Consider the following 144,179-nt stretch of genomic DNA (forward strand, 5'->3'; position numbering starts at 1 on the left):
GTCTAAAGTCATCAAATTCATGACTCGAGTCTGACTCGAGTCCAAGTCATGTGACTCGAGTCCACACCTCTGGGTAAAACCTGCAAATTGATTGACCTTGCAAAGGCTGAAATTGTACTTAGGCTCGGGCCGATATTCGATAAGTCAATTAACCGAACGATGAATGGAGACGAAGTCAGTATCTTTTCTAGCGTCGATGGTCACCATATGCATGCGTTCTTACAAGTTACAAGAGCAGTCAATCTTTAGCATGTGTTCAGCAGCTGCAGGCATCTGTACTACATGCAAGTGAACTGTAGTAATGATAACCGCTGTAAAACTTAGTACCGTATTTTCCGCACCATAAGGCGCCCTGGGTTATAAGCCGCGCCTTCAATGAACGGCATATTTCAAAACTTTGTCCACCTATAAGCCGCCCCGTGTTGTAAGCCGCATCTAACATTGGTCAGTAGGGGGAAGTAGGGCGTTTCTTCCCAATTGAATGCTATCACCTGCAGACCGGAAGTGTCTTGTCATTCTGATGAGAGCAACCAGTCTGTGAACAATTGAAACGTCCTGTGTGCTTTTTCCTCCTGTATAACAGGTTAGTTTTGGTGAATCAACTCACTGAATAATATCCATGTGATCTTTATAAGTTTAAGTACACATTCTGATGGTGGAGCCTACCTCTAAAGTGTTTGTGAGTTGTAGTTTGTATTTGTGAATGAATCCAGTGCACAGTTGCAGTAATCAATACAAAATGGCGACGTGAGTACGCAATGTTTATATAGGAACTTCTGATCCTAATTCAGACTCCCAAATTAGAGCTCCCGTTTTCTTATTGATTTTATAATGTATATTTGTATAATGTGTGTGTTCTGAAATAGTGACAGAGAATAGAACAAGGATGGACAATTCAACCCTTAACTCAACAATGAGTAGATGAGTGTTATGTGTGTGTATATGTGTAAATAAATGAACACTGAAATTCAAGTATTTCTTTTATTTATTTTTATATATATATATATATATATATATATATATATATATATATATATATATATATATATATATAAATATATATATATATAAATATATATATAATAACAAAAAAATATATATATAGCTAGAATTCACTGAAAGTCAAGTATTTATTATATATATATATATATATATATATATATATATATATATACATATATATATATATATATATATATATATATATATATATATATATAAACCACGCCCCCCACCCCCCACCTCCCGAAATCGGAGGTCTCAAGGTTGGCAAGTATGAGTAAGAGTACTGTTACTTTAGAGATTTATTACTCAAGTAAAAGTAAGGAGTAGTCACCCAAACATTTACTTGAGTAAAAGTAAAAAGTATGTTGTGAAAAAACTACTCAAGTACTGAGTAACTGATTGATTGGCATCTAACTGCGCTAAAGGAATGTCAAAAAAACAGTCAGATAGGTCAGTCAAACTTTAATAATATATTAAAAACCAGCGTTCTAACAACTCTGTCCCAAAATGTACGCAAATGTGCAATCACAAACATAGTAAAATTCAAAATAGTGCAGAGCAATAGCAACATAATGTTGCTCGAACGTTAATGTCACAACACACAAAATAAACATAACGCTCACTTTCTGAAGTTATTCTTCATTCATAAATCCCTCGAATTCTCCTCCTTCGGTGTCCGAATTGAAAAGTTGGGCAAATGTGGGATCCAAAATGGCCGGGCTCCGTCTCGTCGAAGTAATCGGAGTCAGTGTCGCTGTTGTTGTCCAGCAGTTCTGTGAATCCTGCCTTCCGGAAAGCTCGGACCACAGTTGTGACCGAAATATCCGCCCAGGCATTTACGATCCACTGGCAGATGTTGGCGTATGTCGTCCGGCGCTGTCTCCCTGTCTTAGTGAAGGTGTGTTCGCCTTCGGTCATCCATTGTTCCCACGCCGTTCGCAGTCGTGATTTGAATGCCCTGTTGACACCAATATCCAGCGGTTGGAGTTCTTTGGTTAATCCACCCGGAATGACGGCGAGTGTTGTATTTGTGTGCTTCACTTGTTTTTTGACACCATCTGTGATGTGGGCGCGCATGGAGTCGTATATCAACATGGACGGAGCTGCGTGAAAAAAGCCACCCGGCCTCTTCGCGTAAACTTCCCTTAACCACTCGCTCATCTTTTCTTCATCCATCCATCCCTTCGAGTTAGCTTTTATGATGACGCCGGCTGGAAAGGTCTCTTTTGGCAAGGTCTTCCTTTTGAATATCACCATGGGTGGAAGTTTCTGGCCATTAGCATGGCAAGCTAGAACCACAGTGAAGGACGACTTCTCATTCCCTGTGGTGCGAATATTCACCGTACGTGCTCCCGTTGTATCCACAGTGCGGTTCACAGGAATATCAAAAGTCAGTGGAACCTCGTCCATGTTGATAATGTTCTCTGGCCGGATCTTTTTTTCAGCTATCCTGTATTTACAATATGCACGGAAAGTAGCCAGCTTTTCTTGAAAGTCTTTAGGCAGTTGCTGTGAAATAGTGGTCCGTGTGCGGATGGAGAGATTGCGTCTTTTCATGAACCGGAAACACCAAGAAGCACCACCTTTAAAATCATCCAGGTGAAGTTCGCTTGCTAGCGCTGTTGCCTTCATTCGAATAGTGATGGTGCTGACACTTCTGCTTGTTGCTCTCTGCTCAACAACCCACTGTTCGAGTTTGTCCTCCAACAGTAGCCATCTTGCTTTGTTCCCTCGGAAACTCTGTTTTGTCTTCTTTACCTGGCGCAGGTCATCTTCTTGCTTCCTCCACCTACGCACCATTGATTCATTTATGTTATATTCTCTTGCTGCTGCTCTATTTCCGTGTTCTTCGGCATGACTTATTGCCTTAAGTTTAAATTCTGCGTTATACGCGTGTCGCTTAGTAGGAGCCATTTTGTGGTCTGGTCTTTACAGATGTAAACACACAAAGGAAATTAAACGAAATATCCGTGCACTTTTTCTTCTTCTACGCGGGCGGGTGGTTGCTTACAGTAGAAGAAGAAGCGCTTCCTGTTCTATGGGGGCGGGTGCTTACCTTGGCGGTTGCTTGCGTAGAAGAAGAAGATGGCGGCTGTTTACCGTAGTTACGAGACCGAAACTTTATGAAAATGAATCTTAATATTAATCCATATATAAAGCGCACCGGGTTATAAGGCGCACTGTCAGCTTTTGAGAAAATTTTTGGTTTTTAGGTGCGCCTTATAGTGCGGAAAATACGGTACTACCATATTAGATTAAAATGATCGGAAAACGGTGATTGATAACCACACTTTGAAAAACTTATGGAATTATCTTGCTAGCTAGCTTTGATGCTATTGATTGAAACTTTTATTAGTAGATTGCAGAGTACACTACATAGTCCGTACAATTGACCACTAAATGGTAACACCCCAATAAGTTTTTCAACTTCTTTAAGTCGAGATCCACGTTAATCAATTCATGCTAACATGAAAACAAGCAACATTAACGTCTTTTCCCATTGAAAAACGTCATACCCCAATCATATGTATACATTAGAGATGCGCGGATAGGCAATTATTTCATCCGCAACCGCATCACAAAAGTCGTCAACCATCCGCATCCACCCGAACTAACATTTCATCAAAACCGCACCCGCCCGCACCCGCCCGTTGTTATATATCTAATATAGACGATGCAAGGCATTAGTGAGGTTATAAAGCTTTTGCCTGTTAAAGAAAGGAGACTGATCCAATGCAGCAGAGACATTCAATGCGTGCCACGCTGTCACGGCCCAGACGCACACCAGTGCGCAATCATCTGGGAGCCGCGCTGAGCGCACCTCCTAGCACGCTCGCGTCACATCCTGTGGCACTCTTCTGGGATCACGGCGGACGAAACTGCTCATGCTCAGGGTGTTTGTGGAGGTTCGGGGTTTTGCACAAATGTGATGCACCATGTGTTAGTATAAATAAACAATGTTTCTTCTTGCCATCACCATCCTTTTGTTTCTAATAACACACATTATCAACATTAAAATTGCACTTTTAATATATGTGCATTCATAAAAATAAAAATAAAAACTATCTGCTGTTCAGGACCCACACACCAATGTTCTTATGTGCGCTTTTATGTGCGTACAGTAAACTATTTAAAGTTCCACGCACTCCATGCACTTTTATTTTATTAGTTACAGTAATTACAAGATTAACCGAAGCAACAGGATATAAATCAAAGCATTTTTCTAATCAAAATAATTTATTAATTGTTGCAGCCCTGCAGTCTTTTACCATTTTTCACAAAAAAAATACCCATTCAACAATTAGAAAAAACTAAACTTCAACTCTATGTTATGTCAGAACCACTCGACATCCATTGCATTCGGTCTCCCCTAGAGGTGGGGGGGGGGTTACCCACATATGCGGTCCTCTCCAAGGTTTCTCATAATCATTCACATCGACGTCCCACTGGGGTGAGTTTTTCCTTGCCCTTATGTGGGCTCTGTACCGAGGATGTTGTTGTGGCTTGTGCAGCCCTTTGAGACACTTGTGATTTAGGGCTATATAAATAAACATTGATTGATTGATTGATGTTAGATGTCCCGATTTTGTGACTGTCGTAGACATAAACAGCGTCGCAGCTCTTGCAAATCACGTAGCCAGCATTACTATCATCCTGATTTACAACCTCATAAAAACGAGTCCACGCTGAACTTTTCTGGCCTTTTTTCCCCCCTGGTCTTTAGTATTCCCTTTTTTAGTTTGGCGCGTACCACGTTTGCTGCCGGCGTTGCCATCTCTTTTTTTTTCTTCTTCTGTTGTGGCATATGCTGCAGGTGCCTGCTCGTTTTTCAACAACATTTAACTATGTATATATATTTCCGAATTGGTTTAACTGCCACCCGCCTGAATCTATTTAAAATCTTAATTTTTTTTAATTTCAACCGCCCGACCTGACCCGCGGATAAAATCTAATTTTTTTTTATTTCAATCGCCCAACCCGCGGATAATCCGCGGACTCCGCAGTTGTGTCCACAAACCGCGCATCTCTAGTATACATATATATTAGTGTTGTCCCGATACCAGAATGTATTTTGATACTTTTCGGTACTTTTCGATACTTTTCTGAATAAAGACGAGCACAAAAAATTGCATTATTGGCTTTATTTCAACAAAAAATCTTACGGTACATTAAACATATGTTTCTTATTGCAAGTTTGTCCTTAAATAAAATAGTGACCATACAAGACAACTTGTCTTTTAGTAGTAAGTAAGCAAACAAAGGCTCCTTATGTGTAATTTTTAATTCTATTATTGTCATGTCTGTGTGATCATGTTTTGTTTTAGTCATGTTCGGTTTTGTTTTTGGACTTTTTGTGCACTTTTTGTTTTGTTTTGTCACCATAGCAACCATTAGTTTTCACCTGTCACGTCACGCACCTGCTTTCACTAATCATGTCTATAGTATTTAAGTTCATTGTTTTCAGTTTGTCGTTCTGGCGACATCCCACAATTATGCTCTGCACATTCCTGACACTTGATTTCATGTCCGTCGTTCATGCTGCTCCTTTTAGTCCATGCCAAGTAAGTTTTTGTTTATTAATGCTATAGTCTTTTGGTTTCATAGTTTGTTCTCCGCCACTGTGCGCGCTTTTCGTTTGCACTTTTTTTTTGATAATATTAAATAAATATGTACTCATATTCCCGTCTCGTCCGAGCCAACTTTCCGTTGCATCCCGGAAAAGCAAACACCCAGGACCAAGTCATGACAATTATTTTGTCAACATTATAAAGGACAAACTGTAAAAAATGATTATTAGCATAGCCATTGCCAGATGCTGAATCAATGATCTTTATTAGTTTTTAGTTCGATCACAGTGATCAGCTGTTAGCATATATTAACTTGATCAGACATTTATTATATATATATATATATATATATATATATATATATATATATATATATATATACACAGGTAAAAGCCAGTAAATTAGAATATTTTGAAAAACTTGATTTATTTCAGTAATTGCATTCAAAAGGTGTAACTTGTACATTATATTTATTCATTGCACACAGACTGATGCATTCAAATGTTTATTTAATTTAATTTTGATGATTTGAAGTGGCAACAAATGAAAATCCAAAATTCCGTGTGTCACAAAATTAGAATATTACTTAAGGCTAATACAAAAAAGGGATTTTTAGAAATGTTGGCCAACTGAAAAGTATGAAAATGAAAAATATGAGCATGTACAATACTCAATACTTGGTTGGAGCTCCTTTTGCCTCAATTACTGCGTTAATGCGGCGTGGCATGGAGTCGATGAGTTTCTGGCAGGTCAGCAGCAGGAAGCATGAAGTGCTCTAAAACTTGCTGGTAGACGGCTGCGTTGACCCTGGATCTCAGGAAACAGAGTGGACCGACACCAGCAGATGACATGGCACCCCAAACCATCACCCAACCATGCAAATTTTGCATTTCCTTTGGAAATCGAGGTCCCAGAGTCTGGAGGAAGACAGGAGAGGCACAGGATCCACGTTGCCTGAAGTCTAGTGTAAAGTTTCCACCATCAGTGATGGTTTGGGGTGCCATGTCATCTGCTGGTGTCGGTCCACTCTGTTTCCTGAGATCCAGGGTCAACGCAGCCGTCTACCAGCAAGTTTTAGAGCACTTCATGCTTCCTGCTGCTGACCTGCTCTATGGAGATGGAGATTTCAAGTTCCAACAGGACTTGGCGCCTGCACACAGCGCAAAATCTACCCGTGCCTGGTTTACGGACCATGGTATTTCTGTTCTAAATTGGCCCGCCAACTCCCCTGACCTTAGCCCCATAGAAAATCTGTGGGGTATTGTGAAAAGGAAGATGCAGAATGCCAGACCCAAAAACGCAGAAGAGTTGAAGGCCACTATCAGAGCAACCTGGGCTCTCATAACACCTGAGCAGTGCCAGAAACTCATCGACTCCATGCCACGCCGCATTAACGCAGTAATTGAGGCAAAAGGAGCTCCAACCAAGTATTGAGTATTGTACATGCTCATATTTTTCATTTTCATACTTTTCAGTTGGCCAACATTTCTAAAAATCCCTTTTTTGTATTAGCCTTAAGTAATATTCTAATTTTGTGACACACGGAATTTTGGATTTCATTTGTTGCCACTTCAAATCATCAAAATTAAATGAAATAAACATTTGAATGCATCAGTCTGTGTGCAATGAATAAATATAATGTACAAGTTACACCTTTCGAATGCAATTACTGAAATAAATCAAGTTTTTCAAAATATTCTAATTTACTGGCTTTTACCTGTAGTTCAGTTACAAGGGGTGATGAATCAGCTTTCCACTGCGTAACCAACGGCAACACAACCCATGCCCTTGCCAACACACATACACACAAACACACTGTCACTAGCCGTGTGGTGCACTCACAGTTTAAAATCACAACACTCCTTCACTTTTAACAGCCAGGTTGTTACAATTATTAGGTATAAAAAATAAAATCCACTTCACCTTTTTGAATGAATCTTTTTTGCAGTATCTACAACGCTGTGGATACTTCCTAAATGTGTCAAACCATTGTCCATTGCTTTCCTTCGACTCATACTGACCTAGCAGAACTAGAAAAGTTCAAAGGAAACACAGAGTAGCACAATGCAATAAGCACAGACTGACCACAATGGCAGCTCTGCGAGACATGCAATGGCTGGATGAAATGTTCATACAACAAAACATATATTTATCGACCTGTGGTACGGAAATCGAAAAGTGCGTGCAGTGAGAGGTTTGGAAATTGAGGTTTTTTTTAGTTCATACTATGTCAATCCCTGCTGCATCTTATTCTGAGTGAGCAAATGAATAGTTTGCCTTTAAGACTGTAATATTCACCATTTTAGGGGTTGTGGCTCTTCGGTGAGTCTTAACATTTGATGAAGTTGGGTTATGAGCAGCCAAAAACTGCAAAGAAGGTTTCTTGTCAGCATCCAATCTTGAGTCAACAGAGATCCGTCTCCACTTTCCCGTGTACACACTCCTATTTAAAGAAGCTGCGGAGGAAGGAGATATTCTATGCCAGATGCTATTTCCACAAAGCTCGTATATGGATCGAGCCTCGAGATCAACTCAGTAAGCGCAGGCTTACCTGAGATTAAGTGTTCTCCTGGCTGAGGATAGCCGAATAAGTTACCCATCACCGAGTTGCCATGAAGCTGAACCCTGGGACACAAAACATACCCGATTCTCCTCCCAAGAGTTTATACACTGAATATAGGGTTCTACTCTGGGAACTACTTTGTGGTCATTTCAAGGATTTTGCACAACCGGAGTCAACCTTTTCTTAACTAAATGGTTTTGCAAAGGAGATTAAAAAGGGGAGAGGACAATATTTTGGCTCCTGCAGTTACTTCGGCATGTTGGCGAGAAATCAGAGCCCCGAGTGGTGAGACATTGACATGACTTCTAAAACATCTTCTTTTCTCCACTGACTGTTTTCTGCTCATTTGTATACCATTTCTTTTTTTTGACCGTCTCCTTTGCCGGATAATTGTGACGTTTGTCGCCTTTCAATTACGTATTTGTTGGATGAACTCAAGCTGAAAGAAACTCCACAGGCACACCACCAGCAGGAAACGTTAAAAAATGATTTTTTTTCCTGTGTGTAGTGCTTTAGTTCTTGTCTTGCGCTGTTATTTTGGTGGTCCTTCCTGTTTTGTTGGTGTTTTCCTGTAGCAGTTTCATGTCTTCCTTTGAGCGCTATTCCCCGCACCAGCTTTGTGTTAGCAAGCAAGGCTGTTTACGTTGTTGCTATCCTTCTTTGCGTGGACATTGTTGATTGTCATGTACGCATGTGCTTTGTGGACGCCGTAAGTTTTTGCTGTCGTCCAGCATTCTGTGTCTGTTTACTTTGTAGCCAGTTCTACTTTCGTTTTGCATAGTTCATTTTTGGTTTAAGCGTTACATCACACTTGCCAACCCTCCCGAATTTTCCGGGAGACTCCCGAAATTCAGCGCCTCTCCCGAAAACCTCCCGGGACAAATATTCTCCCGAAAATCTCCCGATTTTCAGCCGGAGCTGGAGGCCACGCCCCCTCCAGCTCCATGCGGACCTGAGTGAGGACAGCCTTTTTTCACGACGGGAGGACAACAGGGTGACAAGAACTAAATCATCCAGACTAGAGCTAAATTGTATTATTATGTTTATCTTACCTAAAAATAAATATATTTACTAATTAAAAACAAACAAAAACGAAATACATTTTTACTATATTTTGCTAAAAACATCAAAATTAATTGTATTTTTATTTGTATTTTTTCTGACTCCTTATTACATCCAGCCATAGAATTATACATTAAAATAAACATATTTGAAATGATTAATTTTAAATGATCACAATTCACTTAACATGACCATATTTAATTATTAAAATAATTGCTTGTTTATCAACAACTTTAGCATTTTATTCAATACATTTTGAAGCTCTCAGAAGCCAAGTTATGTTATATTCCTTAAGATTTATTTATGCAAGTTTGAAGTATCAATTATCTAAACACAGTTTTGTTTGCATATTTTCAGGATGTAGATATATATATATATATATATATATATATATATATATATATATATATATATATATATATATATATATATATATATATATATATATAAGTAGGCGTTACATACCCTTTTTACCTGCACACTGCCTCCCGCTGTGGTCTGCATATTGGGATCACAACAAACCATCCTGGTCTCACCCGACCCATTCCAACTTCTACAAAGCAATTGACTACCTACTGCCACCTACTGACATGGAGTATTACATGGTTACCCTGTCGAGTTTTACACAGCACAGACACTAAGCAACGGCACATTATTTGCAGATTATAAATAGGTGGGGAGGGGCGGGGTTGAGGTGGGCCGGGTTAGGGGGGTGGGGTTTGATGGTAGCGGCGGGTGTATATTGTAGCGTTCTGGGTATAGGTTCTGTGGTGTTTATGTTGTGTTTGTCATTCTTGTTTGGTGTGGGTTCACAGTGTGGCACATATTTGTAACAGAGTTAAAGTTGTTTATACGGCCACCCTCAGTGTGACCTGTATGCATACTTGCCAACCCTCCCGGATTTTCCGGGAGACTCCCGAAATTCAGCGCCTCTCCCGGGAGAAATTTTCTCCCGAAAATCTCCCGAAATTCAGGCGGAGCTGGAGGCCGCGCCCCCTCCAGCTCCATGCGGACCTGAGTCCGCTTTCCCACAATATAAAGAACGTCTACAGTAAAGCAGTCCGTCTGCCGTAAACAGCAATGTTGTGACACTCTTAAACAGGACAATACTGCCATCTAGTGCATTTGATGAAAGCACTTTTGTGCGTGCCACACAGCAATGCATCATCAGAGAGGGTGTTCAGCATGGTTAGAAAGATAGTGACAGAGAATAGAACAAGGATGGACAATTCAACCCTTAACTCAACAATGAGTAGATGAGTGTTATGTGCGTGTATATGTGTAAATAAATGAACACTGTAATTCAAGTATTTCTTTTATTTTTATATATATATATATATATATATATATATATATATATATATATATATATATATATATATATATATATATATATATATATATATATATATATATATAGCTAGAATTCTGGTAGACGGCTGCGTTGACCCTGGATCTCAGGAAACAGAGTGGACCGACACCAGCTGGACTGCTGCTGAGTGGTCCAAAGTCATGTTTTCTGACGAAAGCAAATTTTGCATTTCCTTTGGAAATCGAGGTCCCAGAGTCTGGAGGAAGACAGGAGAGGCACAGGATCCACGTTGCCTGAAGTCTAGTGTAAAGTTTCCACCATCAGTGATGGTTTGGGGTGCCATGTCATCTGCTGGTGTCGGTCCACTCTGTTTCCTGAGATCCAGGGTCAACGCAGCCGTCTACCAGCAAGTTTTAGAGCACTTCATGCTTCCTGCTGCTGACCTGCTCTATGGAGATGGAGATTTCAAGTTCCAACAGGACTTGGCGCCTGCACACAGCGCAAAATCTACCCGTGCCTGGTTTACGGACCATGGTATTTCTGTTCTAAATTGGCCCGCCAACTCCCCTGACCTTAGCCCCATAGAAAATCTGTGGGGTATTGTGAAAAGGAAGATGCAGAATGCCAGACCCAAAAACGCAGAAGAGTTGAAGGCCACTATCAGAGCAACCTGGGCTCTCATAACACCTGAGCAGTGCCAGAAACTCATCGACTCCATGCCACGCCGCATTAACGCAGTAATTGAGGCAAAAGGAGCTCCAACCAAGTATTGAGTATTGTACATGCTCATATTTTTCATTTTCATACTTTTCAGTTGGCCAACATTTCTAAAAATCCCTTTTTTGTATTAGCCTTAAGTAATATTCTAATTTTGTGACACACGGAATTTTGGATTTTCATTTGTTGCCACTTCAAATCATCAAAATTCAATGAAATAAACATTTGAATGCATCAGTCTGTGTGCAATGAATAAATATAATGTACAAGTTACACCTTTTGAATGCAATTACTGAAATAAATCAAGTTTTTCAAAATATTCTAATTTACTGGCTTTTACCTGTATATATGAAATACTTGACTTGGTGAATTCTAGCTGTAAATATACTCCTCCCCTCTTAACCACGCCCCCCGCCCCAACCACGCCCCCCGCACCCACCTCCCGAAATTGGAGGTCTCAAGGTTGGCAAGTATGCCTGTATGGCTGTTGATCAAGAATGCCTTGCAGTCACTCATGTGTGGGTAAAAACCACATATATTTTATGATTGGGTCGGCACACTGTCTGAATGGAAAAAAAGCGAATGTGACGACAGGTTGTAGAGGACGTTAAAGACAGTGTCTTTAAGGCACGCCCCCAACATTGTTGTCCGGGTGGAAATCGGGAGAAATTCGGGAGAATGGTTGCCCCGGGAGATTTTCGGGAGGGGCACTGAAAATCGGGAGGGTTGGCAAGTATGCTCATTCGACACATTCCGACTTTTACAAAGCAATTAACTACCTATTTGCAGATTATAATTATTGATTTGCAAAAAATATTTTTTGGACCAGTTAGGTGAAGTTGCATCATTTTCCACGGCACGCCAGGCAATATCTCACGGCACACTAGTGCGGTGTCTTTCAACCTTTTTTGAGCGAAGGCACATTTTTTTGCGTTGAAAAAATGCGGAGGCACACCACCAGCAGAAATCATTAAAAAATGAAACTCAGTTGATAGTAAAAAGTCCTTGTCGCAATTGTTGGATATGACTTTAAACCATAACCAATCAATATAGCTCTTGTCTCAAAGTAGGTGTACTGTCACCACCTGTCACATAATGCCGTGCCTTATTTTGAGTTTTTTGGTGTTTTCCTGTAGCAGTTTCATGTCTTCCTTTGGGCAATGTCTCCCGGATCTACTTTGTTTTAGCAATCAATAATATTTCAGCTGTTTTTATTCTTCTTCGTGGGGACATTGTTGATTGTCATGTTATGTTCGGATGTACTTTGTGGACGCCGTCTTTGCTCCACAGTAAGTCTTTGCTGTCGTCCAGCATTCTGTTTTTGTTTACTTTGTAGCCAGTTCAGTTTTAGTTTCGTTCTGCATAGCCTTCCCTAAGCTTTAATGCCTTTTCTTAGGGCCACTCACCTTTTGTTTACTTTTGGTTTAAGCATTAGACACCTTTTTACCTGCACACTGCCTCCCGCTGTTTCCGACATCTACAAAGCAATTAGCTACCGGCTGCCACCTACTGATATGGAAGAGTATTACACGGTTACTCTGCCGAGCTCTAGACAGCACCGACACTCAACAACAACACATCATTTGCAGACTATAATTACTTTGCAAAAAATATGTTTAACCTAAATTACAAACCCCGTTTCCATATGAGTTGGGAAATTGTGTTAGATGTAAATATAAACGGAATACAATGATTTGCAAATCATTGTATTTCGTTTATATTTACATAATACCAGTGACGTGCAGTCACTAGAGGCAGGTGATGCGGCGCCTCACCTGCCATCATGGAAAGAAAAAAAATGTAAAAAAAAAAAAAAAAATTAAATTGTTATATGTATCCAGTGATTATACTATAAAGTTATTTTCCATTTAACTTCACCAGTTTTAGATTATTTTTATTCAAAATCGCTGAATTTTCTCATTTGCCGTTCAAATACTGAGAAGAGACGGTGCAGTGAACAGCAGCCAGTTGAGGCACGTCACTCAGTGCCTCAACATGGATTGCGCAACGACTCGGCTAACTGCTGGCCTGCTGTGCAGTGAGACCGTATTGCTATATGAACTATATTATACATTTCCATAGTTTAGTTAGCTGAGGTATATAATGTACAGTGTATTTTGTCAACAACTGTATGTGTGTAAAGTATTTCTTGTGCTGAGCGATCTTAAAACGGCTGCAAAAGACGCACTGGCTGAGGCTCGCCTCCTGCACCCCCGCCGTAGAATTGTTAAATCAACTAAAGCCCACACTTAAACTTTCCACGTGCAAGATTGAATCTATTTAAAAAAATTATTTCATAAGAAGCCAAAAAGTGCAAAAACAATAATGTTGGTGTTGGAGGAGTTGTGAATGACTGCAGGGACACAACATTAGATACACCTGCAGACTGCAGGTGTACCTAATTCACAACTCCTCCAACACCAACATTATTGTTTTTGCACTTTTTGGCTTCTTATTAAATAACTTTTGTAACCTATTGTCATGGGCTTTCCTCTTTGTGATGTTAAGTTCCTGTTATCCGCTGTTATACAGTATATGCCTTGAGCTCTTATTTTGAAGGCGCTAAAAGCGGAAGTTTTTGAAAGAAGGTAAATAAAGTGGTCCTCGTGTAAACTGGAGCCTCTGTGTTTGTTATTTTGTAGTTTCATACAGTATAGGCGACATTTACAAACCCTCGGTTACACTTTTTTAAATAGATTCAATCTTGCACGTGGAAAGTTTAAGTGAGGGCTTTAGTTGCGGCGCATGGACTTAATTTCTAAGTAAAGGTAAGACCATAATAACGGTTTTTTTTATTAAATGTGCTTTTTTTGTGTGCTACAGTTTGTATGTGTAAAGTTAAATTTAAGTTAAAGTACCAATGATTGTCACACACACACTAGGTGTAATGAAATGTGTCCTCTGCATTTGACCCATCCCCTTGATCACCCCCTGGGAGGTGAGGGGAGCAGTGGGCAGCAGCGTCGCCGCGCCCGGGAATCATTTTTGGTGATTTAACCCCCAATTCCAAGCCTTGATGCTGAGTGCCAAGCAGGGAAGAATGCTGGTATGAGCTTTTAAACATAACCCGTTAACTGCTGCCAATCAAATGGTGAATAAGATACTCTTTAGGGTTCATATGTTTGTAAATCTGACTGTGATGAAGTCAGTGCCTCACCAGCCATCAACCTCACCGCACGTCACTGCATAATACACAATTTCCCAACTCATATGGAAACGGGGGTTTGTAGATAATCTCCCACGGCCAGAGGTGGGTAGAGTAGCCAGAAATTGTACTCAAGTAAGAGTACTGTTACTTTAGAGATTTATTACTCAAGTAAAAGTAAGGAGTAGTCAACCAAATATCTACTTGAGTAAAAGTAAAAAGTATGTTGTGAAAAAACTACTCAAGTACTGAGTAACTGATGAGTAACATACACACACATATCATATATATATATACAGTGGGGCAAAAAAGTATTTAGTCAGCCACGATTGTGCAAGTTCTCCCACTTAAAATGATGACAGAGGTCTGTAATTTTCATCATAGGTACACTTCAACTGTGAGAGACAGAATGTGAAAAAAAAATCCAGGAATTCACATTGTAGGAATTTTAAAGAATTTATTTGTAAATTATGGTGGAAAATAAGTATTTGGTCACTTCAAACAAGGAAGATCTCTGGCTCTCACAGACCTGTAACTTCTTCTTTAAGAAGCTCTTCTGTCCTCCACTCGTTACCTGTATTAATGGCACCTGTTTGAACTCGTTATCTGTATAAAAGACACCTGTCCACAGCCTCAAACAGTCAGACTCCAAACTCCACTATGGCCAAGACCAAAGAGTTGTCGAAGGACACCAGGAAAATAATTGTAGACCTGCACCAGACTGTGAAGAGTGAATCTACAATAGGCAAAAAATCAACTGTGGGAGCAATTATCAGAAAATGGAAGACATACAAGACCACTGATAATCTCCCTCGATCTGGGGCTCCACGCAAGATCTCACCCCGTGGGGTCAAAATGATCATGAGAACGGTGAGCAAAAATCCCAGAACCACACGGGGGCACCTGGTCAATGACCTACAGAGAGCTGGGACCAAAGTAACAAAGGTTACCATCAGTAACACACTACGCCGACAGGGAATCAAATCCTGCAGTGCCAGACGTGTCCCCCTGCTTAAGCCAGTGCATGTCCAGGCCCGTCTGAAGTTTGCCAGAGAGCACATGGATGATTGGGAGAATGTCATGTGGTCAGATGAAACCAAAATATAACTTTTTGGTATAAACTCAACTCGTCGTGTTTGGAGGAAGAAGAATACTGAGTTGCATCCCAAGAACACCATACCTACTGTGAAGCATGAGGGTGGAAACATCATGTTTTGGGGTTGTTTTTCTGCCAAGGGGACAGGCCGACTGATCCGTGTTAAGGAAAGAATGAATGGAGCCATGTATCGTGAGATTTTGAGCCAAAACCTCCTTCCATCAGTGAGAGCTTTGAAGATGAAACGTGGCTGGGTCTTCCAGCATGACAATGATCCCAAACACACCGCCCAGGCAACGAAGGAGTGGCTCCGTAAGAAGCATTTGAAAGTCCTGGAGTGGCCTAGCCAGTCTCCAGACTTCAACCCCATAGAAAATCTGTGGAGGGAGTTGAAAGTCTGTGTTGCCCGGTGAGAGCCCCAAAACATCACTGCTCTCGAGAAGATCTGCATGGAGGAATGGGCCAAAATACCAGCTACTGTGTGCGCAAACCTGGTAAAGACCTATAGTAATCGTTTGACCTCTGTTATTGCCAACAAAGGTTATATTACAAAGTATTGAGTAGAATTTTTGTTATTGACCAAATACTTATTTTCCACCATAATTTACAAATAAATTCTTTACAAATCCTACAATGTGAATTCCTGGATTTTTTTTTCACATTCTGTCTCTCACAGTTGAAGTGTACCTATGATGAAAATCACAGACCTCTGACATCATTTTAAGTGGGAGAAGTTGCACAATCGTGGCTGACTAAATACTTTTTTGCCCCACTGTATATATACACACAAACATATATATATATATATATATATATATATATATATATATATATATATATATGTATATATATATATATATATAAAAACACACACACACACACACACACACACATACATATATATATATATATATATATATATATACATACACACATATATATATATATATATATATATATATATATACACACATACATATATATATATATATATATATATATATATATATATATATATACATACATTGATATATACAGTATATAATTTATATTTATTTATTTTGCCGTTTTTGTTTGCATGTTAAAGGTGTTTTAATGAATATACATGCATGTTTAACACATATAGATTCCTTTCTTTCATGAAGACAAGAATATAAGTTGGTGTATTACCTGATTCTGATGACTTGCATTGATTGTAATCAGACAGTAGTGATGATAACGTCCACGTTTTCAAATGGAGGAGAAAAAAAGTTCCTCCTTTCTGTCTAATACCACATGAAAGTGGTTGGTTTTTGGCATCTTATTTGTCCAGCTTCCATATTCGTTTTTATACACTTTTTCAAGAAATACATTGGCGGCAAACTCCGTAGCTTGCTAGCTTGTTTGCGCTGGCTTTCGGAGACTCTTATTTTGAAAGCGCAGGCGCGATGGAGCGGCACTTTTATTGTGAAGACAGGAACTGTGCAGTCAGTCTTTAGGCTTTTGACAAGATGTACGGTTGAAATGGAAAAGGGTCTTTTTTCCTTCACACTTTTGATTGATTGGAACTTTTATTAGTAGATTGCACAGTACAGTACACATTCCGTACAATTGACCACTAAATGGTAACACCCCAATAAGTTTTTCAACTTGTTTAAGTCAGGTCATGTGACCGCCTGGCTCTGTTTGATTGGTCCAACGTCACCAGTGACTGCATCTGATTGGTGGAACGGAGTGAACGTCACCAGTGACTGTATTTGTTGAAACGCAGGCACTATGAAGGTCTGTCTGACAGACCAAAACAAACAAAGCGTGCATTAACAGATCGATAAAAATTAGTAGCGAGTAGCGAGCTGAATGTAGATAAAAGTAGCGGAGTCAAAGTAGCGTTCCTTCTCTATAAATATACTCAAGTAAAAGTAAAAGTATGTTGCATTAAAACTACTCTTAGAAGTACAATTTATCCCAAAAGTTACTCAAGTAGATGTAACGGAGTAAATGTAGCGCGTTACTACCCACCTCTGCTCACGGCACACTAGTGTGCCACGGGACAGGCCCGGCCCTAACCAATCTGGCGCCCTAGGCAAGATTTTAGGTGGCGCCCCCCCACATCGGCAGTGAAGTGTATATACTCACAAGAAACCGAATAGCTTTGTCTTTGACCTTTTTTTTTACTTAAAGAAAGCAAATTAACAATCAGAATAGTTAACAAGATAAAAAAAAATATGAATAAATAAATGAATGCAAAAAATAAAAAATGAATATATGAAATACAATATTTTTTACATACATATTGCTTAATTAACATTAATGATGTGCACTTTAACAACTAGGCTTACAACTATACCTAATATATAAAGGGGTGGAAAAGTGACTATTACCTGCAGGGCAAACATTAGCTAACCAGAAGGCAATAACAATGTAAACAAAAAACACCTGCTTAAAAGATCTAATACAAATGTCCCTGAGGAATGTAAGGTGGGAGTACTGTAATTACCTAACGTTACATTATTATTTTCCATAACAATTTAGCCCCCTCCACAATATTAACCCGACGTTAAAACAGAACTAGCTATTTATTGATTAGCAATTGCCGAGTCATGTAACATTAGCTTAATGCTAAAAAGCCAGGTTACTATCACATTCTGTAACAGACAAATAATTTCATGTAGGCTAACGTTACCTACCTGCTACCTCTGTCTTTTTCTCGTTTCTCCTCCTCTTCTTTTCTCTTTTTTCTTCCCTGGGCACCTGACAGTTTTGGCCGTTTTGGCATCTTGTGTTGATTTTTTTGATGTGGTGATGTCCAAAAAGAGTCATGATACGGGAAGGGAGAGGGCGCACCGTGCGAGGGGGGGGGCGTAATGTTGTAACAAATAATATTTCTATTATATAGGCTTTACTTTGCATTTTAATTAACGTGGGATTATTTTTTGGATTTAGAAATAATAGTACCAACTTTTCTTTTTTTTTTTTTCGCCAACATTTGTGGCACTGGCGTGGCGCCCCCTGATGGACGGCGCCCTTAGCATTTGCCTATACGGCCTATGCCACGGGCCGGCCCTGCATATGTTTGTAAATCTGACTGTGATGAAGTCAGTGCCTCACCAGCCATCAACCTCACCGCACGTCACTGCATAATACACAATTTCCCAACTCATATGGAAACGGGGGTTTGTAGATAATCTCCCACGGCACACCGGACTGTAGCTCACGGGCACACTAGTGTGCCGCGGCACAGTGGTTGAAAAACACTGCACTAGTGTGCCGCGGCACAGTGGTTGAATGACACTGGTTTAAGGGGTTATCCGGCTTAGTGTAGACATAGCCTTAATAAAGACAAACAAAAACCCAACAACGATCACGTTTTCAGGCATTGATTGCTCTGGTCTTGTCCTGTGCTCATTTTCAGCAGCTGCTCTCTCTCTCTCTCTCTCTCTCTCTCTCTCTCTCTCTCTCTCTCTCTCTCTCTCTCTCTCTCTCTCTCTCTCTCTCTCCCCCTCACACACACACACACACACACACACACACACACACTCACCCACGGATCTTGGTCCAGTCAGTCTCTGTCGCGCATGGTGATCAGGTCGGACCTGTGGTCTTGATCCAAGGATCGTGGACCTCGTGCGGATACCGATCAAGACAAAAAGAAAAAGAAAAGAGAAGAACGAAAAAGAGCATCGTCTCCGCTCTTGGATGTACATTACGTCATATTTGAGCCCGACTTGGAGGGAGTCGACAGCGGACGGTCTGTCATCGGCGCGTCCCATAACGAGGTCCTGAGGCTGGACAAAGATCCGCCGGTGTGTTCTCCCTGACCAGCCAGCAGAACTTTAGCAAACTATTTCATCTCGACGAAAGACGGAGGGGGATTTTTTTTTTTTTTTTTTTTGTGTGGAGGAGATTTCTTTCCTTTCGCGCCGCGCGGCGTCCGCGAAACACTCCCGTTATATTTGTCCTAAACTGGATTAAAACCTCATTATTATTGTTCGCGTTTCCTGCAGTCTTGAGTGCTTTTTTGGATATCCTCCATTACAGCTCTCAGCGCCCCGGACCCCCGGTAAGGTTTCATGCTATTTTCCATCCTATAAAAAAAAAAAGCAAAATGTCCGACATTGTTGGAGTCTAAAATAGCTTGCCCGGCTTTTATGTCGAGATTGCTCCCCGAAAATATTACATGTTTATTTTTCTTTTTTTTTTTTATTATCGTCGTCGTCGCAGTGTTTTAGTAAAATACGCGAAATAATAAATTTCTAATTTTAATTTTTTTTTTTCAACGATAGAAAGCTTTTCATACTTAACGTGGTTCCGGAAGGCGGATATACATATATGGTCATGACACCGTTGACGTTGAACGTTTCATTTAATTTAATTTTTTTATTTATGTCCTTCATTGATGTGCATCTTTGATCAATAGACAATTAAACCTCAGAAAGTAAACACACATTTACACACCAATGCCTGAGAAGGAGCAGGATGAAGAAAAATCTTATATTTTCCTGCCCCCTTCAACATAATACATAGTCTTATTCAATGGATATCATACTAACCAAACCAATACATCCAAATATTAATGAAAACAAACAAAAAAACACAACAAGTGCAAACCGAACAAAAAAAGTAATATACACCTCACGGGATGATACAAAACAAATACAAAACCAGACAAAAAAACAAGTAAATTAATAAATATTAAGCAAAATGTAATGTCCATATGATCTTATTTTGTCTGTCTTTATATATTTTTTTCAATTGGAATATATTTTTACAGTATTTTATCTCTTTGTAAAGAGAATTCCACTGATATACACATTTGTTTTAAAGTTGTCCTTGAATGCTGATGTTGGAAATGACCTTTTCTTCTATGCTCTTCATTCTCAGAAATGATGACAAACATTTTTTGTAAATTTGCTGGTTAATGTTTTACTTTTAGCCTTAAACATTAACACATAATGTCTGTAACTTTACTAGCTCCTGTAATTTCAATAAACCAGAATTATTAAATAATATGTTAGTGTGTTCTAAGTAATCTACTTTATGAATAATCCTTTTTTGTAGTTGATACAATGCCTTTGTTGCTCTTATATGTGTTCCCCCACACTTCCACACAGTAGCTGATATATGGCAATATAAGTGCACAATACAATATACGCATCGCCCTGTAATCTAACACATATTTGGCCTTGTTTAATATAAAAATACTCTTAGACAGATTTTTCCGTACATGTGCAATATGAGATTCCCATGTCAGACCGTCATCCGGTATCACTCCTAAAAATCTAAGTTCAGAAACCCTTTCAATATCAATTCCATCTATTGACAGTTTGATCGTTTCCTCACTCCGAAGGCGGATATACATACATGGTCATGTCACCGTTGACGTTGAACGTCATCTCTATGTGTTATTTATTATAATTCAAATGTTATAATTATATTTTTATGTACTTTTTGATACCTATTTAATTGGATCTAATAATTTGACTGTATATTACATTTGTATTCCTTTACGCGAGCTATCAATAACAATATATTATTTTATTTCCCCGATGACACCTAAATACAGGAAATAAACAAACTTTTTAATGACAAAATATAAACACACATGGAATTATCAGTAATATTATATGGAGCCTAGATAGGATTAAATAAACTACCGGTACGTGCCATCTATGTTGAATTATGCAAATAATGTTGTCACATTGTGTAGAACTATGGGGGAATAATTACAAAAGTAATAATAATAATAATAATAATAGATTTTATTTGTAAAAAGCACTTTACATTGAGTAAACAACCTCAATGTGCTACAGTGTATTAAAAAAAAAAAAAAGATATAAAAAATAAAAACTAGAATAATAGCTAAAAGTACACTTTACTCGTTAATCGTGTTACAAAAAATGTCAGTTATAATAATACATAATGTCGGCCATAGAGAACATTCCACCCCTTTAATATTGAAATTCAATGATTTGTTGCAAAAATGATGCACAAAACAAACTATAACCTGCTACACAAGAATGTACAACATTTTTTCTTAACAAAAGAGGTGAAATATAACCTCTAACTTAAACCATGTGTTTGCATGTGCAACACTTAAGAACTCTAGCATATCAGTAGTATGTGGAATTAAAATATGGTCTAGATTATGGAAATAAGTCAAACATTCTAATATGATCCAGTTTAAGAGGCTGTTCAAATTACACGTGTTTATAAAACAAGGAGGAAGAATTGTGGTAAACGTCTTGAACTTGTTGAAAATAAGATATTATTAACCTCATTGCTGACTTAATTATTCAAATAACTGTTGTATTTAGAGTTCATTCATGTAAATTGTGTTACAAAATGAGAACAAGAAGTGAACATATGTGTGAGTAATTGCCATGAAGTGGAAAAGGGGTAATAGGATTAAATAAACTTTGCTTCTTCCTACTCCTTTTCGGGCATGTTGTAAAGAAAATAAAAAAATATGTAAAATATATGTGATGTATGATAATGTAACTGTATACGTGTAATCAAATAAGCCAATAATAAATAAGCCATACCATACATTCTGCGTAAAAACAAAAAATCAACCATGTCGTTGCTTTTTGAACATGTTTGTTTCCTCTGTAGATGGAATCACAACTGTCTTTTTATATGATTTTATTTGCCACAATTTGAATAGTCGTCGCGGAAGCACATGGTTTTCTTTGTAGAGCTAAATATTATGACACACTGTACGGTATTAAATGCACAATGTCATATTTGTTGTTGTGTACAAGCGCTCTAAATAATAAGGTTTTCTTCTGTATTGTTTCTAAGACTATTTGGCTTGAAGGTCATGCTGGATCACATGTTAGTTTGACAATTTGTTCAAATTCTCCAACACACAATTGTGTCATTCTGTGCTGACGAAGAAATAACATTCTCATGTGTGAGGCTTAAACTCACATCCTGATTGAAGGTTTATTGTTTTGTCCTACTTTGTTCTCTCTTAGGGTATTGTGGTATTTCCACTGGGAGCAAGACATGCTGTTTTAATGGCGACACTATACTTAGCTGGCGTGTGCTATATCTTCTCCGTATTCCTGTCGTGTTTGGTTCATATGTGAAACAGGCACAGACACAATTATTTGTAAAAGTTGTTAAATCTTATTTCGTGTGGGATATAAGTATTATTTTGTTCTCATCCTAGAAACATCACATTGATAAAATTCATGATGATAAGATTAATTTGAAATAAGGCCTTTCATTGAAAAGCAACTCAAGTTTTCAGAAAATGTCACATTTTTTATTTGCTAAGTAGAATTATTTATACAGGTAAAAGCCAGTAAATTAGAATATTTTGAAAAACTTGATTTATTTCAGTAATTGCATTCAAAAGGTGTAACTTGTACATTATATTTATTCATTGCACACAGACTGATGAATTCAAATGTTTATTTCATTTAATTTTGATGATTTGAAGTGGCAACAAATGAAAATCCAAAATTCCGTGTGTCACAAAATTTGAATATTACTTAAGGCTAATACAAAAAAGGGATTTTTAGAAATGTTGGCCAACTGAAAAGTATGAAAATGAAAAATATGAGCATGTACAATACTCAATACTTGGTTGGAGCTCCTTTTGCCTCAATTACTGCGTTAATGCGGCGTGGCATGGAGTCGATGAGTTTCTGACACTGCTCAGGTGTTATGAGACCCCAGGTTGCTCTGATAGTGGCCTTCAACTCTTCTGCGTTTTTGGGTCTGGCATTCTGCATCTTCCTTTTCACAATACCCCACAGATTTTCTATGGGGCTAAGGTCAGGGGAGTTGGCGGGCCAATTTAGAACAGAAGTACCATGGTCCGTAAACCAGGCACGGGTAGATTTTGCGCTGTGTGCAGGCGCCAAGTCCTGTTGGAACTTGAAATCTCCATCTCCATAGAGCAGGTCAGCAGCAGGAAGCATGAAGTGCTCTAAAACTTGCTGGTAGACGGCTGCGTTGACCCTGGATCTCAGGAAACAGAGTGGACCGACACCAGCAGATGACATGGCACCCCAAACCATCACCCAACCATGCAAATTTTGCATTTCCTTTGGAAATCGAGGTCCCAGAGTCTGGAGGAAGACAGGAGAGGCACAGGATCCACGTTGCCTGAAGTCTAGTGTAAAGTTTCCACCATCAGTGATGGTTTGGGGTGCCATGTCATCTGCTGGTGTCGGTCCACTCTGTTTCCTGAGATCCAGGGTCAACGACTTGGCGGTCCGATCCTCGGCTACAGAAGCTAGCACTTCAAATCATCAAAATTAAATGAAATAAACATTTGAATGCATCAGTCTGTGTGCAATGAATAAATATAATGTACAAGTTACACCTTTTGAATGCAATTACTGAAATAAATCAAGTTTTTCAAAATATTCTAATTTACTGGCTTTTACCTGTATTTACTGAAGGAACAAGGGCATTAAGGCCATTCTCTGAAACATGGTTGCATTAAAGTGGGTCATTTAATGTTATTTTGAAAATATTTTCTGATCAATTATTGCCAGATGATAGTCATTATTTTCCTCCATGCACAGTGACCATTTAAGCATCACTCCGTCTATGTTGAAACTAGCATTTTAATTTCTCAGCAGTGTAAAAGACGCTGTGTAACTGATGAGATCAGTAATGAGGGCTCCATGTACCGTATTTTCCGCACCATAAGCCGCCCTGGGTTATAAGCCGCGCCTTCAATGAACGTCATATTTCAAAACTTTGTCCACCTATAAGACGCCCCGTGTTATAAGCCGCATCTAACTGCGCTAAAGGAATGTCAAAAAAACAGTCAGATAGGTCAGTCAAACTTTAATAATATATTAAAAACCAGCGTGATGTGGGCGCGCATGGAGTCGTATATCAACATGGACGGAGCTGCGTGAAAAAAGCCACCCGGCCTCTTCACGTAAACTTCCCTTAACCACTCGCTCATCTTTTCTTCATCCATCCATCCCTTCGAGTTAGCTTTTATGATGACGCCGGCTGGAAAGGTCTCTTTTGGCAAGGTCTTCCTTTTGAATATCACCATGGGTGGAAGTTTCTGGCCATTAGCATGGCAAGCTAGAACCACAGTGAAGGATGACTTCTCATTCCCTGTGGTGCGAATATTCACCGTACGTGCTCCCGTTGTATCCACAGTGCGGTTCACAGGAATATCAAAAGTCAGTGGAACCTCGTCCATGTTGATAATGTTCTCTGGCCGGATCTTTTTTTCAGCTATCTTGTTTTTACAATATGCACGGAAAGTAGCCAGCTTTTCTTGAAAGTCTTTAGGCAGTTGCTGTGAAATAGTAGTCCGTGTGCGGATGGAGAGATTGCGTCTTTTCATGAACCGGAAACCTGTCGCTTAGTAGGAGCCATTTTGTGGTCTTTACAGATGTAAACACACAAAGGAAATGAAACGTAATATCCGCGCGCTTCTTCTTCTTCTACGCGGGCGGGTGGTTGCTTACAGTAGAAGAAGAAGCGCTTCCTGTTCTATGGGGGCGGGTGCTTACCTTGGCGGTTGCTTGCGTAGAAGAAGAAGCACTTCCTCTTCTACGGGGAAAAAAGATGGCGGCTGTTTACCGTAGTTGCGAGACCGAAACTTTATGAAAATGAATCTTAATATTAATCCATATATAAAGCGCACCGGGTTATAAGCCGCACTGTCAGCTTTTGAGTAAATTTGTGGTTTTTAGGTGCGGCTAATAGTGCGGAAAATACGGTAATATTTTCAGTTCATTGTCTGTTTTTATTCCCTGTTAGTTCTGCATGTTTTAAGTGTGCAAAATAAATGAGATTGCCATCACCAATCGGCCATTAACCTGATATCCAAACTTGCTTATTAAAATACGTATGGTACGTTCGCTCCCCCAGCAACTATCTGTAATCTACCGCAGATGGGCTCTTGAATTAGCTTGCAAAAACCTCTCTTATTCGTGTCTTCAAAAACCCATTTATCTCGAGCGGAAAGCTGATAAAAAAAAAAAACCAGGCCCGCTTGGCAAATGTGATAAGAGAGTGAAAAATCCTCCAGCTATTTGCAAGGAAAGAGTTGGGGCACATCACAGCTGGGGAAGACATGGCAAACCCAGCATCATGAGGCTAATGCCTTGTGCCACCTAAAGCCTGGTTTCCAGACAGAGGGGAAAAAAAACAGATTTATTCAGTTTGTGTGACTTCACAAACCAAGAATGAACGGGAGAGAGGTTCAAGAAAATAGACAATATAGAAATTAGGAAAACTATCCCTGTAAAAATGTCTACATGCTTAGGGTTAAAACTGTGCTTAGGTTGGAACATGCTGTGAATCCCAACATTAACCTGTTTAAAATGTATAGCTTATCCAAATTGGCTTATACTTCGAGACTTAAGCTGCCCTGGGAGACAGGCTGTACGAATTATGGAATAGGGGATGCGCATGTGGACTTCCAAAAACAACAGTACTAACATTCGGTAAGGCTCTTCTGGCTAGCAGTTCTCTAACATCATTCACATACCTGCCAACTACTCCGGTTTTCCCGTAATTAGTACGGTTTTCATCAACCTATTCCGGGTTACGGTTGCAGTGATAAAAAATACGGTTTTTCATTAATTCCAAAAATTTTTTTTTAAAAAGTTTTATTCACGAAATCGCGTAACAACAATGATAATCGACACTGCTTCCCGTAACTTCCTGTCGAGACATTCCGAATGCCATGCGCGAGGCACCTGTTGCCCATTGTTTCCAAACGAGCGAACGATCGTGGAATCAGCCGGAGAAAAATCGCAAACGAGTCTTAAACCGAAAAGAAAACTGCAGTCATTCCGTGAAGAATATTCAAAAGCCTATCCGGGAATAATTATCCGTTCCAAAAAGGGTGAAAACTACGCGAATTGCACCTTGTGCAGACAAGATTTTTCGATCGGACACGGAGGAATTAGCGATGTAAAAGACCACGTTGGGACAAAAAACACACAAGTCTAATGCCGTTGCTAGCGATACAAGTGGAAAACTTTGGATTTTAGCCGCAAAAAGGTAATGACACCAATGTTATCTATTGGAATTGTTTAGTACTGTTATACTGTTAAAAGTGTTAATACTATTTATGCTTTCAAGTCCAAGTTGAAGAAATCTTGTTAAATGTTGACAGCATAACTACCAAAATACAGAAGTATGTCCTTAATATTTTTGCAGTGCTATTTCTGTTGAAAAGTTAAAATGATTACATTAGAGATGTGATGTGCCACTTTTCAAGTGTCTGATGGCTTAAATTAATTTTCATAAATTTTTCATATTTTGAATTCTTTTGAAAGGCTTACAAAAAAACTACATTTGAATTGTAATTCCATGCTATTGACAGGACTATTATTTTTAATGAAGTTAGCTTACCATGTTTACAGTATGATAATTGTGATAGAAATGTGAATTTTAGGCACAGAATATTTTTTTACAATTGAACAAGGCAGTAGATTATACAAGCTTGGACAGAAAGTTAATAATGACACCAATTTGTTTTTAATGGAATTGTTTAGTACTGTTTTACCATTTGTTTACTGTAAAAAGTGTTTATACTTTCAATTAACAAATTGAAGTCTTGTGAAAGGTTGACAGGATAACTGGCATTAACTGTCAAAATAATTTCAAACTATTGAAGTTAGCTTACAGAATAAACATGTCAATCAACCCATATGATTTTTGCTGTAATATTTTTGTTTTGAAAAGTCACTGTGACTGATAGAAAAGTGATGGTTTTAGCAACATTTTAACCTGTCTGAATGCTAATAATCATTTTGCGTCGGGGGCCCCTGGACCCTGGCTACTAGGGTTTTCTGATTTCAAAAGTTGCATTCATATCATGTCTCATACTTGCTTAGCCCCTTCTGATTTCCCCATTTTCACCTGTAACCTAACGCACTTTACACCCACTTGGTGCAAAAACTAGAGCGACAAAACCATTAATTCTATACGTTGTAATGTATATGGCTTTTTTACACAATCCTCAGACCGGGAAGCGACTCATTCTGTTATTCTGAGACTTTTATGAGCCTCGAGAGACGTGGATTTTTCAGAGGACATGTCATTACTCCTATAACAGATGACACCAAACAAGTGATGTGATACTTCAAGGACACTCCCAAAGCTCCACCACTTTGTGGTCCACAGCGGGAGATGGAGAATTTATGCTCGTCCCTGTGGCACTTGGATCTACATCGCAGTCCTGGCAGGGGACTTGCCATAAAACACTCCCCCCTACGCCCCCAAAAGCAGAGGAGGTAGCATTTGGAAGGCTCTCTTTTAATGCACACAGCAGAGACAGCTCTGTTTTTAACATTTAAGGTTATAAATAACGCAGAGAAATGCAACTGTTGAGGGAAAAGGAGGTGTTGGCAAAACAAAATACATTTTCCCTCACTTTTTCATTGCGTGACAGTTCCTTCAAACCTGGGTGTGTGATGAATGGCACCGGACAGTAGTGGATTTATGTGGTGGTCCAAATGGATGTGACCTACTATATTTCCTGCGGTTTTCTAGCTCCAAACTGCCTGACAGTGGGCCCTACTGTCACAATGAGCCACAGCTTTTTATCTCTCATCTTTTGCCACTGGCAGACCGGGGTGGTGGTTCCTCTCTTTAAGAAGGGGGAACCGGAGGGTGTGTTCCAACTATCGTGGGATCACACTCCTCAGCCTTCCCGGTAAGGTCTATTCAGGTGTACTGGAGAGGAGGCTACGCCGGATAGTCGAACCTCGGATTCAGGAGGAACAGTGTGGTTTCCGTCCTGGTCGTGGAACTGTGGACCAGCTCTATACTCTCGGCAGGGTCCTTGAGGGTGCATGGGAGTTTGCCCAACCAATCTACATGTGCTTTGTGGACTTGGAGAAGGCATTCGACCGTGTACCCCGGGAAGTCCTGTGGGGAGTGCTCAGAGAGTATGGGGTAACGGACTGTCTTATTGTGGCAGTTCGCTCCCTGTATAATCAGTGCCAGAGCTTGGTCCGCATTGCCGGCAGTAAGTCGGACACGTTTCCAGTGAGGGTTGGACTCCGCCAAGGCTGCCCTTTGTCACCGATTCTGTTCATAACCTTTATGGACAGAATTTCTAGGCGCAGTCAAGGCGTTGAGGGGATCTGGTTTGGTGGCTGCAGGATTAGGTCTCTGCTATTTGCAGATGATGTGGTCCTGATGGCTTCCTCTGGCCAAGATCTTCAGCTCTCGCTGGATCGGTTCGCAGCCGAGTGTGAAGCGACTGGGATGGGAATCAGCACCTCCAAGTCCGAGTCCATGGTTCTCTCCCGGAAAAGGGTGGAGTGCCATCTCCGGGTTGGGGAGGAGATCTTGCCCCAAGTGGAGGAGTTCAAGTACCTCGGAGTCTTGTTCACGAGTGGGGGAAGAGTGGATCGTGAGATCGACAGGCGGATCGGTGCGGCGTCTTCAGTAATGCGGACGCTGTATCGATCCGTTGTGGTGAAGAAGGAGCTGAGCCGGAAGGCAAAGCTCTCGATTTACCGGTCGATCTACGTTCCCATCCTCACCTATGGTCATGAGCTTTGGGTCATGACCGAAAGAACAAGATCACGGGTACAAGCGGCCGAAATGAGTTTCCTCCGCCGGGTGGCGGGGCTCTCCCTTAGAGATAGGGTGAGAAGCTCTGTCATCCGGGAGGAACTCAAAGTAAAGCCGCTGCTCCTCCACATCGAGAGGAGCCAGATGAGGTGGTTCGGGCATCTGGTCAGGATGCTACCCGAACGCCTCCCTAGGAAGGTGTTTCGGGCACGTCCGACCGGTAGGAGGCCAAGGGGAAGACCCAGGACACGCTGGGAAGACTATCTCTCCCGGCTGGCCTGGGAACGCCTCGGGATCCCCCGGGAGGAGCTGGACGAAGTGGCTGGGGAGAGGGAAGTCTGGGCTTCCCTGCTTAAGCTGCTGCCCCCGCGACCCGACCTCGGATAAGCGGAAGAAGATGGATGGATGGATGGATGGATGGATCTTTTGCCACAAAGTGTTGTTTCCTGAACATGTACATCTATCTGCTCACCTGGATACCTGAGGCTCTTGTTTTTTTCTTAATTTTCTCCCAGCTCAAAATGTCAACAATCCAAGGTCTATTAAATACCTCCAGGTGCAGTCGATAGGTAATGTGTGTTTCATGCTCTAGGCTCAGCATGATGAGCTCTTTGCATTGGCTGCTTTAAAGGACAAAGAAAGTGTAGCCAGTCAAATCACCGGGCAACTTTACAATCATTTGACTTATTTTACTCAATGTTTCCTTCACCAAAAATGCCTCTTCACTTCAAATAGCTGATTAAGTATTTTATTCCGCTAGCTGTTCTGCTACTGACAAGCAGTTTGAAGTAGGGATGTCCCGATCCAGGTTTTTGCACTTCCGATCCGATACCGATATTGTTTTTGCATTTCCGATCCGATACCAATACTGACCGATACTGGCCTATCCGAGCATGTATTAAAGTTTAAAGTTATTTAGCCTACTTAGTTGTCAGAATCATGTTGAAAAGGGTTTTAGTACTCTTGATAACAACTAGCCAGCTGAATTAGGGGAGTTTGAATAATACACAATGGTTGGTAACAAGAAACTGACCTGTTTATTCAAAAATAAACACAAAATAGATAAAATGATACATGACAAACAGAAATGGCATCATTGAACTAGGGCTGGGCGATATGGCCTTTTTTTAATATTGCGATATTTTAAGGCCATATTGCGATACACAATATATATCTCGATATTTTGCCTTAGCCTTGAATGAACACTTGATGCATATAATCACAGCAGTATGATGATTCTATGTGTTTTGATTGATTGATTGAGACTTTTATTAGTAGGTTGCACAGTGAAGTACATATTCCGTACAATTGACCACTAAATGGTAACACCCCAATAAGTTTTTCAACTTGTTTAAGTTAAGTTAAATTGATTCATGATACAGATATATACTATCAGATATATACTATCATCATAATACAGTCATCACACAAGATAATCACATTGAATTATTTACATTATTTATAATCCAGGGTGTGGAGGGGGGCGCCGGATGTAAGTGTAAAAAAAGACAGCCAAAAGAGTTTGATATGAGAATAAATCTAAAGTTAAAATATAGGGTAGAAATGCACCCATTTGCAGGAAATGTAGTCTTGATTTTCAAAATGTTCTTTCAAGGCTTGCATGTCTACATTAAAACATTCTTCTTCATACTGCATTAATATATGCTACTTTTAAACTTTCATGCAGAGAAGGAAATCACAACTAAAAAAAAATCACAAATTTTTTCATACGGTGTTGATGTGGAATTTTTTGCCATTTTGATGGTGTGGAGTCTGGACGTGTGGCACCGAATGGAGATAAGCGTCTCGACAGACGTCACAATATTTGAACAATGATGACGAAAACTGTTGTCTCTGTCGTGTCCGTGTGTCGAAAATTGTTATGCGCTTATTTTTTTATTTGATTTTGTGCGTGGCATAGATTTGCCGTGCGCAGAGGACGCTTGAGCAGCTGCGCTAGCATCACAGCTAACGTTAGCCATGCCGCTACCTCGCTCTCTGCTGGGAGAGGACGTATACGTACGTATGTGACGTATGACGTGACAGTATGTGACGTGTGTAAGAAGGTGCGCTTGCTGTCTGTAAGAGGGAGACACAGGAAAGAGTGAGAAGAGCCTGTCGTGTAATGCCAGCAGCTAAAAGCAACTGCGTGAGAATTGTGGATGTGTTGAAGGTGTGCTGGAAAATGCGGAACGGAGATTACGGAGCAGCAGAAAAGTAGAATGTATTATTTAAATAGGTGCGTTGGAAAACTGGATCTGGATCGGCATTTTCCCATGCCTTGCCGATACGCAATTTTTGGCAAATATCGGCAGCCGATTCGATCCAAATATCGGATCGGGACATCCCTAGTTTGAAGTGCCCATTGTCATCTAACGGGAGACTAAGGCTATGTCTACACTAAGCCGGATAACCCTGTAAACGAATAATTATTTAGCCTAAACCCTGTTTCAGCCACACTAAACCAGCGTTTAAGGTCCCCCTCCTCGGACTATTTTTTTACACGGGTAATTGCTCCGTGTATTTCTTGAATCTCCGGCTCTTAGCTTTGTATGGATTCCTTGATCGTGTACAAACTGAGTTCGGAGAGGAAGTGACGCCAGAAAAAACGCGCCACAGCCAGCTTCATAATAAAGCGGTTTCGTAACTCGGAAGGTAAACACTGGAAATATGGAGGCGAGTCATCCAGACATGCCCGTGTTTCTCCTTCCGTCGCTTGTGGAAATAACACATGGTAAATGGGTTATACTTGTTTAGCGCTTTTCTACCTTCAAGGTACTCAAAGCGCTTTGACACTATTTCTACATTCACACATTCACACACTGATGGCGGGAGCTGCCATGCAAGGCCCTAACCACGACCCATCAGGAGCAAGGGTGAAGTGTCTTGCTCAAGGACACAACGGATGTGACGTGGTTGGTAGAAGGTGGGGATCGAACCAGGAACCCTCAGGTTGCTAGCACGGCCACTCTCCCAACCGCACCACGCCGTCCCATGAATACCTTAAGTGAAAGCAATTGCAGCTATTTTGGATACAACACTTCTCAGAGGACAAGAGAACTTTGGAATGTCCAGGTCAGCTGTGATTCTACTTACCGAAAAACTTTGTCCATTTGTCGAAGGAGAGAGAACGACAAATGGATGTGATAAAAAAAAGGTAGCGTGTGCTTTGTATTACCTGGCCGTCGAGGGAAGACTACGGAAAACGGCGAATGCATTTGGACTGGCAAAGCAGACTGTATCAGTTATTGTCCGTCATGTACCGTATTTTCCGCACCATAAGGGGCCCTGGGTTATAAGCCGCGCCTTCAATGAACGGCATATTTCAAAACTTTGTCCACCTATAAGCCGCCCGGTGTTGTAAGCCGCATCTAACTGCGCTAAAGGAATGTCAAAAAAACAGTCAGATAGGTCAGTCAAACTTTAATAATATATTAAAAACCAGCGTGATGTGGGCGCGCATGGAGTCGTATATCAACATGGACGGAGCTGCGTGAAAAAAGCCACCCGGCTTAAACTTACCTTAACCACTCGCTCATCTTTTCTTCATCCATCCATCCCTTCGAGTTAGCTTTTATGATGACGCCGGCTGGAAAGGTCTCTTTTGGCAAGGTCTTCCTTTTGAATATCACCATGGGTGGAAGTTTCTGGCCATTAGCATGGCAAGCTAGAACCACAGTGAAGGATGACTTCTCATTCCCTGTGGTGCGAATATTCACCGTACGTGCTCCCGTTGTATCCACAGTGCGGTTCACAGGAATATCAAAAGTCAGTGGAACTTCGTCCATGTTGATAATGTTCTCTGGCCGGATCTTTTTTTCAGCTATCTTGTTTTTACAATATGCATGGAAAGTAGCCAGCTTTTCTTGAAAGTCTTTAGGCAGTTGCTGTGAAATAGTAGCCCGTGTGCGGATGGAGAGATTGCGTCTTTTCATGAACCGGAAACCTGTCGCTTAGTAGGAGCCATTTTGTGGTCTTTACAGATGTAAACACACAAAGGAAATGAAACGTAATATCCGCGCGCTTTTTCTTCTTCTACGCGGGCGGGTGGTTGCTTACAGTAGAAGAAGAAGCGCTTCCTGTTCTATGGGGGCGGGTGCTTACCTTGGCGGTTGCTTGCGTAGAAGAAGAAGCACTTCCTCTTCTACGGGGAAAAAAGATGGCGGCTGTTTACCGTAGTTGCGAGACCGAAACTTTATGAAAATTAATCTTAATATTAATCCATATATAAAGCGTACCGGGTTAAAAGCCGCACTGTCAGCTTTTGAGTAAATTTGTGGTTTTTAGGTGCGGCTAATAGTGCGGAAAATACGGTATGTCGCGGACTCAACGTCTAGGTCCAGAGTATATAAAGTCACCAACAACCAATGGACAATGAAGGTGAAGGCAAAAGAGTGAGGAGTGTCCTGACCAGATATCTAGATCCCTAGATTTATTGATGTAAAATGTTCTCTATCACATTGTTTACTTTCACGTGTCTAATAAACATTTGATTAATTTATGATGTCTCAGGTGTGATTCACTCTAATAGGGTCCCACAGCACACTGGATTCCAGTTAAGTGAAATACCACAACACTGGATATTGTTTAGATAAGTTAAATTTAAGAACTTGCACACAAAGCAACACTGGAGGTGACTATGACGTGCGCATTTTCCGCGCATGCGTACTAGGTCGAGTTGCGCCGGCTGACGGAGGGGGTGAGGGGGTCTAAAACGACCATTGTGTGTGTGTGGACGAGGATAAGGTTAGGTGGAATTTACCCTGGATAACCTTAGTGTAGAAGGGGCCTAACTAAGGCTGAAACGACGCGTCGACGTAGTCGACGTCATCGATTACATAAATACGTCGACGCCGTTTTTGTGCGTCGACGCGTCGCATACCGTATTTCCTTGAATAGCCGCCGGGGCTAATTAATTTAAAACCTCTTCTCACTCCTGCCCTTACCAAAAGGCGTGGGGTAAATTTAGGCCTGCGCTTATACATTTGAGTGATGTAAGGATACCATCATGAAAAGCACATTTAATAAAAACAAAAAAAACGTTATTATGGTCTTACCTTTACTTATGAGTCCATGCGCAGCTGCTTCTGATCAAAAGCATCGATAACTTGTTTATAGAAGTCTTCTTTATCTTTCTTCAGTTTTAAAAGTCTCTCTGTCTCGATGGAGATATTCCTTTAAGTATTACCTCCTGCTTCGATTGAAAGTCCAGTTTAGAAAACTGTTTTATTTTATATATGTAATCCTCCACGTTAAAAGTGCAAGCAAACGATCGCTGCTCACTCTTGTGGCTTGTTGTCTTCTTCTGCAGCACCGGTCTTCTGCAGTACCAGTAGTCGCAAGAAGGATCACTAGCGCCCTCTACCAGCAGGAGGCGGGAGTCATTTAATGACTCATATTTGACACACGCAGCTAGGGTATATTAATAAAACATAGCTGCTTACTGTTCTTTTTAGCATATTCAATAGCTTGGACCTTAAATCCTACTGAATAGCTCGTAATCTTCTTCCCTTTATGCGATTTCAAATGATTGAAATCAGCCTCCTTCATTTTGAAAATGATGACAGGTGAAGTGTCACTCATGACGTGACGAAATTGACCCCGCGGAAGTTCTAGAAATATGCTAGCTATTTTGCGAAACGAGTTTGACCCGGCGAAAATTCCAGACATGCGCTAATAAAATTAATATTTTGCGGAACGAGTTTGAGCCGGCGGTAAGGCCAATTAAGCATGCGCTAATTATTTTGCGAAACGAGTTTGACCCGGCAGTAATTCGAGGCATGCGAATACTATATACCCTAGCCAATTCAAGGAAATACGCACTTTTTTTGTATTGGATGTTTATCTTTATTTTTGCACATTTTAAAGCAAAATAAGCAATACTTTTACTTTTGAAATGCTTATACTATTGCAGAATATATTTGCACATTAAAAAGCAAATAAGCTACTTTTAATTTTGTTAAATGTTAAAAGTTTTAAATGTTTACATTGTTACAGAATATTTTGTCATGTTGTTGTCAATGTTGACTGAGTGGCCATACTTTTTTTTTTTTTGTAAATAAAAGCCATGCCTTTTGAAAAAACTGGCCTACATTAATTTTTTCATCTTCATTTTGAATAAAAAAAATAATCGGTAAAAGGAAAAATAATCTATAGATTATCGAAAAAATAATCTATAGATTAACCGATTAATCGAAAAAAATAATCTATAGATTAATCGATAGAAAAATAATCGTTAGCTGCAGCCTTAGGCCTAACTAGAGGTCATTTTGGATTCTTGGTTACTGAGGTGCTCCTTCCTCATTGGACTGCTTCTCAAGGAGATGTGTGCAACACTCAAGGGAATTCAGCCTGTTTTGAAGCCGCTGGCCGGGGGTCAAACTGTAAACCTGGCAGCTGTCCAGCTCCTCGCCTCGCTCGTCTTTCTGCTTGATTTACAAACAGTGCTTCCGAAGAGGCAGTCGACGTCTTTTGTTACCTTTATGAGGCGTAATTAAATGTGCACGGCGTGGCACGGTGTTTGAGCAGGAACCCCGGGCGTGCCATTAGCCAGATGTGGCTGCTCAGACCTTAATGATAGAGGAACAGAGGCAGAGGAGACAAGCCCAGGAGTCCTTCATCACGCCATCCTAAGGTGTCGTGTGGGCCTAATTGCCCCATCGTTTTGTGCACCATACAAGCCCCTGTGACACCTCGCTTCATGCATTCATTATATAGTCTCCCAGAGCTACTTCAGGCTGTGTTGTTCATGTATAACCGGAGGTGGGTGGTGCACAGCAGCGAGGCTTTTAGCCATCAAGTATGATTCATAAGGGGAGTTCTTAACATCTTTGTTTTCAACATTGCATGCAAGAAGTGGGGTGATGTACTGTTTAATGGAGTGCATTAACAGTTTACAGTGTCTGACTGGAGAGGGTTCATTGTCATTATATCGTACTGTTGGAGGAATAAAAGGCACTCTTTTATTTGAAGCTGCTGCTAAATCATTTGCTGGCGTTGCCCATCGTGGTTTGTTTTCAATTTCGGTTGAATAGTTTCTGGATAGAGGAGGTATTCAATGCAGTGGAGGATAATTTATGTACAAAAAAAAGAAGGGCTAAGAAGCTAACCTGTCTTGTCTGTCAGTGCCTAGAAGCTTTGGAAGTGCGAAAGGATCAGACTGACAAACGCTGACGGATCGACTCACATTGAGCATTTCTTTCCAGCCTTGCCTGGGATCTCACCATTGAGGGGTCTCACATTTCCTTCTAAGCTCTCTCACTTGCAATACATTAAAGCCCTCCATACCATCCTACCCCCCCTTCATCGTCTTTAAATCCAGCCAGCATTTTATTTCCCCCCCCTTAGTAAGCAGATTTGAGTCTGGGGCTTTAATTAGATGCATCTTTTTACAGGATGTGTCGGATGGTCCATGCGTGTGCTGTCAGGGGAGCGTCGGGTGGAAATGGGCCGACATACCAAACATACGGCACTCTCGCTGGAAAGCAGTCCCCTTCGTTAGCGAGAAACTGAAGAGCTGCTGCTCACATTTGGGTAATTAACACCGCCACAGATTGCCGAACAGCTGTGCAATTTAGCACTGTGGCAACAGCAGCGAGTCAAGAGAGACTCCGCAAGCAGCACACGGCTATGAAGTTGATTCATGGAGGACCTCGCTCAGGCCTCGTTCAAGCTCTCTCCGGTGACCCAACACAGCACACAACCTCAAACTACTTGACAGAACAACAAAACAAATTAATTCCATTTGAGTGATACTATCTAGCATTAACTCATACCTGCCAACTACTCCGGTTTTCCCGTAATTAGTACGGTTTTCATCAACCTATTCCGGGTTACGGTTGCAGTGATAAAAAATACGGTTTTTCATCACCGTATTTTCCGCACTATAAGCCGCCCCGGGTTATTAACCGCACCTTCAATGAATGGCATATTTCAAAACTTTGTTCACCTATAAGCCGCCCCGGGTTATAAGCCGCGCCTACGCTGCGCTAAAGGGAATGTCAAAAAAACAGTCAGATAGGTCAGTCAAACTTTAATAATATATTACAAACCAGCGTTCTAACAACTCTGTTCACCCCCAAAATGTAATGTGCAAATGTGCAATCACAAAAATAGTAACACTCAAATTAGTGCAGAGCAATAGTAACATCAATAACTCAACGTTGCTCGAACGTTAATGTCACACAACACACAAAATAAAGATTTAAAGCTCACTTTCTGAAATTATTCCTCATCCATAAATCCCTTGAATTCTTCTTCAGTGTCTGAATTAAAAAGTTGGGCGAATACGGCATCCAAAATGGCCGGCTCCGTCTCGTCGAAGTCATCAGAGTCAATGTCGCTGTTGTTGTCCAGCAGTTCTGTGAATCCTGCCTTCCGGAAAGCTCGGACCACAGTTGAGACCGATATATCCGCCCAGGCATTTACGATCCACTGGCAGATGTTGGCGTATGTCATTCGGCGCTGTCTCCCTGTCTTAGTGGCGCAGGTCATCTTGTTGCTTCCTCTACCTACGCACCATTGATTCATTTATGTTCAATTCTCTCGCTTCTGCTCTATTTCCGTGTTCTACTGCGTGACTTATTGCCTTGAGTTTGAATTCTGCGTTGTACGCGTGTCTCTTAATAGGAGCCATTTTGTGGTCTTTACAGATGTAAACACACAAATGAAATGAAACGTAATATCCGGGGGCTTCTTCTTCTACGGGGGCGGGTGGTTGCTTACAGTAGAAGAAGAAGCGCTTCCTCTTCTATGGGGGCGGGTGCTTACCTTGGCGGTTGCTTACCATAGAAGAAGAAGCGCTTCCTCTTCTACGGGGAAAAAAAATGGCGGCTGTTTACCGTAGTTGCGAGACCTAAACTTTATGAAAATGAATATTAATATTAATCCATATATAAGGCGCACCGGGTTATAAGCCGGACTGTCAACTTTTGAGAAAATTTGTGGTTTTTAGGCGCGGCTTATAGTGCGGAAAATACGGTAATTAAAAAACAATTTTTAAAAAAAAGTTTTATTCACGAAATCGCGTAACAACAATGACAATCGACACTGCTTCCCGTAACTTCCTATCGAGCCATTCCGAATGCCATGCGCGAGGCTATTTATAGCATTGCTGCCAAGCACGAGGCACCTGTTGCCATTGTTTCCAAACGAGCGAACGATCATGGAATCAGCCGGAGAAAAATCGCAAACGAGTCTTAAACCGAAAAGAAAACTGCAGTCATTCCGTGAAGAATATTCAAAAGCCTCATCCTTCCATCTTCTTCCGCTTATCCAAGGTCGGGTCGCGGGGGCAGCAACCTAGGCAGGGAAGCCCAGACTTCCCTCTCCCCAGCCACTTCGTCCAGCTCTTCCTGTGGAACCCCGAGGCGTTCCCAGGCCAGCCGGGAGACATAGTCTTCCCAACGTGTCCTGGGTCTTCCCCGCGGCCTCCTACCGGTCGGACGTGCCCTAAACACCTCCCTAGGGAGGCGTTCGGGTGGCATCCTGACCAGATGCCCGAACCACCTCATCTGGCTCCTCTCGATGTGGAGGAGCAGCGGCTTTACTTTGAGCTCCCCCCGGATGACAGAGCTTCTCACCCTATCTCTAAGGGAGAGCTCCGCCACCCGGCGGAGGAAACTCATTTCGGCCGCTTGTACCCGTGATCTTGTCCTTTCGGTCATGACCCAAAGCTCATGACCATAGGTGAGGATAGGAACGTAGATCGACCGGTAAATTGAGAGCTTTGCCTTCCGGCTCAGCTCCTTCTTCACCACAACGGATCGATACAGCGTCCGCATTACTGAAGACGCCGCACCGATCCGCCTGTCGATCTCAGGATCCACTCTTCCCTCACTCGTGAACAAGACTCCGAGATACTTGAACTCCTCCACTTGGGGCAAGATCTCCTCCCCAACCCGGAGATGGCACTCCACCCTTTTCCGGGCGAGAACCATGGACTCGGACTTGGAGGTGCTGATTCTCATCCCAGTCGCTTCACACTCTGCTGCGAACCGATCCAGTGAGAGCTGAAGATCCTGGCCAGATGAAGCCATCAGGACCACATCATCTGCAAAAAGCAGAGACCTAATCCTGCAGCCACCAAACCAGATCCCCTCAACGCCTTGACTGCGCCTAGAAATTCTGTCCATAAAAGTTATGAACAGAATCGGTCACAAAGGGCAGCCTTGGCGGAGTCCAACCCTGAATACCCTGAATAGGGAGGGTATTCAAAAGCCTATCCGGGAATAATTATCCGTTCCAAAAAGGGTGAAAACTACGCGAATTGCACCTTGTGCAGACAAGATTTTTCGATCGGACACGGAGGAATTAGCGATGTAAAAGACCACGTTGGGACAAAAAAACACAAGTCTAATGCCGTTGCTAGCGATACAAGTGGAAAACTTTCAACGTTTTTCGGATTTTAGCCACAAAAAGGTAATGACACCAATGTTATCTATTGGAATTGTTTAGTACTGTTATACTGTTAAAAGTGTTTGTACTATTTATGCTTTCAAGTCCAAGTTGAAGAAATCTTGTTAAATGTTGACAGCATAACTACCAAAATACAGAAGTATGTCCTTAATATTTTTGCAGCTATTTCTGTTGAAAAGTTAAAATGATTACATTAGAGATGTGATGTGCCACTTTTCAAGTGTCTGATGGCTTCAATTAATTGTCATTAATTTTTCATATTTTGAATTCTTTTGAAAGGCTTACACAAAAACTACATTTGAATTGTAATTCCATGCTATTGACAGGACTATTAATTTTAATGAAGTTAGCTTACCATGTTTACAGTATGATAATTGTGATAGAAATGTGAATTTTAGGCACAGAATATTTTTTACAATTGAACAAGGCAGTAGATTATACAAGCTTGGACAGAAAGTTAATGACACCAATTTTTTTTTTTTAATGGAATTGTTTCGTACTGTTTTACCATTTGTTTACTGTAAAAAGTGTTTATACTTTCAATTAACAAATTGAAGTCTTGTGAAAGGTTGACAGGATAACTGGCATTAACTGTCAAAATAATTTCAAACTATTGAAGTTAGCTTACAGAATAAACATGTCAATCAACCCATATGATTTTTGCTGTAATATTTTTGTTTTGAAAAGTCACTGTGACTGATAGAAAAGTGATGGTTTTAGCAACATTTTAACCTGTCTGAATGCTAATAATCATTTTGCGTCGGGGGGCGAAGCCTGAACCCCCCACCAGGACTTTGTCCTGGACCCTGGCTACTAGGTTTTTCTGATTTCAAAAGTTGGCAGGTATGTTAACTAATGCATGCCATATGTGTGTGAAATAGTTACTGAAATGTATACCTTACAATTATGTATTTATGGCCTTGCTGAACAACAAAGCGAATCCCATCTACAATGGTTTATTTATGGGCCATTTACATTTGTAGACTGTTAGTCATCAGCCTTGTTGTGTTATGGTTGACCAAGTTGTACCAAACCACTGCATTTTATCCTTGTAATTTAAGTCGTTTCTCATCTTTTGTCTTGGCAGTCCTGACAATGCCCCCGCAAAGTCAAATTATACGTGCATCCTGTACATTTTGTTTTGATTATGGCTAATATGTACTGCACCATTCCACCCTCCACTTTGATTTGCCCTGTTGGTATCCCTACTTATCCATAACATCTGGTTTGGGGTTTAACTACCAGGTAGTGGTGTCTGCACATGCTTGCGTTTGTATTACATTGTTTGGTTGAGAGGTAAGCAGCAAGAAGTATAGGGGGCAGTTGTGTGGGTCTCGTAGGATTGAGGCTTGTTTGGCTTTTTCTATGTGGTCTATCAAGTGTCAGTGACAGTGACATGCCCAGAGCTGTCTGCAGCCTATATCCTAGCCTCTTGCTCCATCGATGGAGAGAGTCTAGGGAACTTGTTAAATTTCTGCTAACCTCGGATGTGCTGACTTTGACAAGAGACAGTTTTTTTCCCCCCAATCTCTTTGGGAGCTTGGCTGTCATCATCAACCACAAGTTATTGAGCGTACAGGGATTTAAAGTAGATGCCATGGTAATAATGTAAAAAAAAAAAATGTCCATCTGCAGTATTGCACGGTGAAGGCAAATAGACTAGGTTAGCATCCAAGCCCTGCAATGTATTCCAGAGGGTTGGGCCAAGCCTCCCCAGGGCTGTCGTCTGTTTATCTCCCTGCAGTCTGATGAGAGGTAAAGTGAGGATAGACGGCAAAGGCCTTCTTTTTACAGGAGGGGCTGGACATTTCTTGAGGCACTGAAAATATAATTGGGCTGCTCTCACCCTTGGCTATGGAACGAATCAGACATATCACTCTCTCTCGCCCCCTCACTCACCCATGTTGCCTACAGACATAATTCAAAAGATGCATCACATTTAGCTTCTCAGGCCCAGAGCAAGGACAACGCTAAACAAGACTTGCCATTTATGCTAACAAGGGCGTTTTCATGGGACGATAGGGTTTTTCCCCAGATTGCCAATGTACCGTATTTTCCGCACCATAAGGCGCCCTGGGTTAAAAGCCGCGCCTTCAATGAACGGCATATTTCAAAACTTTGTCCACCTATAAGCCGCCCGGTGTTGTAAGCCGCATCTAACTGCGCTAAAGGAATGTCAAAAAAACAGTCAGATAGGTCAGTCAAACTTTAATAATATATTAAAAACCAGCGTTCTAACAACTCTGTTCACTCCCAAAATGTACGCAAATGTGCAATCACAAACATACGTATATCAACATGGACAGAGCTGCGTGAAAAAAGCCACCCGGCCTCTTCGCGTACACTTAAACTTACCTTAACCACTCGCTCATCTTTTCTTCATCCATCCCTTCGAGTTAGCTTTTATGATGACGCCGGCTGGAAAGGTCTCTTTTGGCAAGGTCTTCCTTTTGAATATCACCATGGGATTTTCTGGCCATTAGCATGGCAAGCTAGAAACACAGTGAAGGATGACTTCTCATTCCCTGTGGTGCGAATATTCACCGTACGTGCTCCCGTTGTATCCAGTGCGGTTCACAGGAATATCAGTTGCTGTGAAATAGTACCGGTAATCCGTGTGCGGATGGAGAGATTGCGTCTTTTCATGAACCGGATCCCTGACGCTTAGTAGGAGCCATTTTGTGGTCTTTACAGATGTAAACACACAAAGGAAATGAAACGCACGGTGATATCCGCGCGCTTTTTCTTCTTCTACGCGGGCGGGTGGTTGCTTACAGTAGAAGAAGAAGCGCTTCCTGTTCTATGGGGGCGGGTGCTTACCTTGGCGGTTGCTTGCGTAGAAGAAGAAGCGCTTCCTGTTCTACCGGGAAAAAAGATGGCGGCTGTTTACCGAAGTTGCGAGATCGAAACTTTATGAAAATGAATCGTAATATTAATCCATATATAAAGCGCACCGGGTTAAAAGCCGCACTGTCAGCTTTTGAGTAAATTTGTGGTTTTTAGGTGCGGCTAATAGTGCGGAAAATATGGTACCTGTGGGCGTGGTTTATATGGTGTCATCATAATTTGCATAAGCTGCAATGATGCATATGTTTTCCTTAAAAAGGCTAAAAAAAAGTTATACATACATTTAAAAAACAAATCTGTGTTATTAATAAATAGTAATAACACATATTTATTCTTATAGTACCGTATTTTTCGGAGTATAAGTCGCTCCGGAGTATAAGTCGTACTGGCCGAAAATGCATAATAAAGAAGGACAAAACATATATAAGTCCAGTGTTTCCCACAGGACAGGCATCTATTTGTGGTGGTGTGGGGGGCGGCGGCAGCGGCGATGACCAAGAAGAACGCGGAGTTGGAATATAATTACAACATTTTATGTACATATTTATATACAGATTTGAACAATTAGTGATTCACTGAAATATATTATATATATTATTAATTGTGGTTCTTACAAAAAATATATCTTATAAAATATAAAAGCTAAAATGTCTCTTAAAGCTCTGCCCCTTTAATTAGTGAATACTAAATAATTTAACTTTAGCCTACTACTACAACCATATTATTTACCAGCAACATGAAGTGGAACAGAGGCAGAGGTGTCCTGCCACAGTCAGTCAACCTCCTCCTCCTCCTCCTGCTGCTGCTAAACAGGTCGCACCTGTGGTCCGGACTGTAGGCCTACCTCCTCTCCAAGTCGAGCCCTTTTCGGCCGTTGAAAATATTTTTCTATACTCATCTGTGTGAAGGAGTGAACATCCAACATTAGAATTTATTACTAACGAGCAGAAGCGCTCTATGTACAGTGCCGTCTAACCTTAAGCGGCAGCAGCTCAACACATGCAGGGTTCAACGTTAAGGTTTTTTTCTACTTGCCTGACTTCTCAAATCTACTTGCCCCAATGTTTGTACTTGTCCTGCCTAGGTTTTTTTCTGGCTGTGTAGTGCTCATGGCTTATATCTTACTAAAATCCTTCCCGTTGACTATTTACAACACTACACAGTATTTATTATTATTATTATTATTATTATTATTATTATTATTATTATTATTATTATTATCTATAATTACATTTAAATGGCATTGCATACATGTAAAATTAAATGCTATTTCACATTATTTGACCAGTAGCAGTTACACTCATCTGAACAGGTCAGCCACCTGTTTAAAGCCCGATCACAGTTGAAATCTTGAAATGAAGGGCCTTTAATGGCCAAAACATTAACCTGGACAACATTTTAACAGCTGGTTGGCTCAGATTTTATTCTTTTCATTGCATTCACATGCTGCAGTGGACAGTGGACAATTTAGCTTCAGTCCATGTGTGTTTATTGACAACAGGGTTATAACCTGGACACGTTAGCTCGTCGGTATGAAAACAGGTGACCGAGTCAAACAGCGGCGGTATTAATGAAGCAGCGTCAGGCGAAACCGTCAGTGAAACGCTCGGTGAAATCGCGGATTAACGTTAAATATATGACGAGCCGCGAGCGATGCAGCTATAACCTATCTACCTATAACACCTGTAAAAATGAAGCAATGCTACCACGCTAGCAAGCGGTAGCTAGCCGGCTATGAGCCACCAAGCTGCTAACTGTCGCCAAAAGGCACCATTTAAGTTTTTTTCCCCATGGCATCCTGGATCAAGGCTTTCAGCAGCTTTTGGACGTTTGAGGTAGAAACGTAGGAAGCGCCATCATTATGAAAAGTAGCCGGCGAGTATTTTGATTCCGTCCGTCCGTCCGTCCCTCTTCTTCTTCTTCTTCTTCTTCTGGCCCACCAGGTGAATTAGGTGCTATTGGCGGAGTTACAATGCCACCTACTGCACCGGAGGTGTAACTACAAGCAACATTCACAGACAGTCCCATTGCTTTTATGAGCGGTCGAGCGAGTCAAAAGCCGAAAAATCCATTTGTGGCGGACATAATTCTTTCGTGGCGGGCCGCCACAAATAAATGAATGTGTGGGAAACACTGAAGTCACACTAGAGTATAAGTCGCATTTTTGGGGGAAATTTATTTGATAAAAGCCAACACCAAGAATAGACATTTGAAAGGCAATTTAAAATAAATCAAGAATAGTGAACAACAGGCTGAATAAGTGTACGTTATATGAGGCATAAATAACCAACTGGTATGTTAACGTAACATATTATGGTAAGAGTCATTCAAATAACTATAACATATAGAACATGGTATACGTTTACTAAACAATCTGTCACTCCTAATCGCTAAATCCCATGAAATCTTATACGTCTATCTCTTACGTGAATGAGATCAATAATATTATTTGATATTTTACGCTAATGTGTTAATCATTTCACACATAAGTCGGTCCTGAGTATAAGTCGCACACCCGACCAAACTATGAAAAAAACTGCGACTTATAGTCCGAAAAATACGGTTATGTCGTTTTGCTCTGTTTTTAAATTTTTGCTGCTTTTTGTACTATGATGAGAATTTTTTTACGTTTTTGGAGACTTCTCCAATCCTTCTAGTGACTTTGTCTGTATTAAAAAACGACTAGCAACAAGTCTAGCAGCTTTTTCTAGTGTTATTTGAGACTAGGGCTGGGCGATATGGACAAAAAAGTACATCTCGATGTATTTTTTCTTAAACTCGATATTCGATATGCAGAGGTGGGTAGTAACGCGCTACATTTACTCCGTTACATCTACTTGAGTAACTTTTGGGATAAATTGTACTTCTAAGAGTAGTTTTAATGCAACGTACTTTTACTTTTACTTAAGTAAAATTATAGAGAAGGAACGCTACTTTTACTCCGCTACTTTTATCTACATTCAGCTCGCTACTAATTTTTATCGATCTGTTAATGCACGCTTTGTTTGTTTTGGTCTGTCAGACAGACCTTCGAAGTGCCTGCCTTACTGGTGACGTTTCACTCCGTTCCACCAATCAGATGCAGTCACTGGTGACGTTGGACCAATCAAACAGAGCCAGATGGTCACATGACCTGACTTAAACAAGTGTAAAAACTTATTGGGGTGTTACCCTTTAGTGGTCAATTGTACGGAATATGTACTGTACTGTGCAATCTAATAATAAAAGTTCCAATCAATCAAAAGTGTGAAGGAAAAAAGATACATTTTTATTTCAACCGTACATCCCGTCAAAAGCCTCAAGACTGACCGCACATGAGGACGTTCCTGTCTTCACAATAAAAGTGCCGCTCCATCGCGCCTGCGCTTTCAAAACAAGAGTCTCCGAAAGCCAGCGCAAACAAGCTAGCAAGCTACGGAGTTTGACGCCAATATATTTCTTGTAAAGTGTATAAAAACGAATATGGAAGCTGGACAAATAGGATGCCAAAAACCCACCACTTTCATGTGGTATTAGACAGAAAGGATCGGAACTTTTCTTCTCCTCCATTTGAAAACGTGGACGTTATCATCACGACTGTCTGATTACAATCAATGCAAGTCATCAGAATCAGGTAATACACCAACTTATATTCTAGTCTTCATGAAAGAAAGGAATCTATATGTTAAACATGCATGTATATTCATTAAAACACCTTTAACATGTAAACAAAAACAGCAAAATAAATACATATAAATTATATACTGTATATATCAATGTATATGTATGTATATATATATATATATATACATATATATATATATATACATATATATATATATATATATATATATATGATATGAGTGTGTATGTTACTCATCAGTTACTCAGTACTTGAGTAGTTTTTTCACAACATACTTTTTACTTTTACTCAAGTAAATATTTGGGTGACTACTCCTTACTTTTACTTGAGTAATAAATATCTAAAGTAACAGTACTCTTACTTGAGTACAATTTCTGGCTACTCTACCCACCTCTGTCGATATGTATCTCGATATATATTTCCGGTGAAAATACATATAAAGATATTCATTTTTGAGCGAGATTCACTGAAATTGAAGTGAATGACAAGTGTACTGTAAATATTAACCCAGTTAGTGAAGATGGGTATTAACTGCACAGAAAAGAAAATGTTTAGGTAGCGCAGAAATACATAACATAAATTAAATAAAAACATATTCTTTCTGCGTAAAATAAATAACATTGCTGTGCAAATAATTAAAACATTTATCAAATTCAGATAAAAAATACATTTGCAGGCAGGCGCTTTTTAAATCCCAGTCGATGATGTAATGGACTGTCACACACGTACGGTTCTGGTCAGCGCCAAGTAAGTGACTTGACTTAATTGTGCGACTATGATCTTCCTCACTTCGGCGTACATTTTTGGCAGCATTTCTCGTGCAAAATATGCCCGGCTTGGCAACTGGAGAACAGTTTCTATTTGTGCTTACATGGTAAACAACTCAAATGAATGTTTTATCCAGACGCATACATTTGTCCAAATGTGGCCAAGTAGACGCATTGTGGGTTTCCTGGACGGGGTCTACATCGCTAAAAGAAACATCTAAAGAATGGAATCCCTCTGCCATCTTTAGTTTTTTAAATATATAAATCGCTCTTCTCTTCTCCGACTCTCTCTTCGTCATTTGGGATGTTTGTTGTGATTTCCCTACCTGGTTCCATGACCCGCCCTATCTTGCCTCTGATTGGCCTAATCTCAACCAATGGTGACTCATCATAGTAAACAACCAACCAATCATGGATGTTCTTATACATGCAAGCACGTCTTGGAAGGAGGAACGGGAGGGGTTTAGTAGCCCGTGAAGGGAAGTGGGGGAGAACAAGGAACACAACAAATAAGGAGTGTTCGGTCATTTTAACGTGAAATCAATTATATCGATATTACGATATTTTCTTAATTCATATCTCCTCCCGGTAAAGTCTATTCAGGTGTACTGGAGAGGAGGCTACGCCGGATAGTCGAACCTCGGATTCAGGAGGAACAGTGGGGTTTTCGTCCTGGTCGTGGAACTGTGGACCAGCTCTATACTCTCGGCAGGGTCCTTGAGGGTGCATGGGAGTTTGCCCAACCAGTCTACATGTGCTTTGTGGACTAAGAGAAGGCATTCGACCGTGTACCCCGGGAAGTCCTGTGGGGAGTGCTCAGAGAGTATGGGGTAACGGACTGTCTTATTGTGGCAGTTCGCTCCCTGTATAATCAGTGTCAGAGCTTGGTCCGCATTGCCGGCAGTAAGTCGGACACGTTTCCAGTGAGGGTTGGACTCCGCCAAGGCTGTCCTTTGTCACCGATTCTGTTCATAACCTTTATGGACAGAATTTCTAGGCGCAGTCAGGGCGTTGAGGGGATCTGGTTTGGTGGCTGCAGGATTAGGTCACTGCTATTTGCAGATGATGTGGTCCTGATGGCTTCCTCCGGCCAAGATCTTCAGCTCTCACTGGATCGGTTCGCAGCCGAGTGTGAAGCGACTGGGATGGGAATCAGCACCTCCAAGTCCGAGTCCATGGTTCTCTCCCGGAAAAGGGTGGAGTGCCATCTCCGGGTTGGAGAGGAGATCTTGCCCCAAGTAGAGGAGTTCAAGTACCTCGGAGTCTTGTTCACGAGTGGGGGAAGAGTGGATTGTTTTATCGACAGGCGGATCGGTGCGGCGTCTTCAGTAATGCGGACGCTGTATCGATCCGTTGTGGTGAAGAAGGAGCTGAGCCGGAAGGCAAAGCTCTCGATTTACCGGTCGATCTACGTTCCCATCCTCACCTATGGTCATGAGCTTTGGGTCATGACCGAAAGGACAAGATCACGGGTACAAGCGGCCGAAATGAGTTTCCTCCGCCGAGTGGCGGGGCTCTCCTTTAGAGATAGGGTGAGAAGCTCTGTCATTCGGGGGGAACTCAAAGTAAAGCCGCTGCTCCTCCACATGGAGAGGAGCCAGATGAGGTGGTTCGGGCATCTGGTCAGGATGCCACCCGAACGCCTCCCTAGGAAGGTGTTTCGGGCACGTCCGACTGGTAGGAAGCCACGGGGAAGACCCAGGACACGCTGGGAAGACTTTCTATCCCGGCTGGCCTGGGAACGCCTCGAGATCCCCCGGGAGGAGCTGGACGAAGTGGCTGGGGAGAGGGAAGTCTGGGCTTCCCTGCTTAAGCTGCTGCCCCCGCGACCCGACCTCGGATAAGCGGAAGAAGATGGATTTAGGATGGATATCTCGTTTACAAATATATCAATATATCTTACAAACTCGATATATCACCAAGCCCTATTTGAGACTACTCGTGTTCAGAGACTTATTGAATTTTGTTTTGTTTTGGGTATGACCCGAAATTCTGGAAAGCTGACTACTACCTACTGCCATTCTAGGAAAAATTTGTGTGATTGGTCATTGACAACCATCATGGTATAATCAATGGAATGTAAGGACACTTGATTGATTGATTGAAACTTGTATTAGTAGATTGCACAGTACAGTACATATTCCGTACAATTGACCACTAAATGGTAACACCGAATAAGTTAATCATCAGAGTATATACATTGAATTATTTACATTATTTACAATCTGGGGAGGTGGGATGTGGTGGGGGCGGGTGGGTTAGGCTAGGGTTGTAGTTGACTGAAGGTGTTCTTTCAGTGCGGTTTTGAAGGAGGATAGAGATGCACTTTCTTTTACACCTGTTGGGAGTGCATTCCATATTGACGTGGCATAGAAGGAGAATGAGTTAAAACCTTTGTTAGATGAGAATCTGGGATTAACGTGGTTTGTGGAGCTCCCCCTGGTGTTGTGGTTATGGCGGTCATTTACGTTATGGAAGTAGTTTGACATGTATTTCGGTATCAGGGAGATGGAAAACCAAAAGGGAGACTACCTAGATCAGGGGTCGGCAACCCGCGGCTCTTTGGTCACTCTGATGCGGCTCAGCAGCTTACTTGCTGAACCCCCCAATTTTCCCGTGAAACTTCCGGATTTCAGTGCCTCTCGCAGTAAACTCCCGGGATTAATATTCACCGATTTTCACCCTTACGGCTATAATAAGGGCCCATAATAAGGGCGTGCCATGATGATACAACATTTAGCGCCCCCTACAATCTGTATTAACAGCGTGCCAGCCTATCACTTTAATACAATAAACATCTTCTGCTTGCACACGTACGTGACAGCAATGCGTACTTGGTCAACAGCCACACAGGTTACACTGACGGTGGTCATATAAATTAACTTTAACACTCTTACTAATAATGCGCCACACTTTGAACCAAAACCAAACAAGAATGACAAACACATTTCGGGAGAACATCTGCACCTTAACACAACATAAACACAACAGAACAAACACCCAGAATCACATGCAGCCCTGACTCTCCCCCCCCCCCCCCCCCCCCCCCCCGTCTCTGTGCGTCGGTTGAGGTGGGCGGGGTTTGGTAGCGGAAGAGTTAGGGCTGCATGGGATTCTGGGTATTTGTCCCGTTGTGTTTATGTTGTGTTACGGTGCAGATGTTCTCCCGAAATTTGTTTGTCATTCCTGTTTGCTGTGGGTTCACAGTGTGGCGCATTATTAGTAAGAGTGTTAAAGTTTTTTTTTATACCGCCACCGTCAGTGTGACCTGTGTGGTTGTTGACCAAGTATGCCATGCTGTTGCCTAGAGATGGGTTGATGAGGCGTCATGAAGCGTTTCGACACATTGCAAAACTGTATTGATACTGTGTCGATACTGTGTCACTAAATACTGACATCTGCTGGACATTAAAAATCCCTACAGGCAACCTATGGACCGACTCAACTGACACTGATTTGATGCCCTAGTACAGGGGTCACCAACCATTTTGAAACCAAAAACTACTTCTTGGGTACTGATTAATGCGAAGGGCTACCAGTTTGATACACACTTAAATAAATAAATATATTGTCATTTGTAAGTTACACGTAAGTGTGATTTAAACAAGAATAGCTAAATAAATAAATGTGTATATATATTAAAAAATGGGTATTTCTGTCTGTCATTCCGTCGTACATTTTTTTTTTCCTTTTACGGAAGGTTTTTTGTAGAGAATAAATGATGAAAAAAACCCACTTAATTGAACGGTTTAAAAGAGGAGAAAACGAAAAAAACTCAAATAAAATTTTGAAACATAGTTTATCTTCAATTTCGACTCTTTAAAATTCAAAATTCAACCGACAAAAAGAAGAGAAAAACTAGCTAATTTGAATTAAAAATAATTTATGGAACATCATTAGTAATTTTTCCTGATTAAGATCAATTTTAGAATTTTGATGACATGTTTTAAATTGGTTCAAATCCAATCTGCACTTTGTTAGAATATTTAACAAATTGGACCAAGCTATATTTCTAACAAAGACAAATCAGTATTTCTTCTAGATTTTCCAGAACAAAAATTTTAAAAGAAATTCAAAATACTTTGAAATAAGATTTAAATTTGATTCTACAGATTTTCAGAATAATTTTTTTGAATTTTAGTCATAAGTTTCACAAATATTCTTCGTCGAAAAAACAGAAGCTAAAATATTTATTATTCTTTACAATAAAAAATAAATGAATTGACTTGAACATTGATTTAAATAGTCAGGAAAGAAGAGGAATACATTTAAAAGGTAAAAAGGTATATTTGATTAAAAATCCTAAAATCATTTATAAGGTTGTATTTTTTTCTCTAAAATTGTATTTCTAAAAGTAATAAGAAGCAAAGTAAAAAATATATGAATTTATTTAAACAAGTGAAGACCCATCCATCCATCCATTTTCTACCGCTTATTCCAAGTGAAGACCAAGTCTTTAAAATATTTTCTTGGATTTTCAAATTCTATTTGAGTTTTGTCTCTTTTAGAATTAAAAATGTCGAGCAAAGCGAGACCAGCTTGCTAGTAAATAAATACAATTTAAAAAATAGAGGCAGCTCACTGGTAAGTGCTGCTCTTTGAGCTATTTTTAGAACAGGCCAGCGGGCGACTGATCTGGTCCTTACGGGCTACCTGGTGACCGCGGGCACCGCGTTGGTGACCCCTGCCCTAGTATATACAATAATATAAACCAAGTCATTGTATTTCATTTAGGATTATTTCATATCTTCATTTCAATAAAAATATATTTGTATCTTTTTTAGATACAGTCAATAAATAATGTGAACATGTATCATAACATGGAAATCTAAGAGAACGTGTTGTGGATGATTGTGGACTGGGAATTGTTTTAATTTTATTTTTTTACACATTTTTATTTAAAAAAAAAAAAGTTTTTCCGACGTATTACATTTTAGACGATTTCTCTTAGTTATTATTTCTCCGGCTGTAGAAAAGAGCCGCTCACAGGGCACAGAGGAGGCGTCAGTGCGACACAGTTCGCGAATCGGTCACGTGACCAAAACAGCTCATGATCGGTCACGTGACTTTCTAAAAGCGGTACGCGCACCGACACAGGGTTTTGCTCTATGAGCTCGACGCATGCGCCGATGCATCGGTGTTGCCGGACACATCACTACTGTTGCCTATGTGAGTAAGCGGAAGACCCATACAACGTGTGGCTGATCGGGCACGCTGACTGTAGTGTGTGCTATATGTTGTACCATCACGGCACGCATGACGCTGACAATCGACATTCATTTAAAACCCGCGTGCCGCACCAGCTTTCAAATTCCACATAAAGGTGTGGGCAGCGTGTCTGAGACCCCTGGTCATACATGGCACAAAGCAAAAAAATACTTAGTATGCAGTGTTATTTCATTAAAAATTTCAAAAAAAATTTGCGGCTCCCATTGTTTACCGTATTTTCCGCACTATAAGGCGCACCGGATTATTAGCCGCACCTTCAATGAATTACATATTTCATAACTTTGTCCACCAATAAGCCGCCCCGGATTATAAGCCGCGCCTACGCTGCGCTAAAGGGAATGTCAAAAAAACAGTCAGATAGTTCAGTCAAACTTTAATAATATATTGAAAACCAGCGTTCTAACAACTCTGTCCCAAAATGTACGCAAATGTGCAATCACAAACATAGTAAAATTCAAAATGGTGTAGATCAATAGCAACATAATGTTGCCCTTAACGTTAATGTCACAACACACAAAATAAACATAGCGCTCACCTTCTGAAGTTATTCTTCATTCGTAAATCCTTCGAATTCTTCGTCTTCGGTGTACGAATTGAAAAGTTGCGCAAGCGTGGGATGCAAAATGGCCGGTTCCGTCTCGTAGAAGTCATCGGAGTCAGTGTCGCTGTTGTTGTCCAGTAGTTCTGTGAATCCTGCCTTCCGGAAAGCTCGGACCACAGTTGTGACCGAAATATCTGCCCAGGCATTTACGATCCACTGGCAAATGTTGGCGTATGTCGTCCGGCGCTGTCTGCCCGTCTTAGTGAAGGTGTGTTCGCCTTCGGAGCTGTGTGAAAAAAGCCACCCGGCCTCTTCGCGTAAACTTCCCTTAACCACTCGCTCATCTTTTCTTCATCCATCCATCCCTTCGAGTTAGCTTTTATGATGACGCCGGCTGGAAAGGTCTCTTTTGGCAAGGTCTTCCTTTTGAATATCACCATGGGTGGAAGTTAGCATGGCAAGCTAGAACCACAGTGAAGGATGACTTCTCATTCCCTGTGGTGCGAATATTCACCGTACGTGCTCCCGTTCCACAGTGCGGTTCACAGGAATATCAGTTGCTGTGAAATACGGTAGTAATCCGTGTGCGGATGGAGAGATTGCGTCTTTTTATGAACCGGATCCTTTTCGCTTAGTAGGAGCCATTTTGTGGTCTTTACAGATGTAAACAGGAAATGAAACGTACGGTGATATCCGCGCGTTTTTTCTTCTTCTTCCGGGGGCGGGCGGTAGCTTACAGTAGAAGAAGAAGCGCTTCCTGTTCTATGGGGGCGGGTGCTTACCTTGGCGGTTGCTTGCGTAGAAGAAGAAGCGCTTCCTGTTCTACCGGGAAAAAAGATGGCGGCTGTTTACCGAAGTTGCGAGATCGAAACTTTATGAAAATGAATCGTAATAAAGCGCACCGGGTTATAAGGCGCACTGTTAGCTTTTGAGAAAATTTGTGGTTTTTAGGTGCGCCTTATAGTGCGGAAAATACGGTACTATAATTTGTGAAACTGGTCAAAATGGCTCTTTGACTGGTAAAGGTTGCCGACCCCTGGCCTAGATCTAGTGGACGTCCATGCATGCACTTGTGTTTGTGTATTTTTATGGTGGAAACTATCAGCAGTTCTTAGAAAACTGACACACGTCAACACATCTGTTTTAGTCATTGCAAAATGTGTGACAGTGTTATTCGGCGTTAAGTATGTGGACTATTGTACTGGACGTCCTTGCCTCCTGACACTGGCATCGCACCAGGATCCCGTTCCCATTCTTCGGAGCCTGATTGCTCAAATACACATTACAGAGCTGTAGGAAAGAAAACGTTTCCAGTTACAGGCAAAAGCGAGTAGCATTGAGGTGGGATGCCACGCAGGTTCCCAATGTCAGCAGGGAAGCCAATGCTTAGATGAACTCAAGCAGATGCTTAAAACAATTATAGCCAAAACCAAACATGGAGATGGTAAAATCATCCAGCAGTAGATGTAGTTGCTTATTAGGTGTTGTAGTAAAACAAACAGAGCCCTATTATTAACACATGCATCCATGCACTTGGGATGTCAATAGAAGATTAATCGTATACAAATGAATGTTTCCTGTGGAAAATGACTGTACTTGGTCCTGTTGGCTGAAACGGTCTAACCTTTCATGTGGAATGACAGTATATGTTTACAGAGACATCCTTTATCCTTCTACATGCTTCCACACCACGGGCAGACATGAAATACAAACACACTTCTCCTCTCTGTTCTGAATAAGGCACATGCTCTGCAGAGGCCCTGCAGCCTAAACCAACTACTAATCCAAGGATTCTCTTAAATATGAGAAAAGACTACTTGAGCACACAAGCTGCTGCCTTGACTTCAAATGTTTGCACGACTCTTATTCAAATATAGACAGGAGCCACCTAAGCCAGGCTGACTATTTCTCAAAGTGCGGGCATTGAAACGAAGTTGGGCTGCGCCAGAAAGTCACAGTACGTAAATAAGCATTACTGCAGTTATTTGATGCCATTTACTATCCTGGCTTCAACACTCAAAGGGTCGTTTGCACGAGTCCGATTGTTTTTTGATTAAAAAGGCAAACTTTTAAAAGGTCTCAAAGCCGACCTTTGTCAAAGTATTGTTATCGTTCCCGTTCAAACAGTGAGGTTATTGAGCTTGATAATACTTCCCGAGTACGTCACTGTACATTCACTGTGACCAGAGGTGGGTAGTAACGCGCTACATTTACTCCGTTACATCTACTTGAGTAACTTTTGGGATGAATTGTACTTCTAAGAGTAGTTTTAATGCAACATACTTTTACTTTTACTTGAGTATATTTATAGAGAAGAAACGCTACTTTTACTCCGCTACTTTTATCTACATTCAGCTCGCTACTCGCTACTAATTTTTATCGATCTGTTAATGCACGCTTTGTTTGTTTTGGTCTGTCAGACAGACCTTCATAGTGCCTGCGTTTCAACAAATACAGTCACTGGTGACGTTCACTCCGTTCCACCAATCAGATGCAGTCACTGGTGACGTTGGACCAATCAAACAGAGCCAGGCGGTCACATGACCTGACTTAAACAAGTTGAAAAACTTATTGGGGTGTTACCATTTAGTGGTCAATTGTACGGAATATATACTGTACTGTGCAATCTACTAATAAAAGTTTCAATCAATCAATCAAAAGTATGAAGGAAAAAAAGACCCTTTTTTATTTCAACCGTACATCCCGTCAAAAGCCTAAAGACTGACTGCACAGTTCCTGTCTTCACAATAAAAGTGCCGCTCCATCGCGCCTGCGCTTTCAAAACAAGAGTCTCCGAAAGCCAGCGCAAACAAGCTAGCAAGCTACGGAGTTTGCCGCCAATGTATTTCTTGTAAAGTGTATAAAAACGAATATGGAAGCTGGACAAATAAGATGCCAAAAACCAACCACTTTCATGTGGTATTAGACAGAAAGGAGGAACTTTTTTTCTCCTCCATTTGAAAACGTGGACGCTATCAGCACTACTGTCTGATTCCAATCAATGCAAGTCATCAGAATCAGGTAATACACCAATTTATATTCTTGTCTTCATGAAAGAAAGGAATCTATACGTGTTAAACATGCATGTATATTCATTAAAACACCTTTAACATGTAAACAAAAACGGCAAAATAAATAAATATAAATTATATACTGTATATATATATGTGTATATATATATATATATATATATGTATATATATATAAATGTGTGTGTATATATATATATGTGTGTATATATATATATATGTGTGTATGTATGTATATATATATATATATATATATATATATATATATATATATATATGATATGTGTGTGTATGTTACTCATCAGTTACTCAGTACTTGAGTAGTTTTTTCACAACATACTTTTTACTTTTACTCAAGTAAATATTTGGGTGACTACTCCTTACTTTTACTTGAGTAATACATCTCTAAAGTAACAGTACTCTTACTTGAGTACAATTTCTGGCTACTCTACCCACCTCTGACTGTGACCAACAGAAACACATTACCATAACTCAAATTCTCAACCCAAAAATACACCGAGTAAAGTATCAATAATAGGCTTTTGGATAAGACAAGCAGTTGGTGCATGTCCATCAAATGGGCATGGTATTTAAAAGCAATATATAATAATAGATTTTATTTGTAAAAACACTTTACATTGAACAAAGAACCTCAAAGTGCTACAGTGCATTTAACAACAATGCTATAACCACAAATAGCTGCCCCCAACAAGTAAAATAAATAGTAAAAAAATAAAAACTAGAACAGCCTAATAGCTAGAACGAGCACACATACATCTAAAAAAAAGGCTTTTTTAAGAAGAAGGGTTTTTAAGCCTTTTTTAAAAGCATCCACAGTCTGTGGTGCCCTTAGGTGGTCAGGGAGCGGCTTAGCAGAAAGCCAAGTGTCCCATAGTTTGGAGCTTTGTGTGGAGGATTTGGGGGTGAGCACTTCTTTGAGGTAGAGGGGGTAATTTCCATGGAGGCACTGGTGAGTTAGTAGGGAGACTTTGTATTCAATCCTGTGTGGAACAGGAACCCAGTGAAGGGATTTGAGAACCGGTGTGATGCGGTCGTATTTTCGCACTCATCAGGATCCTAACAGCACTATTTTGTAAGTACTGCAGCTTCTGGATGTTCTTGCTGGGGATCCCGACAACAAGTGAGTTGCAGTAGTCTAGCCTACGTATCTATATTTGCCTATATGTCGTTCTAGTGCCAGCAGACACCCTAAAAAAATAGGGCAGGCTTAGGGGTATAACGGTATACAAAAATTTCGGTTCGGTACGTACCTCGGTTTAGAGGTCACGGTTCGGTTCATTTTCGGTACAGTAAGAAAACAACAAAATATACATTTTTTGGTTATTTATTTACCAAATTTGTAAACAATGGCATAACATACATATACACACAGGGTCCATTTCCAGGGTTAATGTGGTCAACATATATAAAATAAAAACTAAATAAGATAAGGCTCAAAATGGTTTCTTAACAAAACCTTTCTACATATAATGTGCTTTTTTTGATTGATTGATTGATTGAGACTTTTATTAGTAGATTGCACAGTACAGTACATATTCCGTACAATTGACCACTCAATGGTAACACCCCAATAAGTTTTTCAACTTGTTTAAGTCCTGGTCGTGGAACTGTGGACCAGCTCTATACTCTCGGCAGGGTCCTTGAGGGTGCATGGGAGTTTGCCCAACCAGTCTACATGTGCTTTGTGGACTTGGAGAAGGCATTCGACCGTGTACCCCGGGAAGTCCTGTGGGGAGTGCTCAGAGAGTATGGGGTAACGGACTGTCTTATTGTGGCGGTTCGCTCCCTGTATGATCAGTGTCAGAGCTTGGTCCGCATTGCCGGCAGTAAGTCGGACCCGTTTCCAGTGAGGGTTGGACTCCGCCAGGGCTGCCCTTTGTCACCAATTCTGTTCATAACCTTTATGGACAGAATTTCTAGGCGCAGTCAGGGCGTTGAGGGTATCTGGTTTGGTGGCTGCAGGATTAGGTCTCTGCTTTTTGCAGTTGATGTGGTCCTGATGGCTTCATCTGGCCAGGATCTTCAGCTCTCACTGGATCGGTTCGCAGCCGAGTGTGAAGCGACTGGGATGGTAATCAGCACCTCCAAATCCGAGTCCATGGTTCTCGCCCGTAAAAGGGTGGAGTGCCATCTCCGGGTTGGGGAGGAGATCTTGCCCCAAGTGGAGGAGTTCAAGTACCTCGGAGTCTTGTTCACGAGTGAGGGAGAGTGGATCGTGAGATCGACAGGCGGATCGGTGCGGCGTCTTCAGTAATGCGGACGCTGTATCGATCCGTTGTGGTGAAGAAGGAGCTGAGCCGGAAGGCAAAGCTCTCAATTTACCGGTCGATCTACGTTCCCATCCTCACCTATGGTCATGAGCTTTGGGTCATGACCGAAAGGACAAGATCAAGGGTACAAGCGGCCGAAATGAGTTTCCTCCGCCGGGTGGCGGGGCTCTCCCTTAGAGATAGGGTGAGAAGCTCTGTCATCCGGGGGGAGCTCAAAGTAAAGCCGCTGCTCCTCCACATCGAGAGGAGCCAGATGAGGTGGTTCGGGCATCTGGTCAGGATGCCACCCGAACGCTTCCCTCGGGAGGTGTTTAGGGCACGTCCGACCGGTAGGAGGCCACGGGGAAGACCCAGGACACGTTGGGAAGACTATGTCTCCCGGCTGGCCTGGGAACGCCTCGGGATCCCCCGGGAGGAGCTGGACGAAGTGGCTGGGGAGAGGGAAGTCTGGGCTTCCCTGCTTAGGCTGCTGCCCCCGAGACCCGACCTCGGATAAGCGGAAGAGGATGGATGGATGGAACTTGTTTAAGTCGGGCTCCACGTTAATCAACATTAAACTGCCTCAAGTTGTTGCTCAGATTAAATAAAATGACAAAACTTTTCTTCTACATATAAAAAGTGCAACATTAAACAGTTTCAAGTCAACTCAGCCTCAGATTAACTTTTCTTTTCCCCCCCAGCCTGGCTAACTTGGCAGTAAGAGGATATATGGTCTTATTGTTCTTCCACCATAGAAGTGGCTCAAAATCTAGTTTCTAATGCAATATGGTCTTAAATCTGCTGCTATGAAAACATTTGTTATTGCTTTAGCCCTGCCTGACTCGCCAAGGAGAGGCTGCTTGAATGCGGTGGTCCATCCATCCATCCATCTTCTTCCGCTTATCCGAGGTCGGGTCGCGGGGGCAGCAGCCTAAGCAGGGAAGCCCAGACATCCCTCTCCCCAGCCACTTCGTCCAGCTCTTCCTGTGGGACCCCGAGGCGTTCCCAGGCCAGCCGGGAGACATAGTCTTCCCAACGTGTCCTGGGTCTTCCCCGCGGCCTCCTACCGGTCGGATGTGCCCTAAACACCTCCCTAGGGAGGCGTTCGGGTGGCATCCTGACCAGATGCCCGAACCACCTCATCTGGCTCCTCTCGATGTGGAGGAGCAGCGGCTTTACTTTGAGCTCATCCCGATGGCAGAGCTTCTCACCCTATCTCTAAGGGAGAGCCTCGCCACCCGGCGCAGGAAACTCATTTCGGCCGCTTGTACCCGTGATCTTGTCCTTTCGGTCATGACCCAAAGCTCATGACCATAGGTGAGGATGGGAACGTAGATCGACCGGTAAATTGAGAGCTTTGCCTTCCGGCTCAGCTCCTTCTTCACCACAACGGATCGATACAGCGTCCGCATTACTGAAGACGCCGTACCGATCCCCCTGTCGATCTCACGATCCACTCTTCCCTCACTCGTGAACAAGACTCCGAGGTACTTGAACTCCTCCACTTGGGGCAAGATCTCCTCCCCAACCCGGAGATGGCACTCCACCCTTTTCCGGGCGAGAACCATGGACTCGGACTTGGAGGTGCTGATTCTCATCCCAGTCGCTTCACACTCAGCTGCGAACCGATCCAGTGAGAGCTGAAGATCCTGGCCAGATGAAGCCATCAGGACCACATCATCTGCAAAAAGCAGAGACCTAATCCTGCAGCCACCAAACCAGATCCCCTCAACGCCTTGACTGCGCCTAGAAATTCTGTCCATAAAAGTTATGAACAGAATCGGTGACAAAGGGCAGCCTTGGCGGAGTCCAACCCTCACTGGAAACGTGTCCGACTTACTACCGGCAATGCGGACCAAGCTCTGGCACTGAGCATACAGGGAGCGGACTGCCACAATCAGACAGTCCGATACCCCGTACTCTCTGAGCACTCCCCACAGGACTTCCCGAGGGACACGGTCGAATGCCTTCTCCAAGTCCACAAAACACATGTAGACTGGTTGGGCAAACTCCCATGCACCCTCAAGGACCCTGCCGAGAGTATAGAGCTGGTCCACAGTTCCACGACCAGGACGAAAACCACACCGTTCCTCCTGAATCCGAGGTTCGACTATCCGGCGTAGCCTCCTCTCCAGTACACCTGAATAGACCTTACCGGGAAGGCTGAGGAGTGTGATCCCACGATAGTTAGAACACACCCTCCGGTTCCCCTTCTTAAAGAGAGGAACCACCACCCCGGTCTGCCAATCCAGTGGTACCGCCCCCGATGTCCACGCGATGCTGCAGAGTCTTGTCAACCAAGACAGCCCCACAGCATCCAGAGCCTTAAGGAACTCCGGGCGGATCTCATCCACCCCCGGGGCCTTGCCACCGAGGAGCTTTTTAACTACCTCAGCAACCTCAGCCCCAAATGGGTTAGCATGTTTGACGTGTTGTCAGAAGCAGCTGCTGAACAATGTCGGCAAACCTCCGTCCTCCATTGTTGTATCACACCGCGAGCCGAAATGTTCCCAAACGGGAGATCTTAACGAGGCAGGAGGGTCTTCCAGCTCTGGCTTTTACATGTTGTCCTAGCCCGGTCGCTGCTAGATTGCCGTGTGTTGTGCCTCGGTGTGCATTGTTTACACAACGTGCGGTACTCTACTTAATATGTCCGTGTGGAAACTCGTTCGGTACACCTCCAAACCGAACCGAACCGAAACCCCTGTACCGAAACGGTTCAATACAAATACACGTACCGTTACACCCCTCGGCAGGCTACATTATGCAAATACAGAGTTATTATTAAGGGAAGGCTTAATAGTGTAATTGTAGTGCAGTGTCATTTAGTGAAAATATGTTATCAACACACGAAGACTGGTTTTATGGATTTCAGTGCCTCTCGCACCGATTTTCACCCTTACAGCTATAATAAGGGTATTCCGGAAGAGTTAGGGCTGCATGGGATTCTGGGTATTTGTCCTGTTGTGTTTATGTTGTGTTACGGTGCAGATGTTCTCCCGAAATGTGTTTGTCATTCTTGTTTGGTGTGGGTTCACAGTGTGGCGCATTATTAGTGCAGTGTCATTTAGTGAAAATATGTTATCAACACACAAAGACTGGTTTGTATCGGTGAATTGTGGCAATTAGCATTTTAACGACGGTTTCTTCTCGCCCGTGCTTCAAGAATAAATCACTTTTTTTTAATGATGTGCAATGCATTATGTATACAAACTGTGGTAACCTCCCTGGAACCCACAAACCAGAAGAAGAAAAATGCCGATCTTCCGTATGTGGCTTGACATCCTTTTTGCTCACTTAGTGTGCTCGATGCAGATACTTCAAAGAATAACAAAGCTTTTAACAAGTGCTAAGATATTCATTCTTACCAACATGAACAAGCCCCGGAAAAAGTGTACGAGTGCCGCAGGGAACATTCGTTGCTTGTTGTTTTTTTTTTTCTTTTTCCATTTGCATAATTTAATGAGTTGTATGTAAGACAAAGTTGCATTTATTCGCTTCTTTATATTTTAATCTAAACGTAATAAGCAATTGATGCTCTGTGTACTTTTGACAAGGCCAAAAACTTTTTCTTGCCATCTTAGCATTGATTGCTCATAAATCTGCTAATGTGTCCTTATCATGCCCTTCTCTCTTAAGTGCTGCTGTAATTGTGTTTAGAAATTCCTCACCTTGAGTCACACTAAGGCTGGAACGGTTCTCAAAACCCACCGTTTGGATCTCATTGTGACGGGGTTTTAGGTTTGGTTCAGTGTACGTTGTTGTTCTTTTTAGTACCCTAGTATCCACCATTATCATGTTTCAGTTGTTCTTGCAAAATTAATTTATAAAATGAAACCTAAAAAATCCAAAAAGATCCCTACATTTATTGATATAATACATCTTTGGAACATTTCCCGCAGTTTTTCAAGTCAAAGCATTATAATGTACTGTAACTAGGGGTGTAACAGTACGTGTATTTGTATTAGAGATGCGCGGATAGGCAATTATTTCATCCGCAACCGCATCAGAAAGTCGTCAACCATCCGCAATCCACCCGATCTAACATTTGATCAGAACCGCATCCGCCCGTTGTTATATATCTAATATAGACGATGCAAGGCATTAGTGAGGTTATAAAGCTTTTGCCTGTTAAAGAAAGGAGACTGATCCAATGCAGCACAGACATTCGCGTGCCACGCTGTCACGACCCAGACGCACACCAGTGCGCAATCATATGGGAGCCGCGCTGAGCGCACCTCCAAGCGCGTCTCGCTGCAGGCGACGGCCGGGTATATGGGCCCGACGCTCCAGCGCCATCCATTTTCAGGGCTAGTTGATTCGGCAGGTGGGTTGTTACACACTCCTTAGCGGGTTCCAACTTCCATGGCCACCGTCCTAGCTGCTGTCTATATCAACCAGGGTGAGCCCCACCCCTTTCGTGAGCGCACTGCGCGCGGAGTGACCCCTGTTACGCGCCCCCCGGCAACAGGGGTGGCGGGCAGGTAAGCTGCTTACCTGCTGCGCGTGACGCCGGCCGCGGCGAAGGCGGACGAGGCGGGGTGTCGGTGCGGTGGGCGCGGTGGTGACCCTGGACGTGCGTCGGGCCCTTCTCGCGGATCGCCTCAGCTACGGCTCCCGGTGGGGCCCTCTCGGGGGAAGGGGCCTCGGTCCCGGACCCCGGCGAGGCGTCCCTTCTCCGCTCCGTAAAAGTGTCCATCTCTTTTTTTTTTCTTCTTCTGTTGTGGCATATGCTGCAGGTGCCTGCTCGTTTTTCATATGTGGGTAACAACATTTAACTATGTATATATATTTCCGAATTGGTTTAACTGCCACCCGCCTGAATCTATTTAAAATCTAATTTTTTTTTAACCACCCGACCCGACCCGACCCGCGGATAAAATCTAATTTTTTTAAATTTCCTCCGCCCGATCCGCGGATAATCCGCGGACTCCGCGGTTGTGCCCGCAAACCGCGCATCTCTAATTTGTATAGAACCGTTTCGGTACGGGGGATCCGGTTCGGTTCGGAGGTGTACCGAACGAGTTTCCACACGGACATATTAAGTAGCGTAACGCACGTTGTGTAAACAATGCACACCGAGGCACAACACACGGCATGCTAGTCGCTAACGGGCTAGGATAGACTGACCATACGTCCTTTTTTCACCGGACTTGTCCTCTTTTGTGGAGCTGTCAGAGCGGAGTTTCTTAAATGCCTCAAATGTCCGGCATTTTGAGTTAGGGTTGCGTGTATTTTCAATGTACGTTCAGGGTTAAGAAGGGGTTAAAAACAAAACAAACAGCAGCATTGGTGAGGGAGGGGCAGAGACAGAGAGAGAGAGAGAGAGTTATGATAAACGTGCATGCGTCGCCAGGCTCTGCTTTTTATCCATAGATTTATCAGATTTAATTTTTTATTATCTATAGCAGGGGTGTCAAAAGTGTGCCCCGGAGGCCGTTTGCGGCCCACAGCTAATGTTTTAAAGACCCACGGCACATTCTAAAAATACTATTCAAATAAACAAAATCATAACAAATAGGGATGTCCCGATCCAGGTTTTTGCACTTCCGATCCGATACCGATATTGTTTTTGCATTTCCGATCCGATACCGATACTGACCGATACTGGCCTATCCGAGCATGTATTAAAGTTTAAAGTTATTTAGCCTACTTAGTTGTCAGAATCATGTTGAAAAGGGTTTTAGTACTCTTGATAACAACTAGCCAGCTGAATTAGGGGAGTTTGAATAATACACAATGGTTGGTAACAAGAAACTGACCTGTTTATTCAAGGATAAACACAAAATAGACAAAATTATACATGACAAACAGAAATGGCATCATTGAACTAGGGCTGGGCGATATGGCCTTTTTTTAATATTGCGATATTTAAGGCCATATCGCGATACACGATATATATGTGGATATTTTGCCTCAGCCTTGAATGAACACTTGATGCATATAATCACAGCAGTATGATGATTCTATGTGTCTACATCAAAACATTCTTCTTCATACTGCATTAATATATGCTACTTTTAAACTTTCATGCAGAGAAGTAAATCCCAACAAAAAAAAAAAATCAAAAATTTTTTCATACAGTGTTGATGTGGACATTTTTGCCTCTGCATTTTGATGGTGTGGACGTGTGGCACCGAATGGAGATAAGCGTCTCGACAGACGTCACAATATTTGAACAATGATGACGAAAACTGTTTTCTCTGTCGTGTCCGTGTGTCGAAAATTGTTATGCGCTTATTTTTTTTATTTGATTTTGTGCGTGGCATAGATTTGCCGTGCGCAGAGGACGCTTGAGCAGTCGCGCACCTTAGAGGGAACGTTGCTAGCACGGCTGCGCTAGCATCACAGCTAACGTCAGCCATGCTGCTACCTCTCTGCTCGGGGAGGACGTATACGTATGTGACGTATGACGTGACAGTATGTGACGTATGTCGTGACAGTATGTGACGTGTGTAAGAAGGTGCGCTTGCTGTCTGTGAGAGGGAGACACAGGAAAGAGTGAGAAGAGCCTGTCGTGTAATGCCAGCAGCTAAAAGCAACTGCGTGAGAATCCACAGACCTGTGGATGTGTTGAAGGTGTGCTGGAAAATGCGAAACGGAAATTAGGGAGCAGCAGAAAAATGGATTGTATTATTTAAAATCGGTGCGTTGGAAAACACGGACCGGAGTTTTTTTTTAAAAACTGGATCCGGATCGGCATTTTCCCACGCCTTGCCGATACGCAATTTTTGGCAAATATCGGCAGCCGATCCGATCCAAATATCGGATCGGGACATCCCTAATAACAAAAGTGAAATAAAAAAGCTTAAAGGTTAAATGTAATTTAGAAAAAGTTGCAATGTTGACTAATAAAACAAAGCTGTTTTTTTTTTTCTTTCAAACTGTCATTGCTCAAAACATAATATTGAATCAAAATCAATGTTATTATGAATTATTGACCTATCCAAGGTTCCCATTACTTCACATCAAATATTCCACTAAGAAAAATATTTTTGGTGGAAGATTTTGCAAATTTGGTAAATAAATAACCAAAAAATTTATATTTTGTTGTTTTCTTACTGTGCCGAAAATGAACCGAACCGTGACCTCTAAACCGAGGTACGTACCGAAGCGAAATTTTTGTGTACCGTTTCACCCCTAACTGTAACTGCTTTAAAGTTTTAAAAAATTCCAGCGAAAGCACACACAAGGAGTTTGAGTTTGAGTTTATTTGGAGCATGCATGCATACAACATAATGCATCACAATTTCCAGTTCCTCTATTCAACATGTTCGAAAAGGAGTAGGAAGAAGCAGAGCTTATTTAATTAATCCTACCCCTTTTCCTTTACATAGCAGTTGCTAACACTTTTGTTCACTTCCTCTTCTCAATTTATTCACGATATACTCCATAAGTAATAACAACAAAAATCAATAATAATGGGTGAAGTAAGTACATTCCTATGGTGAGATGAGTAAGATTATCTAGAAAAAGAATGGATGGATTAAATAAATTCAGAATGTTTATCATGATTCTTCTTCTTTGTACTTTGTAAACACTTTAAGTTTGAAGAGTTTCTTAAAGTGGATCATATTAGTACATTGTTGGATTGCTTTGCTGAATCCATTCCATCATTTAATTGCACATACTGATATACTGAAGGTCTTAAGTGTTGTATGTGCGTACAAATGTTTAAAATTACATTTTTCTCTAAGATTATATTTCTCCTCTGTTGTTGAGAAGAATTGTTGTATATTCTTGGGTAGCAGATTATAGTTTGCTTTGTGTATCATTTTAAATTCACTACGTGGTGGTATTTCAGTATTTTCGATTCAATAAATAAAGGATTTGTTTGTTCTCTATATCCAACATGATGTATTATTAGGGCCCGCATGGCCCATTGCATAAGGACTCCCACAGGGAGTCCTTATGCAATGGGACATAAGGACCTATTGAATTTGTAAGGTTTTATTATTATTATTATTATACCGGCCGCCTCTTTGAGCTGCAATTTGACCCACTTAACATGCTTCAAAACTCACCATATTTGACGCACACGTCAGGACCTGCGAAAATTGCCTTTTGATGAAAAAAAACAAACCCCAAAAATAAAAATTGCGCCCCCTAGGGAAAAAAAAAAACTAGACTGCCTGTAACTCCCACTAGGAAGGTCGGAGAGACATGAAACAAGAACCTCTATGTGGGTCTGACTTACACCTACCTTTCATAATTGTATATCTTTGGGCAAAAATCAACAGGAAGTTGGCAATTCCCCCTTCAAGACAAAAATGTACTAAAAACAGTAACTTTTGCCTCTTTGAGCTGTATTTTCACCCTCTTAACATGCTTCAAAACTCACCAAACTGAACACACACATCAGGACTGGCAAAAATTGCGATCTAATAAAAAAACCTAACACCAAATCTCAAAATTGCGCTCTAGCAATTTTTTATTCAAAAATTGCGCTAGAGCAATTTTTTAATAAAACGCAGAAAAAACTGCTCCTCGGAAGAAAAAAATGACAAAACTGCCTGTAACTCCCACTGGGAAGGTCGGAGAGACATGAAACAAAAACCTCTATGTAGGTCTCACTTAGACCTACATTTCATATATTGACAAACCCCAGCAAAAATCAACAGGAAGTTTGCAATTTCCCCTTCAAAACAATTTGTTTTTATAAACCGGTCACTTCTCTTCAAACATTATCTCCTCTGAGCGCGTTTGTCGTATCAGCTTCAAAATAACACAGGAGAGAGATTGAACCCTTCCAAATAAAAGTTATCGAAATAATTTTTCTAACTGCTCCGGTTTTGATTTTATGAGCCTTCAAAGAACCGCTGCGCTGATGCTGCTACGCTGATGTTTTTTTAAGATGGCTGCTTAAAAGCAGGAAGCACCAACGTGCCCACACAATGCAGACTAGGTAGGTACACTAGACAAAAGTCTTGGGACACTTCAGACTAAAAGTAGACAAAAGTATTGGGACACTTGGGACTAGCACCTGCCAAATACGCGGGCCCGACCAATGCTGCTTGCAGCTTTAATTATTATTATTATTATATCGGCCGCCTCTTTGAGCTGCAATTTGACCCACTTAACATGCTTCAAAACTCACCATATTTGACGCACACGTCAAGACCTGCGAAAATTGCCTTTTGATAAAAAAAAAAAAACCCCAAAAATAAAAATTGCGCTCTAGCGCCCCCTAGGAAAAAAGAAAACTAGACTGCCTGTAACTCCCACTAGGAAGGTCGGAGAGACATGAAACAAAAACATCTATGTAGGTCTGACTTACACCTACCTTTCATAATTGTATATCTTTGGGCAAAAATCAACAGGAAGTTGGCAATTCCCCCTTCAAGACAAAAAAGTACTAAAAACAGTCACTTTTGCCTCTTTGAGCTGTAATTTGACCCCCTTAACATGCTTCAAAACTCACCAAACTGAATACACACATCAGGACTGGCAAATATTGCGATCTAATAAAATAACCTAACCCCAAATTTAAAAATTGCACTGCTCTTGAGCAATTTTTGAATAAAACGGAGAAAAAACTGCTCCTCGGAAGAAAATAATGACAAAACTGCCTGTAACTCCCACTGGGAAGGTCGGAGAGACATGAAACAAAAACCTCTCCGTAGGTCTCACTTAGACCTACATTTCATAAACTGACAACCCTCAGCAAAAATCAACAGGAAGTTTGCTATTCCCCCTTCAAAACAAATTTTTTGTAAAAACCCCGGTCACCTTCCTTCAAAAACGAACTCCTCTGAGCGCATTTGTCGATTCGCCTTCAAACTAACACAGGAGAGAGATTGAACCCTTGTTCTAACTGATCTTTTTTGTAACACCATTAGTGAATGAAGTGTACTTTTGTAGTTATTTCTAGGGCTGCAGCTAACGATTATTTTTCTATCGATTAATCCATAGATTATTTTTTTCGATTAATCGGTTAATCTATAGATTATTTTTTTCGATTAATCTATAGATTATTTTTCCTTTTACCGATTTTTTTTTAAATTTAAAATGAAGAGGAAAAAATAAATGTAGGCCAGTTTTTTCAAAAGGCATGGCTTTTATTTACAAAAAAAAAAGTATGGCCACTCAGTCAACATTGACAACAACATGACAAAATATTCTGTAACAATGTAAACATTTAAAACTTTTAACATTTAACAAAATTAAAAGTAGCTTATTTGATTTTTAATGTGCAAATATAAAAGTAAACATCCAGTGCAAATCTTAATATTCTGGAATAGTATAAGCATTTCAAAAGTAAAAGTATTGCTTATTTTGCTTTAAAATGTGCAAAAATAAAGATAAACATCCAATACAAAAAAGTGCAAAACGGAAATATTCCGTAACAAGTGTAAACATTTCAACAAAAGTAAAAGTATTGCTTATTTGCTAAAATGTGCAAAAATAAAGCTAAACATCCAATACAAAAAAGTGTACAGTGTAAACATTTCAACAAAAGTAAAAGTATTGCTTATTTTGCTTAATAACACAACAATGATAGTATGATTAAAGTGAAAGTTAATTGTTGGTTTGTACATAGTATATGTAACTGTTAATGTTGTAAAAGGTATTTGCACAACTAATTAACGTTAGCGTTTGTGACACTTCTTGTGCCGTGGGGTTCTTTCAGGACCGACAGACTGAACGCCAGACGGCTTTGCCAGGTTTACAATCTTTTAATTTTACACAAAGTCTTTTCTCTTCCAACTGCGCGGATCGCGCACCTGGGCACGATTGCGGCGTCGCTCCCGGCGCGCCCCGCCTCGCCGCTCGCTCGACGCCGCCGCCTCACCACAGCGTTAAAGAGGAGCGCGTCTTTGTAAACACTGAACAGGCACGCCAAACGCGCCTCTCAGAGCGAAACGGTGCTTTAGTTTATGAATTTACAACGCAGATACAAATGACACATTCATGTTTTTGTGTAATAATGACAACGTATACGCACGCGGACGATTGACTTGTTGATGGTGATGGCAAGAACGCTGTCGGGGGTTTTCTTTTCAAATGTTCGTTCATAGCCGTTGTGCTGCTATGATAGGCCATTTCCGCTCGACACAGTGTGCATACAACAACATTATTAGGCCGTTTATTGAAATACTCCCACACTTTTGACGACTTTTGGCGTGCTTTTTTCCCCTCGCTCGCATCGTCTGCTTTGCGCTCCGCCATGACAGTAAAGTAGTGTGACGTAAATATGCGACGCGCCGACGCACAAAAACGGCGTCGACGTATTTACGTAACCGATGACGTCGACTACGTCGACGCGTCGTTTCAGCCTTAGTTATTTCCCCATATTTCTACACAATAACTCAGATATGTAACACTGGTGAGCAGTAGAGAATATGAAGTGATTTTTTGGTCTAGAACATGTTTTGCTTTGTTCATTATTGACGTGTTTCTTGCTACTTTATGTTGCATATTTTTTACATGACATTTCCAGTTCAATTTATCATCAACGCATCAAGTGTTATTTCAACACCGGTGGCCAAACTATAGATTTACAAGCTGTCAAGTGATCAATAACTTAGCAGTAAAGCTGTTTAAAACGCTACAATCCCTGGCACTGGTAGTCCTATCAACACCAGCCAGCTGGCTAGCACCAGCTCACAGTTTTTATCTTCGTTCACTCGGCTGTTGGGGAAAAGGTAGTCATACAATTTGTAAAAACTAAATAAATAAATAGAAAATTCAAAAAAAGCATACTCTCTGGCAGGTAGAAGTCATTTGGGAACTCTTTGGCTCTTTGGAGTAATAGATATGTGTCACAGTTTTTTTTGTCGACTTCAGTTTGAGGTCTGACTCCCAGAAGCAGGCAAAGTGCTGGCTCTGCTCCATGGAGTCCAGTGAAAAGTTTAGTACTGGGGCGAGCTGATTAGTGTAGTGTTTTTCAACCTTTTTTGAGGCAAGGCACATTATTTTCATAAAAAAAACTCCACAGGCACACCACCAGCAGGAAACGTTAAAAAATGAAACTTCCACCAGGTTGTCGTGCCTTATTCTGAGTTTTTTGGTGTTTTCTTGTGTGTAGTGCTTTAGTTCTTGTCTTGCGCTGTTATTTTGGCTCATTTTGCAGTGTGTGTGTGTGTTACGGACAGCAAAGCCCTGTCTGTCTGTTATTTCACTTGACCTCTTTCTGTGTTGATTGAGCTGTGTTGAAGCAGCAAAAAAGGACATTACCGTATTTTCCGCACCATAAGCCGCCCCGGGTTATAAGCCGCGCCTTCAATGAACGGCATATTTCAAAACTTTGTCCACCTATAAGCCGCCCCGTGTTGTAAGCCGCATCTAACTGCGCTAAAGGAATGCCAAAAAAACAGTCAGATAGGTCAGTCAAACTTTAATAATATATTAAAAACCAGCGTGATGTGGGCGCGCATGGAGTCGTATATCAACATGGACGGAGCTGCGTGAAAAAAGCCACCCGGCCTCTTCGCGTAAACTTACCTTAACCACTCGCTCATCTTTTCTTCATCCATCCATCCCTTCGAGTTAGCTTTTATGATGACGCCGGCTGGAAAGGTCTCTTTTGGCAAGGTCTTCCTTTTGAATATCACCATGGGTGGAAGTTTCTGGCCATTAGCATGGAAAGCTAGAACCACAGTGAAGGATGACTTCTCATTCCCTGTGGTGCGAATATTCACCGTACGTGCTCCCGTTGTATCCACAGTGCGGTTCACAGGAATATCAAAAGTCAGTGGAACCTCGTCCATGTTGATAATGTTCTCTGGCCGGATCTTTTTTTCAGCTATCTTGTTTTTACAATATGCACGGAAAGTAGCCAGCTTTTCTTGAAAGTCTTTAGGCAGTTGCTGTGAAATAGTAGTCCGTGTGCGGATGGAGAGATTGCGTCTTTTCATGAACCGGAAACCTGTCGCTTAGTAGGAACCATTTTGTGGTCTTTACAGATGTAAACACACAAAGGAAATGAAACGTAATATCCGCGCGCTTCTTCTTCTTCTACGCGGGCGGGTGGTTCCTTACAGTAGAAGAAGAAGCGCTTCCTGTTCTATGGGGGCGGGTGCTTACCTTGGCGGTTGCTTGCGTAGAAGAAGAAGCACTTCCTCTTCTACGGGGAAAAAAGATGGCGGCTGTTTACCGTAGTTGCGAGACCGAAACTTTATGAAAATGAATCTTAATATGAATCCATATATAAAGCGCACCGGGTTATAAGCCGCACTGTCAGCTTTTGAGTAAAATTTGTGGTTTTTAGGTGCGGCTAATAGTGCGGAAAATACGGTATGTTAAATGAAGAGTTTCTGTCTCTGATAGTTGATATAATAATGTAACTGCATCATAAAGCCTACATGAACTCCATGGTGTTCAGGGATGAATAGTCTCTCCTATTGCTATTGTACTATTTTTTTCAGCTATAGTTACATTAATCATTAGTAATGGAGCAGCCTAGTTTTGAATGGCAGGGTCCCTGCTATCTCATGTTGATAAAAAATATAACATTTACATAATAAAAATCAATTACAGACTTCCCAAATGCTGTAGTAAATTAAGCATGATGAGTTGACTTGAAACTGTTTAATGTTGCACTTTTTATATGTAGAAGAAAAGTTTTGTCATTTTATTTAATCTGAGCAACAACTTGAGGCAGTTTAAAGTTGATTAACGTGGGCAGAATTATTATCCATCCATCCATCCATTTTCTACCGCTTATTCCCTTTGGGGTTGCGGGGGGCACTGGAGCCTATCTCAGCTACAATCGGGCGGAAGGCGGGGTACACCCTGGACAAGTCGCCACCTCATCGCAGGGCCAGAATTATTATAGTGTTCCCAATGTTAAAAGGATAAAGCCATTGTTTACAAATTTGGTAAAAATATAACCAAAAAATTTATATTTTGTTGTTTTCTTACTGTACCGAAAATGAACCGAACCGTGACCTCTAAACCGAGGTACGTACCGAACCGAAATTTTTGTGTACCGTTACACCCCTACTATTTACGTTGTTGCTATCCTTCTTTGTGTGGACATTGTTGATTGTCGTGGCATGTACGGATGTCCATTGTGGACGCCGTAAGTTTTTGCTGTCGTCCAGCATTCCATTTCTGTTTACTTTGTAGCCAGTTCAGTTTTACTTTGGTTTTGCATAGCCATTGCCTTTTCCTTTCGTTAATTTTTGGTTTAAGCGTTACATACGGCACACCAGGCAATATTTCACGGCACACTAGTGGTTGAAAAACACTGGTTTAGTGCATAGATTTCACTGTTGACTATTTGAACACTTTCCTCTCTTCATAATGACCGCATTTCAGTCACTTTACGCGAATTTCCGCATTCAATAGTAGATTCTGTTTTGTTAGGCCAATTCCGTAACTCCGCCGTCCATTTCGTAAACACAGAAATCATAAGGCCCTACGCTCAAAACCGATTTGTAACACATAGAGGAAAAAAACCAACATGATCCAAGCAACACCCGTGCTCTGAACCATGTCACATACCGTACCATCCCTGTCACACACGTGGCCTGTCAGTCACGGTGGAGCTCAAGAGTTGGGTCACATAAAAAGAAGAGATCTGGTGGTATGTTTGTGTGGTTGACACTAATAATAGCACACTTTTCCATGTTAAAGCCAGTCAAAACTGAGAAAAAAGAAACTGTGATGAAGTTTTAGTTTGGTCATTATGGATAACATTCATTTGGGTTTTTATGTCACCCAACACACTCGACCTAATAAGGTAAATATTATATTTTCCGGTATTTAAGCCACACCCACAAAATTATAGAAGTAAAGGTATTCTTACATATATTAACCGCACCAAACTATAAGCAGCAGATATACAGTACAGGCCAAAAGTTTGGACATACCGTATTTTCCGCACCATAAGGCGCCCTGGGTTAAAAGCCGCGCCTTCAATGAACGGCATATTTCAAAACTTTGTCCACCTATAAGCCGCCCCGTGTTGTAAGCCGCATCTAACTGCGCTAAAGGAATGTCAAAAAAACAGTCAGATAGGTCAGTCAAACTTTAATAATATATTAAAAACCAGCGTGATGTGGGCGCGCATGGAGTCGTATATCAACATGGACAGAGCTGCGTGAAAAAAGCCACCCGGCCTCTTCGCGTAAACTTAAACTTACCTTAACCACTCGCTCATCTTTTCTTCATCCATCCCTTCGAGTTAGCTTTTATGATGACGCCGGCTGGAAAGGTCTCTTTTGGCAAGGTCTTCCTTTTGAATATCACCATGGGTGGAAGTTTCTGGCCATTAGCATGGCAAGCTAGAACCACAGTGAAGGATGACTTCTCATTCCCTGTGGTGCGAATATTCACCGTACGTGCTCCCGTTGTATCCACAGTGCGGTTCACAGGAATATCAGTTGCTGTGAAATAGTAATCCGTGTGCGGATGGAGAGATTGCGTCTTTTCATGAACCGGATCCCTGACGCTTAGTAGGAGCCATTTTGTGGTCTTTACAGATGTAAACACACAAAGGAAATGAAACGTACGGTATATCCGCGCGCTTTTTCTTCTTCTACGCGGGCGGGTGGTTGCTTACAGTAGAAGAAGAAGCGCTTCCTGTTCTATGGGGGCGGGTGCTTACCTTGGCGGTTGCTTGCGTACAAGAAGAAGCGCTTCCTGTTCTACCGGGAAAAAAGATGGCGGCTGTTTACCGAAGTTGCGAGATCGAAACTTTATGAAAATGAATCGTAATATTAATCCATATATAAAGCGCACCGGGTTAAAAGCCGCACTGTCAGCTTTTGAGTAAATTTGTGGTTTTTAGGTGCGGCTAATAGTGCGGAAAATACGGTACCTTCTTATTCAATGTGTTTTCTTTATTTTCATGACTATTTACATTGTAGATTGTCACATGGACACTATGAATGAACACATGTGGAGTTATGTACTTCACAACAAACAGTGAAATAACTGAAAACATGTTTTTTATTCTAGTTCCTTCAAAATAGCCACCCTTTGCTCTGATTACTGCTTTGCACACTCTTGGCATTCTCTCCATGAGCTTCAAGAGGTAGTCACCTGAAAGGGTTTTCATTTGACAGGTGTCATAGTTTTCAGTGACAATCTACAAGGTAAATAGTCATGAAAATAAAGAAAACGCATTGAGATGAGAAGGTGTGGCCTGTACTGTACACCTGTACTCTACGAAAGATTTCAAAAAAACTTTATTTACATACCTTTTTTTTTTTTTCAAAACGGTGCCTGTCACACGGTAGTAAAACGGCTGATCAAAACAAAACAGAAGTCATCATCATGGACCGACTATCTGCGGAAGCGAGCTCTCCAATCAGCTAACCAGACTCAATAACTCCACGTTGTGACGTTTTGTTGAAATGTTAATAATGCTAACACAGGCACTTTTAAACAAGTTAGCATATTTGCTAATGCTAACAACGCCAGCTTGATTACATTACGATAACACGTACAAAAATGCTTGAAAACACTCCTGCAGACATGACACATGAGACGGTTTAGTAAGTATACATTTGTTTAGTTATATTGTCTAACTTACCACTTGTCATGACTTGGTCCTGGGTGTTTGCTTTTCCGGGATGCAACAGAAAGTTGGCTCGGGCGAGACGGGAATGTGAGTACATGATGTATTTAATATATCAAAAAAGTACAAACGAAAAGCGCGCACAGTGGCGGAGAACAAACTATGAAACAAAAAGACTATAGCAAAAAAAGTACAAACGCAAAGCGCGCACAATGGCGGAGAACAAACTATGAAACCCAAAAAGACTATACACATGGAACAAAAACTTACTTTGGCATGGACAAAAAGGAGCAGCGTGAGCGATGGACATGGAAAAAAAAAGTCATAAATTCGCAGAGCATAAATGTGGGGATGTCACCAGCAAGACAAACTGAAAAACAATGAACTTAAATACTACAGACATGATTAACGAAAACAGGTGCGTGACTCAAAACGTGAAACAGGTGCGTGACGTGACAGGTGAAAACTAATGGGTTGCTATGGTGACAATCAAGAGTGCACAATGAGTCCAAACGTGGAACAGGTGAAACTAATGGGGTAATCATGGAAACAAGACAAGGGAGTGAAAAGACAGAAACTAAAGAGTCCAATAACTAAACAAAACATGACTTAAAACAAAACTTGATTACACAGACATGACACAACTGTTGCTCGGAGTGATGAATGAAGAAATGCTGTGGACGGTTATACTTCCGGTTCAAGGCGTGAAACAGGAAGTACATTATCAACCCTGAGCACCTGCAGTGATCAAACCTGTGCAAAAATGTGGTGCCATTGCACAAACAATGACACACCTTTTTAGTGTCTCTGTCGGTGTAATAGCAAAACTACCGTATTTTTCGGAGTATAAGTCGCTCCGGAGTATAAGTCGCACCTGGCGAAAATGCATAATAAAGAAGGAAAAAAACATATATAAGTCGCACTGGAGTATAAATCGCATTTTTGGGGGAAATTTATTAAGCAAGAATAGACATTTGAATGGCAATTTAAAATAAATCAAGAATAGTGAACAACAGGCTGAATAAGTGTACGTTATATGAGGCATAAATAACCAACTGGTATGTTAACGTAACATATTATGGTAAGAGTCATTCAAATAACTATAACATATAGAACATGCTATACGTTTACCAAACAATCTGTCACTCCTAATCGCTAAATCCCATGAAATCTTATACGTCTAGTCTCTTACGTGAATGAGATCAATAATATTATTTGATATTTTACGCTAATGTGTTAATAATTTCACACATAAGTCGCTCCTGAGTATAAGTCCATACCTGCCAACTTTTGAAATCAGAAAAACCTAGTAGCCAGGGTCCAGGACAAAGTCCTGGTGGGGGGTTCAGGTTCCCTGACGCAAAATGATTATTAGCATTCAGACAGGTTAAAATGTTGCTAAAACCATCACTTTTCTATCAGTCACAGTGACTTTTCAAAACAAAAATATTACAGCAAAAATCATATGGGTTGATTGACATGTTTATTCTGTAAGCTAACTTCAATAGTTTGAAATTATTTTGACAGTTAATGCCAGTTATCCTGTCAACCTTTCACAAGACTTCAATTTGTTAATTGAAAGTATAAACAGTAGAAACACTTTTTACAGTAAACAAATGGTAAAACAGTACTAAACAATTCCATTAAAAAAAAAAATTGGTGTCATTATTAACTTTCTGTCCAAGCTTGTATAATCTACTGCCTTGTTCAATTGTAAAAAATATTCTGTGCCTAAAATTCACATTTCTATCACAATTATCATACTGTAAACATGGTAAGCTAACTTCATTAAAATTAATAGTCCTGTCAATAGCATGGAATTACAATTCAAATGTAGTTTTTTTCGTAAGCCTTTCAAAAGAATTCAAAATATGAAAAATTAATGAAAATTAATTTAAGCCATCAGACACTTGAAAAGTGGCACATCACATCTCTAATGTAATCATTTTAACTTTTCAACAGAAATAGCACTGCAAAAATATTAAGGACATACTTCTGTATTTTGGTAGTTATGCTGTCAACATTTAACAAGATTTCTTCAACTTGGACTTGAAAGCATAAATAGTATAAACACTTTTAACAGTATAACAGTACTAAACAATTCCAATAGATAACATTGGTGTCATTACCTTTTTGTTTGCTCAATTATTGCCTCCGTAAATAAAACTTCGGCATTTATCACATCCAAAGAATCTGTTTGGGCGACGAAAAACGTTGAAAGTTTTCCACTTGTATCGCTAGCAACGGCATTAGACTTGTGTTCTTTTTGTCCCAACGTGGTCTTTTACATCGCTAATTCCTCCGTGTCCGATCGAAAAATCTTGTCTGCACAAGGTGCAATTCGCGTTGTTTTCACCCTTTTTGGAACGGATAATTATTCCCGGATAGGCTTTTTGAATATTCTTCACGGAATGACTGCAGTTTTCTTTTCGGTTTAAGACTCGTTTGCGATTTTTCTCCGGCTGATTCCATGATCGTTCGCTCGTTTGGAAACAATGGCCTCGTGCTTGGCAGCGGTGCTATAAATAGCCTTGCGTATGGCATTCGGAATGGCTCTATAGGAAGTTACGGGAAGCAGTGTCGATTGTGATCGTTGTTACGCGATTTCGTGAATAAAACTTTAAAAATAAAAAATAAATTTAATTAATGAAAAACGGTATTTTTTATCACTGCAACCGTAACCCGGAATAGGTTGATGAAAACCGTACTAATTACGGGAAAACCGGAGTAGTGCCCTCTGGGAAGCGCTACAGGTGCATTAAAACCAAAACAAACAGGCTAAAGAACAGCTTCTTCCCCAGGGCCATAACCATCCTGAACGGACTGCCCCATTGTCCCTCATAACTGCCTTCTCTTCGGTGCAATAACCCATTCCACCAACCACCCTGTTTTTCTTTTGTTTTTTTTTCATGTATATATTCATTTCACACCATATTCATTGCACTTCTACATTTTTTATATTTGTATATATTTGCACATTGTTTTTCTAGCATGCACACATCGCACTGTATGGAATGGCCTCCATCTCGTTACCTTGCGTAATGACAATAAAGCTGATTCTGATTCTGAGTTGGCAGGTATGTAAGTCGCACCCCCGGCAAAAACTATGGAAAAAACTGCGACTTTATAATTTTGTTGAATGCAAAACGTGAGTGGTTCTCGCCCGGAAAAGGGTGGAGTGCCATCTCCGGGTTGGGGAGGAGATCTTGCCCCAAGTGGAGGAGTTCAAGTACCTCGGAGTCTTGTTCACGAGTGAGGGAAGAGTGGATCGTGAGATCGACAGGCGGATCGGTGCGGCGTCTTCAGTAATGCGGACGCTGTATCGATCCGTTGTGGTGAAGAAGGAGCTGAGCCAGAAGGCAAAGCTCTCGATTTACCGGTCGATCTACGTTCCCATCCTCACCTATGGTCATGAGCTTTGGGTCATGACCGAAAGGACAAGATCACGGGTACAAGCGGCCGAAATGAGTTTCCTCCGCCGGGTGGCGGGGCTCTCCCTTAGAGATAGGGTGAGAAGCTCTGCCATCCGGGGGGAGCTCAAAGTAAAGCCGCTGCTCCTCCATATCGAGAGGAGCCAGATGAGGTGGTTCGGGCATCTGGTCAGGATGCCACCCGAACGCCTCCCTCGGGAGGTGTTTCGGGCACGTCCGACCGGTAGGAGGCCACGGGGAAGACCCAGGACACGTTGGGAAGACTATGTCTCCCGGCTGGCCTGGGAACGCCTCGGGATCCACCGGGAGGAGCTGGACGAAGTGGCTGGGGAGAGGGAAGTCTGGGCTTCCCTGCTTAGGCTGCTGCCCCCGCGACCCGACCTCGGATAAGCGGAAGAAGATGGATGGATGGATGGAAAACGCGAGTGCGAAGCCATAAATTAGCGGCACCGTTTTATAAACCGCAGGGTTCAGAGCGTTGTAAAAAAAAAGTAGAGGCTTATAGTTATAGTGTATAAATATGGTAGCTTTTTCAAAACCAAATCCAATTCCTGATGCAAACTATGTTGTAGGAGGTAGTTAAACTGAAAATAACACCACCACCCCCGACACGCACACACCTTTCAGTTCACCTTTAGAAAGGCAGTTAAGCAGGGAAGGTATTTGGAGAGGGGGACTGCCTCTGCAATGGAAGTCCTGTCCAGCCCTGCATGGAGCAGCTTGGGTTTCATTTGCCAGAAACCTGAGGCCTGATGTCTGCATCAAAAGTAAATTCCACTTAACGTGCCACATCCCTTCCCAACATGACCTCCGGCTTTTGAGGTCTGAGACTCCTTTATATAGTACATACCCTGTTTGTTTGTGCTAGCAGGGTGGATAATGTGCCTTTGGGGTGGGGGTGGACATGGGGTTGGTGGTGTTAAATGAAAAGGACATTTGGCAATGGATGCCTGCCCTGTCCTGTCCTACCCATTTCCAGTTTTCCACTCCCCTCGCTTGCACCCTGTGCCCTCCACTACCGTCCATTCATTCTTCCCAATGACAAGTGGTTGTATTGATCCTCCATGCTTTTTACAGATGACACATGAGCAGGAGAATTCCTAAACCCCCTTGGCTTCATTTCAGCTGCTTGTGTAGTTGATGGTTTTAAAGCAGCATCATCAGCTTCACACTCCCCACTACAGTGATGGAATGTGACCTCAGACATGAGCCAAGCTGAAAGGTCACAAGTATATCGTGTCTGGTTGGGGAGTCTCTAGAACCTTGACAAAATGCTGTGCAGCATTGTAGCCTTTATTACCGTCTTTTTCGGACTATAAGGCGTTTTTCAATAAACATCTTAGTATCAAATTGAACCACTTTCCACCTTAATATTGAGTTATATAAACAAGTTAAACGGTTTACTTACAGACGTATCTTTTTCTAAGGCTTGTAATAGCTAACACAACATGTCTACTTCTCAATTGTCTCATGAACTGAACTGACATCGTCAACCCGTGCCCAAACAAATCAAGCGTAGTATATGGATATCGCCACAAGGTGTCAGTAAGAGTCTACAATCAAATGGGCATAACAGGCGCACTTAAAATCATTTTATTTTCTCAAAAATCGGTAAGCACAATCTGGTTTTATTTGGTACATTGTGTAATGATAAGTGTGGCCAGTATATGGCAGTTATACATAAGAGATACGTGTAAACTGCAAGACGACGCCAGTAAACAACACCAAAACGTTCTAATAAAGTTCCAAAGCAGAATAATCCATTTAGGCTCTTTATTGTTATTGATTTTGCTTTGTCTTTTTCCTTTCGTTACTTTTGTCTTGCACTGGACGTTTATTTAAAACTGAAATACACACAATGACAAATGTATAAGCTATGTGATTCAAATAACATACTGAAATGTAATACACAATATGTAAATATTAGCTTTACACAAATACACAGCACTATCATGAAACAAATACTGCTGAGTGTTGAAACTATTTTGATGGTGGAAATATACGACTGGCAGCCATTTTAAGTCCTCAAAACACCCATTAAAACAGTCGTTTTTCAATAAACATCTTAGTATCAAATTGAACCACTTTCCACCTTAATATTGAGTTATATAGACAAGTTAAATGGTTTACTTACAGATTTATCTTTTTCTAAGGCTTGTAATAGCTAACACAACATGTCTACTTCTCAATTGTCTCATGAACTGAACTGACATCGTCAACCCGGAAGTGCCCAAACAAATCAAGCGTAGCATTTGGATATCGCCTCAAGGTGTCAGTAAGAGTCTACAATCAAATGGGCATAACAGGCGCACTTAAAATCATTTTATTTTCTCAAAAATCGGTAAGCACAATCTGGTTTTATTTGGTACATTGTGTAATGATAAGTGTGGCCAGTATATGGCAGTCATACATAAGAGATACGTGTAAACTGCAAGACGACGCCAGTAAACAACACCAAAACGTTCTAATAAAGTTCCAAAGCAGAATAATCCATTTAGGATCTTTATTGTTGTTTATCTTGCTTTGTCTTTTTCCTTTCTTTACTTTTGTCTTGCACTGGACGTTTATTTAAAACTGAAATACACACAATGACAAATGTATAAGCTATGTGATTCAAATAACATACTGACATTTAATACACAATATGTAAATATTAGCTTTACACAAATATACAGCACTATCATGAAACAAATACTGCTGAGTGTTGAAACTATTTCGATACGACTGGCAGCCATTTTAAGTCTTCAAAACACCCATTAAAACAGTGCACAAAATTAGTTTTTCAATAAACATCTTAGTATCAAATTGAACCACTTTCCACCTTAATATTGAGTTATATAAACAAGTTAAACGGTTTACTTACAGACTTATCTTTTTCTAAGGCTTGTAATAGCTAACACAACATGTCTACTTCTCAATTGTCTCATGAACTGAACTGACATCGTCAACCCGGAAGTGCCCAAACAAAGCAAGCGTAGTATTTGGATATCGCCACAAGGTGTCAGTAAGAGTCTACAATCAAATGGGCATAACAGGCGCACTTAAAATCATTTTATTTTCTCAAAAATCGGTAAGCACAATCTAGTTTTATTTGGTACATTGTGTAATGATAAGTGTGGCCAGTATATGGCAGTCATACATAAGAGATACGTGTAAACTGCAAGACGACGCCAGTAAACAACACCAAAACGTTCTAATAAAGTTCCAAAGCAGAATAATCCATTTAGGCTCTTTATTGTTATTGATTTTGCTTTGTCTTTTTCCTTTCTTTACTTTTGTCTTGCACTGGACGTTTATTTAAAACTGAAATACACCCAATGACAAATGTATAAGCTATGTGATTCAAATAACATACTGAAATGTAATACACAATATGTAAATATTAACTTGACACAAATACACAGCACTATCATGAAACAAATACTGCTGAGTGTTGAAACTATTTCGATGGTGGAAATATACGACTGGCAGCCATTTTAAGTCCTCAAAACACCCATTAAAACAGTGCACAAAAATCGTTTTTCAATAAACATCTTAGTATCAAACACTTTCCACCTTAATATTGAGTTATATAAACAAGTTAAACGGTTTACTTACAGACTTATCTTTTTCTAAGGCTTGTAATAGCTAACACAACATGTCTACTTCTCAATTGTCTCATGAACTGAACTGACGTCGTCAACCCGGAAGTGCCCAAACAAATCAAGCGTAGTATTTGGATATCGCCACAAGGTGTCAGTAAGAGTCCACAATCAAGTGGGCATAACAGGCGCACTTAAAATCATTTTATTTTCTCAAAAATCGGTAAGCACAATCTGGTTTTATTTGGTACATTGTGTAATGATAAGTGTGGCCAGTATATGGCAGTCATACATAAGAGATACGTGTAAACTGCAAGACGACGCCAGTAAACAACACCAAAACGTTCTAATAAAGTTCCAAAGCAGAATAATCCATTTAGGCTATTTATTGTTGTTGATCTTGCTTTGTTTTTTTCCTTTCTTTACTTTTGTCTTGCACTGGACGTTTATTTAAAACTGAAATACACACAATGACAAATGTATAAGCTATGTGATTCAAATAACATACTGAAATGTAATACACAATATGTAAATATTAGCTTTACACAAATACACAGCACTATCATCAAACAAATACTGCTGAGTGTTGAAACTATTTCGATGGTGGAAATATACGACTGGCAGCCATTTTAAGTCCTCAAAACACCCATTAAAACAGTCGTTTTTCAATAAACATCTTAGTATCAAATTGAACCACTTTCCACCTTAATATTGAGTTATATAAACAAGTTAAACGGTTTACTTACAGACTTATCTTTTTCTAAGGCTTGTAATAGCTAACACAACATGTCTACTTCTCAATTGTCTCATGAACTGAACTGACATCGTCAACCCGGAAGTGCCCAAACAAATCAAGCGTAGTATTTGGATATCGCCTCAAGGTGTCAGTAAGAGTCTACAATCAAATGGGCATAACAGGCGCACTTAAAATCATTTTATTTTCTCAAAAATCGGTAAGCACAATCTGGTTTTATTTGGTACATTGTGTAATGATAAGTGTGGCCAGTATATGGCAGTCATACATAAGAGATACGTGTAAACTGCAAGACGACGCCAGTAAACAACACCAAAACGTTCTAATAAAGTTCCAAAGCAGAATAATCCATTCAGGCTCTTTATTGTTGTTGATTTTGCTTTGTCTTTTTCCTTTCTTTACTTTTGTCTCGCACTGGACGTTTATTTAAAACTGAAATACACACAATGACAAATGTATAAGCTATGTGATTCAAATAACATACTGAAATGTAATACACAATATGTAAATATTAGCTTTACACAAATACACAGCACTATCATCAAACAAATACTGCTGAGTGTTGAAACTATTTCGATGGTGGAAATATACGACTGGCAGCCATTTTAAGTCCTCAAAACACCCATTAAAACGGTCGTTTTTCAATAAACATCTTAGTATCAAATTGAACCACTTTCCACCTTAATATTGAGTTATATAAACAAGTTAAACGGTTTACTTACAGACTTATCTTTTTCTAAGGCTTGTAATAGCTAACACAACATGTCTACTTCTCAATTGTCTCATGAACTGAACTGACATCGTCAACCCGGAAGTGCCCAAACAAATCAAGCGTAGTATTTTCATATCCCCACAAGGTGTCAGTAAGAGTCTACAATCAAATGGGCATAACAGGCGCACTTAAAGGGGAACATTATCACAATTTCAGAAGGGTTAAAACCATTAAAAATCAGTTCCCAGTGGCTTATTTTATTTTTCAAAGTTTTTTTCAAAATTTTACCCATCATGCAATATCCCTAAAAAAAGTGCCTGATTTTAACCATCGTTATATACACCCGTCCATTTTCCTGTGACGTCACATAGTGAAGCCAACACAAACAGAAAGAACAGCAAGGTATAGCGACATTAGCTCGGATTCAGACTCGGATTTCAGCGGCTTAAGCGATTCAACAGATTACGCATGTATTGAAACGGATGGTTGTAGTGTGGAGGCAGGTAGCGAAAACGAAATTGAAGAAGAAACTGAAGCTATTGAGCCATATCGGTTTGAACCGTATGCAAGCGAAACCGACGAAAACGACACGACAGCCAGCGACGCGGGAGAAAGCGAGGACGAATTCGGCGATCGCCTTCTAACCAACGATTGGTATGCGTTTGTTTGGCATTAAAGGAAACTAACAACTATGAACTAGGTTTACAGCATATGAAATACATTTGGCAACAACATGCACTTTGAGAGTGCAGACAGCCCAATTTTCATCAATTAATATATTCTGTAGACATACCCTCATGTCAGCAGGCCAGGGAAGCTAGGGTCGATAATCTTCTCTTGATCATCTTCGGGACGGTGTGAGCCAAGACATCCAGGGGGTTTAGCTCGCTCGTCTGCGGGAACAAACTGCCGCCATTGCTTGCCGTGCTAGCGAGGATCCTTTGTCCCTGAATTGCTCACACACTCCGGCAGATTCAATGGGGGTCTGGCGGCAGATTTCTTTGACTTTATGGTTGGAAATGCATCTGCTTTGAGTGTCGCAGGATATCCACACATTCTTGCCATCTCTGTCGTAGCATAGCTTTCGTCGGTAAAGTGTGCGGAACAAACGACTGACCATTTCGTCGGCTTTCCCCACAGCCTCGTATTTTGAACAAATTTCGTCCAATTTCTTGCCACTTTGGCATCTTTGGGCCACTGGTGCAACTTGAATCCGTCCCTGTTCGTGTTGTTACACCCTCCGACAACACACCGACGAAAGTGAGGACGTCATCGCTCCGAGAGCGAATAATAGAAAGGCGTTTAATTCGCCAAAATTCACCCATTTAGAGTTCGGAAATCGGTTAAAAAAATATATGGTCTTTTTTCTGCAACATCAAGGTATATATTGACGCTTACATAGGTCTGGTGATAATGTTCCCCTTTAAAATCCTTGTATTTTCTCAAAAATCGGTAAGCACAATCTGGTTTTATTTGGTACATTGTGTAATGATAAGTGTGACCAGTAGATGGCAGTCATACATAAGAGATACGTGTAAACTGCAAGACGACGCCAGTAAACAACACAAAAACTTTAAATGTTCCATTGAGAATATAGAATATTACACACGGCGCTCAAAAATCTGTCAAAATGTTTTTAGTACGACTTCGGTAAGCTATGAAGCCGCACCGCTTGATGGATTGTCGGCGCATTAAACATAGGAGTATTATTATGGTGCGTGTATAAGCATTGCAAAATGGCGTTTTGTTTCATAATATTATGCAAAACCAACTTTTCTTACCTTCTGGTGCCTGCTGATGTGTGTTTGGGATCTGCATAAGTCCTGAAAATGTGCACGCTTCTGCCATTGTAGTCCGTGCCAACACCGTAGTCATAAGCTTCTTCTCTACCTTCTTACATAGCATTCATCTTACGCTGTTGCCATTTCTAATATAACGTAGCGTAATGTCCTTACTTATATCTGTTAGTAAACTAGCTATCAAAGTGTTAAAAACCGTAGTGGGTTTACATAATTCACCCACGGAACTTTAATTTTTAAAGGGAGTCGGACTGTTTTTCACGGGACACCATTTCAGCCGTTAATGTTGCATTATTGAGCCACGGATGAGGAGATTCTGCTCCGTTATTGATTGAAGTAAAGTCATTAAAACAGTTAGCGCCATTTTTTGACACTTCTTACACTCCCGTCCTTGCACGCTACACCGCTACAACAAAGATGACGGGGAGAAGACTCCGGCGAAGGTGAGCCACGTAAATAAGACCGCCCACAAAACTGGCGCATCCTGAAGAGACGCTCAGAAAGCGACTTGAAGATGATCTGTAAAACTTCATCTATGCAACATTTTGAGCAAAGAACCACCATTACATGTTATGTAGACCACAAGATAGTGTTTTAAATTTAGAAAAATATCATAATATGATTCCCTTAATGCGCCTGTGGAGGTTGCCCTCCTGGGGGTTCATCAGACCACCAAGCACCGACATGAGAGTCTGTTTCAGAGAGTGTTTTATTTTGATGAAATGTCCCAGGCTGCTTTTCAGCAATTGTCTTTTTAGTCTCTTTCTCTCTCGCTCTCACTCTCACGCCAGCTCCCCTTCAGCTCCAACCATGTCTCTCCTCCTGGCTGCTGCTTATAACAGAGCGACAGGTGATTAGATAACAAGGCCTAGGTTGGGCCGTCTCCTCACCTGTCGCTGATTTTGAGGCCGGTCCCGGCACACCCTGCTTTGCTGCAGGCCCACAGGCCACGCCCCCCTTTATGAAAATAGACCCGCTCATCGGCAGTGCGCCTTTTAATCCGGTGCGCCCTATGGTCCGGAAAATACGGTATATTGTTTTTGTATTAAGGAAGTCATTCATATTGCTTAAATCACTAACGTGGTACAGAAAAGATCTGTTTCCTCCCAACTACTCTTCTCATTGGGGACGGCGCGGTTGGGAGAGTGGCCGTGCCAGCAACCTGAGGGTTCTTGGTTCGATCCCCACCTTCTACCAACCTCGTCACGTCCGTTGTGTCCTTGGGCAAGACACTTCAGCCTTGCTCCTGATGGCTCGTGGTTCGGGCCATCAGTGTGTGAATGTGGAAAATAGTGTCAAAGCACTTTGAGTACCTTGAAGGTAGAAAAGCGCTATGCAAGTTTAACCCATTTACCATTTACCATTAAAGATGTGAACAGAATCGGTTCTGTTCATAACCTTTATGGACAGAATTTCTAGGCGCAGTCAGGGCATTGAGGGGATCTGGTTTGGTGGCTGCAGGATTAGGTCACTGCTATTTGCAGATGATGTGGTCCTGATGGCTTCCTCCGGCCAAGATCTTCAGCTCTCACTGGATCGGTTCGCAGCCGAGTGTGAAGCGACTGGGATGGGAATCAGCACCTCCAAGTCCGAGTCCATGGTTCTCTCCCGGAAAAGGGTGCAGTCCCATCTCCGGGTTGGGGAGGAGATCTTGCCCCAAGTGGAGGAGTTCAAGTACCTCGGAGTCTTGTTCACGAGTGGGGGAAGAGTGGATCGTGAGATCGACAGGCGGATTGGTGCGGCGTCTTCAGTAATGCGGACGCTGTATCGATCCGTTGTGGTGAAGAAGGAGCTGAGCCGGAAGGCAAAGCTCTCGATTTACCGGTCGATCTACGTTCCCATCCTTACCTATGGTCATGAGCTTTGGGTCATGACCGAAAGGACAAGATCACAGGTACAAGCGGCCGAAATGAGTTTCCTCCGCCGAGTGGCGGGGCTCTCCCTTAGAGATAGGGTGAGAAGCTCTGTCATTCGGGGGGGAGCTCAAAGTAAAGCCGCTGCTCCTCCACATGGAGAGGAGCCAGATGAGGTGGTTCGGGCATCTGGTCAGGATGCCACCCGAACGCCTCCCTAGGAAGGTGTTTCGGGCACGTCCGACCGGTAGGAGGCCACGGGGAAGACCCAGGACACGCTGGGAAGACTATCTCTCCCGGCTGGCCTGGGAACGCCTCGGGAGCTGGACGAAGTGGCTGGGGAGAGGGAAGTCTGGGCTTCCCTGCTTAAGCTGCTGCCCCCGCGACCCGACCTCGGATAAGCGGAAGAAGATGGATGGATGGATGGATGGCATTAAAGATGTGTGCGCCCAGAGGAGAAAAAGTAAGAAGAGAAACCCTATCCTACATTGCTTTCCCTCTCATCCTGTGCCGTCTCTCAGTGTAGAAGAACGTCTCCGAGTGCGTGGGTTGAGTTAAGGGAAAGGGTCACCACTTTTTACCACTGCATTATTTAACATCCCGCTGAGTTTGTTTTCTTTGCCCTCATGGTAAATTCATCCGAGTCAAAAAGCTCAACTCCATCTTAAAAGAGAACGGAAGAGAGGGGAAAAATGTAACTTGCGTAGCCCGAGGTGGTCTATGACTCACCTAGACATTGTTCACATGGAGTGGGAGAAAAGACAAGACGGGTTCAATAGGAGTTTGCATCGAGCACTACTTAATGCCACCTTTCTCTTAACAAGCTGCAGTGAGAAGTGGTTCGCCTACCAAGCTCGCCTGCAGCTCTCTGCAGGGTGATTATGTCACGGCGGGCGAGTCAGAGTGATGCGTATCACTCCGTTAGAAGGCAGCTCAGGCTCTGACAAGGATATTATTATTATCTCCTCCAGGATCCTCTCCAAAGCAGTATTACGAGTGAACCGAGGAAAGTCATTTTTTTCGAAATAATTTGCCCGTCTTGTTATCCTGCCTCTCAGACAATGGCAAATCCAGAAAGGCTGGTGGTGTACGCTGTGCCGCCCACACTGACGGCAGGGAGAAAGGGCCTCGTGGCAAGTGGACCATGTGGATATTGAGACAGAGTGACCCGTGCAATCCGAGCTCTTCGCAGCAGCCCCTGGGAGAGCTGGGATTTGGTTGTAGCTGTTTACCAGCCAATGGCTGAGCTGTGATGAGCTCTCTGCTATCTCAGCTGCTAAGAAGCCTGGACTGGCTAGCATCGCTGCTCCGGTTTTTTTTTTAATCAGAGCCAGGAATAATGCTGGGCGTCTCCTTGATTCCACAGGGAGATTACCTGTGGATCATATCACTGCTGGCACTTATCTGGGATATTAAAAAGGAAAGGAGACTACTCTCATCCCATAGTCAGCTGTGGTATGCTGTCCAGAGCAAGCATTATCAAGATGTAAGGTGTGGCCTTGAAAATGTTGCATTTTATACGCATTTTGAACATTTGTTGTCACTGATATGGGACTGAAAAACTCTCGGATGAATATTTTCATAATGTTATTTTTCTTTGCATGCATGCAGTGTAGAGATGTAACCATACCCATTATTAAAGGGGAACATTATCACCAGACCTATGTAAGCGTCAATATATACCTTGATGTTGCAGAAAAAAGACCATATATTTTTTTAACCGATTTCCGAACTCTAAATGGGAGAAGTTTGGCGAATTAAACGCCTTTCTAATATTCGCTCTCGGAGCAATGACGTCACAATGTGTGTCTCAAACACCGAGTCAAATCAGCTCTGTTATTTTCCGTTTTTTTCGACTGTTTTCCGTACCTTGGAGACATCATGCCTCGTCGGTGTGTTGTCGGAGGGTGTAACAACACCAACAGGGACGGATTCAAGTTGCACCAGTGGCCCAAAGATGCGAAAGTGGCAAGAAATTGGACGTTTGTTCCGCACACTTTACCGACGAAAGCTATGCTACGACAGAGATGGCAAGAATGTGTGGATATCCTGCGACACTCAAAGCAGATGCATTTCCAACGATAAAGTCAAAGAAATCTGCCGCCAGACCCCCATTGAATCTGCCGGAGTGTGTGAGCGATTCAGGGACAAAGGACCTCGGTAGCACGGCAAGCAATGGCGGCAGTTTGTTCCCGCAGACGAGCGAGCTAAACCCCCTGGATGTCTTTGCTCACACCGTCCCGAAGATGATCAAGAGAAGAATATCGACCCTAGTTTCCCTGGCCTGCTGACATGAGGGTAGGTCTACAGAATATATTAATTGATGAAAATTGGGCTGTCTGCACTCTCAAAGTGCATGTTGTTGCCAAATGTATTTCATATGCTGTAAACCTAGTTCATAGTTGTTCGTTTCCTTTAATGCCAAACAAACACATACCAATCGTTGGTTAGAAGGCGATCGCCGAATTCGTCCTCGCTTTCTCCCGTGTCGCTGGCTGTCGTGTCGTTTTCGTCGGTTTCGCTTGCATACGGTTCAAACCGATATGGCTCAATAGCTTCAGTTTCTTCTTCAATTTGGTTTTCGCTACCTGCCTCCACACTACAACCATCCGTTTCAATACATGCGTAATCTGTTGAATCGCTTAAGCCGCTGAAATCCGAGTCTGAATCCGAGCTAATGTCGCTATAGCTTGCTGTTCTTTCCGCCATGTTTGTTTGTGTTGGCTTCACTATGTGACGTCACAGGAAAATGGACGGGTGGTTAAAATCAGGCACTTTGAAGCTTTTTTTAGGGATATTGCGTGATGGGTAAAATTTTGAAAAAAACTTCGAAAAATATAATAAGCCACTGGGAACTGATTTTTAATGGTTTTAACAATTCCGAAATTGTGATAATGTTCCCCTTTAATGATTAATTGTAGTAAAGCTTCCAACGGGGGGACTGTCTCTGTGCAATACAGAAAATAATATATCGTGATATTCGAGTATACGTTCTCACACGGCATCACTAGTTAATAGTGCGCAAAAAAATATCCATTCATACTGCACTGACCTGCTGGCGGTAATGTTTTATGTTTGCATGGTTTTAAATTGATGTCCATTTTTCCCCATGATCCCAAACAGCTCCAGCTTAAAAAGCTCCTCGGTGGCAAGGCCCCGGGGGTAGATGAGATCCGCCCGGAGTTCCTTAAGGCTCTGGATGCTGTGGGGCTGTCTTGGTTGACAAGACTCTGCGGCATCGCGTGGACATCGGGGGCGGTACCACTGGATTGGCAGACCGGGGTGGTGGTTCCTCTCTTTAAGAAGGGGAACCGGAGGGTGTGTTCTAACTATCGTGGGATCACACTCCTCAGCCTTCCCGGTAAGGTCTATTCAGGTGTACTGGAGAGGAGGCTACGCCGGATAGTCGAACCTCGGATTCAGGAGGAACAGTGTGGTTTTCGTCCTGGTCGTGGAACTGTGGACCAGCTCTATACTCTCGGCAGGGTCCTTGAGGGTGCATGGGAGTTTGCCCAACCAGTCTACATGTGTTTTGTGGACTTGGAGAAGGCATTCGACCGTGTCCCTCGGGAAGTCTTGTGGGGAGTGCTCAGAGAGTATGGGGTATCGGACTGTCTGATTGTGGCGGTCCGCTCCCTGTATGATCAGTGTCAGAGCTTGGTCCGCATTGCCGGTAGTAAGTCGGACACGTTTCCAGTGAGGGCTGGACTCCGCCAAGGCTGCCCTTTGTCACAGATTCTGTTCATAACTTTTATGGACAGAATTTCTAGGCGCAGTCAAGGCGTTGAGAGGGGATCTGGTTTGGTGGCTGCAGGACTAGGTCTCTGCTTTTTGCAGATGATGTGGGGGTCATGTTAAGGGGGTCAAATTACAGCTCAAAGAGGCAAAAGTGACTGTTTTTAGTACTTTTTTGTCTTGAAGGGGGAATTGCCAACATCCTGTTGATTGTTTTAATTGTGTTGAATTGAATTTGTACTATCAAGCTTTTTTTGTTGTTGCTTTTTTTGTTGTGTCCTATTCATATACAATTATACAAATCTATATTGTTGATGTAGATTTGTATTTCACTTTATTAAATGGATTTATTTAATGTTTGGCGCAGCCGGACCGCAGCAGGAGAGGATAGAAAGAATTAAGAAAGGAAGGCAGAGGGGAAAATTGCAGGGACAACAACAGAACAACATCAGCAAATACGATATGTACAAATATCCATCCATCCATCCATCCATTTTCTACCGCTTGTCCCTTTTTTATGGTCGCGGGGGGTGCTGGAGCCTATTTCAGCTGCATTCGGGCGGAAGGCGGGGTACACCCTGGACAAGTCGCCACCTCATCGCAGGGCCAACACAGATAGACAGACAACATTCACACTCACATTCACACACTCGGGACCATTTAGTGTTGCCAATCAACCTATCCCCGGGTGCATGTTTTTGGAGGTGGGAGGGGCCTATCCCCAGGTGCATGTCTTTGGACCTGGGAAGGGAACTTAACGACCCTTGTGCCGTTAAGTTATTGACTCTGTCCCAATAGTTCACACTGTCTTTCAATTGTGCACTGGTATTTATGTATTTATTATTAACATGTTATCAGGTTTGTACGGTATACCGGTATTATTATACCGTATTTTTCAGACTATAAGTCGCAGTTTTTTTCATAGTTTGGCCGGGCTCCAGTGCGACTTATATATGTTTCTTTTCCTTTTTTATTGTGCATTTTCGGCAGGTGCGAGTTATACTCCGAAAAATACGGTAGTACCGCGACACTAATGAGTCATGTTCGGTACTATACCGCCTCTTAAAAGTACCGATCCGCCTAAACATGCTTCACTACACACCGTAGCTCACCGGCGTCAAAAAGTAAACAAACGCCATTGGTGGATCTACACCTAACATCCACTGTAATGATACCAAGTACAGGTTGTATCTAGTCGATACTACCAATCTGGCGCCCTAGGCAAGATTTTAGGTGGCGCCCCCCCACATCGGCAGTGAAGTGTATATACTCACAAGAAACCGAATAGCTTTGTCTTTGACCTTTTTTTTACTTAAAGAAAGCAAATTAACAATCAGAATAGTTAACAAGATTTAAAAAAAATATGAATAAATAAATGAATGCAAAAAATGAATATATGAAATACAATATTTTTTACATACATATTGCTTAATTAACATTAATGATGTGCACTTTAACAACTAGGCTTACAACTATACCTAATATATAAAGGGGTGGAAAAGTGACTATTACCTGCAGGGCAAACATTAGCTAACCAGAAGGCAATAACAATGTAAACAAAAAACACCTGCTTAAAAGATCTAATACAAATGTCCCTGAGGAATGTAAGGTGGGAGTACTGTAATTACCTAACGTTACATTATTATTTTCCATAACAATTTAGCCCCCTCCACAATATTAACCCGACGTTAAAACAGAACTAGCTATTTATTGATTAGCAATTGCCGAATCATGTAACATTAGCTTAATGCTAAAAAGCCAGGTTACTATCACATTCTGTAACAGACAAATAATTTCATGTAGGCTAACGTTACCTACCTGCTACCTCTGTCTTTTTCTCGTTTCTCCTCCTCTTCTTTTCTCTTTTTTCTTCCCTGGGCACCTGACAGTTTTGGCTGTTTTGACATCTTGTGTTGATTTTTTGATGTGGTGGCGTCCAAAAAGAGTCATGATACGGGAAGGGAGGGGGCGCACCGTGCGAAGGGGGGTGCGGGGGGGGCGTTATGTTGTAACAAATAATATTTCTGTTATATAGGCTTTACTTTGCATTTTAATTAACGTGGGATTATTTTTTGTATTTAGAAATAATAGTACCAACTTTTTTTTTTTTTTTCTCCAACATTTGTGGCACTGGCGTGGCGCCCCCTGATGGACGGCGCCCTTAGCATTTGCCTATACGGCCTACGCCACGGGCCGGCCCTGGTGATGAACCCCAAGATGCAGAGATGACGGCAGGCATTGAGCGAGAAAACATGATTTAATACTATAGCAAAAAAACAAACAAAAGGGAACAAACAAAAGGCGCGCACAAGGCGGAGAACAAACTTGGCTATGAACTAAAATAGCACAGAGGCTAACTGTGGACAAGAAACAAAAACACTTACTGTGACACGAAGGAACTAGGACATGAGCAGAGTGAAACAAAAGTAGACAGAGCTACAACGACAAGTATTAAGACAGGTAGTAATGACAATGACAATGACAATAATCCAGCAGTGACTGGAGGGTAGGGCAGGTATAAATAGCAGCTGGCTGATTGACACCAGGTGTGGCCAGGTGCCAATCAGCCACAGCTGAGGGGACACAGCACTCAGGGAGACAAACAGGAAACAGAACCAAAACAAGAGCGCTGACAGGAAATACTACACACACACAGAGGAAAAACTAAAACATAACCAAACTGTCAGGGGAAAGCCTGACAATTACATCGATATTCTTCTTTCGTTTTATTTATGAGGACTTTGAATATGACCAATGTATGATCCTGTATTGATTGATTGATTGATTGAAACTTGTATTAGTAGATTGCACAGCACAGTACATATTCCGTGCAATTGACCACTAAATGGTAACACCCCAATAAGTTTTTCAACTTGTTTAAGTCGGGGTCCACGTTAATCAATTCATGGTAAACGACTTGGTATCGAATTGATGCCCAAATTTGTGGTATCATCCAAAACTAATGTAAAGTATCCAGTAGAATATGTGATTATTTCATTTTAACAGAAGTGTAGATAGAACATTATAAGAGAAAGTAGGCAAAAATGAACAAGTGGATTAATAATTCCTTTTCTACCACTTGTCCTTAATAATGTGTACAAAATAATAGGTGTATAAATGACACAATATGTTACTGCATACGTCATCAGACTAATTAGGAGTCTTTGTTTGTTTACTTACTACTAAAAGACAAGTTGTCTAGTATGTTCACTATTTTATTTAAGGACTAAATTGCAATAATAAACATACGTTTAATGTACCCTAAGATTTTTTGTTAAAATAAAGACAATAATGACATTTTTTGTGGTCCACTTTATTGAGAAAAGTATCAAAATATAGGTATCGGGACAACACTACATGTTATTTATTATTTGTCTTTTATTTCAACTGTACCAAACACAGTAGCCACCTGTCATTGTGTTTGATGGCAATAACGCGTTCTATTCTACTCTATTCCACGTCCATGGTCTGGATCACCACTTAATGAAAGTCAAAGCTGAACTTGAGATGCGTCTGATTCAATCTCATGAGCACAACCCTCCCCCTAAATTAAGTAGAAGAGGAACACAAGCTTTTAAGCCACTGAAGCTTGGATTTGGTGTTGTAATAATTGACTTAAATGGATGGTGATGGTAGGGATGACTTGTCTGTGGGCTTTTATTGCCGTTATTTAGTCTGCGCCTCATTGCATTATGCCACTTAATAAAAGTTTTTCGCAGCTGTTTTTGTCTCTGCTGCTATTAACATGTTCAGGTTCACTTGACAGGACACACATGGGAGCGGTTTTTGTCTTAAAATCTCACAATTGTGAGTTTATAAGAGAGCAGTCAGCATATCACATGAGTTTGGTCCGTGGATGAATAGTCCAGACAATCAGCAGTGGACAAAGGGTGTTCAATTGTTAGTCTTTACCTATAGGTGGGTTGCTATCACGTGATTTTGAGGCACATCCGGGCACTTCTGGGTTTCAGGCGATGGTCTAAGCCTCATTAGAGCAGTGTTTTTCAACCTTTTTTGCGTTGAAAATATCCAGAGGCACACCACCGGCAGAAATCGTTAAAAAAACGTAACTCAGTTGACTCTGAGCTGCCACCTTAACGTGGTAGAGGAGTTTGCGTGTCCCAATGATCCTAGGAGCTATGTTGTCCGGGGGCTTTATGCCCCCTGGTAGGGTCTCCCAAGACGAAATGGTCCTAGGTGAGGGATCAGACAAAGAGCAGCTCGAAGACCTTTATGAAGAAAACAAACAAGGAACCCAGATTTATCTTGCCCGGACGCGGTTCACCGGGGCCCCCCTCTGGAGCCAGGCCCGGAGGTGGGGCACGATGGCGAGCGCCTGGTGCCCAGCCGGGCACAGCCCGAAGAGGCAACGTGGGTCCCCCCTCCTATGGGCTCACCACCCATAGCAGGGGTCATAGAGGGCGGGTGCGATGTGAGCTGGGCGGCAGCCGAGGGCAGGGCACTTGGCGGTCCGATCCTCGGCTACAGAAGCTAGCTCTTGGGACGTGGAACGTCACCTCGCTGGGGGGGAAGGAGCCTGAGCTAGTGCGCGAGGTGGAGAAGTTCCGGCTAGATATAGTCGGACTCACTTCGACGCACAGCAAGGGCTCTGGAACCAGTTCTCTCGAGAGGGGCTGGATTCTCTTCCACTCTGGCGTTGCCGGCAGTGAGAGGCGACGGGCTGGGGTGGCAATTCTTGTTTTCCCCCCGGCTCAGAGCCTGTACGTTGGAGTTCAACCCGGTGGACGAGAGGGTAGCTTCCCTCCGCCTTCGGGTGGGGGAACGGGTCCTGACTGTGGTTTGCGCGAGCTGCGCCAAACCGCAGCTCGGAGTACCCACCCTTTTTGGATTCACTCGAGGGAGTACTTGAGAGTGCTCCCCCGAGTGATTCCCTCGTTCTACTGGGGGACTTCAATGCTCATGTTGGCAGCGACAGTGAAACCTGGAGAGGCGTGATTGGGAAGAATGGCTGCCCGGATCTGAACCCGAACGGTGTTTTGTTATTGGACTTTTGTGCCCGTCACAGATTGTCCATAACGAACACCATGTTCAAACATAAGGGTGTCCATATGTGCACTTGGCACCAGGACACCCTAGGCCGCAGTTCCATGATCGACTTAGTAGTTGTGTCATCGGATTTGCGGCCTCATGTTTTGGACACTGGGGTGAAGAGAGGGGCGGAGCTTTCTACCGATCACCACCTGGTGGAGAGTTGGCTGCGATGGTGGGGGAGGATGCCGGACAGACCTGGCAGGCCCAAACGCATTGTGAGGGTTTGCTGGGAACGTCTGGCAGAGTCTCCTGTCAGAGAGAGTTTCAATTCCCACCTCCGGAAGAACTTTGAACATGTCACGAGGGAGGTGCTGGACAGTAAAAAGTCGTTGACTTTAAACCATAACCAACTATGTATCAATATAGCTCTTGTCTCAAAGTAGGTCTCCTGTCACGACCCTGGTATTGAGTACTGTGTAACGGATAAACCACAGAAACTTGGACTGTAATTCTTTTGTTATATCGTTTTGCTGTAGTTTTAAATTGTTGCCATTAAGCAGGGAAACCTGCGAAACAGACTTGTAGGGATGATATAGCCTCTGTGTTTTTTCCTGACCTAACGTATATTCCACTCTAACCTGGTATTGAGCACTGTATAACGGATAAACCACAGAAACTTCGACTATACTGTAATTCTTTTGTTATATCGTTTTGCTGTAGTTTTAAATTGTTGCCATTAAGCAGGGAAACCTGCGAAACAGGCTTGTAGGGATGATATAGCCTCTGTGTTTTTTCCTGACCTAACGTATATTCCACTCTAACCTGGTATTGAGCACTGTATAACGGATAAACCACAGAAACTTCGACTATACTGTAATTCTTTTGTTATATCGTTTTGCTGTAGTTTTAAATTGTTGCCATTAAGCAGGGAAACCTGCGAAACAGGCTTGTAGGGATGATATAGCCTCTGTGTTTTTTCCTGACCTAACGTATATTCCACTCTAACCTGGTATTGAGCACTGTATAACGGATAAACCACAGAAATTTCGACTATACTGTAATTCTTTTGTTATATCGTTTTGCTCTAGTTTTAAATGGTTGCCATTGAGCAGGGAAACCTGCGAAACAGGCTTGTAGGGATGATATAGCCTCTGTGTTTTTTCCTGACCTAACGTATATTCCACTCTAACACGGTATTGAGCACTGTATAACGGATAAACCACAGAAACCTCGACTATAATTCTTTTGTTATATCGTTTTGCTCTAGTTTTAAATTGTTGCCATTGATTAAGGAAACCTGCGAAAGAGGCTTGTAGGGATGATATAGCCTCTGTGTTTTTTCCTGACCTAACGTATATTCCACTCTAACCTGGTATTGAGCACTGTATAACGGATAAACCACAGAAATTTCGACTATACTGTAATTCTTTTGTTATATCGTTTTGCTGTGGTTTTAAATTGTTGCCATTAAGCAGGGAAACCTGCGAAACAGGCTTTTAGGGATGATATAGCCCCTTTGTTTTTTCCTCACCTAACGTATATTCCGCTCTACCCCGGTATTTGAGCACTGTATAACGGATAAACCACAGAAACTTCGACTATAATTCTTTTGTTATGTCGTTTTGCTCTAGTTTTAAATGGTTGCCATTGAGCAGGGAAACCTGCGAAACAGGCTTGTAGGGATGATATAGCCTCTGTGTTTTTTCCTAACCTAACGTATATTCCACTCTAACCTGGTATTGAGCACTGTATAACGGATAAACCACAGAAACTTCGACTATACTGTAATTCTTTTGTTATATCGTTTTGCTGTAGTTTTAAATTGTTGCCATTAAGCAGGGAAACCTGCGAAACAGGCTTTTAGGGATGATATAGCCTCTTTGTTTTTTCCTCACCTAACGTATATTCCGCTCTACCCCGGTATTTGAGCACTGTATAACGGATAAACCACAGAAACTTCCACTATAATTCTTTTGTTATGACGTTTTACTCTAGTTTTAAATGGTTGCCATTGAGCAGGGAAACCTGCGAAACAGGCTTGTAGGGATGATATAGCCTCTGTGTTTTTTCCTGACCTAACGTATATTCCACTCTAACCCGGTATTGAGCACTGTATAACGGATAAACCACAGAAATTTCGACTATACTGTAATTCTTTTGTTATATCGTTTTGCTGTAGTTTTAAATTGTTGCCATTAAGCAGGGAAACCTGCGAAACAGGCTTTTAGGGATGATATAGCCTCTTTGTTTTTTCCTCACCTAACGTATATTCCGCTCTACCCCGGTATTTGAGCACTGTATAACGGATAAACCACAGAAACTTCGACTATAATTCTTTTGTTATGTCGTTTTACTCTAGTTTTAAATTGTTGCCATTGAGCAGGGAAACCTGCGTAACAGGCTTGTAGGGATGATATAGCCTCTTTGTTTTTTCTTCACCTAACGTATATTCCGCTCTACCCCGGTATTTGAGCACTGTATAACGGATAAACCACAGAAACTTCGACTATAATTCTTTTGTTATGTCGTTTTGCTCTAGTTTTAAATTGTTGCCATTGAGCAGGGAAACCTGCGAAACAGGCTTGTAGGGATGATATAGCCTCTGTGTTTTTTCCTGACCTAACGTATATTCCACTCTAACACGGTATTGAGCACTGTATAACGGATAAACCACAGAAACCTTGACTATAATTCTTTTGTTATATCGTTTTGCTGTAGTTTTAAATGGTTGCTATTGAGCAGGGAACCCTGTGTAACAGGCTTGTAGGGATGACATAGCCTCTGTGTTTTTTCCTGACCTAACGTATATTCCACTCTAACCTGGTATTGAGCACTGTATAACGGATAAACCACAGAAATTTCGACTATACTGTAATTCTTTTGTTATATCGTTTTGTTGTAGTTTTAAATTGTTGCCATTGAGCAGGGAAACCTGCGAAACAGGCTTGTAGGGATGATATATCCTCTGTGTTTTTTCCTGACCTAACGTATATTCCGCTCTACCCCGGTATTGAGCACTGTATAACGGATAAACCACAGAAACCTCGACTATAATTCTTTTGTTATATCGTTTTGCTCTAGTTTTAAATGGTTGCCATTGAGCAGGGAACCCTGCGTAACAGGCTTGTAGGGATGATATAGCCTCTGTGTTTTTTCCTGACCTAACGTATATTCCGCTCTACCCCGGTATTGAGCACTGTATAACGGATAAACCACAGAAACTTCGACTATACTGTAATTCTTTTGTTATATCGTTTTGCTGTAGTTTTAAATTGTTGTCATTAAGCAGGGAAACCTGCGAAACAGGCTTTTAGGGATGATATAGCCTCTTTGTTTTTTCCTCACCTAACGTATATTCCGCTCTACCCCGGTATTTGAGCACTGTATAACGGGTAAACCACAGAAACCTCGACTATAATTCTTTTGTTGTATCGTTTTGCTCTAGTTTTAAATGGTTGCCATTGAGCAGGGAACCCTGCGTAACAGGCTTGTAGGGATGACATAGCCTCTGTGTTTTTTCCTGACCTAACGTATATTCCACTCTAACCTGGTATTGAGCACTGTATAACGGATAAACCACAGAAATTTCGACTATACTGTAATTCTTTTGTTATATCGTTTTGCTGTAGTTTTAAATTGTTGCCATTGAGCAGGGAAACCTGCGAAACAGGCTTTTAGGGATGATATAGCCTCTGTGTTTTTTCCTGACCTAACGTATATTCCACTCTAACCCGGTATTGAGCACTGTATAACGGATAAACCACAGAAATTTCGACTATGCTGTAATTCTTTTGTTATATCGTTTTGCTGTAGTTTTAAATTGTTGCCATTGAGCAGGGAAACCTGCGAAACAGGCTTTTAGGGATGATATAGCCTCTTTGTTTTTTCCTCACCTAACGTATATTCCGCTCTACCCCGGTATTTGAGCACTGTATAACGGATAAACCACAGAAACTTCGACTATAATTCTTTTGTTATATCGTTTTGCTCTAGTTTTAAATGGTTGCCATTGAGCAGGGAAACCTGCGAAACAGGCTTGTAGGGATGATATAGCCTCTGTGTTTTTTCCTGACCTAACGTATATTCCACTCTAACCTGGTATTGAGCACTGTATAATGGATAAACCACAGAAATTTCGACTATACTGTAATTATTTTGTTATATTGTTTTGCTGTAGTTTTAAATTGTTGCCATTAAGCAGGGAAACCTGCGAAACAGGCTTGTAGGGATGATATAGCCTCTGTGTTTTTTCCTGACCTAACGTATATTCCACTCTAACCTGGTATTGAGCACTGTATAACGGATAAACCACAGAAATTTCGACTATACTGTAATTCTTTTGTTATATCGTTTTGCTGTAGTTTTAAATTGTTGCCATTGAGCAGGGAAACCTGCGAAACAGGCTTTTAGGGATGATATAGCCTCTGTGTTTTTTCCTGACCTAACGTATATTCCACTCTAACCCGGTATTGAGCACTGTATAACGGATAAACCACAGAAATTTCGACTATGCTGTAATTCTTTTGTTATATCGTTTTGCTGTAGTTTTAAATTGTTGCCATTGAGCAGGGAAACCTGCGAAACAGGCTTTTAGGGATGATATAGCCTCTTTGTTTTTTCCTCACCTAACGTATATTCCGCTCTACCCCGGTATTTGAGCACTGTATAACGGATAAACCACAGAAACTTCGACTATAATTCTTTTGTTATATCGTTTTGCTCTAGTTTTAAATGGTTGCCATTGAGCAGGGAAACCTGCGAAACAGGCTTTTAGGGATGATATAACCTCTTTGTTTTTTCCTCACCTAACGTATATTCCGCTCTACCCCGGTATTTGAGCACTGTATAACGGATAAACCACAGAAACTTCGACTATAATTCTTTTGTTATGTCGGCTTGCTCTAGTTTTAAATGGTTGCCATTGAGCAGGGAAACCTGCGAAACAGGCTTGTAGGGATGATATAGCCTCTGTGTTTTTTCCTGACCTAACGTATATTCCTCTCTACCCCGGTATTGAGCACTGTATAACGGATAAACCACAGTAACTTCGACTATACTGTAATTCTTTTGTTATATCGTTTTGCTGTGGTTTTAAATTGTTGCCATTGAGCAGGGAAACCTGCGAAACAGGCTTGTAGGGATGATATAGCCTCTGTGTTTTTTCCTAACCTAACGTATATTCCGCTCTACCCCGGTATTGAGCACTGTGTAACGGATAAACCACAGAAACTTCGACTATACTGTAATTCTTTTGTTATATCGTTTTGCTGTCGTTTTAAATTGTTGCCATTAAGCAGGGAAACCTGCGAAACAGGCTTTTAGGGATGATATAGCCTCTTTGTTTTTTCCTCACCTAACGTATATTCCGCTCTACCCCGGTATTTGAGCACTGTATAACGGATAAACCACAGAAACTTCGACTATAATTCTTTTGTTATGTCGTTTTGCTCTAGTTTTAAATGGTTGCCATTGAGCAGGGAAACCTGCGAAACAGGCTTGTAGGGATGATATAGCCTCAGTGTTTTTTCCTGACCTAACGTATATTCCACTCTAACCCGGTATTAAGCACTGTATAACGGATAAACCACAGAAACCTCGACTATAATTATTTTGTTATCTCGTTTTGCTCTAGTTTTAAATGGTTACTATTGAGCAGGGAACCCTGCGTAACAGGCTTGTAGGGATGACATAGCCTCTGTGTTTTTTCCTGATCTAACGTATATTCCACTCTAACCTGGTATTGAGCACTGTATAACGGATAAACCACAGAAATTTCGACTATACTGTAATTCTTTTGTTATATCGTTTTGCTGTAGTTTTAAATTGTTGCCATTGAGCAGGGAAACCTGCGAAACAGGCTTTTAGGGATGATATAGCCTCTGTGTTTTTTCCTCACCTAACGTATATTCCGCTCTACCCCGGTATTTGAGCACTGTATAACGGATAAACCACAGAAACTTCGACTATAATTCTTTTGTTATGTCGTTTTGCTCTAGTTTTAAATGGTTGCCATTGAGCAGGGAAACCTGCGAAAGAGGCTTGTAGGGATGATATAGCCTCTGTGTTTTTTCCTGACCTAACGTATATTCCACTCTAACCTGGTATTGAGCACTGTATAACGGATAAACCACAGAAATCTCGACTATACTGTAATTCTTTTGTTATATCGTTTTGCTGTAGTTTCAAATTGTTGCCATTAAGCAGGGAAACCTGCGAAACAGGCTTGTAGGGATGATATAGCCTCTGTGTTTTTTCCTGACCTAACGTATATTCCACTCTACCCCGGTATTGAGCACTGTATAACGGATAAACCACAGAAACTGCCACTATAATTCATTTGTTATGTCGTTTTGCTCTAGTCTTAAATTGTTGCCATTAAGCAGAGAAACCTGCGAAACAGGCTTGTAGGGATGATATAGCCTCTGTGTTTTTTCCTGACCTAACGTATATTCCACTCTAACCTGGTATTGAGCACTGTATAACGGATAAACCACAGAAATTTTGACTATACTGTAATTATTTTGTTATATCGTTTTGCTGTAGTTTTAAATTGTTGCCATTGAGCAGGGAAACCTGCGAAACAGGCTTTTAGGGATGATATAGCCACTTGGTTGTTTCCTCACCTAACGTATATTCCGCTCTACCCCGGTATTTGAGCACTATATAACGGATAAACCACAGAAACTTCGACTGTAATTCTTTTGTTGTCGTTTTGCTCTAGTTTTAAATGGTTGCCATTGAGCAGGGAAACCTGCGAAACAGGCTTGTAGGGATGACATAGCCTCTGTGTTTTTTCCTGACCTAACGTATATTCCACTCTAACCTGGTATTGAGCACTATATAACGGATAAACCACAGAAATTTCGACTATACTGTAATTCTTTTGTTATATCGTTTTGCTGTAGTTTTAAATTGTTGCCATTAAGCAGGGAAACCTGCGAAACAGGCTTTAAGGGATGATATAGCCTCTGCGTTTTTTCCTGACCTAACGTATATTCCACTCTAACACGGTATTGAGCACTGTATAACGGATAAACCACAGAAACCTCGACTATAATTCTTTTGTTATATTGTTTTGCTCTAGTTTTAAATGGTTGCTATTGAGCAGGGAACCCTGCGTAACAGGCTTGTAGGGATGACATAGCCTCTGTGTTTTTTCCTGACCTAACGTATATTCCACTCTACCCCGGTATTTGAGCACTGTATAACGGACAAACCACAGAAACTTCGACTATAATTCTTTTGTTATGTCGTTTTGCTCTAGTTTTAAATGGTTGCCATTGAGCAGGGAAACCTGCGAAACAGGCTTGTAGGGATGATATAGCCTCTGTGTTTTTTCCTGACCTAACGTATATTCCACTCTAACCCGGTATTGAGCACTGTATAACGGATAAACCACAGAAATTTCGACTATACTGTAATTCTTTTGTTATATCGTTTTGCTGTAGTTTTAAATTGTTGCCATTAAGCAGGGAAACCTGCGAAACAGGCTTTTAGGGATGATATTGCCTCTTTGTTTTTTCCTCACCTAACGTATATTCCGCTCTACCCCGGTATTTGAGCACTGTATAACGGATAAACCACAGAAACTGCCACTATAATTCATTTGTTATGTCGTTTTGCTCTAGTTTTAAATGGTTGCCATTGAGCAGGGAAACCTGCAAAACAGGCTTGTAGGGATGATATAGCCTCTGTGTTTTTTCCTGACCTAACGTATATTCCACTCTAACCCGGTATTGAGCACTGTATAACGGATAAACCACAGAAATTTCGACTATACTGTAATTTGTTTGTTATATCGTTTTGCTGTAGTTTATAACGCTGCATCGATCCGTTTTGGTGAAGAAGGAGCTGAGCCGGAAGGCAAAGCTCTCGATTTACCGGTCGATATACGTTCCCATCCTCACCTATGGTCATGAGCTTTGGGTCATGACCGAAAGGACAAGATCACGGGTACAAGCGGCCGAAATGAGTTTCCTCCGCCGAGTGGCGGGGCTCTCCCTTAGAGATAGGGTGAGAAGCTCTGTCATCCGGGGGGAGCTCAAAGTAAAGCCGCTGCTCCTCCACATCGAGAGGAGCCAGATGAGGTGGTTCGGGCATCTGGTCAGGATGCCACCCGAACGCCTCCCTAGGAAGGTGTTTCGGGCACGTCCAACCGGTAGGAGGCCACGGGGAAAACCCGGGACACGCTGGGAAGACTATGTCTCCCGGCTGGCCTGGGAACGCCTCGGGATCCCCCGGGAGGAGCTGGACCAAGTGGCTGGGGAGAGGGAAGTCTGGGCTTCCCTGCTTAAGCTGCTGCCCCCGCGACCCGACCTCGGATAAGCGGAAGAAGATGGATGGATGGATGGGTTTGCACACACTTCTTTCACCTCCTTGCTGCCACGATATCTTGGTGATTGTGATTTGTGACCTCCTCCGCCGCTTACCATGTTCGGATCCTCCTCGGTAAAAATACTGTAGGTCTTGTCCTATTTCCTTCAGTTCTCCTTATCTGCTTAGTGCTGGCTGTGGGGCCTCTTCTACGGCGCTGATTTGTGGCCCTTTCTGTCCACCGCAGCGAGATGAAACAGGCCTCTGCATTCCCGCGTCAGACGGCTAATTTGTACACAATACTGACAGGCAGCCTTGATAAGGGCAAGCAACTGCCGCACAGCCAGGGGAGGGAGGAAGGTAAGCGAGACCAAGGATAATATTTTACACAAAGCCCAACACCCCGCACGCTCCTCGCTCGACATTGGTTTTCCTGCGTCGGTTGCTAGGGCGAGAGCGAACACAATTTGTCAACCACGGCCCTCTGCTGTACACACTTTGTAATATGTGGCTGTGAAAATGCCACCCTGGGCTAAGTGTAAAGAGGTTTGTGTGTGCAGAGGGAGACCAATTCATTCTCCATGATCGCTATGGAATTCATTAGCATCTTAATGATGCTCCACTTGAGGCAAGTATCCGTTGGCTGACAGTTGCGTGGGAGATTTCTTGTCTTTTTGCTCATTATGTTGTACATCCTATCCTGCTCCCATGGGGGGTTGCTTGTCTTGCTGGCCCACACCTGCTCTGACAAGCAGTCAGCCGAGTGGAATTGTTAGTGGTTTTGTCGAAATTGGACGGAAGGTAGATGCTCGATGCGCTTTTGCCGCGAAGCACCGCTGTGTCTTGTAATAAACAACGGTCCGCCGCTCGGGAGGTCATTTAGTTTTCTCCAACTGCCGTGAGGACAAATGCCGGGGAGATAATTAATTTGGTGTCTTCTGTAGCCGACCAAATCCTGCAGGCTTACTGTGCATGGCTAATGGGGCGTTTATTGCTAAAGAAGCATTAGTGGATGTCTGGGGTTAAAGGGTGACAGTAGTTGAAGGCCCTGAGTGGGTGCTGATAAAAGTGTTTATTAAAGCGCTGAGCTACTCCCACACGAACAAAGAAATACCGGCCTCCGCTAGTGTGAGTTTGATACCGCACCGCTGCTAATATCCGTGGTAGTGCAAACATGCTCGACATGCAAACAAGCTCAATTCAAAATAGAATAGAATGGACTTCCATCCATCCATCCATCTTCTTCCGCTTATCCGAGGTCGGGTCGCGGGGGCAGCAGCTTAAGCAGGGAAGCCCAGACTTCCCTCTCCCCAGCCACTTCGTTCAGCTCCTCCCGGGGGATCCCGAGGCGTTCCCAGGCCAGCCGGGAGACATAGTCTTCCCAACGTGTCCTGGGTCTTCCCCGCGGCCTCCTACCGGTCGGACGTGCCCTAAACACCTCCCTAGGGAGGCGTTCGGGTGGCATCCTGACCAGATGCCCGAACCACCTCATCTGGCTCCTCTCGATGTGGAGGAGCAGCGGCTTTACTTTGAGCTCCCCCCGGATGACAGAGCTTCTCACCCTATCTCTAAGGGAGAGCCCTGCCACCCGGCGGAGGAAACTCATTTCGGCCGCTTGAACCCGTGATCTTGTCCTTTCGGTCATAACCCAAAGCTCATGACCATAGGTGAGGATGGGAACGTAGATCGACCGGTAAATTGAGAGCTTTGCCTTCCGGCTCAGCTCCTTCTTCACCACAACGGATCGATAAAGCGTCCGCATTACTGAAGATGCCGCACCGATCCGCCTGTCGATCTCACGATCCACTCTTCCCTCACTCGTGAACAAGACTCCGAGGTACTTGAACTCCTCCACTTGGGGCAAGATCTCCTCCCCAACCCGGAGATGGCATTCCACCCTTTTCCGGGCGAGAACCATGGACTCGGACTTGGAGGTGCTGATTCTCATCCCAGTCGCTTCACACTCGGCTGCGAACCGATCCAGCGAGAGCTGAAGATCCTGGCCAGATGAAGCCATCAGGACCACATCATCTGCAAAAAGCAGAGACCTAATCCTGCAGCCACCAAACCAGATCCCCTCAACGCCTTGACTGCGCCTAGAAATTCTGTCCATAAAAGTTATGAACAGAATCGGTGACAAAGGGCAGCCTTGGCGGAGTCCAACCCTCACTGGAAACGTGTCTGACTTACTGCCGGCAATGCGGACCAAGCTCTGGCACCAAGCATACAGGGAGCGGACCGCCACAATCAGACAGTCCGTTACCCCATACTCTCTGAGCACTCCCCACAGGACTTCCCGGGGTACACGGTCGAATGCCTTCTCCAAGTCCACAAAACACATGTAGACTGGTTGGGCAAACCCCCATGCACCCTCAAGGACCCTGCCGAGAGTATAGAGCTGGTCCACAGTTCCACGACCAGGACGAAAACCACACTGTTCCTCCTGAATCCGAGGTTCCACTATAAAAATAATCAATCCTGTACAATATACAAAACACTATAGAAATACAAAATACTGTACAATATACAGAACAAGACAAGAGTACCGGGGTAATGAATAACACTCAGTGTCGGACGTATTGCACTCGAAGGGTACTATTGCACAGTAGGGTATTAGGGCAGGATATTGTATAGGGGTGAATTATTATTATAAGTTAGAGTTCAAGATGGTGACAGCTCTGGGAAAGAAGCTGTCTCTCAGCCTGTTTGTTCTGGGTCTGATGCACCTGTAGCGCCTGCCCGATGATAGCAGGTCGAACAGGTGGAAGCCAGGGTGTGTACTGTCCTGGGTGATGCTTTTTGCTCTGTTGAGGCAACGGGAGTTGTGTAAATCCTTCAGGGAGGGGAAAGGGGCAGCCGAGGATTTTTTTGTGCAGACTTTATGACCCTCTGAATTGCCTGTTTGTCTGCTTCAGTGCAGCTGGCGTACCACACTGTTATGCAGTACGTCAGCAGGCTCTCGACAGCCGAGCGATAGAAGGTCACCATCAGCTGCCTCTACATTCTGTTCTTCCTCAGCACCCTCAGGAAGTGGAGTCTCCGCTGACCGTTATTGTTGGTGTTGCTGCTCAGTGCATACAGAGCCTTACGGAGACTGATGAGAGTGAATGCCCAAAACCGATTTCTGCATCAATAGCGCATCAGAATCATAATTCACACCTTTGAGCATTTACTCAAACGACTTAAAAGTGACAGAAAATGGAAGATTGGAAGAGCGGTGGTGACAGTGATGAAATGCCACGCAAGGAAACAAATGAAGTGTGTGCATGAACTTTATTTTAATTTTCCCCCCAAGGAATACAGCGAAACCTCAGCAACGGAATGCCTCTGAGGCCCCTTCGACAATAAGCCAGCTAACGTTATGCAGGGTAAATCCCACCTAACCTTATTCGTGTCCACCAGGGGTGTAACGGTACGTGTATTTGTATTGAACCGTTTCGGTACGGGGGTTCCGGTTCGGTTCGGTGGTGTACCGAACGAGTTTCCACACGGACATATTAAGTAGCGTAACGCACGTTGTGTAAACAATGCACACCGAGGCACAACACACGGCATGCTAGCAGCTAACGGGCTACGATAGACTGACCATGCGTCCTCTTTTCACCGAACATGTCCTCTTTTGCGGAGCTGTCAGGGCGGAGTTTCTTAAATGCCTCAAATGTCCGGCATTTTGAGTTAGGGTTGCGTGTATTTTCAATGTACGTTCAGGGTTAAGAATCTGCATTGGTTGATCATGTATTTCTTCCCGGAAATCATCAGATAATCTGTCATCGGATTGGCGCGTCCCTGGTTAAGAACTTGTTTTTATTATTATTGTTGTGTCTTAAAACGAACACTGGTTAATCAACAAAATAACTTTTTACCCTTTTATGAAGATTAAAAAAAGGTGGTCATCATCATCATCATCGGCGGTCACTCGAACGAGTATGACGATCCTCCTGGTAGGGGTGTATGCCTTTCTGGAGGATGCCTGTGCGTGACTTTGTTTTACGTGGGGAGACTGGTGCACAGACAGTCACCACACGATCCTTGACAGAAATCGGGTCAGGGTCCAGTAGCATGGAGTCCAAGATGACTGGTAACCCTTTTCTGCTGCAGCCTTCTTCCGCCATCGCAGCCGTTGAGGTCTTCACCGTATCCCTGGCTAGGGGGCAGTCAGGAACTAGGCCTTTGCCAAGGGCCACCTGGGGTAACAGTAGTAAAGAAGTTAACCTCCTAGTGCCCCAAGACCCCTTAGAGGAGCCTCCACTGCCGGATGCACTTTAACGTCATGCCCAGGACATAAAATGGTGGTAGATGGTGTCCAGCTTATTGTATGCAATCCCTTGTTAATCAGTTTCCATACCATTTTGCGTGACTTTATGTTACTGAGGTGTATAGGTGTTAAGATTAGCTGCATTACCACTTGTCCCACAACAGTCTGTCATGGCAATAGCAAATGTGTCCAAACTAAATGATAAATATAGCCGTTGTAGGCATTAGCCCACAACAAAGCCTTCTAACAGGTTTCTTTGTTTTCACACCACAGCTGCTGCATGACTCTGCCAGCCTTTAGTGTTAAAATTAAGTCTCAACCAGAGAGGGAACGGAGGGCATGAGCTGTAGCTGCTTGGTTTTATTTAGTCTGCCTTTACCTCAACTCGGACTGCAGAATCGGGAGGATTTGCTCAGCTCCAAGGCATGCAAGGTGGATGGAAAGCTTGGGAATCATGTGATTTACATAAAGAGGGAGGGAGGTCTTAGGTAGGTGGAAAGAAATTATTCTCTCAGCAGTCTTTACAAAATGGGGTTAATTGAATCTGGGTAATTGCTGACCTTCCTGTCTCGGTGAAATCATGGGCTTAACTGATCAATGCTTTTCATATATTCATGCCTTGAAGGTCATTCACGTGATTACGCCAGCCCTCCCGTAGTCAGACGGCCCTTTGTGCAATAATTCTGCATGGCGGTGGTTTAATACTTCCAAAAAGCAATTAGGCATGTGTCAGATTGTCGAAATTGATTAGCTCGCAATGGCGTTCAGTCCGAGTGATGCGGACGTGGAAAATGTGCAGAAAAATTGCTCTCCGTCAGCAAATGCACTCACGGCAATAGTAAACACTTGGCCTCTGCATCTGTGCTATTATCAAGAGATTTATGGCGCCAATAAGTCAGTGGCGTTCTGGGGAGTTTTAAAAACAAACGGCAGTGTAATTTGTTATTTGGCAATCCCTAAATCTGGGAATTATAGTTCAGCATGTGGCACTTAGTCAAGTTAGCGCTCTGATCGTGGGTTTGCTGGCCCAGTTCCCTCAATACACTCCCCCCCCACCCCCTCTCCTTTCACGCCTGCTAAGGAAACGGGAGGCTTTCACAGCTGTTGAGAGCTGGAACCCGGCTGGGAACTATGACCTCAATCTTGCTGTTTTCTCCCCTCCCTGAGCCTCGTTCTCTTTTTTTTCTCCATCTCTCCAGCAGCCTCTTTCCTCAGGGAGCTCTTGTGTGGCTCAGAGGAAGTTGAATCATAAAGCATGGCTAATGAATAGAATAGGGAAGGAAAGCTGAGGCCTACTGACGGCCCTCTGGAGAGGAGGGCCAGACCCCTGAAGCCCCAGGCTCAAATAGCAGACGGCCCCCCCAAAAAAAGGTCAGACTTCCCGCAGCCCGCTCCAAGGGCTTTTGGCTCACGAGCAATGTGGCTTGAATTTTTCCTCTTAGTGTTTTTAAATGCTTCAATTTCCGAGGCCCTTTCCAAAGAGCTGGGCTGCGCTTTCATTTACGTCTCAAAGAAAGTGAGGAGAGTTTGTCGTTCATGACCTCTGTTCACCGCAACCGCAAGCCGCTGCGATTGTCAGCTCGGTGAAAAATGTCAACTTGACACGCAAATCCAAGAAAGAAACAGCAGTAGGCCAAATCAGGTCTATTATAGGTCTGTTATACAAATGACTCACATGGTCTGGCAGGTTCAAAACACTATATTAAAATCCTAAGTGGTTGTTGTTGATGTTGCTTGGAATCCATTGAATTTGGCATAATATAAAGCAAGAAACTGCAGCCGCAGACAAGACCGTCTTATCACATGATAAACAGTTACTTGTCCTGTCTGCAGTGCTCGTGGAATAGCCACTGCAGTCATAACACTTGTTATTGCCAATTCCGGCAGTCCCTACTCTGTTTTCCTAACCTTGTGCCACATTCAGCTTTTCTATGAGCAAGCTCCCGTGTTCATTTGACAAGCTTCAATCTGAGCCCATATATTTTTTCTTCTTCTTCCAAGGCCCTCTGGGGCCACGATTTAGTGCTGAAGTTATGCTTGCTTGAGTGCTGAATTCCAAAGCTAAAAAGGAGTTTGTGTTGTAACCTGGCACCCTGGTTCTGGCGGAATGAAAAAGGGTAAGGTCTGGCTGATTGTATTGTACCATATGTCCCGGCAAGAATATCTGCGTTCATTAGTGATTCCCAGAGCCCAAAAAAAGACTGCGGGCTAAAGAGCGTTTTCTATTGGGGCTCCAGTACTCTGGAATGCCCTCCCGGTAACAGTTAGAGATGCTACCTCAGTAGAAGCATTTAAGTCCCATCTTAAAACTCATTTGTATACTCTAGCCTTTAAATAGACCCCCCTTTTAGACCAGTTGATCTGCCGTTGCGCTGGCTGTCGGGGACCCGGGGTGGACAGCTCGTCTGTGCATCGGTTGGGGACGTCTCTGCGCTGCTGACCTGTCTCTACTCGGGATGGTCTCCTGCTAGCCCCACTATGGACTGGACTCTCATTATTATGTTAGATCCACTATGGACTGGACTCTCACACTATTATGTTAGGATCCACTATGGACTGGACTCTCACAATATTATGTTAGATCCACTATGGACTGGACTCTCACACTATTAACTGGATCCACTATGGACTGTACTCTCACACTATTATGTTAGATCCACTATGGACTGGACTCTCACACTATTAACTAGATCCACTATGGACTGTACTCTCACACTATTATGTTAGATCCACTATGGACTGGACTCTCACACTATTATGTTAGATCCACTATGGACTGGACTCTCACACTATTATGTTAGTTCCACTATGGACTGGACTCTCACACTATTATGTTAGATCCACTATGGACTGGACTCTCACACTATTATGTTAGTTCCACTATGGACTGGACTCTCACACTATTATGTTAGATCCACTATGGACTGGACTCTCACACTATTATGTTAGATCCACTATGGACTGGACTCTCACACTATTATGTTAGATCCACTATGGACTGGACTCTCACACTATTATGTTAGATCCACTATGGACTGGACTCTCACAATATTATGTTAGATCCACTATGGACTGGACTCTCACACTATTAACTAGATCCACTATGGACTGTACTCTCACACTATTATGTTAGATCCACTATGGACTGGACTCTCACACTATTATGTTAGATCCACTATGGACTGGACTCTCACACTATTATGTTAGATCCACTATGGACTGGACTCTCACACTATTATGTTAGTTCCACTATGGACTGGACTCTCACACTATTATGTTAGATCCACTATGGACTGGACTCTCACACTATTATGTTAGATCCACTATGGACTGGACTCTCACACTATTATGTTAGATCCACTATGGACTGGACTCTCACACTATTATGTTAGATCCACTATGGACTGGACTGTCACTATTATGTTAGATCCACTATGGACTGGACTCTCACACTATTATGTTAGATCCACTATGGACTGGACTCTCACACTATTATGTTAGATCCACTATGGACTGGACTCTCACACTATTATGTTAGATCCACTATGGACTGGACTCTCAGACTATTATGTTAGATCCACTATGGACTGGACTCTCACACTATTATGTTAGATCCACTATGGACTGGACTCTCACTATTATGTTAGATCCACTATGGACTGGACTCTCATACTATTATGTTAGATCCACTATGGACTGGACTCTCACACTATTATGTTAGATCCACTACGGACTGGACTCTCACACTATTATGTTAGATCCACTACGGACTGAACTCTCACAATATTATGCTAGATCCACTCGACGTGCATTGCACCGGTCGCCCAGGGGGGTGGTCCCCACATCTGCGGTCCCCTCCAAGGTTTGTCATTGTCCCAATGGGTTGAGTTTTCCTTGCCCTGATGTGGGATCTGAGCCGAGGATGTCGTTGTGGCTTGTGCAGCCCTTTGAGACACTCGTGATTTAGGGCTATATAAGTAAACATTGATTGATTGATTGATTGATAATGCACAGGCTGTTTTTTTCTTCCCCATCTACTGTTGAGGGACACAGGAAATGTTATATGTCGATTATGCTCCTCTAATCATTAGAAAATGACTTACACGAATATTAAATTTACGTACATTCCCTTCTATCTTTTTCAACATTACAGCGGTGCTTCCGTTTTTGTTAGTACATTAAACCCTGTCATTTGGTTACGAACCTCACGGTGGTAAACAAATTTCCCCGAAATAGCTACTAATTATTGGATTGGCAGACCGGGGTGGTGGTTCCTCTCTTTAAGAAGGGGAACCGGAGGGTGTGTTCCAACTATCGTGGGATCACACTCCTCAGCCTTGCCGGTAAGGTCTATTCATGTGTACTGGAGAGGAGGCTACGCCGGATAGTCGAACCTCGGATTCAGGAGGAACAGTGTGGTTTTCGTCCTTGTCGTGGAACTGTGGACCAGCTCTATACTCTCGGCAGGGTCCTTGAGGGTGCATGGGAGTTTGCCCAACCAGTCTACATGTGCTTTGTGGACTTGGAGAAGGCATTCGACCATGTCCCTCGGGAAGTCCTGTGGGGAGTGCTCAGAGAGTATGGGGTATTGGACTGTCTGATTGTGGCGGTCCGCTCCCTGTACGATCAGTGTCAGAGCTTGGTTCGCATTGCCGGCAGTAAGTCGGAACCGTTTCCAGTGAGGGTTGGATTCTGCCAAGGCTGCCCTTTGTCACCCATTCTGTTCATAACTTTTATGGACAGAATTTCTAGGCGCAGTCAAGGCGTTGAGGGGATCCGGTTTGGTGGCTGCAGGATTAGGTCTCTGCTTTTTGCAGATGACGTGGTGCTGATGGCTTCATCTGGCCAGGATCTTCAGCTCTCACTGGATCGGTTCGCAGCCGAGTGTGAAGCGACTGGGATGAGAATCAGCACCTCCAAGTCCGAGTCCATGGTTCTCGCCCGGAAAAGGGTGGAGTGCCATCTCCGGGTTGGGGAGGAGACCCTGCCCCAAGTGGAGGAGTTCAAGTACCTCAGAGTCTTGTTCACGAGTGAGGGAAGAGTGGATCGTGAGATCGACAGGCGGATCGGTGCGGCGTCTTCAGTAATGCGGACGCTGTATCAATCCGTTGTGAAGAAGGAGCTGAGCCGGAAAGCAAAGCTCTCAATTTACCGGTCGATCTACGTTCCCATCCTCACCTATGGTCATGAGCTTTGGGTTATGACCGAAAGGACAAGATCACGGGTACAAGCGGCCGAAATGAGTTTCCTCAAAGTAAAGCCGCTGCTCCTCCACATGGAGAGGAGCCAGATGAGGTGGTTCGGGCATCTGGTCAGGATGCCACCCGAACGCCTCCCTAGGGAGGTGTTTAGGGCACGTCCGACCGGTAGGAGGCCACGGGGAAGACCCAGGACACTTAGGGAAGACTATATCTCCCAGCTGGTCTGGGAACGCCTCAGGATCCCCCTCAAAGAGCTGGACGAAGTGGCTGGGGAGAGGGAAGTCTGGGCTTTCCTGCTTAGGCTGCGACCTGGCCCCGATAAGCGGAAGAAGATGGATGGATGGATGGAGCTATTAATTATAAATCCAATATTTTCATAGCCAGAACATAAACGGTTAAGACCATTTCTAACATTAGGCGAACCCTCTAGACATGAAATAACACCCACATAGTCACCTTTACACTCGTTTGATCCAATATTATAATGCTGCTTGAGGCTGAGCCAATCAGTGGCCATGATACTGAACAGGTTGGTCTCATCTCGCGGCCAATACTTTCTTTCTGCCAAACAGTACACGGATTAAGAGGGGACAGACACATAGGAACGAAAGAAAACAGTGACAGAGAAGAGCAGGGGGTAGAGAGAGAGAAATGGGTGAAATTCAGCATCATATTTGAAAATGATTTATTTTATAAACGTCAGGTGCACAAGTGGCAGGGAATCGTGGAATTTCGTTTGTGTAAGACTTATTCAGTTAGACACTCATCTGATGTAGAAATAGTGGCCAGTACTATTGTAGTATTACAATTTTTAGTTCATTTGGCCATTTTTAAGCTTGAACCTGCTTAATCATGGCCATAAATGTGTACGGACGTCATCTCCTTCTGTTTTTTTCATACGGTGTTGATGTGGAAATGGTTGCCTCGGCATTTTGTTGGTGTGGCACCGAACGGAGATGTTGACATGCGGAGTTTCAAGCACTCTTCATTCTCGAGCAGGTGACTTTTCAAATGATGCTACATTAGTATTTTTGTACGCTTTTGCCCCACACTTGACATATTACGGTTGTATGTTCGACATATTCCCGCTTGAAGCCAAACCACCGCCAGATGATCGACCCCCTGCTGTTTTTCTTGGGAATTAATTCTTCCTTCATTTGTTACCAGATTTGCACCTTCTTTCTCTCGTATTACCACTCGCACTGCTCCGTTAGCATCACAGCTAATGTTACCATGCCGCTACCTCTCTACTCCGCGAGGGCGTATACGTATGTGACGTATGTAAGAAGGTGCGCTTGGGGAGACCGGATGCTATGGACGTCGAGTGGGTCTGACATAATATTGTGAAAGTCCAGTCCATAGTGGATCTAACATAATAGTGAGAGTCCAGTCCATAGTGGATCTAACATAATAGTGTGAGAGTCGAGTCCATAGTGGATCTAACATAATAGTGAGAGTCCAGTCCATAGTGGATCTAACATAATAGTGTGAGAGTCCGGTCCATAGTGGATCTAACATAATAGTGAGAGTCCAGTCCATAGTGGATCTAACATAACAGTGTGAGAGTCCGGTCCATAGGGGATCTAACATAATAGTGTGAGAGTCCAGTCCATAGTGGATCTAACATAATAGTGAGAGTCCAGTCCATAGTGGATCTAACATAATAGTGTGAGAGTCCAGTCCATAGTGGATCTAACATAATAGTGTGAGAGTCCGGTCCATAGTGGATCTAACATAATAGTGAGAGTCCAGTCCATAATGGATCTAACATAATAGTGTGAGAGTCCAGTCCATAGTGGATCTAACATAATAGTGGGAGAGTCCAGTCCATAGTGGATCTAACACAATATAGTGAGAGTCCAGTCCATAGTTGATCTAACATAATAGTGAGAGTCCAGTCCATAGTGGATCTAACATAATAGTGAGAGTCCAGTCCATAGTGGATCTAACATAATAGTGAGAGTCCAGTCCATAGTGGATCTAACATAATAGTGTGAGAGTCCAGTCCATAGTGGATCTAACATAATAGTGTGAGAGTCCGGTCCATAGTGGATCTAACATAATAGTGTGAGAGTCCGGTCCATAGTGGATCTAACATAATAGTGAGAGTCCAGTCCATAGTGGATCTAACATAGTAGTGTGAGAGTCCAGTCCATAGTGGATCTAACATAATAGTGAGAGTCCAGTCCATAGTGGATCTAACATAATAGTGTGAGAGTCCAGTCCATAGTGGATCTAACATAATAGTGAGAGTACAGTCCATAGTGGATCTAACATAATAGTGAGAGTCCAGTCCATAGTGGATCTAACATAATAGTGTGAGTCTAGTCCATAGTGGGGCCAGCAGGAGACCATCCCGAGTGGAGACAGGTCAGCAGCGCAGAGATGTCCCCAACCGATGCACAGGCGAGCGGTCCACCCCGGGTCCCGACTCTGGACAGCCAGCACTTCATCCACAAGGGAGACGGGGACAGAAAAGAAAAGAAACGGCAGATCAACTGGTCTAAAGGGGGGGGGTCTATTTAAAGGCTAGAGTATACAAATGAGTTTTAAGATGGGACTTCAATGCTTCCAGTTGGCATCGAGTTTATCTAAGGGATTATGACTTTCATTATGATGATAATGTGAGCAGACTAGTGTTTATTTTGGGTACTGTCGTGGGCACTTGCGCCGAGACGAATCCAATACGTAGACCAGCACACAGTGGCCGCGTAGGAGAAATTGGGAGTTGTTGGAGAGAAGAGGACATCCTCAAAACACTTGTGAACAACTAGAGAGGGATGCCAAGGACGGCCATCTGTGTTTACCAAATCATTTGCTTTCTGCTCCGTCTCTCTTGTGCTCACTCGGATTCACTGTTCATTTATTACATATGTTCCCATTGTGCCACGTAAAATACAGGCATCGCCGTTAAGGGCACTTGCACCCGTCGAGTGGAACATATGCTCTTGCAGCTTGATGCACGGTACTCTTTGTGAGAGGCACTACAGCCTGGCGGAAATTGTGACTTTCAAACCAGGTCGTTATTATGCCGCCATCTTAAGAAGAGCTGTGTGTTGATTGATTGATTGATTGATTGAAACGTTTATTAGTAGATTGCACAGTACAGTACGTATTCCGTACAATTGACCACTCAATGGTAACACCCCAATAGGCGAGGGCGGACCTACGTCACTTCCGCCTGCCAATCCCCTAGCAACCGGTCGCCATATTGAATTCGTTGAAAACAAACCAGCTCACAGCGAACACAGCATTGACAGAAAAGGCATTTAACGAGGTTTCACGGCATTTTAAACTGTTCTAAATGGCGTATGATTATGTAAATAGTCTTTCCAGTGAGGCTAGGTTAAGATACGAGTTAAAATGTTCTAAGGCTGAAACGACGCGTCGACGTAGTCGACGTCATCGGTTACGTAAATACGTCGACGCCGTTTTTGTGCGTCGGCGCGTCGCATATTTACGTCACACCACTGTCATGGCGGAGCGCAAAGCAGACGATGCGAGCGAGGGGAAAAAAGCACGCCAAAAGTCGTCAAAAGTGTGGGAGTATTTCAATAAACGGCCTAATAATGTTGTTGTATGCACACTGTGTCGAGCGGAAATGGCCTATCATAGCAGCACAACGGCTATGAACGAACATTTGAAAAGAAAACCCCCGACAGCGTTCTTGCCATCACCATCAACAAGTCATTCGTCCGCGTGCGTATACGTTGTCATTATTACACAAAAACATGAATGTGTCATTTGTATCTGCGTTGTAAATTCATAAACTAAAGCACCGTTTGCTCTGAGAGGCGCGTTTAGCGTGCCTGTTCAGTGTTTACAAAGACGCGCTCCTCTTTAACGCTGTGGAGAGGCGGCGGCGGCGAGCGAGCGGCGAGGCGGGGCGCGCCGGGAGCGACGCCGCAAGAGACAGGGGACGACGAGCGAGCGAGGAAGAGGAGCTGAAAAGCGAGGAAAGAAAGAGAAAAGAGTTGGAAGAGAAAAGACTTTGTGTAAAATTAAAAGATTGTAAACCTGGCAAAGCCGTCTGGCGTTCAGTCTGTCGGTCCTGAAAGAACCCCACGGCACAAGACGTGTCACAAACGCTAACGTTAATTAGTTGTGCAAATACCTTTTACAACATTAACGGTTACATATACTATGTACAAACCAACAATTAACTTTCACTTTAATCATACTATCATTGTTGTGTTATTAAGCAAAATAAGCAATACTTTTACTTTTGTTGAAATGTTTACACTGTACACTTTTTTGTATTGGATGTTTAGCTTTATTTTTGCACATTTTAGCAAATAAGCAATACTTTTACTTTTGTTGAAATGTTTACACTTGTTACAGAATATTTCCGTTTTGCACTTTTTTGTATTGGATGTTTATCTTTATTTTTGCACATTTTAAAGCAAAATAAGCAATACTTTTACTTTTGAAATGCTTATACTATTCCAGAATATTAAGATGTTTACTTTTATATTTGCACATTAAAAAGCAAATAAGCTACTTTTAATTTTGTTAAATGTTAAAAGTTTTAAATGTTTACATTGTTACAGAATATTTTGTCATGTTGTTGTCAATGTTGACTGAGTGGCCATACTTTTTTTTTTGTAAATAAAAGCCATGCCTTTTGAAAAAAACTGGCCTACATTTATTTTTTCCTCTTCATTTTAAATAAAAAAAAAAATCGGTAAAAGGAAAAATAATCTATAGATTAATCGAAAAAATAATCTATAGATTAACCGACTAATCGAAAAAATAATCTATAGATTAATCGATAGAAAAATAATCGTTAGCTGCAGCCCTAAAATGTTCTGTAGTTGGATTAAACGACTGCCCTTACCGCCTTCCAGCAGATGCGTGGACTGATAGTCCTACACAATGGCCGGACATGGAATTTGGAAATCTTTATGTCTACCTGACAAGCGCACCAGGTCGGTTGTTAGCTTCGGTTGTTATATAACGAATAAATCACATAAAAATTGATAAATCACCCAAGGTATGTTGATAAATGATAATAAGGCTGACACGGTGGCTACCAGTATCTGTATATTTATTATATCTGTAGAGAGCTCATTCAAATTCAGTTCAGTATTATGATTTATTATTTGCTGAATTACTGGAAATAGCCTTTATACCGTATGTTATTGTTGTGCAACAACATGTCGAACGTTATTCAGTAAAAATTCAACGGGTTCAACATTAGCATGGACGGTATAGCCAAGTTGTGGTTAAGAAGGTGGATTTTTGTTCTTTATATTTACCAGAAACGGAGTGATCCGAACACACGACCCGGGATTTTGGGGGACTCCAGTGAGAACCGTCCTCGTTTTCCCGGTGTAAAGCTGCGAGCCATTTGTCTCGTCTCTGTGGGCTTTTAGCACGCTTTGGCAGAACAAAATACGACCTTTGTTTTCCCTGTTTCCAGTTGTGGTTTGCACGACCAAAAACAACACCGTTTTTTGGCATTTTGGAGGCAGAATGACGGGTTTAATCAGCGCAGGTCGACAGGTTAAAGAGTAATGGCGACGGTTTGTTTTCAACGCCAGTCAGGTTGCTATGGCTCGAAGAACCCGTATGTAGCTCAGTTGCCCGGATGTCGGCCCTGCCCTATACAGTGGGGCAAAAAAGTATTTAGTCAGCCACCGATTGTGCAAGTTCTCCCACTTAAAATGATGACAGAGGTCTGTAATTTTCATCATAGGTACACTTTAACTGTGAGAGACAGAATGTGAAAAAAAATCCAGGAATTCACATTGTAGGATTTTTAAAGAATTTATTTGTAAATGATGGTGGAAAATAAGTATTTGGTCACTTCAAACAAGGAAGATCTCTGGCTCTCACAGACCTGTAACTTCTTGTTTAAGAAGCTCTTCTGTCCTCCACTTGTTACCTGTATTAATGGCACCTGTTTGAACTGGTTATCTGTATAAAAGACACCTGTCCACAGCCTCAAACAGTCAGACTCCAAACTCCACTATGGCCAAGACCAAAGAGCTGTCGAAGGACACCAGGAAAATAATTGTAGACCTGCACCAGACTGTGAAGAGTGAATCTACAATAGGCAAGCAGCTTGGTGTGAAAAAATCAACTGTGGGAGCAATTATCAGAAAATGGAAGACATACAAGACCACTGATAATCTCCCTCGATCTGGGGCTCCACGCAAGTTCTCATCCCGTGGGGTCAAAATGATCATGAGAACGGTGAGCAAAAATCCCAGAACCACACGGGGGGACCTGGTGAATGACCTGCAGAGAGCTGGGACCAAAGTAACAAAGGTTACCATCAGTAACACACTACGCCGACAGGGAATCAAATCCTGCAGTGCCAGACGTGTCCCCCTGCTTAAGCCAGTGCATGTCCAGGCCCGTCTGAAGTTTGCCAGAGAGCACATGGATGATACAGCAGAGGATTGGGAGAATGTCATGTGGTCAGATGAAACCAAAATAGAACTTTTTGGTATAAACTCAACTCGTCGTGTTTGGAGGAAGAAGAATACTGAGTTGCATCCCAAGAACACCATAACTACTGTGAAGCATGGGGGTGGAAACATCATGCTTTGGGGCTGTTTTTCTGCTAAGGGGACAGGCCGACTGATCCGTGTTAAGGATAGAATGAATGGGGCCATGTATCGTGAGATTTTGAGCCAAAACCTCCTTCCATCAGTGAGAGCTTTGAAGATGAAACGTGGCTGGGTCTTCCAGCATGACAATGATCCCAAACACACCGCACAGGCAACGAAGGAGTGGCTCCGTAAGAAGCATTTGAAAGTCCTGAAGTGGCCTAGCCAGTCTCCAGACCTCAACCCCATAGAAAATCTGTGGAGGGAGTTGAAAGTCCGTGTTGCTCGACGACAGCCCCAAAACATCACTGCTCTCGAGAAGATCTGCATGGAGGAATGGGCCAAAATACCAGCTACTGTGTGTGCAAACCTGGTAAAGACCTATAGTAATCGTTTGACCTCTGTTATTGCCAACAAAGGTTATATTGCAAAGTATTGTGCTGAATTTTTGTTATTAACCAAATACTTATTTTCCACCATAATTTACAAATAAATTCTTTAAAAATCCTACAATGTGAATTCCTGGATTTTTTTTTCACATTCTGTCTCTCACAGTTGAAGTGTACCTATGATGAAAATTACAGACCTCTGTCATCATTTTAAGTGGGAGAACTTGCACAATCGGTGGCTGACTAAATACTTTTTTGCCCCACTGTAAGTTTTTCAACTTGTTTAAATCGGGGTCCACGTTAATTAATTCATGGTATAAATATATATTATCAGCATAAAACAGTCATCACACAAGATAATCATCAGAGTATATACATTGAATTATTTACATTATTTACAATCCGGGGTGTGGAGGGGGTTCGGACGGGTGGGTTAGGTTTGGTTGACATCAGCACTTCAGTCATCAACAATTGCATCATCTTAGAAATGGACATTGAAACAGTGTAGGTCCATAACTTTTATGGACAGAATTTCTAGGCGCAGTCAAGGCGTTGAGGGGATCCGGTTTGGGGGCTGCAGGATTAGGTCTCTGCTTTTTGCAGATGATGTGGTCCTGATGGCTTCATCTAGCCAGGATCTTCAGCTCTCACTGGATCGGTTCGCAGCTGAGTGTGAAGCGACTGGGATGAGAATCAGCACCTCCAAGTCCGAGTCCATGGTTCTCGCCCGGAAAAGGGTGGAGTGCCATCTCCGGGTTGGGGAGGAGATCTTGCCCCAAGTGGAGGAGTTCAAGTACCTCATAGTCTTGTTCACGAGTGGGGGAAGAGTGGATCGTGAGATCGACAGGCGGATCGGTGCGGCGTCTTCAGTAATGCGGACGCTGTATCGATCCGTTGTGGTGAAGAGGGAGCTGAGCCGGAAGGCAAAGCTCTCAGTTTACCGGTCGATCTACGTTCCCATCCTCACCTATGGTCATGAGCTTTGGGTTATGACCGAAAGGACAGGATCACGGGTACAAGCGGCCGAAATGAGTTTCCTCCGCCGGGTGGCGGGTCTCTCCCTTAGAGATAGGGTGAGAAGCTCTGCCATCCGGGGGGAGCTCAAAGTAAAGCCGCTGCTCCTCCACATCGAGAGGAGCCGGATGAGGTGGTTCGGGCATCTGGTCAGGATGCCACCCGAACGCCTCCCTAGGGAGGTGTTTAGGGCACGTCCGACCGGTAGGAGGCCGCGGGGAAGACCCAGGACACGTTGGGAAGATTATGTCTCCCGGCTGGCCTGGGAACGCCTCGGGGTCCCACAGGGAGGAGCTGGACGAAGTGGCTGGGGAGAGGGAAGTCTGGGCTTCCCTGCTTAGGCTGCTGCCCCCGCGACCCGACCTCGGATAAGCGGAAGAAGATGGATGGATGGATGGAGGTCTGACTTGGTAGGATATGTACAGCAAGTAGTGGACATAGAGAGATCAGAAAGCATAAGGGAGGTGGGATGTGGTGGGGGGAGGGTGTTAGTTTAGGGTTGTAGCTGCCTGGAGGTGTTGTTTTAGTGCGGTTTTGAAGGAGGATAGAGATGCGCTTTCTTTTACACCTGTTGGGAGTGCATTCCACATTGATGTGGCATAGAAAGAGAATGAGTTAAGACCTTTGTTAGATCGGAATCTGGGTTTAACGTGGTTTGTGGAGCTCCCCCTGGTGTTGTGGTTATAAGGAAGTAGTTTGACATGTACGTCGGTATCAGGGAGGTGTAGCGGATTTTATAGACTAGGTTCAGTGCAAGTTGTTTTACTCTGTCCTCCACCCTGAGCCAGCCCACTTTGGAGAGGTGGGTAGGAGTGAGGTGTGATCTGTGCTTGAATTGACTAAAAAACAAAGGAATTTGTGTAATGTTTTATGCGGGAACTATGTTTTGGGGGATTTTATGATTGTAAAATGATCTGTTTTGAGCAGCTGCATGTATGCGGATGCATTTGAGTGGATGTGGCATAGAACCTTCCTGATGTCTTTGGAGAGTTTTCATGTGGCCCAACAGTGCCACCTAATGTTACCTCCCCAAAAGCAAGTCAGGGACCATCAGGTACACACGGAGCGTTGTTAGGCACAGACGCCTTCCTTCCGAGTATTTCAACCCTATTTTTTTTGTTTTTTTTACGACTGAATAAGCATTGAGATTAAGGTTTTGATGAATAACTACAAATATATGAGCAAGGGCTGACTGGAGTTTGCCACTGAGCTCAGTAGACTAATCTCCTCTTCTCTTTCCAGGTGTCTGATGTAGGATCACAGAGGCTCTTTTCTCACACCACACCCATAGGTAAGAGCACCGCTGCTTTGTCAGTTGTCTCGAGGGTTTGCGTCCTCGTCTGATTAATGCAAATGACAACAAATATTCCTCCTTCCGTTAATCCTGCGTCTAACATTGCCATTTAAATATGAGCAGGCATAAACAGAGACAAGTGAATGCATATGCATACCTTTTGCCATGGCGCAATGTTTCCTGGCCGACACAGCCAGAGGCTTAGCCCTCTTACATATTGGTTCATTAGAGGGGATTTAGAGCCTCTCCGCCACATGCTCCCACAAATGGGAACTTCCCTTCGGGCATTACGAGCTCTCCGACAGCAGGCCGGGGCCACAATGGATGCCAAAGGAAAAGAAAGAAAGAGCTTTGTCAGCCCCTCGGCCCGAGTGCCGGAGTCTGTAGGTGCTCTGCTGTCGTATTGCAATGAACGCAAAAATCAATCCCATATAGCGAGGAGGGTGTTGATTTGTTAAGCTGCGGATACCGGGAGGTCAAGGGAGGAGAGGCGCTATCAGACTTCCGGTGGCGGATAGCTGCATGCAGACCACGTCTCCCTGAGGCGCCATAACCTGGGAGCAGTTCCCATTAACACGCGGAGTGAGTGGGAAATGGAAGCAGAAAGCAGCGCAATAAACGGCCATTTTGAGAGTTTGAACGCACTTTGAATGCAGAAGATCCCATTGCCATTGTTGGCTGTGTGGTTTTGGGCTTTAAGAAACATCTAGACTGCATTCAAATCAGTTTGTTCTCCGCCGGGCAGCTGGTCTTACTACTGTTGTCTGCTGCCCAGGAATAACTTACTTAATAATAATAATAACTGGGATTTATATAGCGCTTTTCTAAGTACCCAAAGTCGCTTTACATGTAGAACCCATCAATCAGTCACACCTGGTGGTGGTAAGCTACTTTCATAGCCACAGCTACCCTGGGGTAGACTGACGGAAACGTGGCTGCAATTTGCGCCAACGGCCCCTCCGACCACCACCTATCATTCATCATTCAATTCACCGGTGTGAGTAGCACCGGGGGCAAAGGGTGAAGTGTCCCGCCCAAGGACACAACGGCAGTGATTTTTGGATGGTAAGAGGCGGGGAGCGAACCTGCAACCCTCAAGTTTCTGGCACGGTTGCTCTACCCACTACGCCATGCCGTACTTGCTCTTAGGGGTGTAACGGTACGTTTCGGTACGGGGGTTCCGGTTCGGTTCGGAGGTGTACCGAACGAGTTTCCACACGGACATATTAAGTAGCGTAACGCACGTTGTGTAAACAATGCACACCGAGGCACAACACACGGCATGCTAGCAGCTAACGGGCTAGGATAGACTGACCATACGTCCTCTTTTCACCGGACATGTCCTCTTTTGCGTAGCTGTCAGGGCGGAGTTCCTTAAATGCCTCAAATGTCCGGCATTTTGAGTTAGGGTTGCGTGTATTTTCAATGTACGTTCAGGGTTAAGAAGGGGTTAAAAACAAAACAAACAGCAGCATTGGTGAGGGAGGGGCAGAGACAGAGAGAGAGAGAGAGTTATGTTAAACGCGCATGCGTCGCCAGGCTCTGCTTTTTATCCATAGATTTATCAGATTTTATTTTTTATTATCTATAGCAGGGGTGTCAAAAGTGTGCCCTGGAGGCTATTTCGGCCCCCAGCTAGTGTTTTAAAGGCCCACGGCACATTCTAAAAATACTATTAAAATAAACAAAAACATAACAAAAGTGAAATAAAAAAGCTTAAATTTAGAAAAAGTTGCAATGTTGACTAATAAAAACAAAGCTGGTTTTTTTTTCTTTCAAACTGTCATTGCTCAAAACATAATATTGATTAAAAATCAATGTTATTATGAATTATTGACCTATCCAAGGTTCCCATTACTTCACATCAAATATTCCACTAAGAAAAATATTTTTGGTGGAAGATTTTGCACATTTGGTAAATAAATAACCCAAAAATGTACATTTTGTTGTTTTCTTACTGTACCGTAAATGAACCGAACCGTGACCTCTAAACCGAGGTACGTACCGAACAGAAATTTTTGTGTACCGTTTAGAGATGCGCGGTTTGCGGGCACAACCGCGGAGTCCGCGGATTATCCGCGGATCGGGCGGATGAAATTAAAAAAAATTAGATTTTATCCGCGGGTCGGGTCGGGTCGGGCGGTGGAAATAAAAAAAAATTAGATTTTAAATAGATTCAGGCGGGTGGCAGTTAAACCAATTGGGAAATATATATACATAGTTAAATGTTGTTACACACATATGAAAAACGAGCAGGCACCTGCTGCATATGCCACAACAGAAGAAAAAAAAAAGAAAAGAGGTGGACACTTTTACGGAGCGGAGAAGGGACGCCTCGCCGGGGTCCGGGACCGAGGCCCCTTCCTCCAAGAGGGCCCCACCGGGAGCTGTAGCTGAGGCGATCCGCGAGAAGGGCCGGACGCACGTCCAGGGTCACCACCGCGCCCACCGCACCGACACCCCGCCTCGTCCGCCTTCGCCGCGGCCGGCGTCACGCGCAGCAGGTAAGCAGCTTACCTGCCCGCCACCCCCGTGGCCGGGGGCTCGTAACAGGGGTCACTCCGCGCGCTCCGCCCGCGCAGCTTACCTGCCCGCCACCCCCGTTGCCGGGGGCTCGTAACAGGGGTCACTCCGCGCGCAGTGCGCTCACGAAAGGGGTGGTGCTCACCCTGGTTGATATAGACAGCAGGACGGTGGCCATGGAAGTTGGAACCCGCTAAGGAGTGTGTAACAACCCACCTGCCGAATCAACTAGCCCTGAAAATGGATGGCGCCCATACCCGGCCGTCGCCGGCAGCGAGACGCGCTTGGAGGTGCGCTCAGCGCGGCTCCCATATGATTGCGCACTGGTGTGCGTCTGGGCCGTGACAGCGTGGCACGCGAATGTCTGTGCTGCATTGGATCCGTCTCCTTTCTTTAACAGGCAAAAGCTTTATAACCTCATTAATGCCTTGCATCGTCTATATTAGATATATAACAACGGGCGGGTGCGGGCGGGTGCGGTTCTGATCAAATGTTACATCGGGTGGATGGCGGATGGTTGAGGACTTTCTGATGCGGTTGCGGATGAAATAATTGCCTATCCGCGCATCTCTAGTACCGTTACACCCCTACTTTTACACCATTTTTCCCCCCCTTTTTTTTGAGACAAAGATTATTTATGTATTTAATATGTGTTTGCTTACTATGATATAGTATTTGCTTATTATTTATTTGTTCACTGTTCTGTTAAAGAGAACAAGGAAATTGGATATAATTGCTATGGTATGAAAAAATGGGTCGGATTAAATAAGCTCTGTTTCTTCCTCCTCCTTTTCGGACGTGCTGTAATGAAACAACTGGAATTGTGTGATGCATTACATGGTATCGTATGCACGTTCCATCCATCCATCCATTTTCTACCGCTTATTCCCTTCGGGGTCGCGGGGGGCGCTGGAGCCTATCTCAGCTACAATCGGGCGGAAGGCGGGGTACACCCTGGACAAGTCGCCACCTCATCGCAGGGCCAACACAGATAGACAGACAACATTCACACACTAGGGCCAATTTAGTGTTGCCAATCAACCTATCCCCAGGTGCATGTCTTTAGAGGTGGGAGGAAGCCGGAGTGCCCAGAGGGAACCCACACAGTCACGGGGAGAACATGCAAACTCCACACAGAAAGATCCCGAGCCCGGGATTGAACCCAAGACTACTCAGGACCTTGGTCTTGTGAGGCAGATGCACTAACCCCTCTACCACCGTGCTGCCCTATATTTTCAATATATATTTTCAATGGAACATATAACATTTTGGTGTTGTTTACTTCAGTCATATTGCCATCATATTGCAGTCTACACGTATCTCTTATGTTTGACTGCCATCTACTGGTCACAAGTACAATAGTCTACTATTACACCATGTACCAAATACAACTGCTTCAAGGTCGGTCAGAAAAAAACAGAATTATTCCGTACATTAGGCGCACCGGGTTATAAGGTGCCCTGTTAAGTTTTGAGGAAAAATACGGTTTTTAAGTGCTGCCCTTTGTCACCGATTCTGTTCATAACTTTTATGGACAGAATTTCTAGGCGCAGTCAAGGTGTTGAGGGGATCTGGTTTGGTGGCTGCAGGATTAGGTCTCTGCTTTTTGCAGATGATTTGGTCCAGATGGCTTCATCTGGCCAGGATCTTCAGCTCTCACTGGATCGGTTCGCAGCCGAGTGTGAAGCGACTGGGATGAGAATCAGCACCTCCAAGTCCGAGTCCATGGTTCTCGCCCGGAAAAGGGTGGGAGTGCCATCTCCGGGTTGGGGAGGAGATCTTGCCCCAAGTGGAGGAGTTCAAGTACCTCGGAGTCTTGTTCACGAGTGAGGGAAGAGTGGATCGTGAGATCGACAGGCGGATCGGTGCGGCGTCTTCAGTAATGCGGACGCTGTATCGATCCGTTGTGGTGAAGAAGGAGCTGAGCCGGAAGGCAAAGCTCTCAATTTACCGGTCGATCTACGTTCCCATCCTCACCTATGGTCATGAGCTTTGGGTTATGACCGAAAGGACAAGATCACGGGTACAAGCGGCCGAAATGAGTTTCCTCCGCCGGGTGGCGGGGCTCTCCCTTAGAGATAGGGTGAGAAGCTCTGTCATCCGGGGGGAACTCAAAGTAAAGCCGCTGCTCCTCCACATCGAGAGGAGCCAGATGAGGTGGTTCGGGCATCTGGTCAGGATGCCACCCGAGCGCCTCCCTAAGGAGGTGTTTAGGGCACGTCCGACCGGTAGGAGGCCACGAGGAAGACCCAGGACACGTTGGGAAGACTATGTCTCCCGGCTGGCCTGGGAACGCCTCGGGATCCCCCGGGAGGAGCTGGACGAAGTGGCTGGGGAGAGGGAAGTCTGGGCTTCCCTGCTTAGGCTGCTGCCCCCGCGACCCGACCTCGGATAAGCGGAAGAAGATGGATGGATGGAAGTGCGCCTTATAGTCCGGAAAATACGGTAGTTAGCACATGGAAATATGATAGGAAGATCAATATACTCATTCGTTCCAAATAAACTAAAACTGAACTGAACAATCCAACGAGAGAACCCGTAATTGTGTTTTAGATGAACACGATCCTGTTTGGTTATTAAAGAAGAGTGACAGATTGCAATGAGTGGAGACAGGAAAGTAATCTGCTGTTTTGATGAAGTGATTCGATGACAATGAAGGGGAAAAAAGTAGTTTTTTGGGGTAAATAACTCAAGGGCTGTGTTTGTTTGTCTCTATGTATATTATGGATGTGTGTGTTGTACACAGCAGCCCACAGGCTGTTTTCCTCTGGTTTAGTATCCAGCGTACGTGTCCCACTCCTGGTCTTGCACACAGTCCTGTGGGACCAATGAAAAGCCTGCTTTCCTCTGATCACCAGGCCCGTCAAGCTGTTGGCGGGTTTACACTCAAGACAGATGCGCGTAAACATCACGGCGTACATGCATATTTAATGATGTGATGATGTTTGTCTTACAGTAGGCAGGGATTTACCCCGTCTCGCTTGTTTCTCAGAATTGTCCTTTCCCTGTGAACTTTATCTGGGTTCACAAACACTTGAGGTTAAACCCAAATTGCACACATGGCCACGGTCTGTCAGGGTAATGAGACAGTTCAGGTTTAATAGAAGAGGGGCAAGACCAACATTGTAATCAGTGGCAGTAAAACACTGTAATTATGCTCAGAGAACCAGGTTTTGGGGAAAACCCAGACATCCTCACCCTCGGTCTCTCATATTAACTTTGTGTCATCTTTGCAATGCTCGTCTTTTGACAACCTGTTATAGAGGCAAACTAATTACACACGCTGAGAGGATCTGTAATAAAGTGTGTTGTTGCCCAAGAGCGAGTTCTCCCGGGTGCTGCTGTGTTGGTGTTTATGACCGAGCCGCAGAGGGCAAGTGTTATGTAACTGCCAAAGGTTTGGTTTATTTTCTGTCTTCGACCTCCTGCTAAATATTGATTTCGTGGAGATAGCACCTTGAAGTAAAAGCACCTAAAACTGCTCTTATTGAATTGAAGGTCAACAATGACTGGAGAAGCTAAATGTAGCAGTGAGAAATCAACACAGTCACACAGTAGACACTTACCGTATTTTCCGCACTATAAGGCGCACCTAAAAACCACACATTTTCTCAAAAGCTAACAGTGCGCCTTATAACCCGGTGCGCTTTATTACGATTCATTTTCATAAAGTTTCGATCTCGCAACTTCGGTAAACAGCCGCCATCTTTTTTCCCGGTAGAACAGGAAGCGCTTCTTCTTCTACGCAAGCAACCGCCAAGGTAAGCACCCGCCCCCATAGAACAGGAAGCGCTACCGCCCGCCCCCGGAAGAAAAAGAAGCGCGCGGATATTTCGTTTCATTTCCTTTGTGTGTCTACATCTGTAAAGACCAGACTACAAAATGGCTCCTACTAAACGACACGCTTATAACGCAGAATTTAAACTTAAGGCAATAAGTCATGCCGAAGAACACGGAAATAGAGCAGCAGCAAGAGAATATAACATAAATGAATCAATGGTGCGTAGGTGGAGGAAGCAACAAGATGACCTGCGCCAGGTAAAGAAGACAAAACAGAGTTTCCGAGGGAACAAAGCACGATGGCAACAGTTGGAGGACGAACTCGAACAGTGGGTTGTTGAGCAGAGAGCAGCAAGCAGAAGTGTCAGCACCATCACTATTCGAATGAAGGCAACAGCGCTAGCAAGCGAACTTCACCTGGATGATTTTAAAGGTGGTGCTTCTTGGTGTTTCCGGTTTATGAAAAGACGCAATCTCTCCATCCGCACACGGACTACTATTTCACAGCAACTGCCTAACGACTTTAAAGAAAAGCTGGCTACTTTCCGTGCATATTGTAAAAAGAAGATAGCGGAAAAAAAGATCCGGCCAGAGAACATTATCAACATGGACGAGGTTCCACTGACTTTTGATATTCCTGTGAACCGCACTGTGGATACAACGGGAGCACGTACGGTGAATATTCGCACCACAGGGAATGAGAAGTCATCCTTCACTGTGGTTCTAGCTTGCCATGCTAATGGCCAGAAACTTCCTCCCATGGTGATATTCAAAAGGAAGACCTTGCCAAAAGAGACCTTTCCAGCCGGCGTCATCATAAAAGCTAACTCGAAGGGATGGATGGATGAAGAAAAGATGAGCGAGTGGTTAAGGGAAGTTTACGCGAAGAGGCCGGGTGGCTTTTTTCACGCTGCTCCGTCCATGTTGATATACGACTCCATGCGCGCCCACATCACAGATGGTGTCAAAAAACAAGTGAAGCACACAAATACAACACTCGCCGTCATTCCGGGTGGATTAACCAAAGAACTCCAACCGCTGGATATTGGTGTCAACAGGGCATTCAAATCACGAGTGCGAACGGCGTGGGAAAAATGGATGACCGAAGGCGAACACACCTTCACTAAGACAGGCAGACAACGCCGGACGACATACGCCAACATCTGCCAGTGGATTGTAAATGCCTGGGCAGATATTTCTGTCACAACTGTGGTCCGAGCTTTCCGGAAGGCAGGATTCACAGAACTGCTGCACAACAACAGCGACACTGACTCCGATGACTTCGAAGAGACGGAGCCCGCCATTTTGGAACCCACGCTTGCGCAACTTTTCAATTCGGACACCGAAGACGAAGAATTCGAAGGATTTACCGGTACGAATGAAGAATAACTTCAGAAAGTGAGCACTATGTTTATTTTGTGTGTTGTGACATTAACGTTCGAGCAACATTACCGGTATGTTGCTATTGCTCTACACCATTTTGAATTTTACTATGTTTGTGATTGCACATTTGTACATTTTGGGACAGAGTTGTTAGAACGCTGGTTTTCAATATATTATTAAAGTTTGACTGAACTATCTGACTGTTTTTTTGACATTCACTTTAGCGCAGCGTTTTTTTGACATTCACTTTAGCGCAGCGTAGGCGCGGCTTATAGTCCGGGGCGGCTTATTGGTGGACAAAATTATGAAATATGTAATTCATAGAAGGTGCGGCTAATAATCCGGTGCGCCTTATAGTGCGGAAAATACGGTAGCTTTCAGGCCAAACATTTCACAAGACTGTGGAGCTGAAACCTAAAGGACCCGATCACGCAAAACCAAGTTTTCTTACCTATTGCATACCTGCCAACTTTTGAAATCAGAAAAACCTAGTAGCCAGGGTCCAGGGGCCGTAGGTCCAGGACAAAGTCCTGGTGGGGGGTTCATTCGCCCCCCCAACGCAAAATGATTGATTGCATTCAGACAGGTTAAAATGTTGCTAAAACCATCACTTTTCTATCAGTCACAGTGACTTTTCAAAACAAAAATATTACAGCAAAAATCATATGGGTTGATTGACATGTTTATTCTGTAAGCTAACTTCAATAGTTTGAAATTATTTTGACAGTTAATGCCAGTTATCCTGTCAACCTTTCACAAGACTTCAATTTGTTCATTGAAAGTATAAACACTTTTTACAGTAAACAAATGGTAAAACAGTACTAAACAATTCCATTAACCCGACCCGACCCGCAGGATAAAATCTAATTTTTTTTAATTTCATCCGCCCGATCCGCGGGTAATCCGCGGACTCCGCGGTTGTGCCCGCAAACCGCGCATCTCTAAACGGTACACAAAAATGTCGGTTCGGTTCGTACCTCGGTTTAGAGGTCACGGTTCGGTTCATTTTCGGTACAGTAAGAAAACAACAAAATGTACATTTTTGGGTTATTTATTTACCAAATTTGCAAAATCTTCCACCAAAAATATTTTTCTTAGTGGAATATTTGATGTGAAGTAATGGGAACCTTGGATAGGTTAATAATTCATAATAACATTGATTTTTAATCAATATTATGTTTTGAGCAATGACAGTTTGAAAGAAAAAAAAACAGCTTTGTTTTGTTAGTCAACATTGCAACTTTTTCTAAGTGACATTTAACCTTTAAGCTTTTTTATTTCACTTTTGTTATGTTTTTGTTTATTTTAATAGTATTTTTAGAAGGTGCCGTGGGCCTTTAAAACATTAGCTGTGGGCCGCAAATGGCACACTTTTGACACCCCTGCTATAGATAATAAAAAATAACATCTGATAAATCAATGGATAAAAAGCATAGCCTGGCGACGCATGCGCGTTTATCATAACTCTCTCTCGCTCTCTGTCTCTGCCCCTCCCTCACCAATGCTGCTGTTTGTTTTGTTTTTAACCCCTTCTTAACCCTGAACGTTCATAGAAAATACACGCAACCCTAACTCAAAATGCCGGACATTTGAGGCATTTAAGGAACTCCGCCCTGACAGCTCCGCAAAAGAGGACATGTCCGGTGAAAAGAGGACGTATGGTCAGTCTATCCTAGCCCGTTAGCTGCTAGCATGCCGTGTGTTGTGCCTCGGTGTGCATTGCATACCTGCCAACTTTTGAAATCAGAAAAACCTAGTAGCCAGGGTCCAGGGGCCGCAGGCCCCGGTAGGTCCAGGACAAAGTCCTGGTGGGGGGTTCAGGCTTCGCCCCCCGACGCAAAATGATTGATTGCATTCAGACAGGTTAAAATGTTGCTAAAACCATCACTTTTCTATCAGTCACAGTGACTTTTCAAAACAAAAATATTACAGCGAAAATCATATGGGTTGATTGACATGTTTATTCTGTAAGCTAACTTCAATAGTTTGAAATTATTTTGACAGTTAATGCCAGTTATCCTGTCAACCTTTCACAAGACTTCAATTTGTTCATTGAAAGTATAAACACTTTTCACAGTAAACAAATGGTAAAACAGTACTAAACAATTCCATTAACCCGACCCGACCCGCAGGATAAAATCTAATTTTTTTAAATTTCATCCGCCCGATCCGCGGATAATCCGCGGACTCCGCGGTTGTGCCCGCAAACCGCGCATCTCTAAACGGTACACAAAAATGTCGGTTCGGTTCGTACCTCGGTTTAGAGGTCACGGTTCGGTTCATTTTCGGTACAGTAAGAAAACAACAAAATGTACATTTTTGGGTTATTTATTTACCAAATTTGCGAAATCTTCCACCAAAAATATTTTTCTTAGTGGAATATTTGATGTGAAGTAATGGGAACCTTGGATAGGTCAATAATTCATAATAACATTGATTTTTAATCAATATTATGTTTTGAGCAATGACAGTTTGAAAGAAAAAAAAACAGCCTTGTTTTGTTAGTCAACATTGCAACTTTTTCTAAGTGACATTTAACCTTTAAGCTTTTTTATTTCACTTTTGTTATGTTTTTGTTTATTTTAATAGTATTTTTAGAAGGTGCCGTGGGCCTTTAAAACATTAGCTGTGGGCCGCAAATGGCACACTTTTGACACCCCTGCTATCGATAATAAAAAATAACATCTGATAAATCAATGGATAAAAAGCATAGCCTGGCGACGCATGCACGTTTATCATAACTCTCTCTCGCTCTCTGTCTCTGCCCCTCCCTCACCAATGCTGCTGTTTGTTTTGTTTTTAACCCCTTCTTAACCCTGAACGTACATTGAAAATACACGCAACCCTAACTCAAAATGCCGGACATTTGAGGCATTTAAGAAACTCCGCCCTGACAGCTCCGCAAAAGAGGACATGTCCGGTGAAAAGAGGACGTATGGTCAGTCTATCCTAGCCCGTTAGCTGCTAGCATGCCGTGTGTTGTGCCTCGGTGTGCATTGCATACCTGCCAACTTTTGAAATCAGAAAAACCTAGTAGCCAGGGTCCAGGGGCCGCAGGCCCCGGTAGATCCAGGACAAAGTCCTGGTGGGGGGTTCATTCGCCCCCCCGACGCAAAATGATTGATTGCATTCAGACAGGTTAAAATGTTGCTAAAACCATCACTTTTCTATCAGTCACAGTGACTTTTCAAAACAAAAATATTACAGCAAAAATCATATGGGTTGATTGACATGTTTATTCTGTAAGCTAACTTCAATAGTTTGAAATTATTTTGACAGTTAATGCCAGTTATCCTGTCAACCTTTCACAAGACTTCAATTTATTAATTGAAAGTATAAACAGTATAAACACTTTTCACAGTAAACAAATGGTAAAACAGTACTAAACAATTCCATTAAAAAAAAATTGGTGTCATTATGAACTTTCTGTCCAAGCTTGTATAATCTACTGCCTTGTTCAATTGTAAACAATATTCTGTGCCTAAAATTCACATTTCTATCACAATTATCATACTGTAAACATGGTAAGCTAACTTCATTAAAATTAATAGTGCTGTCAATAGCATGGAATTACAATTCAAATGTCGTTTTTTTGTAAGCCTTTCAAAAGAATTCAAAATATGAAAAATTAATGAAAATTAATTGAAGCCATCAGACACTTGAAAAGTGGCACATCACATCTCTAATGCATACCTGCCAACTACTCCGGTTTTCCCGTAATTAGTACGGTTTTCATCAACCTATTCCGGGTTACGGTTGCAGTGATAAAAAATACGGTTTTTCATTCATTAAATTTTATTTTATTTTTTTAAGTTTTATTCACGAAATCGCGTAACAACAATGACAATCGACACTGTTTCCCGTAACTTCCTATCGAGCCATTCCGAATGCCATGCGCGAGGCTATTTATAGCACCGCTGCCAAGCACGAGGCACCAGTTGCCATTGTTTCCAAACGAGCGAACGATCATGGAATCAGCCGGAGAAAAATCGCAAACGAGTCTTAAACCGAAAAGAAAACTGCAGTCATTCCGTGAAGAATATTCAAAAGCCTATCCGGGAATAATTATCCGTTCCAAAAAGGGTGAAAACTACGCGAATTGCACCTTGTGCAGACAAGATTTTTCGATCGGACACGGAGGAATTAGCGATGTAAAAGACCACGTTGGGACAAAAAAACACAAGTCTAATGCCGTTGCTAGCGATACAAGTGGAAAACTTTCAACGTTTTCCGTCGCCCAAACAGATTCTTTGGATGTGATAAATGCCGAAGTTTTATTTACGGAGGCAATAATTGAGCATGGACTTCCAATCGTGGTTGATCACATGGGACAGTTATTTCGGAAAATGTTTCCCGACTCGAAAATCGCCAAAAAATATGGTTGTGGTCGAACCAAAACATCAAACATTATTCAGTGTCTTGGAACAGAATCCTCAAAAAGTATCGCCGATGTCATGAAGACGGAACCATTTAGTATGTCGACTGACATTTTTAATGGAATTGATTAGTACTGTTTTACCATTTGTTTACTGTAAAAAGTGTTTATACTATTTATACTTTCAATTAACAAATTGAAGTCTTGTGAAAGGTTGACAGGATAACTGGCATTAACTGTCAAAATAATTTCAAACTATTGAAGTTAGCTTACAGAATAAACATGTCAATCAACCCATATGATTTTTGCTGTAATATTTTTGTTTTGAAAAGTCACTGTGACTGATAGAAAAGTGATGGTTTTAGCAACATTTTAACCTGTCTGAATGCTAATAATCATTTTGCGTCGGGGGGCTCCTGAACCCCCCCCACCAGGACTTTGTCCTGGACCTACCGGGGCCTGCGGCCCCTGGACCCTGGCTACTAGGTTTTTCTGATTTCAAAAGTTGGCAGGTATGCTAATGTAATCATTTTAACTTTTCAACAGAAATAGCACTACAAAAATATTAAGGACATACTTCTGTATTTTGGTAGTTATGCTGTCAACATTTAACAAGATTTCTTCAACTTGGACTTGAAAGCATAAATAGTATAAACACTTTTAACAGTATAACAGTACTAAACAATTCCAATAGATAACATTGGTGTCATTACCTTTTTGTTTGCTCAATTATTGCCTCCGTAAATAAAACTTCGGCATTCATCACATCCAAAGAATCTGTTTGGGCGACGAAAAACGTTGAAAGTTTTCCACTTGTATCGCTAGCAACGGCATTAGACTTGTGTTTTTTTGTCCCAACGTGGTCTTTTACATCGCTAATTCCTCCGTGTCCGATCGAAAAATCTTGTCTGCACAAGGTGCAATTCGCGTAGTTTTCACCCTTTTTGGAACGGATAATTATTATTGAATATTCTTCACGGAATGACTGCAGTTTTCTTTTCGGTTTAAGACTCGTTTGCGATTTTTCTCCGGCTGATTCCATGATCGTTCGCTCGTTTGGAAACAATGGGCAACAGGTGCCTCGTGCTTGGCAGCGGTGCTATAAATAGCCTCGCGCATGGCATTCTGAATGGCTCGATAGGAAGTTACGGGAAGCAGTGTCGATTGTGATTGTTGTTACGCGATTTCGTGAATAAAACTTAAAAAAATTTTTTTTTTTTTAATTAATGAAAAACCGTATTTTTTATCACTGCAACCGTAACCCGGAATAGGTTGATGAAAACCGTACTAATTACGGGAAAACCGGAGTAGTTGGCAGGTATGCTATTGGTACCTGCTTATGTGTATTTGGGATCTGTGTGGTGTTCGGGTCTGTGGGACCCGTTTTTCGATTTTTATTAAAAGAAAAATGATACAATTAATTAATTTTTCAAACTGAGACTCACTGGCTTTGGCTCATTTTCTGTGAAGAACATTTATCAGAATACATATTTAATGACCATACACCCCCACTACACATTTCTATTACATATAAGACGTCCGGGTCCATTGGACCCGGGGCTAATAGAAGTGTGGAAATTGATGTTATGTGTACCACACGCACACATACACACACAGCAGGCCTAGACAGGAGGAGGACAGAGTGTAGGTACATCGGCCTACCCACACCCAACATTTCAGACATAAACCACAGGTCCATCACCCGACTGGCAAAAACAATAGTCCAGGATATCACTCACCCACTACACCAATACATCATCCCACTACCATCAGGGCGCAGGTACAGAACAATCAAATTCCGGAGGGCCCGCCTCAGGAAAAGCCTGATCCCTGCAGCTATAGCCGCCCTTAACAGCAGGCCCGGCCGACCTGTCTGACAAGCCTGTAAATGTGTGTTAGTCATGTATGATGTCTTTTTGTTATTTTTTTGTGTGATGTGTAATGTCTAGTGTTTAAATGTACGGCAGTGACAATGAATTTCCCCAAGGGGACCAATAAATCTAATCTAATCTAATCTACACAGAACATCAGAGGGTCAAATGTGCGAGAAAATGAGAGCAGACAGTGTTGACAAACAATGTCGCAACCTTGTGTGGGATCCGCAGGTGCAGAAACACAAAAGAAGAATCCCTGTGGGATGCAGAAACTGGCAGAGAAATTTTCCGTGCAACGTTCATATTGTTGTTACTCAGCCGGCGTTTGTGGGTCTGATGGACCCGTTGCATTTTGTGGCTTTTAATGCCTCACAATAAAGCACTTTTTGTTAAAACACTGAACAGATGTTTACCTTATCCCAATAAACATCTGTTCAGTATTTTAACATAAAATGTTCATATTGTTGTTACTCAGCCAGCGTTTGTGGGTCTGATGGACCCGTTGCATTTTGTGGCTTTTAATGCCTCACAGTCAAACACTTTTGTGTTAAAATACTGAACAGATGTACACCTTATCCCAATAAACAGACAGAGTGTAGGATACATAGAACATCAGAGGGTCAAATGTTCGAGAAAATGAGAGCAGACAGTGTTGACAAACAATGTTGCAACCTGGTGTGGGATCCGCAGGTGCAGAAACACAAAAGAAGAATCCCTGTGGGATGCAGAAACTGGCAGAGAAATTTTCCGTGCAACGTTCATATTGTTGTTACTCAGCCAGCGTTTGTGGGTCTGATGGACCCGTTGCATTTTGTGGCTTTTAATGCCTCACAATAAAGCACTTTTTGTTAAAACACTGAACAGATGTTTACCTTATCCCAATAAACATCTGTTCAGTATTTTAACATAAAATGTTCATATTGTTGTTACTCAGCCAGCGTTTGTGGGTCTGATGGACCCGTTGCATTTTGTGGCTTTTAATGCCTCACAGTCAAACACTTTTGTGTTAAAATACTGAACAGATGTACACCTTATCCCAATAAACAGACAGAGTGTAGGATACATAGAACATCAGAGGGTCAAATGTTCGAGAAAATGAGAGCAGACAGTGTTGACAAACAATGTTGCAACCTTGTGTGGGATCCGCAGGTGCAGAAACACAAAAGAAGAATCCCTGTGGGATGCAGAAACTGGCAGAGAAATTTTCCGTGCAACGTTCATATTGTTGTTACTCAGCCGGCGTTTGTGGGTCTGATGGACCCGTTGCATTTTGTGGCTTTTAATGCCTCACAATAAAGCACTTTTTGTTAAAACACTGAACAGATGTTTACCTTATCCCAATAAACATCTGTTCAGTATTTTAACATAAAATGTTCATATTGTTGTTACTCAGCCAGCGTTTGTGGGTCTGATGGACCCGTTGCATTTTGTGGCTTTTAATGCCCCAGAGTCAAACACTTTTGTGTTAAAATACTGAACAGATGTACACCTTATCCCAATAAACAGACAGAGTGTAGGATACATAGAACATCAGAGGGTCAAATGTTCGAGAAAATGAGAGCAGACAGTGTTGACAAACAATGTCGCAACCTTGTGTGGGATCCGCAGGTGCAGAAACACAAAAGAAGAATCCCTGTGGGATGCAGAAACTGGGAGAGAAATTTTCCGTGCAACGTTCATATTGTTGTTACTCAGCCGGCGTTTGTGGGTCTGATGGACCCATTGCATTATCCCAATAAACATCTGTTCAGTATTTTAACATAAAAGTGTTTGATTGTGAGGCATTAAAAGCCACAAAATGCAACGGGTCCATCAGACCCACAAACGCTGGCTGAGTAACAACAATATGAACATTACACAAGGGTTAATGCACAGCCAATTTACCGAATGAGGGCGACTAAGCAATTATTGCTAACTATAATACCTGCAACCACATGGTGTACAGTCTTCCAGTCAAACCTTGGGCAAAGGAGAAAGATTGGTAGAAAACCTATTTCTGAAGTGGATTTGTGCCCTTGTAATCCTGATTAATTTTGACCCGTTGTGCTCATTTTAAACAGAGCATTACAGTAAGCGTGAACACAGCAAGCTCCGGGGTGAAACCAGGAGCTTAGCGGCTTTGGGGGGCTTAGCTGCAGATGGCATTTTAAGCCGGACTTAATAAATTGTTTCCATTAAACTTACCGGCCCACACATACTGGATTAGACGAGTAGAACAAAGGAGGAGAAGACGAAGGAGACACACACAGCTGCCATCGTGCACATCTGACTCCCTGCTGACATTTTCCAGAGGCCGCTTGAAAGGTGAATGCTGGTTAACTGCTGTGTTCAAGGACTCACTTTAGATCCCCTGCTTGTCAGTTATGTCAGACCCATTTGTTTAATTGGCGTCAAAATAAACAAGCAACAAAGATTCATCAAGCATTTAGCTGGGAAGTGGATTTATGGCTAATACTCTGTTTATATATAAACACATTACGGATGCTGTATCTTCGGTATGTCAAGATGGTGCTCGAATCTCCCCCGACACATAAAGCTGAGTCTATTCCACGCCACTGTGGAGTCTGTCTTCCTGTATGGCTGCGAAAGCTGGACCCTGACACCCACCCTGCAGAAGTCCCTAGATGGGCGCTACACCAGAATGATACGAGCGGTTCTGAATGTGGACCAGAACATCCACATCACCAACAAGGACCTGTACGGGCAACTACCGAGGCTCAGCAAGAAGGTTACAGCTAGGAGGATGAGGCCGGCCGGCCACTGCCACAGACATCGGGAGCTCCCGGCCAGCAGGCCGGTCCTATGGGAGCCAACGCACGGGAATCGATCCGCGAGGACGTCCCGCGCTAACGTACGTGGACATCCTGAAGAAAGAAGCGGGAGCTGAAAGCTCTACGTAGCTGGCCGGGTGTATGGAGAACCGGAATGATTGGAGACTCCGTCTGAGGACGACTGAGAGAGAGAGAGATCTTCGAAATTTAGGAGCTCTCCGTATTCTATGTAGCCTTTTGCTCAAAGATCCAACTCTGCCATTGTGGGTTGTCAATTCTCAATGGTGGAACCCTGGCTCTGCCCCTTTCTACTCAGCTATACCTCCTTCCTCCATCGGCTCATAGCTAGGCTCTCATTATGTGCCACACAGTCCGTAGTCCCTGCGTCGAATCGCTAATCAAGCGCCCGGTCTGCAGGTCTGCTCTCTCAGTAGGCGCTGAATGGCCTTTGTTCCGCCGCCGCTGTTTGCTGCATGTCAATAAAAGTGTTGTGACGTCCCCCGCCTCCTCATCCCTTACCTAGGCCCGAGTCTGTTATGTTCCTGCAGTACAAGCTTTTGGAAAATTAAATGCCATTTTCACCAGCTTGATTGTGAATGCCAGAGACGAGAGAGGGGGTGGTGGGAAGGGAGCAGCAAGGTCAGGTGCAAGGGGATTGAGGGCATTTCAGGCATATTGAAGTAGATGAGAGATTGTGTTTGTATTCGTACGGGCAGTCCTTGCCTGGCCAGGTGAGTGTAATGTATCACTAACCCCAGTGGCCATGCTTCACCTTCTGCGGCCTCTCATCTATTAAAGACTGAATGGAGTCTGACCCTTGACCGACTAATCTGTTTTTCGTGCCTGCGTTCAGTTGGAATAGAGCAGAAATAGATGAAGAGAGTGTCTGGCAGGCAAGATTACTGGGAGGCAGACATGTTCAGGAAAAAAACGAAACCGCTAGAGTGGTTTGACATAGCAAGCCTATCACAATTTGCATGACAAACTTTAGGCGGCCTCCTGAAAAATGACAATAGTTAATCAGGAAGAGCGAAACGCTGGCTATTGATGGAGGACTCATGGTCCAGCTCTTGTTATGTAAGTTGTCGAAGACTAAAAAAGTTATAGTGCATCAATTATAAGGCATGGTCGGATATATTTTGTGTAAGAGCTTGGTAAAAACCCTATGAAGCACATTTGCAGTGAACTGAGATTGGCATCAGTGTTCTGGCTAATTTGACACACACTCTTCAAATATTGTAGAAAGTCTTGAGGGATATGAACAAATGACTGTTACCCATGAAGTCCGTATTTTCTGGACTATAGGGCGCACCGGATTATAAGGCGCACTGCCGATGAATGGTCTATTTTGAATCTTTTTTCATATGTTAGACGCACCGGATTATAAGGCGCATTAAAGGAGTCATATTATTAGGGCCCGCATGGCCCATTGCATAAGGACTCCCAAAGGGAGTCCTTATGCAATGGGACATAAGGACCTATTGAATTTGTAAGGTTTTATTATTCTTTATTCTTCCGCCGCCATATTAAACTGTAATTTGACCCACTTAACATGCTTCAAAACTCACCATATTTGACCCACACATCAGGACCTGCGAAAATTGCCTTTTTTTGAAAAAACCAAACCACAAAACTCAAAATTGCGCTCTAGCGCCCCCTAGGAGAAAAAAAAAACTAGACGGCCGGAAACTCTCCCTAGGAAGGTCAGAGAGACATGAAACAAAAACCTCTATGTAGGCCTGATTTAGACCTACATTTCATAATAGTACATTCTCGGGGTAAAATCAACAGGAAGTTGGCAATTCCCCCTTCAAGACAAAAAAGTACTAAAAACTGTAACTTTTGCCTCTTTGAGCTGTAATTTGACCCCCTTAACACACTTCAAAACTCACCAAACTGAACGCACACATCAGGACTGTCAAAAATTGCGATCTTATGAAAAAAACCTAACCCCAAATCTCAAAATTGCGCTCTAGCGCAATTTTGAATAAAACGCAGAAAAAACTGCTCCTCGGAAGAAAGAAATGACAAAACTGCCTGTATCTCCCACTGGGAAGGTCGGAGAGACATGAAACAAAAATCTCTATGTAGGTCTAACTTAGACCTACATTTCATAAATTGACAACCCCCAGCAAAAATCAACAGGAAGTTTGCTATTCCCCCTTCAAAACAAAATTTTTGTAAAAACCGGTCACCTTTCTTCAAACATTATCTCCTCTGAGCGCGTTTGTTGTTTCGGCTTCAAACTAATACAGGAGAGAGATTGAACCTTTCTGATTAAAAGTTGGCGAAAGAGTTTTGATACCTGCTCCGGTTTTTATTTTATGACCCTTCAAATAACCTCTGCGCTGATGCTGCTGTTTTTTCAAGATGGCTGCTTAAAAGCAGGCAGCACCAGCGTGCCCACACAATGCAGACAAGGTAGGTACACTAGCCAAAAGTATTGGGACAATTCGGACTAAAAGTAGACAAAAGTATTGGTACACTTCGGACTACCACTAGACAAATGTATTGGGACACTTAGGACTAAAACTGGACAAAAGTATTGGGACACTTAGGACTACCACTGGACTAAAGTATTGGGACACTTACACTGGCCAAAAGTATTGGGACACTTAGGACTACAACTTGACAAAAGTATTGGGACATTTAGGACTAAAACTGGACAAAAGTATTGGGACACTTAGGACTAGCACCTGCCAAATACGCTGGCCCGACCAACGCTGCTTGCAGCTTTAATTATTATAATTTGTTTCTTGTGGTCTACATAACATGTAATGGTGGTTCTTTGCTCAAAATGTTGCATAGATGATGTTTTACACATCATCTTCAAGTCGCTTCAGAATGCATCGTTTTGTGGGCGGTCTTATTTACGTGGCTCACCTTCGGCAGCATCTTCTCCCCGTCATCTTTGTTGTAGCGGTGTAGCGTGCAAGGACGGGAGTGGAAGAAGTGTCAAAAGATGGCGCTAACTGTTTTAACGACATTCAGACTTGACTTCAATCAATAACGGAGCAGCATCTCCTCATCCGGAAACAACATCACCAGAAATGTGTCCCGTGAAAAACCGTCCGACCGGAACACTTAATAACTAAAGTTCCTTGGGTGAATAATGTCAACTCACTACACCGGTATGTTTTAGCGCTTTCATGGCGAGTTTACTGACAGATATAAGTAAGAACTTTACACTACTTTATATTAAAAATGGCAACAGTGGAGGATGAATGTCACATAACAAGAAGATAGAGAAAAATAAGGTTATTGACTATGGACTACAAAGGCAGATGCGCGCAATTTTTCAGGATTTATGCAGATCCCAAATACAGATCAGCAGTACCAGAAGGTAAGAACAGTTGCTTTTGAATAATACTGCGAAACACAACGCCAGATAATATGCCTTACCTTATACACACACCATAATAATACTGCTATGTTGAAGCACAGTACAATCCGTCAAGCGGTGTGGCTTCATAGCTTACCAAAGTCGTACTGAAACATTTTGAGGTTTTTGAGCGCCGTGTGTAATGTTCTATATTTTCAATGGAACATTTTAAATGTCGGTGTTGTTTACTTGAGTCATATTGCCATCATAGTGCAGCCTACTCGTATCTCTTATGTGTGACTGCCATCTACTGGTCACACTTATCATTACACCATGTATCAAATAAAATTGCTTCGAGGTGGGTAAGCTCAACCAAACGTATTCTTTACATTAGGCGAAACGTGTTATAAGGCGCACTGTCGAGTTTTGAGGGAAAAAAAGGATTTTAAGTGCGCCTTATAGTCCAAAAAATACGGTACTTTTGCTTGAAACCTCAGTTCTCACTAGTTTCCAGATAACTGGTTCTTTTGTATACTTCGTACTGAGCAGCTACTGACAAAGCAGGCCTATTATAGTCCGGAAAATACGGTACTTTGCATGAAACCTCAGTTCTCACTAGTTTCCAGATAACTGGATCTTTTGTATACTTCGTACTGAGCAGCTACTGGACAAAGGAGGCCCATTATAGTCCGGAAAATACGGTACTTTGCATGAAACCTCAGTTCTCACTAGTTTCCAGATAACTGGTTCTTTTTTATACTTAGTACTGAGCAGCTACTGGACAAAGGAGGCCCATTATAGTCCGGAAAATACGGTACTTTGCATGAAACCTCAGTTCTCACTAGTTTCCAGATAACTGGTTCTTTTTCATACTTAGTACTGAGCAACTACTGACAAAAAAGGCCCATTATAGTCCGGAAAATACGGTACTTTGCATGAAATCTCAGTTCTCACTAGTTTCCAGATAACTGGTTCTTTTTTATACTTAGTACTGAGCAACTACTGACAAAAAAGGCCCATTATAGTCCGGAAAATTCGGTACTTTGCATGAAACCTCAGTTATCACTAGTTTCCAGATAACTGGTTCTTTTTCATACTTAGTACTGAGCAACTACTGACAAAGGAGGCCCATTATAGTCCGGAAAATTCGGTACTTTGCATGAAACCTCAGTTCTCACTAGTTTCCAGCTAACTGGTTATTTTTTATACTTAGTACTGAGCAGCTACTGGACAAAGGAGGCCCATTATAGTCCAACAAATACGGTACTTTGCATGAAACCTCAGTTTTCACTAGTTTCCAGATAACTGGTTCTTTTTTATACTTAGTACTGAGCAGCTACTGGACAAAGGAGGCCCATTATAGTCCGGAAAATACGGTACTTTGCATGAAACCTCAGTTCTCACTAGTTTCCAGATAACTAGTTCTTTTTTATACTTAGTACTGAGCAGCTACTGGACAAAAGAGGCCCATTATAGTCCGGAAAATTCGGTACTTTGCATGAAACCTCAGTTCTCACTAGTTTCCAGATAACTGGTTCTTTTTTATACTTAGTACTGAGCAGCTACTGACAAAGGAGGCCCATTATAGTCCGGAAAATACGGTACTTTGCATGAAACCTCAGTTCTCACTAGTTTCCAGTTAACTGGTTCTTTTTTATACTTAGTACTGAGCAATTACTGACAAAAGAGGCCCATTATAGTCCGGAAAATTCGGTACTTTGCATGAAACCTCAGTTCTCACTAGTTTCCAGTTAACTGGTTCTTTTTTATACTTAGTACTGAGCAGCTACTGACAAAGCAGGCCCATTATAGTCCGGAAAATACGGTACTTTGCATGAAACCTCAGTTCTCACTAGTTTCCAGATAACTGGTTCTTTTTTATACTTAGTACTGAGCAGCTACTGGACAAAGGAGGCCCATTATAGTCCGGAAAATACGGTACTTTGCATGAAACCTCAGTTCTCACTAGTTTCCAGATAACTGGTTCTTTTTTATACTTAGTACTGAGCAGCTACTGGACAAAGGAGGCCCATTATAGTCCGTAAAATACGGTACTTTGCATGAAACCTCAGTTCTCACTATTTTCCAGATAACTGGTTCTTTTT

Source organism: Nerophis lumbriciformis, linkage group LG12 (assembly GCF_033978685.3).
Source record: "Nerophis lumbriciformis linkage group LG12, RoL_Nlum_v2.1, whole genome shotgun sequence".
NCBI classification, from domain to species: Eukaryota; Metazoa; Chordata; class Actinopteri; order Syngnathiformes; family Syngnathidae; genus Nerophis; species Nerophis lumbriciformis.